The 104,336-nt window shown below is 42.5% G+C and overlaps 1 protein-coding gene across 3 annotated transcripts; it reads right to left on the reverse strand.

Moving 5' to 3' along the window:
• Positions 1 to 1,135: 1,135 nt before the first annotated feature.
• Positions 1,136 to 91,366, reverse strand: zbtb7c (zinc finger and BTB domain containing 7C). 3 transcript variants are annotated; one of them, XM_080197498.1, is made up of 6 exons: positions 91,240 to 91,366; positions 86,867 to 86,998; positions 31,687 to 31,803; positions 31,002 to 31,129; positions 15,422 to 16,765; positions 1,136 to 2,787 (listed from the first exon to the last, which is right to left on the reverse strand). In XM_080197498.1, exons 4-6 carry the CDS (start codon positions 31,040 to 31,042, stop codon positions 2,151 to 2,153), a joined length of 2,022 nt encoding a protein of 673 aa, XP_080053624.1. In that variant the 5' UTR covers positions 31,043 to 31,129; positions 31,687 to 31,803; positions 86,867 to 86,998; positions 91,240 to 91,366; the 3' UTR covers positions 1,136 to 2,150. The 3 variants fall into 3 exon arrangements, with proteins under 3 accessions (XP_080053624.1, XP_080053633.1, XP_080053642.1); XM_080197507.1 differs by lacking the exon at positions 86,867 to 86,998; XM_080197516.1 differs by lacking the exons at positions 31,002 to 31,129; positions 31,687 to 31,803.
• Between the last annotated feature and the right edge of the window lie 12,970 nt (positions 91,367 to 104,336).

Below are 104,336 nucleotides of genomic sequence, written 5' to 3' on the forward strand. Positions count from 1 at the left end.
AGCACAGAGGTAACAGCTCTAAGCTTGCTTCTATAATATACTTTGCAACATAATCTCAGGAAAGATATAAGCAAAATACTGTGAACGCTGGAATCTGAAACAAAAACAGAAAATGCTGAAAATTTTCAGCTGGTCTGACAGCATCTGTGGACATGATGTGGCGATGCTGGCGTTGGACTGGGATAAACACAGTAAGAAGGTGGGGTAACACCAGGTTAAAGTCCAACAGGTTTATTTGGTAGTAAACGCCACGAGATTTTGGAACGCTGTTCCTTCGTCAGGTGAGTCGAGAGTTCTGATCACAAACAGGGCATATAAAGGCACACACAGTTTACAGAATACTGATTAGAACATGAGTCTTTACAGCTATACTGCTATTCAAGTATTACAGGTGCAGACAATGTGAGTGGAGATAGCATTAAGCATGGGTTAAAGAGATGTGTATTGTCTCCAGACAGGACAGTAAGTGAGATGTTGCAAGTTCAGACAAGTTATGGGGGTTACAGATAGTCTGACATGAACCCAAGATCCCAGTTGTGGCTGTCCTCATGTGTGCAGAAATTGGCTATCAGTATCTCAGGAAAGCCACCTTTGAGAATGTTTACCCAAAGATCAGAGGCCGAAAGCCCGTGACCACTGAAGTGTTCGCCAACAGGAAGGGAACAGTCTTGCCTGGTGATTGTCCAGCGGCGTTCATTCATCTGTTGTCGTAGCGTCTGCATGGTCTCCCCAATGTACCATTCCTCGGGACATCCTTTCCTGCACCGTATCAGGTAGACAACGTTGGCTGAGTCTTGAATAGCACATTAGCTGTAAAGACTCGCATTCTAATCAGTATTATGTAAACTGTGTGTGCCTTTATATGCCCTGTTTGTGATCAGAACTCACCACTCACCTGATGAAGGAACAGCGTTCCAAAAGCTAGTGGTGTTTACTACCAAATAAACCTAATGGACTTTAATTTGGTGTTGTGAGACTTTTCACAGCATCTGTGGAGACAGAGTAGAGCCAACATTTCAATTCAGGATGACCCTTCGTCAGAGCTAAAGACATGGAAAAATGGACAAGGTTTAAACTGTGAGGATGGGGGGGCCTTTAATTGACAGAAATGACTTAGGAAAGATATGTTAGTTAATATGGAGAAACTATTTCCTCTGATGGGGAAATGCAAAGTAATGGGGAATAAACTTAGATTAGAGCAAAGGCATTTAAGAGTCAAATCAGGAAGTATTTATCACACATTGGGTGGTGGGAACCTGGAACCAGCTCAATGGACACTTGGTCAATTGAGAGCTGGGATTTTTGCTGGGGAAGGATATCAAGGGACATGGAACAGAAGACAGGTAGGAGGAGTTGAGGTGCAGATCAGCCATGATTTATCTGAGTTATGGAGCAGACTTGAAGGACTGTTTGACCCTGTTCATATTATCCATATTTCTAAATAATACAAGTTCAAGCTACCTTATTTCTACAGTGATTGCAGTGATGAGATTAAATATTAATTTAAATTATCATGTACTACTGCCCTATATTGGAATTGGGAGAGCATCTTTGCACATTATATTTTACACACGTAGAAATACAATAAAACTATCAACTTTTAGGCATTTATAATCAGAAATAATCCAATTCCTTCATTTACAAATTTCTGATAAGTTGGGGGTACTTTTAGTTAAAATAAATAAAACCAAATACAGATCCAGTAACCTAACCAATGGTACACAGCTGAAAACACTTTGATATTTTGCCTCAATAAAGAAGCCAATGTTGGTGGCCCTTTTAACATCAAGGCAAGCTCGTCTGAGTTACTGAAGAGAAAGAAGTCACAAATAGTACATTACATTAGAAAAATAATTACAACACTTCTCCCACAAAACATCAGCGAAGGAAAGACAGTTTCAAGTTTGTGTAGGCTACAGTACGCAACTTCTTTGGATTTTGTTTTGCTTAAATACATTTACTTTATATAATAGATCAACTTCAAGATCATTCAGTGGTCAAGATGTTTTCCATATGCAAATTTTACATGTAAAGTTCAAAATGTAGATCTTGTTTCATTTTCATGTTCAGAAAGTGCACATCAAACTATGGAATGGCATTTCTGTGTAAGTTGATAATTCCATTTTTCTTTTAAACTCACTCCCGTTTCTTTACTTATTTGCCTCCTGAATAGAGGCAGCAGGGTTAAATCGCATGGCCCATGGATTACCTGTTGAATAGTACTGTTGGGGTAGGTGAGAGAAAGTATTGTTGTGAGATAGGGTAAAAGCAAAGATGCCTCTGTCTCTTTCATCTAAGATATGGTTCCCATTCAACATGTTAGCCATGGAGTTTTCTGTTTCCTTTGTTGCTGCTTCATTCATGAAGACCTTGGAATTTCGAACATCTCCATTAAAGTGCTTTTCAGGGCTGCCTGGATCCAACTTGCTTGCATGTGGAAGCCTATCCTCTTGTCTCGGTATGATGTTTGTGCCATTTTCATTGGAATGTGTACCCTGAGATGGGCCACCCTGTGTGTAGAGGAGGCTGGCAGAATGCCAGCTGGCGGGTCTACGGCCCCGACGAGGTCGTGGCAAGCGGCAACTCTGCCTCTTGATGTGCCTGTGCAGGTGATCAGAGCGGGTGAAGCTCTTGTAGCAGTGCACGCATTGGTAAGGACGGATTCCTGTGTGTATCCGCAGGTGGTTCTTTAGATCATAGTTGTGTACAAATCTGGCATTACAATGAATGCATGTGTAAGGTCTTTCCCCAGTGTGCTTGCGCATGTGAATCTTTAGCTTGTCTTGTCTGAAAACAGAGGAAATAACACAATATCACAGAGAGAAACATAATGCACAAAAACAGAGTTCATTGTCTGTGTTGACCAGCTCAATGTATCTCAGCCTGGTTGTCTATTAGCTTCTACAATGCTTTCGATACTTTTCAAGGTGGGGGGGGGGGCTTCTTCCTCCAATCATTGTTCAATATGTCTTGCTAGAAAGCTTTTCTCTTTGGACACTAGATGGGTCATCTCATTACCCTGCTCTGCAGAGTGCAGGCGTCTAAAGTATTTCTCTTAGTACATTTTCAATGATGAATGTTACAAATTTAGGCCTCTTGATTTTAATCGGTACCAGGCGATCCTGTAAATAGTCTGAGCTTCTTTCTTTTACGAGAGAGAATATGATCTAAATACTTGGACCTGTCTCTGGTCCCATAGGTAAGGCTGCTGGACTGTAGTCAACAATCATGTGTTCTGCATGAGCTAAATCTCAAGGACAGGACAAGGCTAGACACTGAAAGGATCTCCTGTTCTTTTCTGAATAGTTCAAAAGAAACCTAAGCTTCCACTTGAACCACTAAGTATCAGAAGAGATTTTAATTTAAGGTTTCATTCCAAGGACAGCATTTCTGACAACGCAGCACCAATTCAGCACTGTAGTGGACTGCCAACTTAAGTTAGGTACTCAACTCTCACAAAGGGCACAAACCTGTCTCTCCGGTAAAAGTCCTGCCAACAAAACTGAGCCAAACTGGCACTTATTACCTAAAAATGTTCATTAAAAAAAGGATAAGATCCGTTTCTCAGTATTTTGCACTTTCCAAACTTTACCAAATGCTGTTTGTGAATTTTACTGAGGATTGGTATACATCATTGACAACAGCTGGCTCCAGAAACTGATACTCAAATAATCAAAGCTGCCCCTTTGGGAAGGAGGAAATAAATATAAATGTATGCCCAGTTTGATTCCTACTTTGGGGAAACGCATTGGACAAAACAGTCAGCATGATAGTTCTAAAATTAGATAAACTGTTATATGAACTACATGGGGTAATGGGGAAGAAAGGTGACTAATTCAGTTTGTGGCACAGGAAGCTAATATTTGGCGGCTTGCAACCCAAACAAACAAAAATAAAGCACCAGCTGGAGCCTGAGCAGTGCCACAGATGGAAATATTTGGCAGTGAAAGCACCCTTACTTGGATCTTACACATATCAAGTAAGGTTCAATGACAAGCTCTTTACAATATCTTTGCAATGAGCACAATTACAGGCAGGTGTCGCCAAAGACTTCTCTCAAAGTAAAACCACAGGAAGGCAAACTGCGTTAGTTTTGTTTTCATATTCTAACTTTCAGAATTACCCAATGTCATACATTAATGATAACAGCCATTCATTTAAAGACTTGAGGGGGCAATTCTTGTGCTGGTGCAAATTGCATTACAACCGGAGACTCTAATGAGAGGGGCTGTAACGGGATTTGCAACAGGGAGATGTCATTTTGAGATTCTCCCTGTCCCTGGCTGGCAACAGAATCTGGTTCATGCCCAGCGAGAGTGTGAACCAGATTTTCATATGCAAATATAAATTTAAATATTTGGCTTTAAGCCAAATACTCCAGCCTCCTTAAATTTTCCCAGTCACCAGCTCGATGTGAAGCCAGTGGGAATCATTACTGGTCTCTAGAAACAGTGATCAGGCATGATGACCATGCTGGAAGGCCATGTGGCCATTGTAGCTCGTGAGTGGTCAGGGAAATGGCTGGACAGTGGCCTGGTAGTACCCCCGGCACCCTTGCAGTGCCAGGTTGGCATAGCCAAAGGGGTGAGGCCTGAAGGGGGCAAGACCTATAACGAGCCCATAGCACACGTGGGGGAGCCTTTGATGCTGACAATGTGGGATAGGGGAGAGCACCTTTAAGCTTAATCTGAGATCACACCCTTTAAAAATGGCACCCCGATCTCACAGGATTAGACTTTACCAACGGCTTTAAGACGCACTCCTCTCATTCAAGGCACAAATGCCCCATCTCCAAAAAAAAATGACTGAGTAAGGGAGGAATGGGATTTGGGTCATGCCAACTGACAGTGGGAATTACAGCAAAAACAGAAAATGCTGGAAAATCTCAGCAGGTCTGACAGCATCTGTGGAGAGAGAATAGAGCCAACATTTCGAGCCAGAATGACTCTTCATGAGAACAGGGTGCAAAGAGAATCAGTGGAGATTTATACTATGAGGGTGGGGTGGTGGGGAGGGGGTGGAATGGGACAAAGGGAATGTAAGTGAAGTTACAGAAGGCTGAGAAGGTGTAAGTGTGACCATTAAGTGATCAGAATGCGAGAACGGTGGAACAAGGGTACAGATTGTTAAAGGACTGCCTAAGGAATGTGGCAGTTGCCCTGAAAGGGGGGTGGAAAGAAGGAAAGCTGGAATGGAGAACTGAAAGAATAGAAGTGAAAAAGAAAGATCATAAAATGGATGAATGAGATGAAATGAAATGGAAAAAAATAAATGGAAATGAGATGAAGGTGGAGGAGAGAGTTCATCCTCTGAAGTTGTTGAACTTAATGTTCAGTCCAGAAGGCTGTAAAGTGCCTTATCGGAAAATGAGGTGTTGTCCCTCCAGTTTTTGTTGGGGTTCTCTGGAGCATTGCAAAAGACCAAGGGCAGACATGTGGAAAGGAGAGCAGGGTGGTGTGCTGAAGTGGCAGGCGACAAGAAGGTCTGGGTCCTGCTTATGACTAAGGATCCAAGCAGGAATTGCACTGTGCTTAAGTCTTTTTTTTGGGAGAACTATGCCTATGATCTATTTTAATGAGTCACGAAAAAGTTGTAAAATCATGTGTTTGATTGCATTCGTGATCTGTGACACTAGCATAAATCTTAAGCTCTGTCACCTCAACTTACATTCAAATTCAGTTTGAATCTTCCCAGCCAATGAGCTACCTGTACCTTTGGGCAATCATGAATTGACAGGATTTGTCTGAGGCTGTAGTATTGGATCAGTTGATCATGGGTATCTTGGAGGTCAAAATGTGTCACTCAAACAGGACTGGACAGACATAATGCGTAATGACATAATGCGTAATGATAAACACTCAGCTCCAGAGCACGGTTGCCATTTCTTCTATATCCGAGATTCAAAATATTCTCATATTTTGAAATGTGAATTACTCTGCAGACTGTTGGAGTTTTTCAGTGTCCAGCTGGAATGATATACACACAGTAGGTCTTTTGTGGGGTCAAGTGAGACCTCGAAAGCAGCAGCTGGATAATTATTTCAATCCTTCCTTGCTGTCTTGTGTTTATATTGAGTAAAGAATAATGGGGGATTAATCACTGGTAAACCTGACATTCTCAAATCAGGACTGGGTTTCAATTAAAAATAAAGACCTTGTAAACTAAACTCTAACCCCTAAACCCTTGTCCATGTAGCTTGTGCATCTACAAATCAGAGATAGCCTGTAGTATCCATTCTCTATGCCAGCTGAGTTTGACTTAACATACGTAATGAGTGTCTCCTGTTCTAACGCTCTGCAGTGAAACTGGAGTGACCCTCCAGGGCAATAGCCTGGGCAAAATGAATACAGACCCTAAGCTGCCCAACCATTGGGTCCCTCTCTCAACCTCCCCTGTTGAATCCAAAGGAATTCAAAGCATCCGACTGACACTGGCTTAAGCCGACTGGGACATCATCTTTTTCCAGCACAGCAATGCTCTCCTTAGTTGATACCACCACCCCTCCACTTTTTCTTCATTTCCTTTCTTTCCCTTATCCACAAATATTTAACACCCTGTCCTACCCTTCCTTAAGCCAGGCCTCTTTATCACCACAACATCAGAATTTCATAGGGCTAACCATGCCTGTAACTCATTTACCATATGCCATGCATTCACATACATGCGGTGTAACCCTGATTTAAATGTTGTTACTTTCTTTCTCCCCATCTGCCTATTAACTTAATACACTCTGGCCACTCTTCAGTTTCCCATTCCCCCCGACAAGCTAGTTTAAACCCTTCCCAACAGCACTAGCAAATCTCCCTGCGAGGATATTATTTCTGGTTGTGTTAAGGTGTACTCTTGTTCTAATATGGTTGATTCTCAACTGCCCTCAGGCAACTAGGGATGGGCAATAAATGCTGGTCAGCCAGTGATGCCCATATCCAATTAATAAAAAACAACTCTGTCCAGCCGGTCCCACCTGCCCCAGAACCACTCCCAATGCTTCAGAAATCTGATGCCCTGTATCCTACACCAATTCTCCTACAACATGTTCAATGCTCAATCCTCTATTCTTATGCTAACTAGCACATGGTACTGTGAGTAATTGTGAGGTCTTGCTTTTTAATTTCCTTCCTAGCTCTCTAAATTCTGCTTTCAAAACATCATCTCTCTTTCCACCGACACCATTGATACCAATATGGGCTACAGCCCTCTGGCTGTTTACCCTCCCCCAAAGTATGTCCTGCACCCACTCTGTGGCATACTCAACCCTGGCACCAGGGAGGCAACACACCATCCTGGAGTTATGTCTGCTGCTGCAGGAACACCTTTCTAATTCCCTGACTATGTAATCTCCAGGCACTATAGATCTTCCCCTCCTGTGCAGCTGAGCCACCCATGGTGTCATAGACATAGCTTTGGCAGCACTCTCCTGAGGAATCATTGTCCTTAGTAGTATACAAAGTAGAAAACTGATTAGCAAGCAAGGTAGAGTCAGGGGACACTACCTGCCTGGATCTATTTGACTGCCTGGTGGTCACCCATTCCCTCTCAGTCTGCTTGCTGCTAAGCTGTGGTGTGGCCACCTCCCCAAACGTGCTACCACATAGTTCTCTGCCTCGCAGATGCACAACAATGGTTCCAGATGCAGCTCAATTTCTGAAACCCAGAGCTCAAGCTTCTGCAACCAGTGACATTTGTTTGTCTAGGACACATGGTGTGTCCATGACTTCCCACTGTGTTGCAACTGTGTCTTGAAGAAATGTACATTTTTCACAGTCCTTCTAAGGGGTATGTTTAAAAGTCAGCCCTATTTTATATGGTGCTGATTTGTCTGGGCTGCAGGCAGATCAAATGTTGAGAATGCAGGATAATGACTGATTTTAGCTAGAAATGTGGTTGTTTAAATAGAATTAATGCATTTTTGTTTATTTAGGTTTTCCTTGAGGTTTTGATAGGATGATTGACTGTCATGTGATTAATGGGATGACCTTTAGATTCATTTTTAAAATCAAAAGCAGTTAGTGATTAGAGCTGTTTAAAAAAATGTCTCTCTCGCTCACTACAAGTATCTCTCTCTCTTAAGAGGTGTGCAGAAAGCATATAAGCCTCTGTTGTTTGATAACTGATTTTGAAGGGAGGTTTTGAGTCTGTAAGAGGAATATTGCTTGAATCGGAACTAATATATGGATAGGTTAGCAGCTAAAAATTATATCTTGTGTTTAAGTATTATTTAAATGTTCAGCTTATTCATTTGTTATAGTTAAACTGTATTGTTAAATAAAGCTTGTGTTTTTACTTTTTTGTTTATTCATTTTATTTTACAGGACATGGGTGCCGCTGGCTGGCTGGCTAGCATTTATTGCCCATTCCTAGTTTCCCTTGTTCAGAGGCATTTGAGAGTCAACCATGTTGCTGTGGGTCTGGAGTCACATATAGGCCAGACCGGGTAAACAGGACAGGTTTCCTTCCCTAAAAGACATTAGTGAACCAGGTGGGGTTTTGTTTAATGACAATTGACAATGGTTTCATGTTCATCAGTAGATTCTTAATTCCAGATATTTTACTGAATTTAAATTTCCCCATCTGCCATGGTGAGATTTGAGCCCGGGCCCCCAGAGCATTACCTTGCAACTCTGAATTGCTAGAAGTGATAATACCACTATGCCACTGCCTCTCCTTAATGGAGGCTCCCTAGTTTGTCAATAGAATCACACCTAGAGTGAAACATCTTATCCTCACACTAATGCCAAAAATAGCAAATAATTGGGGTCTAGTCTAACAATTTTTATGTTCCCTGATTCAAATTTCTGGAAACCAGTTTAAGCCAGTTATCTAATTAACTGGCTGCTTAGAAAGCCTGTATAAAACCTGTTTGAAAGCTTGAATAAAACTCAACTTCTTTTCAACACAAGAGTGGGTATGGCCCTCCTGCTTTGGGCATCATAGCCTGGGAAAGATAAATGAGAATGCACAGAAACTAAATGAGTTTTGTATAACTGAACATAAGAACATAAGAACATAAGAAATAGGAGCAGGAGTAGGCCATCTAGCCCTTCGAGCCTGCCCCGCCATTCAATAAGATCATGGCTGATCTGTCGTGGCTCAGTTCCACTTTCCCGCCCTCTCCCCATAACCCTTAATCCCCTCTCTTATCAAGAACCCATCAACCTGCTTCTTAAAAATATTTAGCGAGGCAGCCTCCACCACTTCAACGGGCAGAGAATTCCAGAGATTCACCACCCTTTGAGTGAAGAAGTTCCTCCTCAACTCCGTTCTAAACCGCCTCCCCTTTATCTTGAGGCTGTGCCCCCTAGTCCTACTGTCTTTTTTGAGCGGGAAGAGTCTCTCCACCTCTATCCTATCCATCCCATTCATCATCTTATACGTCTCAATGAGATCTCCCCTCATTCTTCTAAACTCTAACGAGTACAAGCCTAGTTTATTCAGCCTCTCCTCATAGCTCAATCCCCTCAACTCCGGTATCAGCCTAGTAAACCTCCTCTGCACTCCCTCCAGGGCCAAAATATCCTTGCGCAGGTGCGGCGCCCAAAACTGCACACAGTACTCCAGCTGCGGCCTCACCAATGACACCTTCTTTCAGAACAAACTTTGTCAGAAGGTGTCCTGGGGACATCAAACTTTAGAGTATTGGCATCAGTTTGATCTTCAGGTGTGACTCTCTGAACAGCTTTTCCAACTCATGCTGATACCACAGTGCTGACTGTAAAAGAAATCTCTCCTTAGTGTGCACTCTCCAGCATCCCTGCTCAGGCGCTTCAATGTTCTTTACCTAGCATTTTGTTTGGTATTAATACACAGTGGCTTCTCTTCATATTTACTCAATCTTTATCTCTATGTCACCCAACCACAAACAGTAAATCTTAAATCATATTAATTGAAAATGAAGCACAAGTGTAAATTATTGAAAGCAAACTGCAGCCCCCTTCAACAGTAACAAAGCAGGATGGTAACTTACTTCAAAATAAACATTCATTTTCTAAATTCAGTTCAACTTCAATTGACACAACAAACCCTTTCTTAGTGCACCTGAGTGACTTATCATGGTTGTATTGTAGATTATCATTGCAGCAAAGCGGAATTCACTGCCAGCGAATACAGATTTTAAATAGAAGGAACACATTTCCAAAGTTTTCACATTCGATTTTAATAACATCATGTAACTTGTCATTTGCAATACAACGATAAAAGCAAAATACTGTGGATGCTGGAATCTGAAACAAAAACAGAAAATGCTGGAGAAACTCAGCAGGTCTGACTGCATCCAAGGAGAGACAGAATAGAGTCAGCATTTCAGAGGTCTGATAAAGGGTCATCCAGACTCAAAATGTTGGCTCTATTCTCTCTCCACAGATGCTGTCAGACCTGCAATACTGTGCTGCATGTTTGAGATGCACTATTGATTTCTCAAGCAGATTTCAACTCAAACATTCCTAATTATGTGAAACAATTCATTAAATCTAATGTTACAAATCTGGGTTTAGAAATGCATTATTTGTAAAGATCTATAAAGCTTTACTCCAAGATTTAAAAAAAATTGAAACTCCTCAAATTGCTCCTGCCAGGTTAAATGCTGATGGTGGCAGGATGAGGCCCATAGATTGATAATAACTGCCCACTTGAGAGCATCAATTGGCTCAATAGTAGGTGGACCATTGACAGATTCGTGGTGGGTGCAAGAGCAGGCAAGTTGGCAGCAGGCCAGCCATCCACTGGAAACCTACCAGCAGGGCTGTGTTAAATCCAGCCCTGTGTTACTGAAACCCCCTGGCAGGGCTGTGTTAAATCCAGTCCTGTGTTACTGAAACCCCCTGGCAGGGCTGTGTTAAATCCAGTCCTGTGTTACCGGACATATAATCTACATAAGAACATAAGAAATAGGAGCAGGAGTAGGCCATCTAGCCCTTCGAGCCTGCCCCGCCATTCAATAAGATCATGGCTGATCTGAAGTAGATCAGTTCCACTTTCCCACTCTCTCCCCATAACCCTTAATTCCCTTGTCTGTCAAAAACCTATCTACCCGTGACTTAAATATATTTAGCAAGGTAGCCTCCACCACTTCAACGGGCAGAGAATTCCAAAGATTCACCACCCTTTGAGTGAAGAAGTTCCTCCTCAACTCCGATCTAAACTGCCCCCCCTTATCTTGAGGGTGTTCCCTCTAGTCCTGCTATCCTTTCTAAGCGGGAACAATCTCTCTACCCCTACCCTATCCATCCCCTTCATTATCTTATACGTCTCTATAAGATCCCCCCTCATCCTTCGAAACTCCAACGAGTACAGACCCAATCTATTTAGTCTCTCTTCATAGTCCAACCCCCTCATCTCCGGTATCAGCCTAGTGAACCTCCTCTGCACTCCCTCCAAGGCCAATATATCCTTGCGCAAGTGCGGCGACCAAAACTGCACACAGTACTCCAGCTGCGGCCTCACCAGTGCCCTGTACAGTTGCAGCAAGACCTCCCTGCTTTTATACTCTATCCCCCTCGCTATAAAGGCCAACATATCATTCGCCTTCTTGATCACCTGCTGCACCTGCAGACTGGGTTTTTGCGACTCATGCACAAGGACCCCCAGGTCCCTCTGCACCGTAGCATGCTGCAGCTTTTCGTCCTTTAAATAGTAATCCCTCCTACTATTATTTCTGCCAAAGTGGATAACCTCACACTTGCTAACATTATACTCCATCTGCCAGATCCTCGCCCACTCGCTCAGCCTATCCAAATCCCTCTGCAGACTTTCCACACCCTCCGCGCAATTTGCTTTTCCACTCATCTTCGTGTCATCAGCAAATTTCATCACCCTACACTCAGCCCCCTCCTCCAGATCAGCTATATAAATGGTAAATAGCTGAGGGCCCAGCACCGATCCCTGCAGCACTCCACTAGTCACCAACCGCCAATCAGAATAGCACCCATTGACACCAACTCTCTGCCTCCTATTAGGCAACCAATCCTCTATCCAAGCTAACACCTTACCCCCAACTCCATGCACCCTAACCTTCTGAAGCAACCTTTTGTGAGGCACCTTATCAAACACCTTTTGAAAATCTAGAAACACCACATCCACCCGTTCCCCTCTGTCTACCACACTAGTCACATCCTCATAGAAATCCAATAAATTCGTCAAACACAACTTCCCCTTAACAAACCCATGCTGCGTCTGCTCTATCAAACCATTCCTTTCCAGGTGCCTCGCTATTTCTTCTTTGATGATGGATTCAAGCATTTTTCCAAGTAAAGACGTTAAACTAACTGGCCTATAATTCCCTGCCTTCTGTCTGGTACCTTTTTTAAACAGCGGCGTAACATTAGCCGTTTTCCAATCTTCTGGCTCTTCCCCAGAATCCAGCGAATTTTGGTAAATCTAGAAGCGTGCAATAATAATTCAGGGGTTATTAAGTCAATTTCCACCAAAGAATTTTCAGAATTTGAATTCAGTTTAAAAAATATATGGAAAAAATGGACCATAAAGTTGTCAGGTTGTTGTAAAAACCAAATTGATTATTAATATCCCTTAAAGAAGAAAATCCCATCTTATTCCATCCTGTCTACATGTGACTTCATTCCCACAACAGTGTAGTTGACTCTTTGAAGTGGCCTTTAGTCACTCAGTTGTATCAAACGGTTATAATGCAACTGCAAGTGGGTAATAACTTCCTGCGTCATCAAGTGTTTACATCCTGAGACTGAAAGAGAAAAGCTTCCATTTGATTCTCACAAGTATGATCCAAAAAAAATTCAGCACTTATTAAGTCCCAGGTTTTGTAAATGTACATCATTAAACAGGTCAAAAATCCCCGCTCTGCTGCAAACTGGGCTATGTATACTTATCACTCAGATCTCTGTAGATTTCTGCTACTCATGGGAAACTACAAATTACATTATGATCATTGTCACATTTCAGTAAGTCTAGTCAGAACTAAACATTCCATGAAGGCTTTACCATCAATCAAAATGTTATTTAAAAACTCAACATCAAGTATACAACATAACATCCAATCGTTGAGCCAGCGAACATTGATCTCTAATAAATTTTCCAAAACATGGAACTCTTATTATGTGTTGCACAGGTCTCCTAATCACCTCAGCTTACATTCAAGCATCAGAAGCTGCTAAACATTTCAAGAATTTGGGCAGGTACATTAGTTTTCACTCACCAATTAACTTAAAATTGATTAACTTGTGACATAATCAGGTTCTGTATATGTAAATACTAAGATTTTACAACTGAAGCAAAATATTGTATGTTAAAAACATGCCAAGATGTCACAAACATTACTTGCCCCTCAAACTTATTATGTCCACCATTTGTAAAAGCCTAGGTAAGTCTCAGATCTGGAGGAAACAATATTTATGAAAGTAAAAGGCAATAAAAAGATCTTCAGATTCATTGAGCTGATATTCTCCACAAAGGACATACAATTTCCACTTCATGGATTCCACTCAACCCAACGGCATCAACTACTTAAAAGTATAATTTCAAGATAAAAAAACTATGAAATTTCTCCAGACATACCATAGATAATTAAGAAAGTCTATAGAACATTAAGTGAATCTTAATATGCACATTCAGAACTAAACATTTACCTTTCACAACAGAATAAACCTTTGTGCGTATGGCTCAATTTTCTGGAGAAGGAAGAATTCCCACCACACAGGGGTGAAAAGTGGGAGGTGAACCCCACTTCTGTGAGTGTTGGGATCTAAGACCAACGATATGGTTGGCAGCTCAACAAAACCATTGCTAACTGTGGCAGTTGCAGGCTGTTGTGTATTTAATCACCTTTACCTTAGAATCTTTATCCAACATTTTCTAAACATGCAGATTGGCATAGTATTTTCCTGGGTATCTGCTCACTAGACAAAATTTGTTTTCTGATCTTCATCTTCTCTAAAGAAAGATTTCCTACTTTTTAAAATTTTCCTCAATCTCCATTACCACTCAACATTGGGCAGCTCGGCCCTATTTTAGTATTCTGACAAGCATGGTGAATTGAAATGTTAGCTTAGTTTTTCCTCTACCAGAACTCATCCTGAAAGCTTAAAATGTCACCTTTGATATTTTAGTCATGGTTTAGGAAATCTGCCACAATCCATCTGTTCATGATCTGGAACAATTTGGTCAAAGAACTTGTGTGTGTTAAACTATTTCTCAGGTGTAAAATGGTGCTACATATACCAATTTTTGGGTGTCAGAGAAGGCACCGCCTAGAGCAAAGTGGAAGATTCAAGAAGCAGAAATGTAAATTAGAAGAGAGTTTGGTAAAATTCTTCAGTGTAGGTCTAAACTAGAAAAAGGCTCAACTTTCCAGGGAAGAAAGCAAAACTGTGTGAATGGGGAAACCTGGGCAGGATTGGAAGAAACAAACTGTGCACATATTCCAAGAAAGTGAAGGAAAGTAATAACCCAGTCAGGGTCCCACAGCACCACCTTTTCAATATTGGAATGTATTGATGTTTATATCCAATGTTCACACATTTGAGCTTTGCAGAAGAAGCACTGCTCTGGTATCAGAACCAGAAACTTGCAATAGTTTTCTTTCTCAGCCTAGCACTGGTGATAGTGAGATGAGATCCTACAGTAATGGTGAATGGCAGGAACTAGACACAGAAATTCAAAATGTGTCCTTCCAAATTTATTAGCGGCATCTGGAGGAGGGAAATGGCCCAGACTGCCAACTGCAGTGATTCGTTGTGTAAGCCGGAGCTGCCTAAACATGAGCTTCCTGACCTTCATATATGGGCACATACATCAGAGGCTGGGCTGAATGGAACCCATGGTCACAGCTGGTAATGCGGCTGAGGAGAGGACTCATTCACTGAGGGGAGGAGAGCAGAGGAGAGGGGGGGGGCACTGTGGAGGAGAGGAGCCAGAGATGCAGGGATTGTTATTTCAAACATAATAGGCCCTTTCTAAAGTCAGGCCCATAGTCTCCCCCACAGTCATAGCCTCTTAACCAAGCAATCCCACAGCAGGCCATGGCACTGGTTGAAAGCCACTGTTCTAGACAACACAGGACTTACGAGGAGTATTATCAGATGGCAAGTAAGCTGCTAGGTGAGGTACTCAAAGCAGTGAAATATCTTGTCTGGGGGGAGGAAAAAACCGGCAATAAGCTTGTCTGTATTGATTTAACATTAAAGGAATGCTCCAGATTATCTTCAGAAAAAATTGCATGTGAATCTTGAATGAGTCATTAAGGAAACTGAGTTTCAAGTGACTTGCATTTAGAATCAGACTTTTTAATTCCACTAACACCAAATCCTCACATTTAAATGCTCAAGACACTATAATAATCCCATGCAGGATGACATGTGGTGCTGAATGGTGAGTTGGTGCTGATTTAATAGAATTATTGCATGGCCGCATACCAAGACAAGGGACAAGACAATAAAAATTAACGACTGCTAACCTGGTAAACCGGACTCCACATATATTGCACATGTATGGTTTCTCCCCTGTATGTGTTCGCATGTGTCGTGGTAACTTTCCTGCTCCCTGGATCACTTTGTTGCAGATAGGGCACTGCTGAGATGCCTTGGGTCTCATCTTTTTCTCATATTCCAAAGGCCAAGTTGGATAAACTGCTGCCAAGTAAGAAGGGCCGAGTATATTCAGATAGGAATTAAAGTCTAGCTCCTCCTTTAATGTTCCAAGGTTATTATGGCTATTTTCTAACATAATTCCTTTAAAAAAATCACAAAGACTTGTGGCTGAAGGCAGATCCTCCTTAGCCTCCTCTTTGATCTTTTCTTTTTTCACTACTAGATTAAGGGGTAGTTGGTCCACATCTTGGTGTTCCACAAGCTGAGGAAAACCATTATAGCCTCTATTCCAAAAGGGAGGAAAGAATCCTGGACTGAGTGGAGACATGTTGGTTCTTCCATTCAGTAAATTCCCTCTTGGACTTAGCCTTTCTTTTAACAGAGACTGTAAGGAGAAATCACGTACAGGTCCCAAGCATCCACCAGGATCGTTAACTTTAAATGGGCTTAAGAACTCACAAGGCAGTTCTGTGCATTGCTTTTCTATAAGCTTGCTGGTCAAAGTGTTTTGAAAATCACAGTCCTTATTCCAGTGGTGACTGTTTTGGATGTTTTCCTCTGATTCATCATTACGCTCTTGAGGAGGTTCTCCAAGATCTTGTTGCGGAGGGTCTTCACAACCTTTTTTGTGGAATTCTTCATGATCTTGTCTAGGGTAGTCCTCAAGATCTTGTTCAGAAAATTCTTTATGACCTCGTTCGGGAAAGTCTTCAAAACCTTGTTGGGTGGATTCTTGAAAATCTTCCTGGAGACTGTCTTGAGGATCTTTATTTTCTGGATTTTCTTTATCATTGCTCACCCTATCACTTGACTCCATGATATCAATGCATACTTGGATAAGACATTGGATCTCCAACTGTTGTGCTGCACTTAAAACATCCTTAACATTTGAGCTGCTTATAGTGAGGGTTGATGTATAAGCAAACTCCAAAATTGCAGAAAGTGCCTCTGGTGTCACAAAGTCAATCTGGTAAACATTATGTTGCTCTCCAAGAGTGTCTGTGGTGAACAGTGTCTTGAAATACTTGCTACATGCAGCAAGGATTGACCTGTGGGTCTTGTATTCCTGATCCTTTACTATCAGGATAACATCACAGAGAAGACCATCCTGCCTCTGTTCATTCAAACTACAAAGGAGTTCACTGCTATGGTCAGGAAATGGAATCCCAATGAGATCATCAGCTGCACTGGCCATCTTTATGCAAAATGGTCTGTCAGATAAAAATAGAACATAATCTAATTAGTGACTAACATTTTGAATATCAAATATTGAAAATATGCAAACATACATAAACAGTGCCCGTACACTTTTGGGAACACAGGAATTTCTTGAAGAAAATACACCAACGTCGTCTATTTTTTCTTTAATCTTTCGCAGGCAAGGCCAGCGTTTGTTGCTCATCCCTAATTACCCTTGAATTGAGTGGGTTGCTTGACCATTTCAGAGGGCATTTAAGAGTCAACCACATGCAGACCACACCAGGTAAGGATATTAATGAATCATATGGGCTTGTACAAAAATAGAAGAGAATTGTCACTATTGCTGAGACCAGCTTTCAAGTTCAGATTTATTAGTTGAATTTAAATTGGGACTTAAACTCATGTCCTCAGAGTATCAGTTTGGGCCTTTGCATCATTAGTCCAGTGATATTACCACTGCACCATCTCCTCCCAATTTTCCCTTTACCATCTGGTAGTTACATGATATAATGAGAGCTACTGTGCTTGCCAAGCATTCTACACTTACCACATGTCATGTCTCAAATTATTCAAATCCACATAGCTCAAAATTTGATTTTCTGATAGAAACCCACGAAATTATATTTTAATGAATCAACGTCCACTGCTTTCACCAGCTCCTTCGGAAGCCTGCAAAATAATTGACCGCTAGCTCACTGATACCTGCAAAACACCAGCTTTTCTTTGCCTGTTCGGATCTGACCAACAAATATGAAGCACCTTAACAATGTTTGGCTATATTGAAGATGTTTTATAAATTCTGCATTTGATGTTATGTTTCTTTGTCAAGACTATGAAATAACTGTACAAGAAGCTTTCTTCAAAACTATTGCTGTTAAAAAATTAACAGTTACTGTAATTCAGAGGCTGTGCATTAGTGACAAGCTGAATTTAAATTGATAACTTAGAAAAAAAGCTTATGAAATTATCTACAAAATTGGATCTAAACATATTAAGAATTGAGTCAACAATTTCAGTATCATTTGCAACTCCTCAGATACTAAAGCAATCCGTGTCCTGATGCAGCAAGACTTGGACAAATTCAGGGTTTGGCTGATAAGTAACAAGAAACATTCACACCACACAATTAAGTGATAGGCAATGGCCACTTCAAAAGAAAGAGAAAATCTTACCATCTCCCCCTGATATTAATTGGCATCATCATCACACTTAAGAACATAAGAAATAGGAGCAGGAGTAGGCCATCTAGCCCCTTGAGCCTGCCCCACCATTCAATAAGATCATGGCTGATCTGTCGTGTCTCAGTTCCACATTCCCGCCCTCTCCCCATAACCCTTAATCCCCTTGCCTATCAAAAACCTATCAACCCGCGTCTTAAAAATATTTAGCGAGGCAGCCTCCACCACTTCAACGGGCAGAGAATTCCAGAGATTCACCACCCTTTGAGTGAAGAAGTTCCTCCTCAACTCTGTTCTAAACCGCCCCCCCTTTATCTTGAGGCTGTGCCCTCTAGTCCTACTGTCCTTTCTGAGCGGGAAGAGCCTCTCCACCTCTATCCTATCCATCCCATTCATCATCTTATATGTCTCAATGAGATCTCCCCTCATTCTTCTAAACTCTAACGAGTACAAGCCTAGTTTATTCAGCCTCTCCTCATAGCTCAACCCCCTCAATTCCGGCATCAGCCTAGTAAACCTCCTCTGCACTCCCTCCAAGGCCAAAATATCCTTGCGTAAGTGCGACGACCAGAACTGCACACAGTACTCCAGTTGCGGCCTCACCAGTACCCTGTACAGTTGCAGCAAGACCTCCCTACTTTTATATTCAATCCCCCTCGCTATGAAGAACAGCATCCCATTTGCCTTCCTGACCACCTGCTGCACCTGCAGGCTGGGTTTTTGCGACTCATGCACAAGGACCCCGAGATCCCTCTGCACCGTCGCATGCTGCAGTTTTTCGCCCTGTAAGTAATAGTCCTTCCTACCATTATTCCTACCAAAGTGGACAACCTCACATTTGCCAACATTAAATTCCATTTGCCAGTTCCTGGCCCATTCGCCCAGCCTATCTAGATCCTTCTGCAGACTCTCCACACCCTCCGCACAATTTGCCGTTCCACCAATCTTGGTGTCATCAGCAAATTTCGACACCATACACTCGGTTCCCTCCTCCAGATCGTCTATATAAATGGTAAATAGCTGAGGCCCCAGCACCGACCCTTAGGGCACTCCACTAGTCACCAACCGCCAATCCGAATAGCACCCATTGACTCCTACTCTCTGCCTCCTATTTGACAGCCAATCCTCTATCCACGCTAACACCCTACCCCCAACTCCATGCCCCCTGACCTTCTGTAATAACCTCTTGTGAGGCACCTTGTCAAACGCCTTCTGAAAGTCAAGAAACACCACATTGAAAATCAAGAAACACCACAGAAAATCAAGAAACACCTGCAATTTAGCTACTCTAAACGCATCCGCTTTTAATTTAACACTTTCCTTTACCTCCTTCATTATCCACGGCTGATTATCTCTCCTCCTACGATCCTTTTTAACCATCGGAATAAATTTCTGCTGATTGGCACCACGTTCACCACCTTAAACGTTCACTCCCTCCACCACTGCACATAGTGCATGCATCATCATAGGGGTTTACAGCATGGAAACAGGCCCTTTGGCCCAACTTATTCATGCCATTCGCACCTTTGATTTAAAGGAATTAGCACAAAAACTAGAGGAAGCATGTGGGAAATGAGTTTGCATAGCAATGTGTTATGATCTCCAATGCGCTGCCTGAGAGAGTAGGAGAAGCAGATTCAGCTGCAACTTCCAAAATGGGATTGGACAAATACTTGGAAAAATCTGTAGGGTTAGAGGGAAAATGCAAAGATGTGGAACTAATTGGACAGATCTTCCAAACAGCAAGCACCAGGCACATTGGTTTAAATGACCTCTTGCTCTGTATGATACCATGGATGATGATTAAAACATGATGGAAATGTAAACAGCTATTTTTATGCTATAATAGTTGAATGGAGTGCTTAATAGATTCAGTCAAGTAGCTGTGTATTTTAAAGTTCAGACTATCAACTCTCAAAAGCTTTGGAACCAATCTACTAATTTCAATTGAAAATCCACAAAGGAAAAATATTCTAAGTTTTTGAGGGTTTAGAAAATGCTGTTAGTGTTGAAGCGGTAGCGGCAAAAGTAGGCATAATAACATCCATTTTCTAAACAGTTCAAAACATTCAGTCCTACTAGTAAAGGCACTGTGGAACATTTAATTTCTTTTTAAAGAGCAGACTGCTCTTATGTTACCAAAATATGCAACGAGTCAAACTCTTCACTTCAAATATTCTGAGAGATCTGAGGAGCTCAGGATTCTACACGTTTGTATATTTGCCAGCCCAGCAAGAAGGTACATCTGGAGGAAACTGTGATGTTAGCCCAAAACTGGCACCAGCAGTTGCCAGAAGTCTAAAAAGGCAGCAGATTGGTCCTTCAAGACCAGAATTCAGTCAAATTCATGCTGTTGAAATACTGCAAAATTCTGTGCTGCAATTTCTGTGTAAAAAGGATTTTGGTTCAGATGCTTTGCTATTTAATGCATTTATTTCACTGACGAGGTAAGTTACAACAGCAACTTGCATTTCATACAGCTCCTTTAATACGTGTTCCAAAGTAAAGGAAAAATTGGACAATAAACTAAAGGTAACTTTGGGAGAGGTAACCAAAAACTTGGTTAGAGGTTTGTTTTAAAAGTCTTAAACGAGTGGAGTGAGGTGCTCACTCTGATACTTGTGAGGGTTGGTTTGGTGCGGTGAAAAAGGAGGTTGGGAGTGGTGCTGATAATGAGGAGGGGCTGTGGTGTCAGTGATGAGGAGGCGGGGAAACCTGATGTTGTGAGAGGAAGGTGTCAGATCATTCCAACGCTTGCATGGTGAGCAGGGGGGTTGCCTCAACCATTATGGTGTTGGAGTGGGGGAGTTACCCTGATGCTAGGAGGCTGTCCCACGATGCTGAGGGTATCCTATGTCTGTGCTGTGTGGAATTTCAATTTAACTTTGAGATTGGGGCACCCTTTACAAAAGGCACCCCACTCTCAGAATTCCATCCTTGCCAGCGTGTTTAGGTCCAGCCACCCATTCCCCCGCAAGCGCGCCCCCCCCCCCCCAAGCTGGCTGTGTGATCCTCACCAGCTCTCAGAAATTGCCGAGTGCTGTTAAGTTAGGCAGAAAAAGATGTTTGTGAAGTTGGTGAGGTTCACGCACCTTCTGTGGAAAATCAGAATGCCAATTAGCACAAGATAAATGCTCCTTTGGAGAATCCGTGCGTTTCCCAGGTTTCCTGAAACTCAACATTGAAAACAAGGCAAGAAGGCAACAAGGCAAGGTGATTAAGAGGGCGGACTAGAACTCATGGGCCTGAATTTTTCAGATGATGGTGTTTCCCTTCCTGCCATCTGAAGAATCAGCAGAGAACACATTCCCATGGACTGCGAGTGTCCCTCAGCCAATTCACGCTTAAATGAGTATTCACTGGCTTCAGGTGGGACTTCCAGTCTCACTCGGAAGCCCTGCCTTAGAGCACTGTTAGCCAATCTGATTGACTGGCAGCTCTCCAGCTCCTGCAAAGACAGAAACTGCAGTGGACTGAAGAGGAAGCCTAAGTCCCAGAAAGGGGGGGAACAAGGTAGGTTTAAGGCGTTTGATAAGGTGCCTCACAAAAGGTTGCTGCAGAAGGTTAGGGTGCACGGAGATGGGGGTAAGGTGTTAGTGTGGATAGAGGATTAGTTGTCTAATAGTAAGCAGAGAGTTGGAATCAATGGGTGCTATTCTGGTTGGCAGTTGGTGACCAGTAGAGTGCCGCAGGGATCGGTGCTGGGGCCTCAACTGTTTACCATTTACATAGATGATCTGGAGGAGGGGGCTGAGTGTAGGGTGACGAAATTTGCTGATGACACAAAGATGAGTGGAAAAGCAAATTGTGTGGAGGGTGTGAAAAGTCTGCAGAGGGATCTGGATAGGCTGAGCGAGTGGACGAGGACCTGGCAGATGGAGTATAATGTTAGCAAGTGTGAGGTTATCCACTTTGGCAGAAATAATAGTAGGAGGGATTATTATTTAAAAGGCGAAAAGCTGCAGCATGCTACGGTGCAGAGGGACCTGGGGATCCTTGTACACGAATCACAAAAACCCAGTCTGCAGGTGCAACAGGTGATCAAGAAGGCGAATGGAATGTTGGCCCTTATAGCGAGGGGGATTGAATATAAAAGTAGGGAGGTCTTGCTGCAGCTGTATAGGGCATTGGTGAGGCTGCAACTGGAGTACTGTGTGCATTTTTGGGCGCCGCACCTGCGCAAAGATATTTTGGCCTTGGAGGGAGTGCAGAGGAGGTTTACTAGGCTGATACCGGAGTTGAGGGGGTTGAGCTATGAGGAGAGGCTGAATAAACTGGGCTTGTACTCGTTAGAGTTTAGAAGAATGAGAGGAGATCTCATTGAGACGTATAAGATGATGAATGGGATGGATAGGATAGAGGTGGAAAGACTCTTCCCGCTCAAAAAAGACAGTAGGACTAGGGGGCACAGCCTCAAGATAAAGGGGGGGGCGGTTTAGAACGGAGTTGAGGAGGAACTTCTTCACTCAAAGGGTGGTGAATCTCTGGAATTCTCTGCCCGTTGAAGTGGTGGAGGCTGCCTCGCTAAATATTTTTAAGACGCGGGTTGATGGGTTTTTGATGGGAGAGGGGATTGGGGGTTATGGGGAGAGGGCGGGAGGGTGGAACTGAGCAGCGACAGATCAGCCATGATCTTATTGAATGGCGGGGCAGGCTCGAAGGGCTGGATGGCCTACTCCTGCTCCTATTTCTTATGTTCTTATGTTCACTAGGCTGATACCAGAGATGAGGGGCTAGCCTATGAAGGGAGATTGAATAGACTGAGTCTGTACTCGTTAGAGTTTAGAAGGCTGAGGGGGGATCTTATAGAGACATATAAGATAATGAAGGGGATAGATAGGGTTGAGGTAGAGAGATTCTTCCCTCTTAGAAAGGATAGCAGGACTAGAGGGAATAGCCTCAAGGCGGGGGGGGCAGTTTAGATCGAAGTTGAGGAGGAACTTCTTCACTCAAAGGGTGGTGAATCTCTGGAATTCTCTGCCCATTGAAGTGGTAGAGGCTACCTCGCTGAATATATTTAAGTCTCGGGTAGATAGGTTTCTGATAGACAGGGGAATTAAGGGTTATGGGGAGAAAGTGGGAAAGTGGAGCTGATCCACTTCAGATCAGCCATGATCTTATTGAATGGCGGGGCAGGCTCGAAGGGCTAGATGGCCCACTCCTGCTCCTATTTCTTATGTTCTTAAGGGGTCCCAGATGGGGAGGATAGGGAAAGCCTGGGGGTGAGGGGAGCACAAAGGGGACATGCAAGGTGCTGGGGGAAAGGCTAAGGGAGGGCATGGCCCAGTAATTGGCCACCTAAAGGCTTCAACTGGTGCAAGGGCAGGTTTCCCTTCTAAAGCCTTGACCACCTCATAGTGAAATTGGTTCGTAGTCAAGGTGGGCAGTAATCTAGAGATAGCCTCGTCAATTCAATTTTGCACAATCCTGTCTAAATATCTGCTGGCAGAGGAGTGTGAAATTCTGGCCAAGGAAATATTGTAGTAAATAGTCCATTCTCCCAGCTGCCTTCTTGCTTATTAACAACAAAGGGGTTTTTTTTACAGCTCTTTTGCTGAGTTTACCTTCTACACTTTTATTGAACCAATTCTGAATGGGTGGCACCTCGACTGCCTCAGATTTCACCTCGGAGAGGAGCAATATGACAAAACACAAAAGCAGCCCAGGTAGCAGCCTCAGTTCTTTCTGCACACATGCTGCCAGATCTGTACAGCATTTCCAAAATGTTCTGCTTTTATTCTAACAGCTGACTGTTGACAGGCCCACAGGGGTTGCTGCATTATGTGCAGCAGGAAGAGTAAGAGTAAAGGTTTGAAGTTGTACAAGGTAGACAGATGTGTGTATGGGAAAGGTTATATTGCAAAATTTCAAGTCTTTCATAGTTTGCCCCCACTTTATCATGTTGCCTACATTTAGTTCATGAATTTACTAAGTTGATGATAAAAGGAAAGATGTGAATTTACAGAGGTCAGCAGGGGGATATGCAAAGTGTGACCAGTTGTTTGCAGGAGTGTTTCATGTCAGTGGCTTAGGACAGTGGAGGAATTATGGCCATTCGATGTGGTTCTGACATCACTCCAGTGTTGCAACCAAAGTGGAGTGTACATCATTGCTAGTCCTGGTAAACAAACCATCAGTCACCTGCCTTAAATATTTGTGAGCTGCTGACTGGGAGATTCTGGATATGCCTTTGGCAGAGTCCTGGAAGGATCCAAAAAGATTGAATACAGTGATCATTTTGATAACCATAAAGTAGTTACATGGGCGAACGGGGAATCCTCGCAATGCCCTGTGATGTCAACCCACTGATGCTTAAAAAGGGCTGCTCCATTCTCTCCTCAATCACAGCCACAAAGAATGTAATTTGTGATTTTGGCTAGAATCATTTAATTGCTTTGAGAAGGGCAGAAAACTAATGAGAGGGATTCAAACAGGGGCTTACAGGAGAGATGGATACAGATCTTGCAGCTGACACATTCAGATCCCCATTCAAATCAGTCCAACTCGAATTTTGAATCCACTGTCAAAAAAGAGTAAACAATCCAGTGCTCAGGCCTCTACCAATTGCCTCCTCAAACCATTAGGAGGCAACAGTTATTCCCCAGGTGAGGCAACCCTGAGCTGTTTTACTTCTTCCCCCTTATAAAAGACACAAATTCGACTTAGTACCCTCCCGTTCAAAAACTAAGCAGAATGGAGCATTTGCTTTCTCTGTGGGGCACAAAACATTAGTTTTCTTAAGCTCAACGTCTCTACCAGACAGGGGTTGTTGAAACAATGAAGAGATTGAGTTTGAAAAAAAAAGTGTTCCAGAACCAGAAACACATCTCTGGTCAGGTACATGAAGAGCATCCACATGATGACAAATTATCACCTTTCATTATTTCTGAAGTCAAAAGCTAAGCATTTCATTAATCAGGAAAAATGTTGTTCACTCAGTTCCTTTCAGTCAGTTATATGTTTAAAATTTAGTCTAATCATGAAAGGGTCGGAAGACAACAATAGATCCTTTAGCTGGAACCCTGCAGTTACAGGCCTGCTGAGAGAGACCGATTATCCTGATAATTTAAACCTTAACCCACAATATCAGCTGTCTCACCAACAGTCGAGAAACTGTGAAACAGTACTTGTAACACACTGCTTGATTATAAATTGAAAGCACAAACAAAGCCAAGACCTTGTGTTCTCAGGAATGTTTTCTCTTTCCAGTAAAAAATTCCTGACCCCACACTACCTTCAACAGAATTTATTTTTTTAAGTGCGCTTAACTCAGTTATATTCAACAGTGTATGAAAAACTGAGCAAACTTTCACACTATATAAAAACATATAGTCATTTACTAATCGGAATAAAATTTATGAAACTGCAGGTTCGGGTAACCTCCTGGTAGCAAAGAGAGCCTTTTGCTATTGACAAAGCTGGGAAAGATAAAGGGCTAGATTCTGGCAGAGTTGGGCAGAGTCTGAAGGTCTTTTAAAAACTGGACGGGGGATTTCGGATTCTTGCTCCCATTTCCAGCACTGGCAATTTTTGCTGTCATGGGATAAAGGCATGGGAAATAAGTATGCACATTGCACTCCAGACCTGGCTGGTTCTTTTGCAGGTGTTGGCATCTCATACCCCTCAACCATTTTCATGGAGTCAGGCAAGCATCACTCATGACTCACAGTCCCTTAGAAGAATCATGAAGAATAATTTGGATTTGGGAACCTTTTGAAAAGTATGTTTAAAAGATCACACCAATGCCCCTTCCATGCTACCTCCATATCCAGGGGACCTATCTTGAAGCTCATTCAAGCATTCAGAATGAGGCCATCTGGAGAAATTGATGCTACATGCCCAATGTCCTCATTATGAATGACTGGCTGGGCTCCAAGAATTGCTAATGGATTAGCTCATGAGGAGTATGTTTGGGCAGCCTGTTGGATGTTTTAACTTTGATTTATTGACATCTTTATGAGGTTTTGAGAAGTTTTCTTTAATCTGTCTTTTGACAAGATTAAGAAGAATGAAGTGGGGTAAAGCCTCTGTCTATGAAATTATGAATGGCAGTGTTTGGTTGATGCTTTTATAAGGTTGTAAGAACAGCAATTTTTTCCAAAGCAGATTTCTGATATTTTCATAAGTATTTCATGATTTGTCGTTGTTATTATGTGGCTTATTGGATTTGTCCATAGCGCATAGAAGGCGAGTGGGCATGGGACTGGCAGCTACAGCTAGTAATTAGGAAATTAAATGGAATGTTAGCTTAATTACAAGAGGGATGGAGCACAAAAGTAGGGAAGTCTTGCTACAACTGTACAGGCCATTGATGAGAATACACCTGGAGAACTGACTACAATTTCGGTCTCCTTATTTAAGGAGGGACATAGAAGCCATTCTGAGAATGTTCTTTAGGTTGATTCCTCGCATTAAAGGGCTGTCTTATGAGGAAAATTTCAGCAGTTGGCCTAAACTCATTGGAGTTTAAAAGAACAAGAGGTGGTCTATTGGAATATATAAGATTTTGGAGGAACTTGACAGGGTAGATGCTGAACGTTTCTCTTTGATAGAGAAATAAAACCACAGAATCCCTACTGTGCAGAAGGAAGCCTTTCAGCCCATTGAATCTACACTGACTTTCCAAAAGAGCATCCCACCCAGGCCAACCCCACCTTTCTACCCCTGTAACCACATGCATTTACCATCGCTAATCCACCTAACCTACACATCCTTGGATACTAAGGGGCAGCTCAGCACGGCCAATCCACCTAATCTGCAAATCTTAGTGCAATGAGAGGTGATCTTATTGAAACATATAAGATTTTGAGGGATTTGACAGGGTAAGCGTTGAGTGTTTCCTATTGACGGGGAAATCTAGAAAAGAGTGCATAGGTTCAGAATAAGGGGGCAGACGAATATTTGAATTTTAAAGTAGTCAAAGGTTATGGAAAACAGGCAGGAAAGTGGAATTGAAGCCAAGGTCAGATTAACCACGATCTTATTAAATGGTGGAGCACTGTACACTTTATAGAACTAATGAACCCATCAGTGACAATAGGATATATAAAAAAAGCTTTAAAAAGTAATTCATTCAGAACTTTCCACTATGTATAAAAAAGTTATTTTACTGTAGGGCAGTAAAAATGTCAATCATCTTCAAAGTTCCATCAGCTAAAACTAGAAGCTCTTGAAACCAATTAATCGTGTGTAAATAAACATTGTGCAATTGACAATGGGACTTTGACAGCACGACAACAGAGATCAAAGAGCCAAAGCTGACAAGCAAGTTCCATTTTAGAATATTAATGGATTCTCAGCTCTTGCCATGCATAAATAATGAGGCTTGGCTGAGAGTTCAGAAATCAATTAGTTTGTTTGTCAGAAAGAATGGTCTGCATTTTATTGATATAGTCAACTTTTTAAGGATGACTATTCTAGTCCCATTTTTGGCTTTAGACATATGTACATCTGGGTTGACCTTGTGACCTCGCAGTGCTACCAGATATTTGTGTCATTATATTATGGCGATCTAGGTGCACCCCCAATGTCTGAATCTATATTCACTGAACTTATGAACTCAGCAACTTGTGAAGCTGAGTTCACTACTAAAAACTCCATGCATGTCCAAATAGACAGTATTGCCAAGGGATCCCCGCTAGGCCCAGCTCTTGCAAACATCTTTGTCAGTTTCCAAGAAAAGAGTTTCGATGGAATTATATCTAACCGTCGACCCTTTGGATATTTCCAATCCATTTGCTATATTTGAATCTGCAGCTGCATATAAGAATTTACTTACATACTTTAATGGGCTCCATCCAGCACTCAAATTCACCTCTGAAATGGAGCAGTCAAATGAGTTCCCTTTCCTTGGTTTGCTCAGTGAGAAATCTGGCAATGGATTCTCTCCTACAGTCTACCACAAACATACTTTCATTGGTCCACATTCATGTCGCGATTCCTATAGTTCCATGCACTATAACATTTGCTTTATTGGTGACTTGTAAATAGGGCTCAAAACGTTTGCTGAGTGTACAAGCTTGATGCTGAAATAGGGCAAATCAAAGCCATCCTGCAGCATAATGGCTACCTTGATCAGATCATTGCTCACTGTTGCACAAACTATAAGCCTAATACCACTGCTTTTGGTCCAGAAATATGTCCTGTCTACTTCAGATTCGCCGGAAGGGTAAGCAATCTCAAGAATTTGTGCAACATGTGACATGCTGTCCATTTTGCCTGTCACACAAATGAGTAATGCGCTATTTGAATTTCAGTATCAATGTGATCTCAAATACGTAGCCCGTATGTCCCACAACTGGCATATTGTATCAAAAAGCACACCCTTCGGCTGTTCACAGCAGGCAAAGTACTGTACATATCCAACCAGCCCATACTTGCAAAGCCCAAAATATAGTGTCCAACATTAGATGTAATTCTGTGATCGGACAGCACTTGCTAAATAATCTTGATTATGCTAAGAATTACACGGACAACCAAATTATCAGTTGGGCCCACAGTGTGGTTCACTTACAGAAGCTTTATGTATTCACACACAGAAACAGCATGTCCATGCATTGCAAATTTTTCAGTTACATGAAAGCTTGGGGAGGGGTCAGCTATTTCCTGATTCACTCCCCATGGCAATGCCTTTATCAGAATCAACCTGCCGGTTTGAATTTAACCAAAAACTTGGCAGTTACCTTTTCTCTAGTACATCCTCTATGGTAGAACTTCCACTAATGAGAGTCCACTTGTCAACTAATCAGCACTCTCTTCTTATACAGTATGTACTACTGTTCTTTACAATTGAGATTCTTGCACATCTGTCTTATCTGGAAAAGTTTTAACAGCATGTCTCTTTTATCAGCAATGTGCATGTTCTCTATTACCAAAAGACTTTTTATATACCTAACTATATCCCTTTGTATCATCCTCAAAATTTGCTTTCAGATCAAACATTGTATCAGCAGCAAATTTGCCTATAATAGTCATTCCAGCCAAGTCAATGATTTAGATCATAAATAGCTGAGGCCCCGGCACTGATTCTGTGGCACTCCATTAGTTAGTTTGCCAACCTGAAAATGACCCATTTATTTCGACTCTGATTTCTGTCAATTAGCCAATCCTCATGCTAATACATTATCCTCATTACTCAGCTCTGATAAATTTGTCAAACATGATTTCCCTTTCATAAAACCATGCTGACTTTGCCTGATTAGGTTATGATTTCTAAATGTCCTGCTACCACTTCTGCAATAATGGACTACAGCATTTCCAAAATTTAAAGGTCCCAGTATACTGGGAAACCAAAAAAAGGGGAATTACGGAAGATTACAACCAGTGCATCCAATATCTGTGTGGCCAGTTCTTCTAAGATACTAGAATGCAGGCCATCAAATCCAGGAACTTGTCAGCCTTTAGTCCCATTAGTTTTACTAAAACTTCTTTTTTGCTGATCATAACTGTTTTAAATTCTTCCCATAACAACACTTGCTTTTCTACTATTATTAGGATAGTTTTTGTGTCATTTACCATGAACACACAAAAAATATTTGTTCAAAGCCTCTCTATTTCCTTTCTTCCCATTATTATTTTTCAGTCTCAGCCTCTAAGGGACTCATGCTCATTTTAGCTACTCTCTTCCTTTTTATATACTTCTGAAGCTGTTACTGTTGGTTTTATATTTTTTGCTAGTTTACCCTCATTTCAATTTCTCCCTCTTTACTTACTTTTAGTCATCCTTTGCTGGTTTCTGAAATGTTATCAATCTACCACTATTCTGCAGCATTGTATAATTTTTCTTTTAATTTAATCCCACCCTTAACTTTCTTAATTAGCCTTGGTTGACGTAGTTCATGGGACTTTTCTCAGCAAAAATCTGCTGCATTTCCCTCCTAGAAGAGTAATCAAACTCCAAAGAACTTTATCAGTTGTGAAGGATATGGAAAGGTCTTAAAGAGAAAGGTATTCTGTGAATGCAAATATTTACTTTATTTCATGCCATACATACTTCAAATGTGGGTAAAGAAAATATAGTTTGATCAAATTAAAATTAAATCACCATGGTTTCCACAAAATCAATGTTGGATATTAATTGCTACTTCTTTAAGAATGTAATGAATTATTTTGTTTGAAAACATTTGAAGATGTGGCAATGCGTTTTATATCCTCAACAGGAAGACAAAGACCAAACCCTCCTGACCTTGACCGTAGTCGCTAAGCAAGCTTTCCAGGTAGACCAACTAGTGGCTACAGCCTTTCAGCTTGGAGTGTTACAAGCTTTTCCACTTGTAACCACATGCTGATTAATTCCTTTCATGTCTCCCTACAGTATTTTTCCTCTCACAAAATACTGTCAGGTCGGTTCTACTGTGACTGGAGTCATTTTCTTCCCAGTTGATCACTGTGCAAATGTCTTTTCTTTAATGAAATTCAGTTAGCACACCCCCTCAACTGTACAATTCATTTGTCATTCAGCTAAGTTTGTAAAAAAAAAGAAAAAATCCTCATTATATAGTATATTCCTCCTTCTCACTGAGAGATCAATCAATAAATGACCTTATACTATAGCTAGCATTCTGCCTCATCAACCCCTACGCTCCTTGCTGCTGGTAACAGAGAATGAATGTGTGGGAACAATCACAAGAGGGCCATGAGAACAGATGTAATCTCTCAAAAAACACAACTGAAGCTAAAAGCAGTTGTTACCTTCAGAACTAAAGGAGTTCTGAAAGTCATACTCGTTCGCATTTTGATCTATTTCTGGTATAAAATGTAGAACAATTATTTTGTATTACTAAACTAAATGATCTACTATTAGGATAAATAAAGACATTTGCATGCTAACTGTAATTATTGAATTCTCAAGTTTAGGTTGCATGTGCCATAGATCACAACATACAAATCAACCTTTGGAGCCTTCAAAAATCCTTTGAAAAACGGTATACGCCAAGTATAAAATGTGAACTGCTGATGTGGGTGGTCACCACATTAAAATGTAAAAGAAACAACAGTAATTCATATATTAATGTGGCATGGTTTATTGAATGAATTATGTGCACAACAACTGTTAGGAATGCAGACTTACCTGATTCTGGAGCAGAGGCCAGGAATTACAAATCCCAGCATGCCTTAGGAATTTCAGGACTGATCAGACTACATGCACAGTCTAGCTTTTTGGGAGTTCTTCAAGTCAGGGACAAGTGACCAGTGCGTCTGTGTGAAGAAAAAAAACGATGTGAAAATCAGATCACGAGTGGAATGCCAGAATCAACATAAGTCCCAGGACAGGGGACAGCGAGAGGTCCCAGAGAGAGAGAGAACTAGGGAAGGAGTAACCAGGAGGAGGAGGAGATCAGCTGTTGGAACCATCAAGAACATGAGCAAAGATTGCCTTACAGGCACTTTGGTAGGCAGGCTTCAAGTACTGAAAGCTTGGGAGAAGCTCTAGAAATCTGAGAAGGCCACAGAGGGTTGGTGATTCCATGCAGCAAGTTACTAGGGGAATGGTAATCATTTAGAGCACTAATGTTCTGCTTGGCATGGCTGCAAAACTGAAGTTGTCGTTGTGAATTGGAGTACAGACTCGGGAATCCAGGGGAATGTAACCTTGGGAATCAAGACTGAAGCCCTGCAAGATGAGCAGTCATTAAGGCGATCCAAGTTGGAGCAACGTTTAGATGGAATTCTGAGGTGGAATCTTCGACAGGGAAGAAAGAAGACTTGTATTTCCTCATAAGGGAGACAGAGTTTCAGTGAGATAGTTGACTTACACTGTTTGCTGATGTCTGGGTGGGTTCTGAGAAATCCGTGGATCTGTCCTGGTCACATCTGCCATTTATTGTGCAGTGTGATTTTCAACCACAGTTTGCCTGAACCCCATGTTAATTCTGAAAGTTAGAGTATGAGATAGATATTGTAAATTATCTCATATTTCTGACCTTGTAAAGTTTATTTTATTTGTTAAAAAAAATGATGGAATCTTGTGGCTTTATTCTCTTAGCAAATACCTTGGATCTCAAACGTGATTTACTTTAAATAAGAAGTGACTGGTCCCAAAGTGATTTCTACCAAAAACAGTGGGGCCTGGTCCAGGATGATAACAAGATACTTTTAACCACAATCAAGCCATTTTAAAACTGGTAAATTCATTGTCTTTGGCATCTAATGCAAAATATTCATTCCAAGTCATTTTGGCTATAGCATCATCATAATGATTCCACTATGGCTCAGATTTGATGCTATTGCTTTCAAAGTCATCCCTCTACCACAAATCATCTTCCTCTCCATTCATTGAATTGGATATTCCACACTTTTGAATGATCTGCCGATAGTCGTTTGGTCATATGGAACTTGACTATTGCTGAGAAAACAGATATGCCGAAGCTTTGCAGCTAGCACTTACCAGAACACTTTGCAGGAAAGGGAAAACAACAATAATATTGCCTGAAAAGGGAATGCTGATTGCTTGGAAAGTGAACTCTAATTGGTAGATGTGTTGCCATGGTCTTCTCATACAGTATAAATTGTTTTTTCTCTTTGTGCTGGTATTCTTGTGCTGGTGTCCTGATGACTGCAAGATGAAAAACTTTGACGTGTCTCTTTTTTCTGCAATCTGATGATGATACTTGGTACACTAGTAATACCCAATGATTTGCTGATGAAATCACATAAAACATCGAGAAAGGCACCACTCTTTGTGAAGGCTTTTCTCTGTCAGCCATCCACTCTTTTGCTTCAGCACAAACAAGGCCCTTGAGTGGTTCGTTGAGGCATGCATCAAAATACTGAACTACAGATGTTAGACACCATTAGACCACAATGTGAATGTTATTTCTTCGTAAGCGCCTCTCGATCTCATCTGTTATACAGGATCAGTTAGTTGTCCCACACTAGTAAGCTACATTCTACACATTATCAATCCACAACTTTACTTCACACTCATCCATCCAGCTGCTACCATAGGACAAAATCTCCTGCAGGGAACCTGATGTTCGAAATGATTTTACATTTGAAAAGTTCCTCTGATATTCATTTCATTTCAAAGATACATTCTGGTACATGCTTCTCAAGATAAGGTCAGTCCCTATTCACATGGCACATTTGGTCTTGAGCATCTTCTTCAGGACAGATTCCTTCTTCCATTCCCGCACTAGTTCTTCACAAACACCAAATTCCCTCTCTGTAGCACAGTTATTTGACGAGTTAACAAATATTGCGACTTTTAGCTTAAAACCAACTTCATACCTCATTTGTTTTGTTGGAGGGTTAATTTGTGTTTGGCATTTATCACCCCGTGTGCAGTCTGCTCTGTGGGGGCATGTTTTAAACTCATCTATCTTTTTTACAATTCAGCTCATATTGCTGGATTGATCCCATGTGCTGACTTACAGTATAAGTAAAATATGCATTTCTGGGATGAAAAGTTGATACCAATTACAAAAAGCATAGGCAGGCAGAACCTTTGATTAATAGCCCATCTATGTAAAGCATTTCCAAAGAACAAAGAAAAGTACAGCACAGCAACAGGCCCTTTGGCCCTCCAAGCCTATGCCAATCATGCTGCCCTAACTAAACTAAAAACAAAACTTCTGCCCTTATTTGGTCCGTACCCCTCTATTCCCTACCTATTGATGTACCCATCCAGATGCCTCTTAAATATTGCTCATCTGCCTGCTTCCACCAGCTCCTCTGGCAGCACGTTCCAGGGCACCCACCACTCTCTGTGAGAAAAGCTTATCCTGTACATCTTCCTTAAAAACTTTCCCCCTCTTGAACCTGTATTCCCTTGTAATTGACACTTCCACCCTGGGAAAAGCCTCCAAATATCCATCCTGTCTATGCCTCTCATAATTCATAGGCCTCTTTCAGGTCTCCCCTCAGTCTCTATCTTTCCATAGCTGAAAGAGGGATTGACTTGTACACCAAATATATGCAAAAGCCTGAATCATTGGCACTGAAAAAAATCATGGCCACCTTATATGCAGGTTATTTTATATGCTATGATATAGGGTAATTTACACTCATTTCAGTTAATATTGAAGCTGGAAATTAGGAGTAAAACACTTTTTAAAATGTCATTTTCTTTTCATTTTAAGTCTCTCTCTCTCTCCAAATCATGCAATATTACCCAACTGAGACTATGTCCCACTGACCAATTCTTAGGTCTCAACCTATACTGGACACTACAATTTGCATAACTGGGACCTCAGGTGATTTCTTGTGCGGAGATATCTTGTCTCCTCTGGCTATCTCCACTGTTATCACCTGAGAACTGGCATTTGGCATCATACAGCTACTTGCATCATGTTTATTAAACTGTGTTCTAACTATTTTCTGATACAAAAAAGGCTCAACACTAAGATACTTTACCAAAACAGCTGGTGAGTTTGAAGTTGACCCATCACAAGTCCTAATCGAGGATTTTTTTATATTTCAAGAGCATCATGTCAATGCCCTCAGATTTCATAAGTGTGGGTTTTGAGTAGTTAATTACAGCTCAATGTAACATTGTTAAGACTCACTACGCAGGATAGACTTGTTTTTAAGCTGATATCTGGGCCACTGGCTTTAGGTAGTATTGGCAGTTTTCTGTATGGCCTGCGGCCATTACACAAAATTTACACTTGGAAAACCTGACTGCACTGGTTCGCTTTATAATCATTAGTTTCTTTCACTACATGATCATTGGCAATACTCTATATGACTCACTTCAAACAGGCTGACCTGGCACCCAAAGTAATGACCACTAAATGTAGCTAAGACTTTCTACATTGGAGTGAGGTCAAGCACTCGTTTTGACTGATATAGAACAAAAAATACTGGAAATATTCAGCAGGTCAGGCAGCATCTATGCAGAAACACTGAACATTTCAGGTTGATGACCATCTGTTAGTTTATTTTTTGCACAACGCCATGGGACCTGTGTGTGAAGGCAGACTTAGGGGCCTCAATCCTTCAGGATTTTCTTGACATCTCCAGAAATTGAAAAAGAAAATCAATTCTGAGCAACCCAGAAATCAATCATTGAGCCATTAAAGAAACGAGCATGCTTACTTATATGTTTAATGTTGGAGTAGTTGGAGGCAGAAGATCGTGTGATGAAATTTCCAGGAATATGTCCAACCAGAGATAGCAACCCTAGGCAGACAGAACCTCCGATTAACAGCTCATCTGAAAGATGGCACTCCTAAAGGCTCGACACCCACTGAATACTTACCTGCTCTACTGACCTCTGCAGATTTCTCAGCAGGCTTTTAATTAAAAATTGGTCAGTTATGACTGTAATACAAATTACATCCCATTGTCATTTAATTAAAATATATAGGGATTCCAGCAATCTTTCACAAAGATACAGTAATGGACTGGACGCCTGATTAATAGAAAAAACATTGGAGGCAAGATAAAAGGCCAGCAACTAGATATGAAACATTATTGGTTAAGATTTGAGTAGGAAAATGGAGATGATTTCCACTGGGTAATGTAGAAGGGATGTGCATTTAGGATTAGGACTAGAACATAAGGACATAAGAAATAGGAGCAGGAGTAGGCCATCTAGCCCCTCGAGCCTGCCCCGCCATTCAATAAGATCATGGCTGATCTGTCGTGGCTCAGTTCCACTTTCCCGCCCTCTCCCCATAACCCTTAATCCCCTCTCTTATCAAGAACCCATCAACCCGCTTCTTAAAAATATTTAGCGAGGCAGCCTCCACCACTTCAACGGGCAGAGAATTCCAGAGATTCACCACCCTTTGAGTGAAGAAGTTCCTCCTCAACTCCGTTCTAAACCGCCTCCCCTTTATCTTGAGGCTGTGCCCCCTAGTCCTACTGTCTTTTTTGAGCGGGAAGAGTCTCTCCACCTCTATCCTATCCATCCCATTCATCATCTTATACGTCTCAATGAGATCTCCCCTCATTCTTCTAAACTCTAACGAGTACAAGCCTAGTTTATTCAGCCTCTCCTCATAGCTCAATCCCCTCAACTCCGGTATCAGCCTAGTAAACCTCCTCTGCACTCCCTCCAGGGCCAAAATATCCTTGCGCAGGTGCAGCGCCCAAAATTGCACACAGTACTCCAGCTGCGGCCTCACCAATGCCCTATACAGCTGCAGCAAGTCCTCCCTACTTTTATATTCAATCCCCCTCGCTATGAAGGCCAGCATCCCATTCGCCTTCCTGACCACCTGCTGCACCTGCAAGCTGGGTTTTTGCGACTCATGCACAAGGACCCCGAGGTCCCTCTGCACCGTCGCCTGCTGCAGTTTTTCGCCACGTAAGTAATAGTCCTTCCTACCATTCTTCCTACCAAAGTGGACCACCTCACACTTGCCAAGGGTGCATGATATGATGTGGAATGCATACCTTGTAAATCAAACTTCATTCTTTTTTGCTTACTTTAAAATAAACCTTGCTGAACCACAAGAGGGACAACATAAGTTCCCTTGATTTGAGTTATTATTGTCACATGTATTAGTATACAATGAAAAAATATTGTTTCTTGCACACTATACAGACAAAGCATACTGTTCATAGAGGAGAGGGTACAGAATGTAGTGGTAGTCATAGATAGGGTGTGGAGAAAGATCAACATGACATAAGGTAGGTCCATTCAAAAGTTTGATGGCAGCAGGGAACAAGCTGTTATTGACCTCAGACTTTTGTATCTTTTTCCCAACAGGAAAAGGTTGAAGACAGTATGTCTGGTGTACGTGGGATCCTTGATTATGCTGGCTGTTTTTCTGAGGCAATGGGAAGTGTAGACAGAGTCAGTGGATAGGAAGCTGATTTGTGTGTTGGACTAGGCTTCGTTCACAACCCTTTGTAGTTTCTTGTAGTCTTGGACAGAGCTGTGATACAACCAGAAAGGATACTTTCTATGGTGCATCTGTAAAAGTTGGTAAAAGTCATAGTGAACATGCCAAATTAGTCTCCTAAGAAAGTAGAGGCATTGGTGGGCTTTCTTAACTATAGTGTCGGCGTGGAGGACCTGGAAAGGTTATTGGTGATCTGGACACCTAGAAACTTGAAGCTCTCGACCGTTTCCACTTCATCCCTATTGATGTAGACAGGGCATGTCCTCCACTATTGCTTCCTGAAGTTGATGACAATCTCCTTTGTTTTACTGACATTGAAGGAGATTATTGCCATTGCAACAGTTCACCAGATTCTCTATCGCTTTCCTGTACTCCATCTCATCATTGTTTGAAATCCGGTCCACTACAGTGGTGTCATCAACAAATTTAAAAAACGTATTGGAGGGGAATTTGTATGGAATTGTAAAGTGACCACAGAATATGGATTGTCCTGCATGTTGCTCATGGAATCTCACACCTGGGACTGTCAAGGTCCATTTCAAAAACAAACTTTTGAAAGAAATGGATGACATTTTGCACCATTATAAGCTTTCCCCTGTAGCAGAGTCTGAGGATCAACCAAGATAAATAGCTATCCAGAAAAGATCATCAATATGGATGACTCTTTCAGAGTCTAACGAGTGAGACATTATAAGGCACAAAACAAAAGCCAGATCCAGACACCAGATAAACATCCTTTATAAAAAAATTGTGGAGGTCACATGACTCAAATGACCCTTTTGGAATCTCTTTATACAGTTGAGAAGTAGGTCAGTTTGTTGATTTATTTCCAATCTGCAAACATCCAACACCAGGACTCCAGGCTGACCAAGCAGCCTGCAACAAGCCCTCCTCTTAGCCTGTTTATTTGGAAACAACTACCTGCCAACCAGACCAAGTCTCTGAATATCAACCTCATCTCACTGCTGCATCATACTCCTACTCTGTTTTGGCTAATTTTATCTCAAGCTGGCACTGTCATTCCATCATTTAATGCTCTTTGTTGGCCACATACGAAGTGATCAAACCTCTTGCAGAAACCTTGCAGCTTTCCTATAGGATTAAAGGCTTACTGCAGAGAGAGAACTGACTGAGTAGAAAAGATCAAATTCGACTTTACAGTGCGAGATAAAGTTATGATCCTTAAACAAAGTTGCATTTAATCTCCAAGATCTAGACTAAGGATGAATCCACTTGAATAAAAATTCCAGGAAGACAGGAACGTGAGCAGATATCACAATGCTACCTATGGAGCAGGAGACCACTGCATATAATTTTGTTTTTGGCATGAAAAAATAATCAAGTCTAGTATTACATTGGTGGGGAGCAGAGAAGAAGGTGAACTATCTTTAGGATGCAGCATTCTCCAAATATCCAATTACCTCATATACTGATGCTAATACCTTTGCTTGCTGAACGAGAGAATTCCTAGCTATGGGAAGTTTATCTGTCAAAGGATTAAGATGACAGTTGCAGTCCAGTTGCAGGAATTTGTTGATGCTTTCTTGAGAAGGTGACAGGGCATGGGATCCAAGGGGCTTTGGTCTTGTAGATCCAGAACTGGCTTGCCTGCAGAAGGCAGGGAGTGGTTGTGGATGGGTCTTTTTCTGCATGGAGGTCGGTCACCAGTGGATTGCCCCAGGGATCTGTTCTACGACCCTTGCTGTTTTGTCATTTTCATAAATGACCTGGATGGGGAAGTGGAGGGATGGGTTAGTAAGTTCACCGACAACACGAAGGTTGGTGGTGTGGATAGTCTGGAGGGATGTCAGAAGTTGCAGTGTGACATAGATAGGATGCAAGAGCGGAGAAATGGCAAATGGACTTCAACGTGGATAAATGTGTCGTGGTCCATTTTGGCAGGTCCAATGGGATGAAGGAGTACAATATCAAGGGTAAGAGTCTTAGCAGTGTTGAGGAGCAGAAGGACCTTGGGGTCCGGACCCATAGGACTCTTAAATCGGCCTCGCAGGTGGAGGATGTGGTCAAGAAGGCGTACGGTGTATTGGCCTTCGTTAATCGAGGAAATGAGTTTAAGAGTCGGGAGGTAATGCTGCAACTTTATAGGACCCTTGTCAGACCCCACTTGGAGTACTATGCGCAGTTCTGGTCGCCGCACTACAGGAAGGACATGGAAGCTATTGAGAGGGTGCAGAGGAGATTTACAAGGATGTTGCCTGGATTGGGTGGCATGCCTTATGAAAATACGTTGAGGGAGCTGGGACTCTTCTCCCTGGAGAGACGAAGGTTGAGAGGCGACCTGATAGAGGTTTATAAGATGTTGAGAGGAATAGATAGGGTGGATTCTCGGAGCCTATTTCCCAGGGCTGAAATGGTCGCTATGAGAGGACACAGATTTAAGGTGCTGGAGAGCAAGTACAGAGGAGATGTTAGGGGTAAGTTTTTCCACTCAGAGGGTGGTGAGTGAGTGGAATCGGCTGCCATCGGTGGTGGTAAAGGCGAACTCGCTGGGGTCTTTTAAAAGACTTCTGGATGAGTACATGGGATTTAATGGGATTGGGAGTTACAGATAATTCTATGGCCTGGTAGGTATGTATATGATCGGTGCAACTTGTGGGCTGAAGGGCCTGTTTGTGCTGCAGTGTTCTGTGTTCTAAGTCAACAAAATCCATAAAGACTGAAGTAACAAGAACAGGCACATAACTTGGGGGCCATGGACATCATTATTGAAATACTTTTGACCATGCAGCAGCCCCTTAAAAATCACTTACCTTCTCCCTTGTCCTTCACACAGTTCTCCAATCTAAAAGGCACATTGTAATTAACTAAAACCATAACCCCTTGTCCATTTGTCAAGATTGAGGCAAAAAAAAAATCACCTCTCCCACCCAGTCCCACTTCAATTTCAGGTGCTCCTTGTCATTTACGTCACTTTCCTGCATTAAGGCTATGTCAACGTGCTCATTTTTAAGGAACAACGAAGGCCAGAATTCTCCAGCTGCTCATACTGGTGGAATTCTCTTATTCTGCCAGCATCACACCCCTGGTGCAGTGGAGTGGCTTCAATGGATAATCCTATTGACCACAATGAAACCAGAGAGGCCCGCTGCCAATGAACGGTATGCTACCTCTCGCTGCCAAGAAACATGCGGCTGGAAGGCTAGAGAATCCCACCCAATATCTTTTCCTCTTAATAGGATGATGCACATTCCAGGAAAAAGTTTCAAAGCAGCTATTGTCATTGCTTATTCAGCCAAAGACAGTATAGGATATTGACAAAGAAAATGGCTTACAAAAGATTTTCCTGCCATACTTGGACGTGCACCAAAACACACTTCCCCCATCATTAGCTATACCAGAAACACTGGTGATACACTATAAAGCCTTTTTCTGGGATGTGAGACTTGTCTGCACCCTTGCATGAACCAATTAACAATTCTTTCACAATAGAATTTTAAAAAATGCAAAACCATTAATTCTAAGAGGTTTTCCTCACCAAATGTGAAACATTGTAGGGCTATATCTACACACTTTACATAATTCCACCAAGAGATCTTTCTCATCAAAAAAAGAATAAAGATATGGCATAAAAAGGGTAAGTACAGAACACCCTTTCTGCATCCTAACCTCTCCTATTAAGACTTATGCCACTTGCTCACGTCTCAGCAGTGGTGCTACTCACGTTCATCATGATCAGAGCAAAGAAGACCATAAAATATATACCACCATTAAAAGTGTACAGATGAAAAGAAAGGATATTTGTACACAGCTCTAGTGTTATACAGTCTGCACAGTTTGCTTCTTAACTAGAAAGAGCACACTGAGGAATGTTTTCCATTAAGGACAAATGGAAGTCCCTGCCCATCTTAAGGATTAAAGACTCACTGTAATGCTCAATTACTAGATCATCCCTGTCAGAATTATAAATACGAACACAGAATCAGGAAGGAATTATAATGATAAAGGATAAAGTCCGGATTTTGCAGTCTGCCTCTCCAAATTATTGCCTTCCACAGAGTTCAAAAAGCCATGGCTTTAGCCGGATTGTCAAACATCTTCACCGAGTTATCAAATGTCACCCTCAGTGTAGCAGCATACAGTGGTTAGTTTTGCACTCCAATGGTTTTCAGGCATTATCTAACTTCGTCAAAGTCCTTGATCCAGTGTTGTATTGCCACATTGAAATCTAGAAAGAAAGAAAGCTTCATTCCCTCATATAGCAAAGCCCCATTATGTCTAGTTGCCTTCATACTCTTTGGCAATTTTGAAGTTATGAAAATGAATAATTAGGAGCTGAGTTTGTTGATTGTCTCCAAGCCTCAGAGGCAGGATATGAGGTGCTCTTTCTAACTTCATGCATCCAGCTTTCATTTCTAAATTCAGGGAAATGTTGTAGCCAGCTCTCGAAGAATTTAACTGGGAATTTACCCTCAGCATCTTCTAGCAAGTCGAGAATCCGGACATTTTTCCTTAGGCCTTGGTTCTCCAGATTGTCAAAGAATTCTGACATACCACATAGCTGCTTTTCCCAGGATTGTAAGCAGACCTTAACTGAGAAAGTTGCATTTTCGACACTAACAATCTCTCCTACATTTCATCATGCCTTTTAGAGTATAGATATATTCTATCACAATAGACCAAGTTTTTCATCAGTGACCTTAATGATATTAGCAGTTATCAGTTGTAATGCCTTTGACAGTGCAGGATCAAGTCGCAATGCTGAGAAGTTGATCCATCCCAGTTACTTTTCACTGCTCTCCTTTGCTGACAATTTTTTAAATATTTCTCAGCATTTTGTCACTGACATTTAAACAGAAATCTTCCAAGGACATCATATGGCATTTTCACTCTGGGATTAGGTAAGTTTGAGCTGTTCAAGCACAATAAATTAAAGAATTAGAGGCTGAGTAGCACAGAGCTCATAGAAACATAGTTATTCTGTAAACCCTTGATTAGGCTGCATTTGGATATTGCGTGCAGTTCTGCTCACCACACTACCAAAAGGACATGGAAGCTTTGGAGAGAGTGCAAAGAAGATCCACCAGGATGTTGCCTGGTCTCGAGGGTGTTGGCTATGAGGAGAGGTTGAATAAACCAGGATTGTTTTCACTAGAAAGATGGAGACTGAGGGGAGACCTAATAGAGGTCTACAAAATTATGAGGGGCATAGACAGGGTGGATAGTCAGAGGCATTTTTCCAGGGTGGAAGTGTCAATTACGAGGGGGCACAGGTTCAAGGTGAGAGGGAGAACATTTAAGGGAGATATGCAGGAGAAGTTTTACATGTAAAGAGTGGTGGATGCCTGGAATGCGCTGCCAGAGTTTGTGGTGGAGGCAGGCACAATAGCAAAGTTTGAGAGACATCTAGATGGGTACATGAATAGGGAGACAATAGAGGGATATGGACCAAATAAGAGCAGAAGGTTATTTTTTAGTTTAGTTACAGCACCATGATTGGCACAAGTTTGGAGGGCTGAAGGGCCTGTCCCTATGCTGTACTTTTCTTTGTTCTTTATTCCAGCGCTCGCATCATGTGACCCCCAATAGTAATTATTTTAATCTAAGCAATGTCATATTTAATTAGATATTGAATTTTGAGATCCACATAAGTTTGCGCCAAAATGTTCATATGTTGATTTGGTACCTTGCTTAGTGAGGCCAATCGTACCGAAAGCACAGTACAATTTGGTCCCAAAATTTGTCTAAGTCCTTAAGTACATGAGAGCACTGAACCAAACTACCATCTTAGCTGCATTCTCACCGAGACGCTGAGTAGAAATCAGTCACTTCACAGACAGGTAAAGGCAAAAATAAAGAGAGTTACCAAACTATGAATAACCTGACTCATTCAATCCCAACTGCAGGCATTGGCAGAAACTTATGGGCAGCCTGTCTGTCTTTGCCCAGGCCTTGCAAAGAGCAATAAAAACAAACCTTGAGTGGTCTAAAAATAAAAGTCAGTGCTCTCTGTTCAGCTAAATTGTTGTTCAAAAAAATAGAAGATAAATAGGAACAAGGACTTAGATGACAGAAAGTACCACAGCTTACAATGCAAATACCAGCCAAGAGTCACAAGGTGCTCTCAGTGGAATAGTGAGGCTAAGGTTCACACTGAGATAGATTAATCTAACATACAATAGGTGAGGAAGTAACAGAAAGCTCTGCGCCCCGACAAATATTCTGTTTAAATAAAAACTTGTAAACAAAAGGCCAATGTTATTTGTTTTTTATTCTTTCATGGGATGCAAGTGTTACTGGCAAAGCCAACATTTGTTGTTCATCTCTGATTGCCCTTGGGAAGTAAGCCGCATTCTTGAACTGCTGCAGTCCATTTGCCAGTTTACAGCCCAATTGCCCTCGAGAAAGACACAGTGGTATCTTGATAATGTCACAGGACTCGTTATAGTTCTGACAAAGGGTCATCCAGACTCCAAACATTAGCTCGATTCTCTCTCCACAGAAGCTGTCGGACCTGCTGGGATTTTCCAGCAGTTTGTGTTTTTATTTCAGATTCCAGCATCCGCAGTAATTTGAGTTATCTAGAGTTATCCAGAGGCCCTGACCAATGCTCTGGTGACATGGGTTCAAATTCCACCACAGCAGCTGGTGTAATTTAAATGCAATCAATAAAAATCTTGAATTCAAAGCTAGTCACAGTAATGGTGACTACGAAATGACCATTATTATTGTTTAAAAAGCCACCTGGTTCACTAGTGTCCTTTAGGGAAGGAAATCTGTCATCTTTACCTGCTCTATCCTACATGTGACTCCAGATTCACAATAAAGTGGTTGACTTTTAACTGTCCTCTGAAACAACCTAGCAAACCACTCAGTTAAAGTTCAAGTTCAAGTAGGGATTTGGCAATAAATACTGGCCTTGCCAGCAACACTTGCATCCCATGAAAGAAAAAAAATTAAAAGATGGTGGTGAGCTGCCTTCTTGAATCATTACAATCCATCTGGTACACCCACAGTGCTGTCAGGTTCCAATTGTTCTGAACTTAATCCTAAAGAGGAAACATACTTTAAAAATATATATATTTCATAGCAAGCTAATGTTTACTCAGATTATTTCTGCTTCAAAATCTATTCTCACAGTAAGAGCATTTAAATAGCAGCTGATCAGTTTGAACAAACTGTGTGTATTAACTTGTGTCAAAAACAGTGCAATAGCCAGCATGCACCAAACCAATTGTGTTGATCCTGATTGCGGCTGCCAGCAGCTTTAGTACCGTAATGCATTTCATATGTCCTTTACTGTCGATGGGTCAAACCTGGAACTCATCTCTTAACAACATTGTGGGTGTATCTACATCACATAGACTGAAGCAGTTCAAGGCAGTGGGGCACCAGTATCTTCGCAATGTAAATGGACAATAATGCTGGCCTAGCCAACAATGCCTACATCACATGAAATAATTAATTTTACACAAAGTAATGGAAAACAACGTATAACAATTCAGCCAAACGCCAGTTTCCTGTCACCAAGCACACTTTATTGTGTACCAAGAAGAAAACAGCTTCTGTGGCTCACAGCTAGGTGATGCAACACCTCAAGACTTATAACCCTGGTCCAGTTAAAGTAACAGGTTTAAAAAGCCCCGCTAAATACCTCCTATTGGGTAAGCCTCCACCTGTTCAATAAGGAGCTCATTTCCCAATATCAAAGAGTCTATTTTTATTTTGTTTATTTTTCTCCAATTTTCTCCCCCCTCCTCTTCTTTTTTTTTTCAGTTCATGTACTGGTTTCTTCAAGGTCTGCCCACCCTCACCCACTTCACCGTTCTTCAAAGTCAGGTGTGACTTTGGGCACCAATTTGAATCTGTTATTTCCACATTAGTGGTTGCAATTTTGATGTGCTGTAATTCCAAGCCAACAAACTATGGAGTACCAAACTGGCATCTGCAAGTAGCTTGCCAGATTAAGGGTGACCAATATTGGGCAAACATGGCCAAAGCTAAATACAGGGGATAGCACTGCAATACCTGATAATAGAGGGTCCTGTGGTGTTCAGAGATCCAATTATTTGAAAAATAGGGCCCAATTCTCCTGGTCCAGCTGGGAGAATCGCGCGTCAAACATTTTGTGGCATTTGTGCATGTGCGTCTCCCACAGCCGAAGAACAGTTGCAGTTGAGGCCGCGCTGGAAACCAGCAGGAAGTGAGGTAAGTCATTTGAATCTTTTCTTATCGTATTTTAAATACATTTTGCATGTGATTATTGGACCCAGCACGGAACTTGCCAGGCCCGATAGCATCTCCCACCCTGCCAGAAGTACTTCATTCTGGTGGGGTTTACAGTAGCTCGCCACGTGCGGGGAACTATCGAGAGACCCTGCCGAAATGAAGGGGGGGGGCAATCAAGGCCCCCCCGGGGGGTTGGGTGGCGGTGCAGTGGTGCTCTCTGGGCATGGGCACCCTAGCAGTACCAGCCTGTGCCCCCAACACTGCCCAACGGGCAAAGTACTTATGCTTAGGGGGTACCATGGCACTGTCCAATGGACACTGGGCAGTGCCAAGGGGGTGGGGCCTATTGTGGGCAGGGCCTGGGGCAATTGGTGGGGGTAGGGGCATCCCACTGCCACTCTGCATTGGGAATGGTCTGGGCTGAGGGAGGGCAGCAATTGGGCAGCTGGGGTGAGTGGGTAGTGGGGGGGGGGGGGGGGGCGGGTGAGCAGGGGAGTGGTTGGACATCGGGGCGCTTCAGGGCAGGGGGCAGTAAGGGCTACCCTGGGAACTGTTGAGGGGGGCTGAGATTGGGCTATTGGAAGGGGGAGGGGTTTAAAGGGGCAACATGTGGTGGTTCCAGACTGGCCAGCAATTGAACTAGCCAGTGAATGGGGAGTTTGACAGATCGAGGCCACTGTGCATGCTCAGAGCTCCAGAGCTGTCGGACTCCGGCGCGAATACGCCCCACCCCCACCCGGGCTTTTAATGAGATTCCCGATTGTGACCTCTGCATTGCACAGAGTGGGGAGATTCAGGTCTGTAGCTGCATTGAAGAAACAGTCATGATTTAGAACAGTGTTCCCACCAATTCAGCGCTTTTGGGAGAATTGCCCCCATAATTTCTATCTTTTCAGGACTGCTTCACACTCTAAACAGGTGTTGAACTGATAGAAGCATGAATTTTGTTGACTGACCAGTTCTAACTAAAATAGCAATGACGGTCTTAAGATCACAATTTTCATACTAAAGGGATTGCAGCCTGAAATAGGCAGCACTTTGGGTCTATGTTCCCTTTCAATTTTTTGTTTGCATGGCCAGCTTATTCAATGCATAGTCCCTTTTTTTTGTGTCGCTACACAAGAATGGTATTTAAATGAAACAAGGCCTGCACAGCAGGGCCTGAGAGAGGGAGATGCATAAGGTGTTAAACATTGAGGTCTCTGCTCCCCTGGGGCCTGAGTTCATCAGCCGAGTAGCCAGTCTGAACACAGCAATCACTAGCAGAATGGGATGCATCAGATTCCCCAGTGTCTTCTTTCTTGCTTACTTTGTGTTGGGACGTATGTGAGGACTAAAAGGAAAAGCCGATGCTGGAATCTGAAACAAAAATAGAAAAATGCTAGATGACTCTTTGTCAGAGCTCTGAGGATTGCTGAGATTTTCCAGCATTTTTCTGTTTTTGTTGTGGCCCATATGAGTACTACTCTGTTATTGTTGAAACTTGAGTGTTGATGCTTTCTTCCAATTTGTTAACTTATTCGAACTTGCTGGAGATTTTGAAGAAGTAACAGAAAGAGTCGATGAGGGTAACGCTGTTGATGTGGTGTACATGGACTTTCAAATAGCATTTGATATAGTGCCACAAAACAGATTTGTGAGAAAAGTTATAGCTCATGGAATAAGAGAAACAATAGTAACATGGATAAACATGGTGACATAGTGGTTAGCACTGCTACCCCTGAGAGTACCAGGGATCCAGGTTCAATTCCCAGCTCAGGTCACTGTCTGTGTGGAGTTTGCACATTCTCCCTGTGTCTGCGTGGGTTTCCTCTGGGTGCTCCGGTTTCCTCCCACAGTCAAGTTGTGCGGATTAGGTGGATTGGCCATGCTAAATTGCCCCTTAGTGTCAGGTGGACTAGCTAGGGTACATACATGGGGTTATGGGGATAGGGCCTGGATGGGATTGTGGTCGGTGCAAACTTGATGAGCTGAATAGCCGCCTTCTGTACTGTAGGATTCTATGCTTCTAAAGGAAGCAGAGAATAATGGTCAATGGATATTTTTCAGGCTGGAAGGAGGTTTGTAGTGGAGTCCCCCAGGTTGGTATTGGGACCCTTCCTCCTCCTGATATATATTAATGAATTAGATCTTGGTGTGCAAGAGACAATATAAAACTTTACAAATGATACAAAACTTGGAAGCATTGTAAATAGTGAGGAAGACTGCAGAACTTCAAAAGGACATTGGCAAGTTGGTAGAGTGGACAGATAAGAACATAAGAACATAAGAAATAGGAGCAGGAGTAGGCCATCTGGCCCTTCGAGCCTGCCCCGCCATTCAATAAGATCATGGCTGATCTGTCGTGGCTCAGTTCCACATTCCCGCCCTCTCCCCATAACCCTTAATCCCCTCTCTTATCAAAAACCCATCAAACCGCGTCTTAAAAATATTTAGCGAGGTAGCCTCCACCACTTCAACGGGCAGAGAATTCCAGAGATTCACCACCCTTTGAGTGAAGAAGTTCTTCCTCAACTCAGTTCTAAACCACCCCCCCTTTATCTTGAGGCTGTGCCCTCTAGTCCTACTGTCCTTTCTGAGTGGGAAGAGTCTCTCCACCTCTATCCTATCCATCCCATTCATCATCTTATATGTCTCAATGAGATCTCCCCTCATTCTTCTAAACTCTAACGAGTACAAGCCTAGTTTATTCAGCCTCTCCTTTTGAATCTGTTATTTCCACATTAGTGGTTGCAATTTTGATGTGCTGTAATTCCAAAATCTTCATGCAGTATTCTAGATGTCGTTCTTCCAAAACCTTGCAGAACTGTAGTTACATTTCTTGATACCAGTATTCCAAGACCCTTGCAATAAATGCCGACATGCATTTGCCTTTTTAATTGCTTGCTGCAACTACAAGCTAACTTCTGCTTTGATTTGAAAAAATTATAAGAGTTCAGTGTGGAGTTTTGCTAGGTGATGCATTTTGTTAGGAAGAATATCGAGAGACAAATATAAAATAAGGGATACATTCCTTAAGTAGGTACAGGATCAAAGGGATCTGAGTGTATATATGCAAAGGTGGCAGGATAGGTGGAGAGAGAAGTTAATAAAACATACAGTATTCTGGGCTTTATTAATGGGGGCGTAGAGTATAAGAGCAAAGAGGTTGTGCTGAACTTATACAAGACACTAGTTAGATCTCAGCTGAAGAATTATACATCAGTTCTGGATAGGGCAGAGATGGGCCTGGGTAAGATGCCCGATCAAATCCCCTCAGGACCTTATATGTTTCAATAAGATCACCTTATATTCTTCTCAACTCTAATGGGCATAGGTACAACTTGTCAAACCCTTTTTCATAAGGAAAGCCATTTGTCCCAAGAATGAGTCAACCCAGTTTTCTTGAACTGCTTCTAACGCAATTGTATATTCTCTTCAAATAAAAACCAAAACTGTACACAATACTCCAAATGTGGTCTCACCAATGCCCTGTACATCTGCAGAGAAGTGCAAGGAGCAAAAACTTTAATGAGGACAACAAATGTAAGAGAAGTGGAACTAGCTGTGTTGCTCTTAAAGAGCCAGCAGAGACACAATGGGTCAATGACCTCCATCTGTGCCATAACCATTCTTTATTCACTTGTCAAAGTGTAGCAGTGGCCAGAAGAAATCAACCAGCAACCATCCTGTAAGTAGTTGCTGATCTCCCAGTCCTTACTGTTCAATTTATTTTCAGCCATGTGAGGTTAACAGATGGCATTAGTTGAAGTTTTGAGTTCAAAAAGTAGTGTGCATCAAATTACTGCTGCATGCTGATTGAGGTCATGATCTTTAATATCAATCTTTCACAGGACTGATTTAGAACCTTCAAAAAGAGAATCTAATAATACCCAGAATCAAAACAGTTCAAAGACTACTTACTAGTATTTGTCTCGGAGTCACTGAGTGTAGTTGGCTAAGGCAGCCCTACTGTACCTATAGTTTTTTGACATTGCTATGCATTTGCTCTTCACCCCGCCTACTTTAATTCCTAACATTTATCTTCAGGCAAAAGGGTGGCAACATTTAGTTCCATTTATAGTTGGGTGGATGAAACTTACATATGGTTCTTTGTATTTACTGTCTTCTTTCTTCAGGCAAAAAAAGCTGCAAATCAGCAACACCCTGGTAAAGCACAAAGTGACACAGCTCAACACCCAGCAAACATCAGCCAATGTAAATCAGTTTATAGATCATGGGCATGATTTTCCCACCCCGCCACGCTGGTCAAGTCACGCAGTAGCCTGGGAAATGTCAGTAAGAGGTCGAAAAAGGGAATTGTGACCAGTGTCTGGCCAGTCATATTCTTCTCGGGCCATTTTTTTCAACGTAATCAGTCTCACACCAGGGATAGAGCATATTTACAATATGCAAATCCTGATTTGCATTTCTTTTGCGAGCCCGGGACCGTATCGTCAAGGCTCACTAATGTTTCTGACCCTGCCGATGGAGATCCACATCAGTGAGGACCACGTATGATCCCCAGCAACGGGGACCAGGTGTGATGGCCTTGCTGGTCCCACAGGAGGTCAATGATCCCCTAGGAAAATTGGGAGCTGGGTTGCCCGCTGGGCAGTGCCAGTATGGCATGTCAACTAATCTCCCAGTTCACTTAGGTTTTAATAAGAAAAGGTATATTCCTACATAGTTTATTTTCTTATTCTGTTGTCTCTGAGGTACTGATTCTTGCTGAAGTCTGGTATATGGCTGGTGATAATACAGGATTTGAAACTGGGAAGTTCAGGTCCACAATGGCATTGTAATACATTGAAGAGTGCTTTTTTCCCACTAGAATTATTATATATCTTCAATTTATTTCAAAAATCTATGCAAGTCCTGTCACCATTTTACATTATAAATTTCTATAGTCACATCCAAGGATGTGGAACTTCAGTTAAGTGGAGAAATGAGGACAGCTGGTGTTGTTTCCATGAGAACAGAAAAGGTTTAGGACCTTAAGTTGGGCTTCTTCTCGAAGAACCAAGCCCTCTCCTCTTCAATCAGATCACTGCCAAAAGCAGCATTGAGCGCACACTCCATTAGTCAATCCTTCTGCTCCCAATGGACAGATAGGTCCAAAAATTAATGAGTAACGGGCAACTATACTGACGCTCCCAATCACCACCAGAAAGTCACTTATGTATTTGAGCTGTGTCTGCACAACTCGCCTTCCCCTGATCCAATGTTCCAGCTGAGGTGCTATCTCACAGATCTAGGTGATCCAGCTACTTGACATCTTAATCACAGAGAAGTTGGAAGAGTATTGAACATGACAGGATATGTTCAATCTTACCAAAAGCACTTCTACTATGTCTGGTCTGGTATGCTGATTATGTCTAACTTGCATTTTTGAAATGACTGGATGTCCCTTGGTCCAATAGTCATGCCAATTAGGGAAAGCACCTTAAATGCTTTCATTTATCATCTTGCTCCCTTAATGGATGGCTGCATCTTCCATTCTCACATTCCTCCGTGTTACTGCTGAAATTGATTGACTTGTGAACCCAATGACTCTTGTAGTCTCATGCTAAAGCATTCTAAATGTCACTGGCTCCAATTGCATCTTCTCAACAAACTCTTCCTGACTTCTATCAGCTCAGGCCCAAGATATCCATGACTCAGGAGGTCTCCAGAAACAATCTCAGGTTAACATTTTAAGTTGGGCATCCCCAGCAATTAGCTTATTTAGGCATTTCTGAAAATTGGAGTCGAAAGAGCATATTCTGTTCCTTCCAGAGGTGCAGCTAAATTTTTAATTTTTAAAAGGAGGATGATGAATATAATAAGAACATAAGAACATAAGAAATAGGAGCAGAAGTAGGCCATCTGGCCCTTCGAGCCTGCCCCGCCATTCAATAAGATCATGGCTGATCTGTCGTGGCTCAGTTCCACTTTCCCGCCCTCTCCCCATAACCCTTAATCCCTTCTCTTATCAAAAACCCATCAACCCGCTTCTTAAAAATATTTAGCGAGGCAGCCTCCACCACTTCAACGGGCAGAGAATTCCAGAGATTCACCACCCTTTGAGTGAAGAAGTTCCTCCTCAACTCCGTTCTGAACCGCCCCCCCTTTATCTTGAGGCTGTGCCCCCTAGTCCTACTGTCTTTTTTAAGTGAAGAATATATCGTTTTGGGGGTTTTGTGTTTTGATAAAATTGGAAGTTAAAGCATATTCCTGAACAGATGAGGAACAGATTACAGAGACATTTGGTAGCATCTCTTTTAAGACGTGCAATGAGGTACTAAATCCTAGCTCCAGAAATCAGAGAATAAGATCACTGTACTCCCACAAGATATGGTTACTGCCTCAGAGATGCCTTTTGGCATGATATAGGGAGGCTAAGGGAAGGGGATATTAAGCAGAGATTCATGGAGTTGGGGTGGAAGCTAAAGGCCAAGTCAGACAGAGTGGTTATCTCTGGACTCTTGCCTGTGCCACGGGATAGTTTAGAGAGGAATAGAGAGAGGGAAAGTTTGAACTCGTGGCTGAGGGGATGGTGCAGGAGGGAGGGGTTCAAGTACTTGAGCAATTGGGGCTCGTTCTGGGGAAGATGGGACCTCTATAAGAGGGATGGGCTACACCTGAACCAGAGGGGAACAAATATCCTGGGGGGTAAATTTGTGAAGGTTATGCGGAGTGGTTTAAACTGATTCAGAGGGGGGGTGGGATCCTGAGTAGAGGGGGTGAAAGTGAGGGGGACATAGATGGGGACTGCAATGCACGGCATTGTGGGGGTGGGGCGGAGCAGGGTTTGAAATGTGTATACTTTAATGCGAGGAGTATTCGCAATAAAGTGGATGAACTTGCAGCGTGGATCAGTACCTGGGACTTTGATGTTGTGGCCATTTCAGAGACTTGGATAGAGCAGGGTCAGGAATGGATGTTGCAGGTCCCGGGGTACAAATGCTTTAGTCGGAGTAGAGAAGGAGGTAGAAGGGGGGGTGGGGTAGCATTATTGGTCAAGGACTGTATCACAGTGTCAGAGAGGAACTTTAATGAGGACTTGTCTGTTGAGGTAGTATGGGCGGAGATTAGAAATAGGAGAGGAGAGGTCACCCTGTTGGGAGTCTTTTATAGACCTCCAAGTAGTTCTAGAGAGGTTGAGGAAAGGATTGCGGAGACGATCCTTGTTAGGAGTGAAAGTAATAGGGTAATTGTTATGGGGGACTTTAACTTTACTCATGTTGATTGGAATTGCTATAGCTGTAGCTCGTTAGAGGGGTCAGTTTTTGTTCAAAGTGTGCAGGAAGGTTTTTTGACTCAGTATGTAGATAGGCCGACTAGAGGTGAGGCTATATTGGATTTGGTGCTGGGTAATGAGCCAGACCAGGTGCTAGACTTGGAAGTTGGTGTGCATTTTGGGGATAGTGACCACAATTCGATTACGTTCACCTTAGTGATGGAAAGGGATAGGCATGAACCTCGGGTCAGTGGTTTCAGCTGGGGGAGGGGTAATTATGAGGCTATTAGGAGAGAATTAGGAAGCATTGGTTGGACTAGGAGATTACAGGCACTGGGAACGTCCGAGATGTGGAGATTTTTCAAGGAGCAGCTACTGCGGGTCTGTGATAGGTATATCCCTGTCAGGCAAGGAGGATTTGGTAGGCCCAGGGAACCGTGGTGCACTAAAAAAGTTGATTCGTTGGTTAGGAAGAAAAAGGAGGCTTATGTTCGGATGAGGCTTGAGGGCTCAGGTAGTGCATTAGAAAGTTTTAGATTGGCTAGGAGGGAGTTGAAGAGGGAGTTAAGAAGGGCTAAAAGAGGACATGAGATGACTTTGGCTGATAGGATTAAGGAGAACCCTAAGGCGTTTTACAGGTATGTCAAGAACAGAAGGTTGGTTAGGGCAAGATTAGGGCCAGTTACAGACAGTAGAGGGAAGTTGTGTGTGGAACCGGAGGAGATTGGAGAGGCGTTGAACCAATATTTCTCTTCGGTGTTCACGCAAGGGGACATGAATGTAGCTGAGGAGGACACTGGGGTGCAGGGGTGTAAAATAGATAGTATTGCAGTTGATACGGGGGATGTGCTGGATATTTTAGAGGGTTTGAAAATAGATAAGTCCCCTGGTCCGGATGGGATTTACCCTAGGATTCTCTGGGAGGCAAGAGAGGTGATTGCGGAGCCTCTGGCTCTGATCTTCAGGTCGTCGTTGGTCTCTGGTATAGTACCGGAAGATTGGAGGACAGCAAATGTTGTCCCATTGTTTAAGAAGGGGAGAAGAGACTTCCCTGGGAATTATAGACCGGTGAGTCTTACTTCTGTGGTGGGTAAGGTTTTGGAAAGGATTATTAGAGACAGGATTTATAGTTATTTGGAGAGTAATGAATTGATTAGAGACAGTCAGCATGGTTTTGTAGCGGGTAGGTCGTGCCTTACTAACCTTATCGAGTTCTTTGAGAAAGTGACCAAAGAGATGGATAGGGGTAAGGCAGTTGACGTGGTGTATATGGATTTTAGTAAGGCGTTTGATAAGGTTCACCATGGTAGGCTTCTGCAGAAAATGCAGATGTATGGGATTGGGGGTGATCTAGGTAATTGGATCAGGAATTGGCTAGCAGATAGGAGACAGAGGGTGGTGGCTGATGGTAAATATTCGTCATGGAGTTCAGTTACGAGTGGTGTGCCTCAGGGATCTGTTTTGGGGCCACTGCTGTTTGTAATTTTTATTAATGATCTGGATGAGGGTATAGTTGGGTGGATTAGTAGGTTTGCTGATGACACCAAAGTCGGAGGTGTGGTAGATTGTGAGGAAGGGTGTCATAGTTTGCAGGGTGACTTAGAAAGGTTGCAGAGCTGGGCCGCGAGGTGGCGGATGGAGTTTAATGTGGAGAAGTGTGAGGTAATTCATTTCGGTAGGAATAACAGATGTGTTGAGTATAGGGCTAACGGGAGGACTTTGAATAGTGTGGAGGAGCAGAGGGATCTAGGTGTATGTGTACATAGATCCCTGAAAGTTGGGAATCAAGTAGATAAGGTTGTTAAGAAGGCATATGGTGTCTTGGCGTTTATTGGTAGGGGGATTGAATTTAGGAGTCGCAGCGTCATGATGCAACTGTATACAACTCTGGTGCGGCCGCACTTGGAGTATTGTGTGCAGTTCTGGTCCCCACATTACAGGAAGGATGTAGAGGCTTTGGAGAGGGTGCAGAGGAGGTTTACCAGGATGTTGCCTGGTATGGAGGGGAGATCCTATGAGGAGAGACTGAGAGATTTGGGGTTGTTTTCGCTGGAAAGAAGGCGGCTAAGAGGGGACCTTATTGAAACATATAAGATGATTAGAGGTTTAGACAGGGTGGATAGTGATAGCCTTTTTCCTAGGATGGAGAAAGCTAGCACGAGGGGGCACGGCTTTAAATTAAGGGGGGGTAGTTATAGGACTGATGTCAGGGGTAGGTTCTTTACCCAGAGGGTGGTGAGGGATTGGAATGCCCTGCCAGCTGCAGCTGTAAATGCGCCTAGTTTGGGGGTGTTTAAGAGATCTGTGGATAGGTTTATGGACGAAATGGGATTGGTTTAGATTAGTGGGTTAGTGTTGTTTTTTTTTTAAACAGCTGGTCGGCGCAACATCGTGGGCCGAAGGGCCTGTTCTGTGCTGTAATGTTCTATGTTCTATGTTCCTAATTATTTTTCTCTTTACTGTTTTTCCCTTGGTGATTCTTGCAACACCATATTGTAGATCATATTAAGCAGCGTTTAAATTGTCAAAACAAAAGCAAAATACTATAGATACTAGAAATCTGAAATAAAAACAATTAATGCTGGCAGAAAAGTCAGCAAGTCAGGCAGCACTTGGGGCTGGGATAGAGTCTTGAATGCCACTTTAGGAATAATAAGAAGGGTGATCTGTTTACATTAAGCCAAGGTGGTGTTAAAAAGAGGATAGGTTTGATTTGGTTATTGCACATAATGCACCTTTATGATGGTATATTTGTACCAAAATTTATCTTTGTTTCTTGAGTTGTATGGCTAACCCCCATATAATGTCCACATTCACCCTCTGGTTGAAATGTTTGCCCATCCCTTGGCGAGGGGCTGGATTTTAAAAGCTGGTCAGGATCTCAAAAATACAAGAAACAGGAGCAGAAGTAAGCCATATAGTCCATCAAGCCTGCTCCACCATTCAATACAATGATAGCTGATCTTTGGCTTCAACTCTATTTTCCTGCACTTTCCCCATATCCCTTAATTCCCTGCAAGACCAAAGATCTGTCTATCCAGCCTCAAACATATTGAAAGATGAAGTTTCCAGAACCCTCTTACTGTGTTCCAAAGATTGGCAACTCAGTGAAATAATTTTTCCTCATCTCAATGCTAAATAATTGGTCCCGATCCTAAGACCCAATGTTTTAAACTTCCCAACTGGCAAGAACAAAAACAATCTCTCAGCACCCACACTATCAAGTCCCTTCTGAAATTTTTAGGTTTCAATGAGATTGCTTCTCATTCTTTGCCACTTCAGACAATAAAAACCCAGTTTACACAGCTTCTCATCATGGGACAACACCATCACCCCAGGGATCAATCCTTCACTGTACAGTCTCCAATGCAAGTATATACTTTCTTAAATGTGGAGACAAAATCTTCATGCAGTATTCTAGATGTCGTTCTTCCAAAACCTTGCAGAACTGTAGTTACATTTCTTGATACCAGTATTCCAAGACCCTTGCAATAAATGCCGACATGCATTTGCCTTTTTAATTGCTTGCTGCAACTACAAGCTAACTTCTGCTTTGATTTGATCTATTATTGTCACATGTATTGGTGTACAGTGAAAAGTATTGTTTCTTGTGCGCTACACAAAACATACCGTACATAGAGAAGGAAAGGAGAGAGTTACAGTCATAGCTAGGGTGTAGAGAAAGATCAACTTACTATGTATGGTCCATTCAAAAGTCTGATGGCAGCAGGGAAGAAGCTGTTCTTGAGTCAGTTGATACATGATCTCAAACTTTTGTATCTTTTTCCCAATGGATGAAGGTGGAAGAGGGTATGTCTGGGTGCGTGGGGTCCTTGATTATGCTGGCTGCTTTTCTGAGGCAGCAGGGGATGGAGGGGAGGCTGGTTTGCATGATGCAGTAACTATACCAAGCTGTCATACAACCAGGAAGAATGCTTTCTACGGTACATCTGTAAAGGTTGGTGAGAGTCGTAGCTTGAGGCTCTCGACCATTTCCACTTTATCCCCATTGATGTAGATCATGTTTCCTGCAGTTGATGGCTATCTTCTTCATTTTACTGATGTTGAGGGAGAGATTATTGTTGCGTATTCCTGTACAAGCACACCCAAGTCTCTATGGACCTCAATACTTACACCTGTTAAAAATATATTGCCTATGACTAAGCTAAATAACTTCACATTTCCCCACATTATACTCCAGCTGTCATCGAACCATGGAACCCCTATAGTGCAGAAAGAGGCCATCTAGTCCGTCGACTCTGCATCAACTCTCCGACAGAGCATCCCACCTGGGCCCTCCCCTCTGTCATATCCTTGTAACGCTATACATTTACCATGGTCAATCCATCTAACCTGCACATCTTTGGACTGTGGGATGAAACCGGAGCACCAGGAAGAAACCAACAAAGACACAGGGAGATCGGCTTTGTTAAAGGCAGATCATGTCTTACAAGCCTGGTTGAGTTTTTTGAAAATGTGACTAAACACATTGACGAAGGAAGAGCGGTGGATGTGGTTTATGTGGACTTCAGCACAGCGTTCGATAAAGTCCCCCATGCAAGGCTTATTGAGAAAGTGAGGGGGCATGGGATCCAAGGGGACGTTGCTTAGTGGATACAGAACTGGCTTGCCTGCAGAAGGCAGAGAGTGGTTGTAGATGGGTCTTTCTCTGCATGGAGGTCGGTCACCAGTAGAGTGCCCCAGGAATCTGTTCCGGGACCCTTGCTGTTTGTGATTTTTATAAATGACCTGAATGAGGAAACGGAGGGATGGGTTGGTAAGTTTGCCGATGACACATAGGTCGGAGGTGTTGTGGATAGTTTGGAGGGATGTCAGAAGTTGCAGCGTGACATAGATAGGATGCAAGACTGGGCGGAGAAGTGGCAGATGGACTTCAACGTGGATAAATGTGTAGTGGTTCATTTTGGCAGGTCAAATCGGATGAAGGAATATAATATTAAGGGTAAGACTCCTAGCAGCGTGGAAGATCAGAAGGATCTTGGGGTCCAGGTTCATAGGACTCTCAAATCAGCTTTGCAGGTAGAGGATGTGGTTAAGAAGGCCTATGGTGTACTGGCCTTCATCAATTGAGGAATTGAGTTTAGGAGTCAGGAGATAATGCTGCAGCTGTATAAGACCCTGGCCAGACCCCACTTGGAGTACTGTGCTCAGTTCTGGTCGCCTCATTACAGGAAGGATGTGGAAGCCATTGAAAGGGTGCAGAGGAGATTTACAAGGATGTTGCCTGGATTGGGTGGCATGCCTTATGAGGATAGGTTGAGAGAGCTCAATCTTTTCTCCTTGGAGAGACGAAGGATGAGAGGGGACCTGATAGAGGATTATAAGATGCTGATCAGGTGGATTCTCAGAGGCTTTTCAGAGGGCTGAAATGGCCGCCACAAGAGCACACAGGTTTAAGGTGCTGTGGAGTAGGTACAGAGGAGATGTCAAGGGTAAGTTTTTCACTCAGAGGATGGTGGGTGAGTGGAATCGGCTGTCATCGGTGGTCGTGGAGGCAAATTCGATAGGGTCTTTTAAGAGACTTCTGGATGAGTACATGGGACTTAATAGGATTGTGGGTTATAGGTAAGCCTAGTAGGTAGAGATAAGATTGGAGCAACTTGTGGCCGAAGGGCCTGTTTGTGCTGTAGTTTTTCTATGAATCTAATGTGGAACCTCCCCACAGCCAGTCACCCAAGTCATAGAAACAACAGAAACCTTACTGTGTGAACGAGGCCATTCAGCCCATCAAGCCTGCACTGATAACAATCCCACTTTGGCCCCATCCCTGTAACCCCACGTATTTACCCATTAATCCCACTAATTTATGCATTCTGGGACACTAAGGGGCAATTTAGCCTGGCCAATCAAGCTAACTCGCACATCTTTGGACTGTGGGAGGAAACCAGAGCACCCGGAGGAAACTCATGTGCACACAGAGAAAATGTGCAGACTCCACACAGACAGTGACCCAAGTCCGAAATCTAACCTGGGTCCCTGGTCGATACTAACACTGCTCTACCATGCCATCGTGTTGTCTGCTCACTTGTCCATATATCTATGCAGCTTCCCTACATATCTATGTGTCTGCCCCACAGCTTACTTACACACCTAACTTGATGCCATCAGCAAATTTTGATACATTGCTCTCTTCATCTGAGTCATCAATATAGATTGCAAATAGCTGCATCCCAGCACTGATTCTTACAGTACTCCACTACTTACTGCCTTCCAGCTTAAAAATGTCCCATTTATGCCCATGTTGTTTTCTATCCATTAACCAATTTTCTATCCATGCTAAAATATTACTGTCAAATCCAAGTGCCCTTATCTTGCCTATTAACCTTTTGTGTAATTTTTTATCGAAGCCTTTTGGAAATCCAGGAATATCAAAGCACTGGTTCCCCTTTATCGATCTTACCAGTTATATCCTCAAAAAACGCTAAATAAATTTGTCAAAGAGGATTTCCCCTTAGTGAAACCATATTAACTTGTTCTGATCACCCTATATATTCCGAAGTGCATCGCTAAGTCACTGTTAATAATGAATTCCAGAATTTTATAACAAGTGATGTTCGGCTAATTGGCATGTAAGCTCACTGTTCCTCACTTCTGTTTTGACAACTTGCAATCTAACGGGACTGTTTCTGAGTAAAAGTATAGTGGAGAACTTAAATTCTCCCCTCAAAAGGCTGTGGAAGCTTCACACAACCTGCTTTGTTCAAGTTAAAAAAACAGCGATCGAAAAGCCCTAAGAATTAGAACAAAGAAAATTACAGCACAGGAACAGGCCCTTCGGCCCTCCAAGCCTGCACCAATCATGCTGCCTGCCTTAACTAAAACCCCCTACCATTTTGGGTACTGTATCTCTCTAATCCCATTCTATTCATATATTTGTCAAGGCACCCCTTTAAAGTCACTATTGTATCTGCTTCCACTACCTCCCATGGCAGCTAGTTCCAGGCACCCACCACTCTGTGTGTAAAAAAAGCTGCATATTACATCTCTTTTAAACATTGCTCCTCGCACCTTAAACCTATGCTCCCAATCATTGACTGTTCCACCTTGGAAAAAGCTTCTGACAATCCACTCTGTCCATGTCCCTCATAATCTTGTAGACTTCTATCAGGTCACCCCTCAACCTCCGTCGTTCCAGTGAGAAGAAATCAAGTTTCTTCAACCTCTCCTCATAGCAGGCAGCACCCTGGTAAATCTTTTCTGTTCCCTCTCCAAAGCCTCCACATTCTTCTGGTAGTGTGGCGGCCAGAATTGAACACTATATTCCAAGTGCGGCCGAACTAAGGTTGTATAAATCTGCAGCATGACTTGCCAATTTTTAAACTCAATGCCCCGACAAGCATGCCATATGCCTTCTTGACTACCTTCCCCATCTGCATTGCCACTTTCAGTGGCCTGTATACCTGTACACCCAGATCCCTTTGCCTAGCAATACTCTTAAGGGTTCTGCCATTTATTGTACATTTTCTGTCTGTATTAGCCCTTCAAATTAGTTTAATACTTTGAATAAATTTACTTTGGTCTGTAAAGAGAATTAGGCATAGGGGAGCTGGATTTTCAGATGGGAATTTCGGAAGAATGGCTTTCTCTGATGGTCTGCAAAAATAAATTGCAGATGTCTTTTCATTTTTCCAATAGAGATTTTGAGAGGTTGGAAAGTTGATAGGAAGTGGATGTCAGTTAAGGTAGATATTTCAGCGAGGTAAGAAGTAGCAAGGGGGATTAAATTTGATACCATGGGGAGGCCCATGGGGACAGTATGTCAAGTAAATGGGTATCATGGGCAGATGTCCAACATGGCAAAGAAAAAGTGGATAGCAGTGGGATGATCAGAAGTGTTTGACGCTAGAGAGTTGTTTTGCCTGGTGGGTGAGTGGGGATGGAGGGAGAGAGAGTGCAGGGGGTGGGGGGGGTGGTGGTGGTGGTGGGGAGCAAGCCCTTCTATGGCATCATCTGTGGCTGCTATTACACACAGGCAGGCAGGGAGAGCTTCTAAGTCTGCCTGGAGTCTAGGCTACCTCTTCCTTAATTCCCTACCCCACCAGCTACCTCCAGACAGCGAAATAATCCCTTGCCATCTCTGGGGACCTGGAGCCAAACTGAAAAGTGCCATTTGGCCTCTTTCAATAGTATTTAATGAGCCAATAACTATCTTAATTGGCTACCCGCCACTTGCATCCAGCCTCCAGGAACATGGCCCAAAAGGTGGGATGGATCAAACCATATAACAGGTCTTTTTCTGGAAGTAGCATGGAATTCTGCAGCTGTTCACCTCTGTTTCAAGCTCCGGAGTGTCCTTAAAACCCTCCTCAAAGACTCCACTTGTTATCAGTCAGAAAGATAGAACTCAGTGAACTATCTGTGATCCTCTCCCATGCAACATACTATTTGTTCTACAATTACATCTTGCCTTCAATAACATCAGGCATGATTATTACCCACTTTTTCTAGGTAATAGTTTTCCATGAGGTGTGGCTTCATTTAGATAAAATTTAAAATGACTAAAGTATCGCATACAGTACTGCTAAAGCAATCCACAGCAGATGAGATCAGACATAAAAGTATCAGTCTTTAATTTGGGGTAAGGCGTGGTTAAAAAGAAGGGCTCAGTTTCAGCCCTTGGCTTTAGTATAATGTAAAGCAGGGTTTCGTGGAGGCCTGATATCAGCAACAGGCCTAGACAAAAATGTAAAATAAATGTCATGTGTTATTCACAAGGTAGTAAGAGCTTATGACTTTTGGTGCCTGTTGAAACAACACTTGTTTCAAGTCTCAGCTTATACATCAGTTTGTCCTGTACGGACAGAGAATGAGTAAGAATTCCACCATTTAAATGTGTACATTAAACTTTTAACCTTATGGAAATAGGACTGGGAAGTGGAAGTAATGTATAAGAACATAAGAAATAGGAGCAGGAGTAGGCCATCTGGCCCTTCGAGCCTGCCCCGCCATTCAATAAGATCATGGCTGATCTGTCGTGGCTCAGTTCCACATTCCTGCCCTCTCCCCATAACCCTTAATCCTCTCTCTTATCAAAAACCCATCAACCCGCGTCTTAAAAATATTTAGCGAGGTAGCCTCCACCACCTCAACGGGCAGAGAATTCCAGAGATTCACCACCCTTTGAGTGAAGAAGTTCCTCCTCAACTCCGTTCTAAACCGCCCCCCCTTTATCTTGAGGCTGTGCCCCCTAGTCCTACTGTCCTTTCTGAGCGGGAAGAGCCTCTCCACCTCTATCCTATCCATCCCATTCATCATCTTATACGTCTCAATGAGATCTCCCTTCATTCTTCTAAACTCTAATGAGTACAAGCCTAGTTTATTCAGCCTCTCCTCATAGCTCAACCCCCTCAACTCCGGCATCAGCCTAGTAAACCTCCTCTGCACTCCCTCCAAGGCCAAAATATCCTTGCGTAAGTACGGTGCCCAAAACTGCACACAGTACTCCAGTTGCGGTCTCACCAATGCCCTATACAGCCACAGCAAGACCTCCCTACTTTTATATTCAATCCCCCTAGCTATGAAGGCCAGCATCCCATTTGCCTTCCTGACCACCTGCTGTATCTGCAAGCTGGGTTTTTGCGACTCATGCACAAGGACCCCGAGGTCCCTCTGCACTGTCGCCTGCTGCAGTTTTTCTCCACGTAAGTAATAATCCTTCCTACCATTATTCCTACCAAAGTGGACCACCTCGCACTTGCCAACATTAAATTCCATTTGCCAGTTCCTGGCCCATTCGCCCAGCCTATCTAGATCCTTCTGCAGACTCTCCACACCCTCCGCGCAATTTGCCGTTCCACCAATCTTGGTGTCATCAGCAAATTTCAACACCATACACTTGGTTCCCTCCTCCAGATCATCTATATAAATGGTGAATAGCTGAGGCCCCAGCACCGACCCCTGGGGCACCCCACTAGTCACCAACCGCCAATACGAATAGCACCCATTGACCCCCACTCTCTGCCTCCTATTTGACAACCAGTCCTCTATCCACGCTAACACCCTATCCCCAACTCCATGTCCCCTGACCTTCTGCAATAACCTCTTGTGAGGTACCTTGTCAAACGCCTTCTGAAAATCAAGAAAGACCACATCCACCGGCTCTCCTCTATCCACCGCCCCAGACACATCCTCATAGAAAAGTTCAGCCATGATCTTGAGGAATGATAGAACAGGCCCAAAGTTCTACATGGCCGACCCTTTCTCCCATTTCCTACACTCTAATACTTAAACTTGGGTGAAAATTCTTTTTATAGAGCAGTCTAATCAGAACCAAGGAAAAGGTTTGGAACTGAGGGAGTAAGATCAATGACAGAACATGAGTCCAAAATGCTGAGAGAATAACTTATTTAATGTGCAATGGTAATTTCTTCTCTTAACCTTCCCTAATAACTTCCTTAGCTTCAAATTGAATTAGAAAGTTGTCCAGCACAAAGGGAGGCCATTTGGATGTAACAGAATTGTTAAGGAGGTCATTTGGTCCATCACATCTGCACCAGTTCTCAAAATGAATAATTCACTTAGGGTCATTTTCCTGCCTTCTCTCCATAACGCTGTATATTATTCCTTTCAAATAACAGTTGCAAAGCTTCCATGGAACACCACGCTTTCAGGCCATACATTCCAGACCATAACCACTCATTGCACACAAATACTTTTTTGTCAATTACTTTAAATCTCCGTCATTTCCTTCTTGATCTTTTCATGAGGGGAACAATTTCTTCCCTCTACTCTGTCCAGATCCCTCATGATTTTGAATATCTTTATCAATCTCTCAGCCTTTTCTCCAAGAAAAGCAATCCAAGTTTCTCCAATCTATTTTCATAGCAGAAAAACCTTGCTTAATACAGTTATCTCATTCTTCTGTATGTACAAAAGCATTGTATGTCTCCTATTATAGCATGATTTCATTCCTACTCAGAAGAATGGGTAGCATTCACCTCCTGAACATGTTCAGTGAACCCTTCGTCACTAGGTTGTAGGAGTAGAAATGGTGCAGAGACAGAAACGCAGTAGAAAGTCTTTAGACAATTACAGAAATCAAAAGAAAGAGATAATTTAACATTCCATGGAATTTGATGGTTCTGAATTGTTGAGATCATGGAAATGGGATCTGTGGAAATCAAAGAACCCGGGTCAATAACAAATTGACACCATCACTGTGGTTAACAAATACAAAAGGTTGGAGTTTATTCTTGATTCTGTACCCATATACAGAAAGCATAAGAGCAGATAGGTGATGTTATTGGAGTATGTTGTGCACATGGACAATACGTACCACACAATACACTCATTAGCAAAAAATGAAGCCTATGGATGAAATGGCAGTTGCAGTGTGGACACAAAATTAACTAATGGAGAGAAAAGTGGTGAATGGTTGCTTTTTCAAATGGGAGAGACATGCAATTTTCTATCCTCACCATGCCTGTGCAGATCATACCAATCTTGGAAAATTGTGTGGGGCCCAAAAGCAGGTTTTGCGTCTGCTGCCAAACGGTTTGCAGTCATCCCAGTCTCTTGCTACTGGCGCTAACCAGTTCTCACCCAGAAAAGATATGAGGCCGATCAGCATATTTAAAATAGCATTTGAATATGCTTAGCCCATTCAACGCCGGATCCTCCCAGCTCGCAGAATCCTCCGATCCTTGGGCATGGTGAGAGCCCAACGAGAATCATTACTGATCCCAACTAGTGGAGACCAGGCATGATGGCCATGCCAGGGAGCTCGGAGGCCAATTGAAGCCCCCTGGTGGTCGAGGAAATAGTTGGGCTCTGCCTATCTGGCAGTGCCCACCTGGCACATGGAAGAGGAAAGTAACAGTCTTCAGGAGCACTGATGAAATGTACAGACACATGACAGATGGTATTTAATACAGAGGAGTGAACTGATTTATTTTGGCAAAAAGAATGAGGACAACATATACAAACTAAAATGTATTGTCTGGGGAATCTAAAACCAGGAGATATAGGGCTGGATTTTTGCTACTATGGCAGGTAGATCAAGTCGGGAAATTTCCTGACTCAGCAGACTCGCCTCAGTTTAAAAAGCCCTATTAGGGCCAATTTGGGGAGGTGGCTGATTCAAGTCAGGCCACACCTGGCGGGGAGTGGCCGGGAAGGAGAAATATGACCCTTTAAAATTCAGCCCCTAGAGCTCCATCAGCCATAATATCAATAAATGGTGGAAAAGATCGGAGGGGGCTAAATGGGGGCTAATTGTTTTTTTATGTTCCTACTGGTACAATTTAAAGAGTGTGCAGTCACAGCAAAACTTAGAAGGTGGGAGAAAAAGTTGAAAATGCTGGTAAAATGACATTGGGATCATTTATATAAAAGATAAAGTCACCATAGTCGTCATAGATGAACGTAGGCATGGGGGAAAGCTGACTGGTGGTGATTTAACCTGAGGATCATCCTATCTCAGGTGAGGGGCAAGGTTGAGAAGGTGGGCCTTTATGAATAACTTCAACCTGCACAGGAATTGAACCCGCGCTGTTGGCATCACCAACGAACCAGCCAACTGAGCTAATCGATTTCCCTGAGTCAGAAGCTGTGCGAATGACAGTGGAGGCTCAAGATCTGGAAATCACTGTTCTTGCCAGCGAGATTGTGACTTTGGATCTTCCCCACCTTTTGCCAGCAACATCATCATTTTCACACCCACAGAATGTAATTTAATCTTATTAACGCTCCCACGGTGGTATCTTAATCCACCCACCAGATATTGACACGATGCTGACATGACATCACATCGGCATGGTTTACAACAGATCCACACAGCCGAGGGCTCAAAGGTAAGCATAGCCGACAGGGGTTGAGAGACATGGCCAGGCAGTGCCCTGGCCATGCTCCTTGGCACAGGTTGGCACCATGCCACTCTGGCAGTGCCAAGCAGGCCCCATTGGGAGCATCATAAGGGCGGTTTAATGCTGCAGTGCTTGTGGGCTGGAAGCAGCCCAACAAGAAGGGGATGCTGATGCTGACTGTTTGTTATTGATTTCCATGGACTATGTACTTATTGAGAACATTAGAATATAAGGCATTTTGTAACCTGTGTAATCCTTATACACCTGTATAAAACTATAAAGGTGTAATGGGACGGAGGGAGTAGCGTATGATGATCTTTTCTTGTTTAATAAATGTTTCATTTTGTTAAAAATTAATTAATTGTTCATCACGTCTCTAAACATAAAGTCAAAGTTACAGTCTATTGAGCCAGGATCCATTCTGGGATCATAACACAAACGAAAGTGCATAGATTGTAAAGCAAAAGAAAGTACAATGAGTTTGGATAACATGGTGGGTGTTTCTCATAGCGGGAGACGGGGGTAAAATTCTTTTTTTGCCAATAGTGCAAAGTGGACAACAGCAAATCAGCAGCCTGATTTAATTGCTGAAGGAAATGCAAAAGAAAGTCAGGCACGGTGGAAAATGAGATGCTGATTCACCATTGCTCCTCTTTCACTAATGCTAAAGATCAACTTCACTCCCAATAAGTACACTCTGATTTTAGCTCTGTACTGAATTAACTGTTTGAAGTTGGGAGAGCAGTTCAAAAATGACAAGATAAACATAGATCACAGAGTATTTTAGCCCACTATACCTCATCTACTCATAGGGATTAAAATTAGTCTCTCTTTTACCAAACATATCTAAATATATTTTCAGTTGTGATCACAATGTGAAGGAGCTCTGTTCTGAACAGTTCATCATTAGTTTAACATAGAAACTAGAAGCAGGAGTAGGCCACCCAGCCCTCAAGCCTACTCCACCATTCATCTTGATTATGGATCATCAAATTCAGAATCCTGATCCCCCCCTTCCTCCCATATCCCTTGATCCCTTTACCAAAAGAGCTATATCTAATTTCTTCTTGAAATCAGACAATGTTTTGGCCTCAACTACATTCTGCGGTAGTGAATTCCACACATTCACCACCCTCTGGGTGAAGAAATTTCTCCTCACCGCAGTTCAAAAGGTTTACCCCTTATCCTCAAACTTTGACCCCGAGTTCTAGACTTCCCCACCATTGGGAACATTCTTTCTAAATCTACCCTGTTTAACCCTGGTTAGAATTTTATAAGTTTCTATGAGATCCCTGGGGGTCCTTGTGCACGAATCACAAAAACCCAGTCTGCAGGTGCAGCAGGTGATCAAGAAGGCAAATGGAATGTTGGCCCTTAAAGCGAGGGGGATAGAATATAAAAGCAAGGAGGTCTTGCTGCAACTGTACAGGGTACTGGTGAGACCGCAGCTGGAGTACTGTGTGCAGTTTTGGTCGCCGCACTTGCGGAAGGATATACTGGCCTTGGAGGGAGTGCAGAGGAGGTAGATACCGGAGATGAGGGGGTTAGCCTATGAAGAGAGACTGAATAGACTAGGTCTGTACTCGTTGGAGTTTAGAAGGCTGAGGGAGGATCTTATAGAGACATACAAGATAATGAAGCGGATAGATAGGGTAGAGGTAGAGAGATTCTTCCTGCTTAGAAAGGATAGCAGGACTAGAGGACACAGCCTCAAAATAAGGGGGTGACAGTTTAGAACGGAGTTGAGGAGGAACTTCTTCACTCAAAGGGTGGTGAATCTCTGGAATTCTCTGCCTGTTGAAGTGGTGGAGGCTACCTCGCTGAATATATTTAAGTCACAGGTAGATAGGTTTCTGATAGACAAGGGAATTAAGGGTTATGGGGAGAAAGCAGCAAAGTGGAACTGATCCACTTCAGATCAGCCAGGATCTTATTGAATGGCGGGGCAGGCTCGAAGGGCTAGATGGCCTACTCCTGCTCTTATTTCTTTTGTCCTTGTCCCCTCTCACTCTTCTAAACTCCAGTTAATATAATCCTAACCAACTTAGTCTCTCCTCATATGACAGACCTGCCATCCCAGGTATCAGGTTGGTAAATCTTCACTGTACTCCCTCTGTAGGAAGGACATCTTTCCTCAGATAATGATGCCAAAACTGCACATAATATTCCAGATGTGATCTCACCAACATGTTACACATCTGCCGTAAAACATTCCTATCCCTATACTCAAATCCTCTTGCTATGAAGGCCAACATACTATTTGCCTTCTTTAATGCCTACTGTACCTGCATGCTTACTGATACACAAGGACTCCGAGGTCTTGTTGAGTATCCACCTCTTTCAATTTACACCCATTCAAATAATAATCTATCTTCCTATCATTGCTATATGAACGTAGGCATGGGGGTAGGCATTCAAGCGATAACGTCACATTTATCTTCATTATACTGCATCTGCTATGCAGGTATCCACACACTCAGCCTGTCCAAATACTGCTGTTGCATCTCTGCATCCTCCTCACAGCTCACCTTCCCGCCCAACTTTGTATCATCTGCAAATTTGGAGATAATACATTCAGTTCCCTCTTCCAAATCATTAATATGCAATGTGAACAGTTGGGGTCCTAGTACAGATCTCTGCAGAACCCTACCAGTCACTGACTGCCAATCAGAAAGAGACTCATTTATGCCAATTTTTGCTTCCTAACTGCTAACCAGCTTCCTATCCATCTTAAGACATTACCTGCAATCCCATCTGCTTTAACTTTACATAGTAATCTGTTTCATGAGACCTTATTGAAAGCCTTCTGAAAGTCCAAATAAACCACATTCACTGGTTCTTCCTCATCAACTCTACTAGTTACGTCCTCGAACAATTCTAATAGATTCGTAAAGCATGATTTCCCTTTTGTAAATCTAGGCTGACTTTGTCTGATTATAATAGTGCCTTCCAAATGCCGAGTTATGAAATCCTTGATAATGGACTCTAGCAACTTCCCCAGTATCGACATTAGGCTCATTGGCCTATAGTTCCCTGTTTTCTCTCAACCTCTCTTTTTGAATAGCAGGCTTATATTAGCTACCCTCCAATTTTGGAAAATAACTAACAATGTATCTACTATTTCCAGGGCTACTTCTTTAAGTACTCAGGAATGAAGATTATCAGGACCTGGGGATTTATCCACCTTCAATCCCATCAATTTGCCCAAAACCATTTCCCTACTAACGCTGATTTCCTTCATCTCCTCACAAAAACATGTTTCTCTCAGCATTCCTGGTATATTTTTCATGTCTTCCTTTTTGAAGACTGAAGCAAAGTATAAATTTAATTCCTCAGCCACTTCTTTATTCTGTTATGAATTGCCCTGTTTCTGAATGTAAGGGGCCTACATTTGTTTTTGTCAATCTTTTTCTCTTTATATATTATAGCCTCTATACACATGATATACTGAAATGGAAATTCCTTTAGGCTTATTTTCTGGCCTTTTTTCTCTTTATTCTTTCATGGGATATAGACATAGTTGGCAAAGTCAGCATTTGTTCTCTATCTCTGATTGCCCTTGAACTAAGTGGTTTGCTAAGCAGTTAAGCATCAAACACATTGTTGTGGGTCTGGAGTCACATGTCAGCCAGGCCAGAGCAGGTATATTCCCACTTAGCTGATGATAAATTTCCTTCCCTGAAGGACTTAGTGAATCAGATGAGTTTTACGACAATCGGTGTTTGTTCTATGATCACCATTTATATTCCAGTGGTATTAACTGAATTTAAATTCACCAGCTGCCTAGATGAGGTTTGAACCTGTCTCTCCAGAGCATTTGGCTGAGCTCTGAATTACTAGTCTATTGATATTACCACTTGCCGTCATTGCCCGCAGACACTGGAACCTGATATTGACACCACACATGTAACATCATCCTAACTGAGAGGCCCAATCCTGGCTGTAAATTGGGCCTTGGGCCTCAATGTGCCTTCAGACGCAGTTTGTCCTATACATACTTCTTCCATTTTTCTGCCATTTAGTAAATTTGAACTTTTTTCTCTCGCTATTTTCATGTGCTGGTGCAGGCTTGAAGTTTATTTATTAGTGTCACAAGTAGGCTTACATTAACACTGCAATGAAGTTACCCTAGTCACCACACTCCTGCACTTGTTCGGGTACATTGAGGGAGAATTTAGCCTGGCCAATGCACCTAACCAACAGGTCTTTCCTCTGGGAGGTAACCAGACCATCCGGGGGAAACCCATAGAAACACGGGGAGAACGTGCAGAGTCCGCACAGATAGTGACTCAAGCTAGGAGCCGAACCCAGGTTCCTGGCCCTGTGAAGCAGCAGTGCTAACCAATATGCCCAGATCATTAAAAATTACAAAAGTCTGAATGTATTAATTTCAGCATTGCATTGCCATGCTAAAGCCAATGTATTAAGTGCCTTTTGCCCTAAATTTTAGGGTTTTGAAAACTCTAAAAAATGATAGCTTTTTGGACAGTTTATTACCACTGGGGGAAGCCTGCCGAGGAGTCGGAAAATTCTGATAAGATAGTGTTAAATGTATCAACAATTACTAGATGCTGTTTTGTAAACTTACATATGTTTTAACATTATTTAATATTCTTTCATGGAATGTGGGCATTGCTGGCAAGGCTAGCATTTGTTACCCATCCCCAATTGTCTTTGAGTGACTTGTTGGGCCATTCCAGAGAGCAGTTAGGGGGTCAACCACATTGTCATATGTAGCTCAGACCAGGAAGGATGGCAGATTTCCTTCCCTAATGGACATCAGTGAATGAGATGAGTTTTTAACAACAATCAATGATAGTTTCATGGTCACCATTACTGCGACAAGCGTTCAATTCTAGATGGTTTTTAAATTATGAGTTTATTAATTGAGTTAAGTTTCCATCAGCTGCTGAGGTGCGATTCCAAAGATTCGCAACCCTTTGAATAAAGCAATTTCTCCTCATCTCCATCCTAAATAACTGGCCCCTTATCCTCAGATGTGCCCCTGTGTTTTAGATTCCTCAACCACAGAAACAATCCCTCAGCAGCTATCTTGTTAGGTCCTTTCAGAATTTTATCGGTTTCGATGAAATCACTTCCTTTTCTAAACTCCAAAAACAAAAATCTAAATTACTCAGCACCTCATCACAGGCCAACTCCCTCACTCCAGGGGCGAATTTAGTGAACCTCGACTTTACCAATGCAAGTATGTCCTTCCTTAAATATGGAGACCAAAGCTACGCACTATGGCCAGAATTTTAATGGCGGTATTCGCCAGTGGGACCTTCCAGTCCTGCCGATGGTGAACCCCTGCCACAGGCATCCAGTGGCTGTGTTTCATGGAATAGGAAATACCATTCACAGAGGTAGGATCAGAAGATGCCGCAGTTGACCAATGGCAGGTTGGCTCAGCCACACAAAACACACTGTGGGTGGTGCAGAAAATCCCACTCACTATTCTAGATGTGGTTCACCACAGCCCTGAACAACTGTTGCAAGTTTTAGCACTAAAACTTGACGAGGTGATTTTTCACACCTAAAAAGCACTTGTCACATTGAGTGCCAAACATTCTTTGAGCTCTAAAACCTGAGGTGAAAAAGACTCTGAAACCACATTACTAGGTGACTTTGACGCCTTGACGAAAACACTTGGAAAAATCTTAACACATTGATTGGCAAAAAGCACTTAACACATTGGCTTTAGCACGGCAGTGCAATGCTTAAATGAATACAATCAGACTTTTGCAATAGCGATCTGGAATAAAATCATTTATCCTCAGAGATTTATTTCATTTGTATTCTTTAATCATCTTCAAAACCTCCATCTTGTTAGGTTCTACAACTGCTTTAATATCAATTGCTTGGAGAATAGCAGAAGGAAAAAATCAACTGGGGTTGCTGCGCCTGATCATTATCTGATGACGTCGCTGCTGGAAATTATATTTATGGGTGGTATTTTTCAAACACTCCTAGGCAACGGCAGAAAATTCTAGCCCTGAGAGAACAGGATCAGTTTACAGTCACACAATGGTCAAATTATTTACTAAAACTCACTACCTGGGGTCACGTGTAAAGAATGGGCACTATGTGAAGTAGAGGATGACCACTGGCTCTGGAGGATCCGAATCACAGTCTTTCATCCGTTTTAGTGATCCTGGTTAAGGAACAGAAACTGACCAGGACACAGCGGAGCTCTCCCTGTTCCTCAAATAGTACCATGAGATCTTTTATATCTACAGTTCAAAGTCTCATCCAAAAGATGGCACCTCCAACAGTGCAGCACTCCCTCAGCGCTGCACTGGAATCATGGAACCACAGAAAAAGTTACGGCACAGAAAGAGGCCATTCAGCCCATCATGTCACACCGCATTCCAATCCCATCTTCCAGCACCTGGTCCATAGCCTTGCAGGTTAGAGCACTTTAGGTATAGCTTGAGGTACCCTTTAAATGAATTGAGAGTTTCTGCCTCCACCAACAAACCAGGCAGTTAACTCCAGACACCAACTACCCTCTGGGTGAAAAGGTTGTTCCTAATGTCCCCCTAATCCTTCTAACAATTGACTTTAATCTGTGTCCCCTGCTAACTGACCTCTCTACTGGAGGGGCGAGTGTTCCTTACATAATCTATCTCAGCCCCTCATAAATTTGTACATCTCGTTCAAGTAACCCCTCAGCCTCCTCTGTTGTAAAAAAAAACAGCCCTAGCTTACCTAATCTTTCCTTACGGCTGCAATTTTCAAACCCTGGCAACATTAATGTAAATCTTTTCTGTACTCTCTCCATAGCAATTATGTCCTTCTTGTAATGCAATGACCAGAACTGTATGCAAAACTCCAGCTGTGGCTTAACCAGAATTTTATACAGTTTCAGCATTACATCCCTGATTTTGTATTCTATACCTTGTGCAATAAAGGAAAGCATTCCACATTCCTTCCTTATCATCTTAACTACCTGTTCTGCCACTTTAGAATCACATAATCCTTGCAGTGCAGGAGGCCATTCAGCAAATTAAGTCTGCACCAACTCTCTGACAGAGCATCCTATTTAGGCCCACTCTCCACCTTATCCCCATAACCCTGTGCATTCACCATGGCTAAATCAGCTAAACTTCAGGGACCTATGGACATGCATTCCATCGTCTCTCACTTCACTCTATCCTCTCAATATCCTCCTGTTTATTATGAATTTCATTGCTTAGCGTGCCCTCCCAAAAATGCATAACCACATACTTCTCTGGAGTGAAGTCCACTTGCCAATTTTCCACTTAACAAAGTGATTTATTGGTATCTGTGTCTGGAGTCCACAACCACCCTCTTCACTGTTAACTACATGGCTTATTTTTCTGTTATCTGCAAGTTTCCCAATTATACCTCCCACATTCAAGTCCAGATCACTAATATACAACAAGAAGCAAGTGCCCCAACACTGTGTTGTGGAACACCACTGCAAATCACTTCCCATTCACTAAAACATCCATCATTACCCTTGTTTCCAGGAGCTGAGCCAATTTTGGATCCAACTCACCATATTTTCATGTACCCCATAGATTTTTACTTTCTAACCAGTTTAACCAGTCAGTGCCTTACTAAAATTTAAGTAGACCACATCCACTACATGACCCTCATCAATCATTTTTGTTACTTCCTTAAAAAGTTAGGAAGGCACAACTTTTCCTTCACAAAACATACTGACCATCCCTAATTAATTCTTGCCTATGTGACAGTTTATCCTGGCTCTCAGAATTGACTCTAATAATTTTCCCATCACCAAAGTCAGACTTACCGGTGCCAATGAGGTATGTAGACTTCATTATAATATTTACATTGCCAGATAAGCATTTGACCATATCTTTGTGCCGTCATTAATGCCAATTATTTCCACCTCCATAACACTGCATAACTTCACCCCTGCTCTTTGTTGTTGGAACTCTCATCCAATGCTTTTGTTAGTTTTAGACATGACTCTTTCAACACACTTTTGACCACTCTTCCAAATTCTACCCTCCATAAATTTGAGCTTATCTACAGTTCTGCTGCCCATGACTTTGCTCACACCAAATCTCATTTGCTCATCATCTTTGCTCATCATCGCCTGATCATTATCTGATGACGTCGCTGCTGGAAATTATATTTATGGGTGACCTAAATGGACAGACACTTAAGCAACATTTCAGCACTTTTATATTTGTTTTCAAAATTGTCCATTACCTTAGTACCTTGCTATCCCTGTAATTTCTTCTAGGTCACATGCTTCCAAGATCTCTAAATCTCCTTAGACCTAATATCTCTCTGTTTCTAGCCTCTAGAGCCTCCCCAATCTTAAGTGCTCCACCAATGGCAGCTGCACTTTCAGCTGAATATCAGCAATATTTAATATCTAGATAAAATATACAATATATATATCACAGAATATGTTATCCTGCTGTCAGTGTACTGTTATCCACTTATTATCTTCAGATGTTTGTGAATACACAAGTGGAATTACAGCCAAGGAATGAGAGGTGATAGCTTCTCAAATGGCACAATGAAAAAATACAAAGACTAGTATGATACTAAGGTACTAATAACCAACAACCCAGCTTCAAAAAACAGTTGATTCTACATTTCCTATCCTTAGGTTCCTGCAACAAGCCTACCCCCATGAAGAAAAGCCATTTGTGATGGGCCTGGTGCTGTAAGTTAATGTTTTGCAGTAGAAGACAGAAAGGGAAGTAGATTATCAAGCAGACTTTATTTCATCATACTGAGGCTTGGGTATTGCTCATGAGGTCATTTTCTTTTTAAATCAACTTGGGTTCCTGCTCCTAATTGTTAGTCAGTAAGGCCATGTAAATCGTATTGGCAGTGCGGTATGCAAATAGTCCTGGGTTTGGCTATATTACTTCATGGTTGACCAGCCTTCTACACTCACTGCACTGACTCACTTGAGAAATAATTCGATATGTAAGACACTAGAATCCATGGAACTATTTCAAATGCTAAGTTAGTATCTTCGGGGGAGAAGAGGAGAAATTCAAGGAGAAAAGGAGATTAGAAGATTTAAACCGTGTGGAATCAACGAATCCACTCGAGTTCCAAAGACAAATCTGATCTGTCCTAGAGAGACGGCACAGAAATGCAGCTACTTTGTACAGAGCACAAACAGACTAGCCAGCAGCTTTCAGTTAGCTTTAATTTTAATTCCCTTGTTACAAGACCGGATTCCACTCCCTCCTATCCTCATTTGTGAAGTTCAAGTAACAGCTCCCTGCTCGCAGGCACAATGGCAGGCTAACCTCTCTGAGCTTATTGTTTCCTGTCTCTCTGTGTTAGTTGCATCCACCTGGATATTGGTTGAACAAATGTTGACAGATGATGCCAGTTTAACAAGACACACTTTTCAAAAAAACAAAAGGATTGGAATATAATAGATCTTACACACAAGTATATGAGAAACCATTCATCCTGTCCTTGGTGATAATCCATTTTACTTAAAACTACAACAATCAGCACACAGTGGCAATTATTGTGAAATTACGAGGTCAGATTTTGTGATTTTCGCTGCTATTCATTCTTGCAAAGAAATACTGTTTCCTCAAGATGGGTTAGAAATGTACTCCCACCACACCCTCTCATAAAATAAATTCCTGGCTGAGGGCCCAAATGGTTGCACGAAAGAACATGCAAAGCCCCACAATTTCACAAACTACATAAACTAAAACAGCAGTGTCACATTTTACCATCAGGAATGCAGTCCACTGGTTGATTTAATTTGGAAATTGCACAAATTAATGCATAAATTTGGAGATGCCTTACTTCATAAGATCATAGAAGTCCACTTTTAAATAGTTCAACTGTATGTTGTACCAAATGTAGCAAACTCAATCATCCTTTACATTACCCTAAACCTAGTACAGGATGAAATTGCTGTGTCCATAGGTAATCTGTCTCTTTTGTACCTTCTATGCCTTTGTACCCTCTATTTTTAATGATTTCATTGCTATCATTTTTTCCAGTTATTGCATGAATACTATAGGCATAAGATCAGTGAGTAAATGGAATGACAACATGAAAGTGAGGTGCACTGACGAATAAAGTTTTGAGCTTTTGAAATGGAGTAGGTACAGAGGAGACAAAAAGAGAAAAATCTCAAATTTTGAGATATTTTCTGCAATGAGTCCTTGTTGACAGACACTGTTCCTCATTTTTCTCTATCTCACACCCTGACCCAAATTAGAACCCAATCAAAATAATATTGTGAAGTAATTAGTTACTATGAACAAAAGACAGCAAGTGTAGATCTGTCAACATCTATCAAGAAATAAACAAATTTATTGTTGAGTTGAATATGTTGCAAGGAACTGAGGTAGAAACGCGATGGATTTTATGCTGTTGAAAGAAGACGAGGAGGGATCAGCTGAAACAAATGGGAACGTTAGGGATCGGTTAGAGGGAGGAGGAATTAAATGACTAAGATGTCATGGAACAAGAGGCAAAGAGAGTGATAATGGTAGTAATATAGAAATAAAGCATTGATCTAGAGTAAGTATTAATAGCAGAATAAAGGTTAGCTGTAAAAGCAAAAACATGAAACAAGATACAAACCAGCATGTGGGGAGGGAAAAAATGTATTCAAAGTTCATAATCTGAAGTTGTTGAGCTCAATGTTAAGTCCAAAAGGCTGTAAAGTGTCTAATCAGAAGATGGGGTGCAGTTCCCCCAGTTGAAGCTTTGGGCCTCACTGGAACATTGCAGCAGGCTGAAAACTGAAATTTGAGCGTGAGGAGAAGATGCTGAATTGAAATGGTGGTGGATAACAGGAAGATCAGGGTCATGCTTGAGAATAAGATGATGAATGGGATGGATAGGATAGAGGTGGAGAGACTCTTCCCGCTCAGAAAGGACAGTAGGACTAGGGGGCACAGCCTCAAGATAAAGGGGGCGTGGTTTAGAACGGAGTTGAGGAAGAACGTCTTCACTCAAAGGGTGGTGAATCTCTGGAATTCTCTGCCCGTTGAAGTGGTGGAGGCTACCTCGCTAAATATTTTTAAGATGCGGGTTGATGGGTTTTTGATAAGAGAGGGGATTAAGGGTTATGGGGAGAGGGCGGGAATGTGGAACTGAGCCACGACAGATCAGCCATGATCTTATTGAATGGCGGGACAGGCTCGAAGGGCCAGATGGCCTACTCCTGCTCCTATTTCTTATGTTCTTATGTTCTTATGTTCTAACTGAGTTGAAGAGTTCCACAAAGTGGTCACTCAATCTGTGTTTGGTGGAGAGGAGACCACATTGTGAACAACAAATAGTTTACTAAATTGAAACAAGTATAGAACATAGAACACTACAGCACAAACAGGCCCTTCGGCCCACGAGTTGTGCCGATCACATCAACACCTACCAACCTACAGACCTATCTATAACCCTCAATCTCATTAAACCCCATATACTCATCCAGAAGTCTTTTAAAAGACCCTAGCGAGTTCGCCTCCACCACCACTGACGGCAGCCGATTCCATTCACTCACCACCCTCTGAGTGAAAAACTTACCCCTAACATCACTTCTGAACCTCCCTCCCCGCACCTTAAATCTGTGTCCTCTCGTAGCAACCATTTCAACCTGGGGAAATAGCCTCTGAGAGTCCACCCTATCTATTCCTCTCAACATTTTGTAAACTTCTATCAGGTCGCCTCTCAACCTTCGTCTCTCCAGGGAAAAGAGTCCCAGCTCCCTCAACCTAACTTCATAAGGCATGCCTCCCAGTCCAGGCAACATCCTTGTAAATCTCCTCTGTACCCTCTCAATAGCTTCTACATCTTTCCTATAGTGAGGCGACCAGAACTGCGCACAATACTCTAAATGAGGCCTGACAAGGGTCTTATAAAGTTGCAGCATTACCTCCCGACTCCTAAACTCAATCCCTCGATGAATGAAGGCCAGTACACCATACGCCTTCTTGACCACCTCCTCCACCTGCGAGGCCGATTTAAGAGTCCTGTGGACCCGGACCCCAAGATCCTTCTGCTCTTCAACACTACTCAGACTTCTGCCCTTGATAGTGTACTTGTTCATCCCGTTGGTTCTGCCAAAATGGACGACTACACATTTATCTGCGTTGAAGTCCATCTGCCACTTCTCCGCCCAGTCCTGCATCCTATTTATGTCCTGCTGCAACTTTTGCCATCCTTCCAGACCATCCACAACACAACCAACCTTCGTGTCATCAGCGAACTTACTTACCCATCCCTCCACTTCCTCATCCAGGTCATTTATGAAAATGACAAACAACAAGGGTCCCAGAACAGATCCTTGAGGCACTCCGCTGGTGACTGACCTCCATTCAGAAAAAGCCCCATCCACAACCACTCTCTGAATGAGCAGGAAACTGCTCATTCACCAAGAAAGAGTGGTTGAAGCCTTAGACTTTGAGAAGACAGGAAGTAAAAGGGCAGATATTACACCTCCTGCGGTTGCATGGGAAAGTGCCATGGGTAGGGGTTGAAGGTTGGGGGTGGTAGAAGCGTGGGTCAAGGTGTCGTAGAGGGAACAGTCCCTTCAGAATCTTGACAAGAGGCATGTGGGAAGAAGTATTTTGATGGTGGCACCAGGCTGGAGGTGGCAGGAATGACAAAGGATGATGCTTTGAATAAGGAGACCAAGGGATAAAAAGTGTGAACAAGAGATACCCTATTGTGGTTCTGGAAGGAAAGGAATGGGATGATAGAAGTAGTGCGGGAAATGGGCTGGTCAAGGGCCCTGTCGACCACTGTTGGGGAAGTGGGGAGCAGGTAAGTACGTGGGAATTTCAGTTCAGGAAAAAGGAAAACATGTCGGTGGTGTCTTTGTGTAAGGGAGCAACATCAGAACAGATATAAAGAGACAGGAATCACCTCCCCAACCAAATGACCTGCCCCCAGTCTGTCCCTGCCCCCTCAGGCCTTGCTCCCTTTTCACTGCCCAATGGGCACTGCCAGGGCACCAAGCTGGCAGTGCTAGGGTGCCAGGCTGGCAATGCCTGGCTGGCACTGCCCAAGAAGCACCCTCTGCCTCCAACCTTCCAGGGGAGGGCCTCCAAGGCCTCTGGTTCTGCTGGTGTGGTCATCACGTCTGGTCCCCATTCATGGGGGACCATACATGATCCTTGCCAGAGAGAATCTTCACCGGCGAGGCCACAAAGCCGTCTTGTAATATTTAAATGCTATTTTAAATAGCATCTAAATGTTACAATCAACTTCATGCCCAAGGCTGATCTCACCAGATATCCCGTGCTAGTAAAATTGCGAGACGTGAGAAATGGGGCATAAAACCAATTTCTCAGCTTTCTCACAATCTTACTGGCTCACCTCTCCCATCGGCCAAAAGGGCAAAATAGTAAGATTACTCCTGGGAATCTCCAGCCCTTCCAAGAAGAGAAAGCAGTGTCACAGTGAAAAGCCAATCATCGAAGCAGGTGTTAGTCAGAACACCAAATAAGAAGGGAAAAGCTTAAGGAACACCTCATTCATTGGCACATGGTGCTCTCTGAGAGTTCAATATGAGAGTACTGGAGCAGTTGGGAAGGAGATGATCAGTGAGAATGGGGAGTTCATTGGGGCATATCAGGGGGCTATGATGGTTCAGTGGAAGAAGTAAAACATTCCTGCAAATGGAGATTAGCCACACCAAATCAGAGACAAGCAGTGGCAAATGCAGATTTCTGGCCACAAGAGACATAGATGTGAGGAACAAGAGGCTGGAAGATAATGAAGGCGATACTGTCATAAGTGTTAGAACATCAGTGTCAGAAGAGGCATTATCCAGGCAATTGGTGTAAGACATGTGTGCCCTCACTTCAGACCTCGTTAATCTTGTGGATATGTCCAGCTAGCAGCTGCAAAAGTCACAGTGATTCTGAGTGTCTTCACATCCAGGTCATTCCAAGGATCAGTTACTGACCTGGGTGGTGTTCCTCGAACAACTTCCCCTCATTCGTGAACGAGTTCACAAATGCTCTTAAGTCAAAAAAGCTGCATCTTACATAGAAATCTAAATGGGTAGCGCAGAGGTGTAGAAGGTAGTAGGATTCGCTCTTCTCACTGGATTTCCTCAGGTGCGGGGGGGGTTCATTAGTTGCACCCATGGGGCCATAAAGGCACTGACCAAGCAGCCATAGAGATTCTTCAGCTGGAAGGGATTTCATTCCCTAAATGATCAGGTAAACAGGTATCTGCCTTGATTTCTTCACTTGCAGTCAATCACAAGTGCTGTAGCGTTAGGGGACAACAGATATCCCCTGAAAATATGGTTACCAGTGTTGATGGAAGACGCTGTATTGAATGCAACCAATGTCATTTCATCACCAGGACTCCTTTGAGCAGGCTATTGGATTTCTGAAATGTGATTCTGATGCCTTTGAATGGTTAGTAGGCAAACCCCACTTTCAGTACCTGATCTTAAGAATCTTTCACATTGTGATTGCCTGCTATATTCTCCATAATATGGCCCTTGGAGGTGTGTCAATCTTGAAGGAGGAAAAATGGAGCAATACATTTCCTTACGGGCATTGAAAGGTGGTGGAGGAGCCATCGATGGATGGTGGAGGAGCCATTGAAGGATGGTGCCCCAACTTTGCAAGGACTTCCAAAGGATCAGAGATCAAGGCATTGAGCAGGATGGCAGAGAAACTTGTCTTGTTCTTATCCAGGAGAGATTCTCCTGAGGGCACATCACCCTGAAAGCACTTGGGTCTGACGCTCATTTTCATCTAAATAAGATAGCGCATCTTTCATGTATGTACAGCTAAAGCCTTTCCTTGCACCCACAATGAATGACGTACAAATCAGCACTGGCCATAGCTTTACCTCAAGCGCAAACATTCACATTGTTCCATGTTTTCCTTTTTTAATTTTGATTTCATCAAAAACTGGACAGACAAGTCTCAATTCAAAAAATACTACATGCATTGTATTGAGTTCTCAATTTTACTCAAACATAAAACATGTGAGGATCTTAACATGAAATTATCAAAGTGGTGGCTTTCACTCACAACAAGTGCTGCCCCTGTGGCTGGGGATGAGGTGGAGGCAGCTGTCCCACTTGTATCTGCTTATGGCAGAGATTCTGGTGGCAGGTGTCACACAGGCTGCTCCAGTGGCAAAAATGCAGGGACAGCCTTTGTCACAGGGTCTTTCTATGGAGATGGTTCCACAGAGGGGACCAAGGTGGGGTTTGTATTAGGACCATTGCTCTTTTGATTCCCTGTTAATGACCTGAATATGGGTACATTGAACATACAGTTCAAAGGTTGCAGATGAAAGAAAATACAGAAACGCTTCAAACAATGGAGGAGAATACTAACAGACCAACGGAGAATATAGACAGACGAGTAAAATGACACATGGCACATGAAAATTTAACAGAGAAGTCTATAGTGATACACTTCAGTGGGAAGGGCGAGAAGAGATAATATGAACTAAAGTGAGAACAGGAAAGTAGTACACAAATAAATCATTGAAGATAGTAGGCCAAATTGTGAAGGCTATTACAAAACCATATCTGATCCTTATCTTCATTAATAGAGGGAAAAAAAAGTACAAAAGTGATGGATTGTTAAACCTGTAAACAACACAGAATGTGTTCAGCTAGAATGTTGTGTTCAATTCAAGGCACCAGACTTTAGGAAGAATGTCCAGAACTTGGGGAAGCTGCAGAAGAGATGCAGTGACAAAGGGTTTCAGTTACATAGAGCAATCAGAGCAACCAAGCCATTCAGCCCATCAAGCTGTTCCACCATTTAATAAGATCGTGGCTGATCTGTAGCCCAACTCTATATACCTGACTTTAGCTCATGTCCCTGAATACCTTTACTTAACAAAAAGTATCTATCTCAGATTTAAAGAATGCAACTGATCTAGCATCAACTGCATTTTGTGGAAGAAAGTTCCAAACCTCTGCTACCCAACTGCTGGGACTATTCTCCTTGGGGAAGAGAAAGTTAAGAGAGTTTCATTAGAAGTCTTCAAAATCTTGAAATCAGAGAAAGTAAGGAAAAATTGTTCCCAGTGGCAGAAGAATCAATAGCCAGAGGACATCGCTTTAATTTGACTGCTGGAAAAATCAGAAGCATTTTTTACAGCAAGTTGTGATGTGGAATGCCCTACCTGAAAGGGCAGTGAAAGCAGAGTCAATAGAAATATTCAGAAGGAAGTTGGATAAATCCTTGATGGGAAAACATACAGAGCAATAGAAAAGAACCAGGACAGTAGGACTAATTGATTCGCACTATCAAAGAAACAGCACAGACATGATAAGATAAATGCTTTGTATTGTTCTATGATAATACTGCTTTCAGCTCACCTTCTAAACACTCCACTCAGGACATCCACTGTATGCAACATAAGGAAAGCAAAATTTAGCTTGCATCACAGAAAATACATTTCCACAATAAAAACACATTGTAAAAATCATCTGTCAAAGTGTAAATGTTCGTAAGACATAGGCCCCTGTCTATGTCTTAGGAACAACATAGCCACCAATATGAGATTTGGTGCAGATCATTCTACTTACATTGCACATGGTTTGTCTGGACAATTGAGAAAACTTGACAGACCATATCCACACTAACAAAATAGAGTAACATCCATTTTTGTGCAAAACATGCATGTTCAATGGTGTTTATAAACTAAGAGCATCAGGTTGGAAAGGCACGTGGAGAAATACCAGGAAGAAAATATTCAGGAATGGGGATTCTAAGAGAAACATCAAGAAGACAGCAATGAGCTAGAAAGGCTTGTTAGGCAACTGCACACAAGCTTTTTAAAAATTTACTCATGCTTGTGGGTGTCGCTGACTGGACCAGCATTTGTTGCCTATCCCTAACTGCCCTTGAACTGAGTGGCTTGCTAGACTGTTTGAGAAGGCATTACCGTGAGTCTGGATTCACATGTTGGCCAGACCAGGTAAGGACTGCAGATTTCTTTCCCTAACGGGCATTAGTGATTCAGATGGGTTTTTTTGACAATCAACAATAGTTTCATGATCCTCATTATCTGCCAAGTTGGGACTCGAACCCCGATCTCCAAAGCATTGACTTGTGTCTTTGGATTATTAGTCCAGTGATAATACCTCTAAGTCACTGCCTCCCCTTTCAGCCATATCTTCTTGAAAGACTCACTGTATTTCTGCAGTTGGGAATGATGTCACGTAAACTGTCTGGTCAGAATCACTATGTCATAAGTATATTAAGCTGAGTTAATTATATGCAGTATTTTTTCCTGCTCTGTTTTAGTTACAAGTTTTTTCAGTAAGATGTTCTCTTTTAAAATTATTTCCTCCACTTTGGTAATGCCCACTTAACATAAGAACATAAGAATTAGGAGCAGAAGTTGGCAATTTCAACCCTTTGAGCTGCGCTGGTGGCATTTTCCCCGATTGCCACATTTTTGCGTTGAAATCAATGCAGCTTAGTACCAAAGTTACCCCACTTTGCATTTGGCATGAATTAATCTTACTCTGAGTTTTCCTCTCTTCCTTTGAGAAAGCATTTGCCCTCCATTTGGTACGTTTATATTGCAGCACAGAGAGGGTGGGGATTTGATAATTGGTGGACCAGAGGCGTGAAAATGCGTTGAGATATTTTGCTTTGCAATAATAGTGGTTGTTTGGCTCACTTTTAGTATTTCATGAACAAGAGGGTCCTAAAACAATGTCACACTCCACAGATGTAATAAAATGTGTCATCTGGGCCAATATTTATAATATTTTACTGCAATAACATGAAATTGCTACATTTTCATCCAAATGGAAAGTTAAACCAAGGCCCCTGTTTGCACTTACAAGTGCGGAAGATATTGAAGATACTATTCAATGAAGAGCAGTTAATATCTTCCAGTGTTTTGACCTACATCAGGCAACTCCCCAAAAAACAGATTTCAAGCTGCAATAAAGTTTTGTGACCCTGCTGCGCACAATTGGCCAACATGATTGCCTAGAAAGCAACATTGCCTCTCCTTCAGAAATAATTGCTTGACAAGTCCTTTGAGATAACCTGCAAAAGGCACTCTGTAAATCCAAGTTCTTTCTTTCATAATCCTGCTTTTGTTATTTGGAGAACAATTTTAAAATATTACAGTCAGCAGGGACAAAGGTAAGTTAGTATTTTCAAACCTCCCTCTCCAATACATCAAACTGTCCTGTCAAATAGCATTTAATTTCATCACTCACTGCCATGCATGCACATTTTAATTTGAACTGATTATAAATATATGCATTATGTTTCTTAAATCTTATAATTTCTTATGGAATTCTACTTCCAACATATATTTAGAATGCAGTAGATTGTGAATTGAAAAATTAAATGCAGGCGGTATCAAAAGTTAAGCAAAGAACTAGAGTTGCGAGTAATGCATTTCACAAATTTACAACAGAAGGACAGATTGCTAAATATGTCAATTAACCTGACATGGAGATACAAAGAACAAGTACAGCAAGGAACAAGCCCTTCGGCCCTCCAAGCCTGCACGGTCATGATGCCTGTCTAAACTAAAACTGTATGCATTTACAGAGTCCATATCCTTCCACTCCCACCCTATTCACATATTCTTCCAGATGCCCCTTAAATGCCGCTATCGTACCTGCTCCCACCATCTCCCCAGGCAGAGCATTCCAGACATTTACCACACTCTGTGTAAAAAACTTGCATTGCACATCTCTTCTAAACTTTTCCCCACGCACCTTTAACCTATGTCCCCTCGTACTTGACTTTTCTACTCGAGGAAAGAACATTTGACTATCCATTCTGTCCATGCCACTCATAATTTTGTAAACCTCTATCAAGTCGTCCCTCAAGCTTCGTCATTCCAGTGAGAACAAACCAAGTTTATTCAATCTCTCCTCGTAGCTAATACCCTCCAGACCCAGCAGCATCCTGGTATACCTCTTCTGTACTCTCTCCAAAGCATCCACATCCTTCTGGTAGTGTAGCAACTAGAATTGTACACAGTATTCCAAATGAGTCCTAACTAGTGTTCCATACAGTTGATGCATAATCTGCCAATTTTTATACTCAGTGCCCCAACAGATGAAGGCAAGCATATTGTATGCCTTCTTGGCTACCTTATCTACCTGTGTTGCAGGTGCAGCTGCATTGCAGATATTCTGTCATTTTACACTTAAGCATTACCATGATGACAATTTTGCATTTAAGTATGATCAGATAATTTCTTCAAATACTAAACCAAGGTTAAAATTCACTGCATACTAGGTAAAACATTGAAGGTCATAATAGAGGAAAATTAAATATAAAAATTGCAGCCCAATACTAGGATTCACAACTTCAAGGTTAATATCAACAGTTAAGGAGGATTGAGAATAAGACAAACGAAGAACCAATCAGTATAACTTGAATAGACTTGCAGAACGTCACTACTAAAAGCATGAGTAGGCCATTTGGCCCTTCAAGCCTGCTCTGCCATTCATCTTGATCATGGCATTTGCCAACAAACTCAGCCTATCCAAATCATGCTGAAGCATCTCTGCATCTTCCTCACAGCTCATCCACCCACCCAACTTTGTATCATCTGCCAATTTGGAGATAATACATTCAGTTCCCTCTTCCAAATCATTAATAAAAAATGTGAACAATTGGGGTCCTGGCACAGATCCCTGTAGAACCCCACTAGTCACTGACTGCTAATCAGAAAAAGATTCATTTATGCCAACTCTTTGCTTCCTATTTGCTAACCAATTTTCTCTCCATCTCAAAACATTACCTGCAATCCCATGTACTTTGACTTTACATAGTAGTCTATTATGTGAGACCTTGTTGAAAGCCTTCTGAAAATCTAAATAAACCACATCCACTGGTTCTCCTGGGTCAACTCTACTAGTTACATCCTCACAAAATTCCAATAGATTCGTCAAGCATGATTCCCATTTTGTAAATCCATGCTGACTTGTCTGATTATACCACTGCCTTCCAAATGCCAAGTTATGAAATCCTTGATAACAGACTCTGACAACTTCCCCAGTACCAACATTAGGCTAACTGGTTGGAAATTTCCTGTTTTCTCTCTACCTCTCTTTTTGAATAGTAGGTTTACATTAAGTATCCTTCAATCTGTAGAGAATATTCCAGAGTCCAAAGAATTTTGGAAAATATATAGTTCTATGAGGATGTGTCTAGGGCAGTGGATAGAGGAGAGCCGGTGGATGTGGTCTTTCTGGATTTTCAGAAGGCGTTTGACAAGGTACCTCACAAGAGGTTATTGCAGAAGGTCAGGGGACATGGAGTTGGGGGTAGGGTGTTAGCGTGGATAGAGGATTGGTTGTCAAATAGGAGGCAGAGAGTGGGGGTCAATGGGTGCTATTCGGATTGGCGGTTGGTGACTAGTGGGGTGCCCCAGGGGTCGGTGCTGGGGCCTCAGCTATTTACCATTTATATAGATGATCTGGAGGAGGGAACCGAGTGCAGGGTGTCGAAATTTGCTGATGACACCAAGATTGGGGGAAAGGCAAATTGTGCGGAGGGTGTGGAGAGTCTGCAGAAGGATCTAGATAGGCTGGGCGAATGGGCCAGGAAATGGCAAATGGAATTTAATGTTGGCAAGTGTGAGGTGGTCCACTTTGGTAGGAATAATGGTAGGAAGGACTATTACTTACGTGGCGAAAAACTGCAGCAGGCGACGGTGCAGAGGGACCTCGGGGTCCTTGTGCATGAGTCGCAAAAACCCAGCTTGCAGGTGCAGCAGGTGGTCAGGAAGGCGAATGGGATGCTGGCCTTCATAGCGAGGGGGATTGAATGTAAAAGTGGGGAGGTCTTGCTGCAGCTGTATAGGGCATTGGTGAGGCCGCAGCTGGAGTACTGTGTGCAGTTTTGGGCACCGCACCTGCGCAAGGATATTTTGGCCCTGGAGGGAGTGCAGAGGAGGTTTACTAGGCTGATACCGGAGTTGAGGGGATTGAGCTATGAGGAGAGGCTGAATAAACTAGGCTTGTACTCGTTAGAGTTTAGGAGAATGAGGGGAGATCTCATTGAGACGTATAAGATGATGAATGGGATGGATAGGATAGAGGTGGAGAGACTCTTCCCGCTCAAAAAAGACAGTAGGACTAGGGGGCACAGCCTCAAGATAAAGGGGAGGCGGTTTAGAACGGAGTTGAGGAGGAACTTCTTCACTCAAAGGGTGGTGAATCTCTGGAATTCTCTGCCCGTTGAAGTGGTGGAGGCTGCCTCGCTAAATATTTTTAAGAAGCAGGTTGATGGGTTCTTGATAAGAGAGGGGATTAAGGGTTATGGGGAGAGGGCGGGAAAGTGGAGCTGAGCCACGACAGATCAGCCATGGTCTTGTTGAGTGGCGGGGCAGGCTCGAAGGGCTAGATGGCCTACTCCTGCTCCTATTTCTTATGTTCTTATGTTCTTATGGTCTCACCAATGTCGTCACCTGTGTGACTGAAGCATAGCCTCCCGACCTTTGAGTTCAATTATCCTTGCAATAAACAATAACATTCTATTAGCCTTCTTAATTATTTTTTGTACCTGTAAAGTAACTTTTGTAATTAATGCACTAGGACACCCAGATTCCTCTGCATCTCTCACCATTTCGATAATGTACTTCTTCTTCATTCTTTCTGCCAAAGTGGTCAGTTTCACATTTTCCCACATTATACTCCATTTGCCAGATATATGCCCATTTGCTTAACCTATTTATACCCATTTGTATCTTCCTTATATCCACTTCACATCTTACCTTCCTAGCTATCTTTGGTTCATCAGTAAACTTATCAAGTCATTTATATTAATTGTAAAAACTGTGGATCATTAGTCTAGTTCAGTAACATAATCATAATGCAACCTTCTCAACTTGCTCTCACGTGCTCAATTGTGCCAAGTGGATTCCACTTAATCAATCTCTGAACTCCCACTAACAGGGAAATCTAAGCTGTTTAGGCTAAACTAAATAGGCTTCCTACCTTTGTAGCTGGAGTCTGCTCTACAGTTTTGGATACCAGTTTGTGGAGAAAGATGTTCCAATATTGGCATTGGACAGTTGACATTCCACTGAGATATGACTGTTAAGATTCAAGATGTCCTAATTGGACACGCTGTCAAATGAAAATAAAGGACATTATTATCTAATGTTTGCACAGTAAATCAATGCTGTACATACTGTACTCTAATATAGTCACAAAAAATTCTCAAGGCACAGAGGATCAATGCATCATTTATGTTACTGAAGGTCCACAGTCAAAGAAGGTCTAAGGTTCAGTTTCTAGTGGCGTGCTTTTGTTCGAGATGGCAGGCAAGGATCTCCAATAAGCAACTGTATTCATTTGCTAGAGAACAGCAAAAAGCTCAGCTTGGGTATTTATTCTGTCCACTATTCAATGACAAAAGTTGTAAAGTGCATATATGTAGATGGATTTTGAGGACCAGATTTTCCTTAGTGTCCCTCACATTTAAACACTTTGCTGACACTCATTATTGACATTAAAAACTAAGCAGAGCAACTAATTCATTGACACCATCACTTTTTTGGCCTTGACAGCTCTTCATTTCATTTTTTGAAATTTCAATTCCATTACCTTTCTCCATATCATGCCGTAAGATGTAATTTACATGTGAAGATCACTTAAGCAAAAAGGTGTCTGTGTAGCTGTATTACAGCATTAAGCCTTTTGGACAGCAGGGAACAACATGCGATAACAAAAACAACAGTCACCTTGTAGCATACTATTGGTGCACCAACAATCTTGGAAATTTAGTTTTTTTGAATCCTGTAACTCATCATAGAATCCCTACAGTGCAGAAGGAGGCTATTCGGTCCATCGAGTCTGCACCAACTCTCTGACAGAGCATTTTACCCAGGCCCACACCCTCCTACACCCCCATCCCTATAACCATTTACCATGGCTAATCCCCCTAACCTACGCATCTTGGCACACTAAAGGGGCAATTTAGCATGGCCAATCCACTTCACCTGCACCTGGATGACACTCATGTAGATACGGAGCCAACATGCAAACTTTGCACAGGCAGTCACTGTGTGTGTATGTATGCGTGCGTGCATGATGGTGGTCTTTTTATTCATTCATTTGTGGGACATAGGCATCGCTGACTGACCAACATTTATTGCCCATCCTTAGTTGCCCTTTTCAGGGGGCAGTTGAGAGTCAACCACTTTGACGTGGCTCTGCAGATACATGTAGGCCAGGCCAGGTAATGACGGCAGATTTTCTTCCCTAAAGCACATCAGTGAACCAGATAGGTTTTTCCGACAACCGCTTCATGGTCATCAGTAGATTCTTAATTCTAGATTTTTTTTCAATTGAATTCAAATTCCACCATCTGCCATGTGGGATTCAAATGCGGGTTCCCAGAACATTAGCTGAGTTTCTGGATTAATAGATTAACGATAATACCAATAGGCCATCGCCTTGTAATATTATCACAGGATGCAGGGTATAATCCCAGTGTTAAATGTTGGGGACTGAGGCACACAAAAAACCACTAGAGTGCACAGATTGTCTGCTAGTCTCATCACAGGTAAATGAAAGGAAGAAATGGAGGCTAGGAGGTTGGGGGAAGAGAAGGGAGGGAACCAAGTCCAGTTGGTTCCATCTTCAGATAAGTACATCTCAAAAGCTTACACATTTGGTATAATGTGATCTCAAGTATTAATTTTATTTAGTGGACTGCCAAAGGCCAACTGGTCTTGAAGTGGGGTCCCGAAACAAGTATAAGGCCCCTTGACAGCATAAGCAAAGTGTTTAAAACGTGCTTTAGGTGTGGGTACCATGCAATGATTTTCCCTTCCCAATATGAAATGTAATGCATTACTGGACAGAAATTCAGTTGCATTTCCACCCCACAAAACTGGGGCTTAGTAGGCACGTTAGCAACTGGAACAAACAACCAAATTTACAGACGATTGCATCCTTAACAAAGGAAATGTCCCAATACCTTCACAGGAGTATATCAAGACAAAAATTAAAATCAAATTCAAGAAGAAAATGCTGGGTTGAAGAGATATTTTTAAGGAGGATGCCAAAGGAGGAGTGAGGTGAATGTTGGGCGGGGGGTGCAGAGAAGATAGACCATTTTACTGTCTCTGTGATGTAAACAATATGGAGTTGGAAGCTGAGCTCAGTAAAACAAGATGCAGAGATTGCAAAAGTCTAGTTCATCCCAAAGTGGATCCATTTATGGTAAACAGCTTTACATTTATAGAGCACCTTTCAGAACCTGTAGGACATCCCAGTGCAGTGTATTGTCAATGAAATACTTTTGAACTGTAGTCACTGTTGTAACCGAGGAAACACAGCCATCAGTTATGAACACAGCAAGTTCCCACAGACAGCAATATGATAACTAAGCAGATAATTTGTTTTTTGCGGTAGGTTGATGCCAGACAAGGGATGAAAATCAGAGTTTCATTGGATTAGCTGGTGCAATCCCACCTCTGCCACTTGGGGAACCCTGGGCTGCATTTTAGACCACCTTGCAGCTAATGAGTTGCCGTTCAGGCACCTATCTTTCAAATGAACTGTTGATCTATCACGACGATGCAATGACAGAATGCAATCATAGACACCATCCTTGTAGCATGGTGAGTGAGCCCAAGGCCTCCTCTGTGGGCCACAGAATACCCAATTAGGAAGTCCCCCACCCAAGCCTGTTTGGAGGCCACCAGGGTTCATCCACCAAGTGTTCTCCCTACATCTTCATGATAAAATGCCACGGAAAGAGGCCCCTAATTGGTCACTTAAGTGACATAACTGACCTCTGGGCAGGAGGGCCATCTTCCATCTACCCCACTGCTGGCAGAATATAAGCTGATGGGCAGGTGGTGGACACCCTCTCCACCTTCTCTTATAACTTTACAGGCTCTCCTGTCATCTAGTTCATCCCCAGAGGGTGACCTAACCAAAGCTTTATAAATGGTGAGCATAATTTCCTTGCTTTTGTTATTGTTGGCATCTGCAGCAGAGACCAAAGACAATGGTTCATCAGCATACCTGCGGAGCGTGATGTCACACCTATGGATGATGTTGTCAAGGGGCAGAGGGAGCTATGAGTTAAATTCTTAAGGGACTCCAAAAGTATCAGCAGAGGCAAGAAGAGAAACCACTGCAGGAAATATCCTGGTTAGGACTGGATAAGGAAGAGTAGAAACTGGCATGGGCAGTTTTCACTCAACTGGGCAATGGAGGAGAGGCAAAGGCCAAACTGCAGTCAAAGAGGATAAGGGGGGTTGGGGGGGGGGGGGGGGGTGGTGTGTGGGGATGGTGCATTGCCCTCACAGTAGTACTGAAATGATATTTGTGTCTTTGCTTCAGGTGATTTCTGGAGGAGATGGTAATCTGATTGGAAAGGTTCAGGCATGGAGTTCAGAAAATTGGGCAAGAGCCTTAGAACGAAAAAGATTGAAATAGAGTGGAAGTTTGGAAGGAGAGTGAAGTCAAGGGCTGAATTTTCTGAAGTTTTTTTGATGACAGCAGATTTAAAAGGGAAGGGTATTACCCAAGGAGAGGAAAACATCTACAATACGAGACAGCATGGGGGCTGGGAAAGAAAATTACCTGGTCAATAGTTTTAGTGGAATAAGATAAAGAGAAGAGTAGGTGGGTCTCATTAACAAGATGAGTTTGGAGAGAGCATAAATGAGGTAGGAGAGAAACAGGAGAAAAATGAGCAGTTAGATTCAGGCTCAGGAATCTTGGTTTGCTGGATATGGAGAAGGTGAGGTTGCAGTTGAAGCAACTGAATGGATTGTCTCAATCTTAGGAATAAAGCAGGAACTTCACTCCAGCGTACTATACATTGTAACGAATAACAAGTATTCTTTAAATCAGTCAAGATATAACTGCCAATGCCTTGGAGTGCTAATTTTATATTCCTTTACAAGCCAGCTTAATAAAAACTGTGCATTTTCGTAGTGTTTTATTAAGTTTTCCAAAAACTTCATGAAAGGTTTTATACACACTGTTGCTACTGAACTGAACAAGCAGAAACTCACTGGAGGGAAAAGATACTGACCTGATTTTTAAATACACCCATTCTCATAGTGATTCCTGTCGGACACTTCCCATTTCACACTAAATTTGCTTATTCCATTTCCACCCTCAACATGCTGGCCCCTTCTTTAGAACAATATATACACATAGCTCTTTGTGTTATTCGTGGGACCTACACACGGAACAATTCAGATTCATGACTTTCTATAGTTTTACCCTGATTCAGTTTTCCTTGTTTAATCAAAACAAAAACACTAACTTTGTTTTGCTGAGAAAACTGGCTACAAAGAAAAGGTAGCATACTGAGTTCTTATAGCAGAAAGACTTACAGTACAATAGGTGCCTTCAGACGACCACATGCTTCTTAATGTATGGATCATTGGCCAGCGAAACCAGAGAGAGATGCACGCTCAGAGAGAGTGAGAATAGGAGTGAGAAAGATACATTGCATAAGCATGCCAGAGACCAGCTTGCAGCTCTCTCACCTGTCCTCCCAGCAGCAAGGGCACAATGCCAATGACAAGAGGATAAGGGGAAAGGGTTGGTCCCAGAATTTAAGAAAAGAAACCACAGGGCGGTGGCAATAGAAAGGATAAAAGAAATCCTATTTTGTAGGAAAATAGAAATGTTTCTTTAGCCAAAATAGTTCCAAGATTTCAAACGGCAATGTTTGAATTGCTACATGAAATCTATGCACAGTTCATGGGAAAAAAAATAGTAGATATAATTATTCTTAAATGGCTGGATTTTTAAAATTAGTTTAAAGTGAAAACTACACCCCGCACTCGCTACAGGGAGCACTGTGGGAAGGGCTGAAAAATATCCAAGGGAGGATTGTAGAACTGGCTCAAATCCATGGCAATTAAGGAAGGGTGTGTATGAAGTTTATAATGTGCCGGAACACCCTCCCTCTTCTTCTATCCCCTACGCCTGGTGAACACGTCCTGTGCAAAGTGACCTTAGGAGAGTACCTGAAAAACAGCACTAAAGATTGAACCAAATGCAACCTCTGAGTCCCTGTTCAAAATTTCATTGTTAAATGGTGGTGGTGCTGCTGCTGCTGCTTTTTAAAGACTGTACCAGTGGTGCTCAGCGGTTGCTAAATGCTGCCAAGAAAACGCCCCTTTGCTACCAGGCCGGTTTGAACTGGATTTCCCCACCTCTCATTCTTCTGCCAGCCCATATAGCCCTTTGCAGCCCTTTGCATGAGAAGACAGAATTAGGAATGTAATCTAACCACATGCTAGCAGATATTAACTCACCACCACTCCCACCCCCTGCTCCCCATTAACAGTCTTTCTTATTAAGCTGGAATGTTTTTTCAGTCTCTCCTACACATTTTCACACAGCTAAAGCTGTGCGCTGTATTTGTAACCCACCCAGGTTAGGAGGTGGGCAGTTCAGGGTTGGCATCATCAGTCAGAACATTAACACTTGAAGTGCCAATTCTTCTTTGCACTGCACCGGGTTTCTCTTCTGCTTGTCTGGTAGAGAAAGCTGATCAGGCAAAATTTAAAGATGTTTGTGCACGTACAAAGAACAACAAAAATATTCAGTAACCAAACAATCAGGCTAAGTGCATTAAAGTCTATGGTGCTGAAATTTTGAGAAAATAATTGCACTTTTGAAAATTAATAAAATCCTCTAATCTGTTACAGAGTCAAAGATGTTCACAGCATGGAAACAGACCTTCCAGCCCAACTTGTCCATGCCACCCCCTTTTTTTAACCCCCAAGCTAGTCCCAATTGCCCACGTTTGGCCCACATCCCTCTATAGCCATCTTACCCATGTAACTGTCTAAATACTTTTTAAAAGACAGAATTGTACCCGCCTCTACTACTACCTCTGGCAGCTTGTTCCAGACGCTCACCACCTCTGTATGCAAAAATTGCCCCTCTGGACCTATTTGTATCTCTCCCTCTCAACTTAAACCCATGCCCTCTAGGTTTAGACTCCCCTACCTTTGGGAAAAGATATTGACTATCTAGTTAATCTATGCCCCTTATTATTTTATAAATCTTCTAGTGTCAGACCTTTTATAGATTTTTCTAGTGTTGGGTTCTCTATGTTTCGCTTTTCCTCTTACTTCCTTTTGTTTCTGTCCCCACTTACCTCTGACTTCCCACATCGGTTCCTACCCGCATTAGTTTAAGCCCTCCCCAACAACACCAGCAAACACTCTCCCTAGGACATTGGATGGTCTGCCCCTGGACAGGACTGAAACCAATGTGTACTAGTCGCACCTCCCTTAGAATTTGAATCCCCCCATCTTGCACCAATGGTTGAGGACTCTGGGTCTGTACTCGTTGGAGTTTAGAAGGATGAGGGGGGATCTTATTGAAGTTTACAGGATAATGCGAAGTCTGGATAGATGGACATGGCAAGGATGTTTCCTCTAGTAGAAAAAACTAGAACTAGAGGGCACAACGTCACGCTAACGGGACAATCCTTTAGGGAGGAATTTCTTCAGTCAGACTTTGCTGCAGAAGGCTGTAGAGGCCAGGTCATTGAATGTCTTTAAGTCAGAGATAAATAGGTTCTTGATTAATAAAGGGGTCATGGGTTATGAGAAAAAGGCAGAAGAATGGGGATGAAAAAAATACTGAGTCCCATGTAGTTATCCAGAAGTCTCTTAAAAGACCCTATCCAATCCGCCTCCACCACCATTGGCAGCCGATCCCATGCACACTCCAACCTGTGAGTGAAAAACTTACCCCCAACATCTCCTCTGTACCTACTCCCCAGCACCCTAAACCTGTGTGGCAGCCATTTCAGCCCTGGGAAAAAGCCTCTGAGAATCCACCCGATCAATACCTCTCAACACCTTATACACCCTCTATCAGGTCACCTCTCGACCGAGCTCTCTCAACCTATCCTCATAAGGCATGCCACCCAATCCAGGCAACAACCTTGTAAATCTCCTCTGCACCCTTTCAATGGCTTCCACACCTTTCCTGTAATGAGGTGACCAGAACTGAGCACAGCACTCCAAGTGGGGTCTGGCCAGGGCCTTATACAGCTGCAGCATTATCTCCCAACTCCTAAACTCAATTCCTCGATTGATGAAGGCCAGTACACCATACACCTTCTTAATCACATCCTGAACTGCGAAGCCGATTTAAGAGTCCTATGAACCCCAAGATCCTTCTGATCTTCCACACTGCTAGGAGTCTTATATTCCTTCATCCCATTTGATCTGCCAAAATGAACCACCACACACTTATCTGGGTTGAAGTCCATCTGCCACTTCTCCACCCAGTCTTGCAGCCTATGTCTCACTGCAACTTCTGACATCCCTCCAAACTATCCACAAAACCTCCAACCTTCATATCATCGGCAAACTTACCAACCCATCCCATCACTTCCTCATCCAGGTCATTTATAAAAATCACAAACAGCAAGGGTCCCAGAAGAGATTCCTGGGGCACTCCACTGGTGACTGACCTCCATGCAGAAAAAGACCCATCTACAACCACTCTTTGCCTTCTGTGGGCAAGCCAGTTCTGGATCCAAACACATCTTCCAAACACATGACCTCTACCACCTAGAAGAACATTAGCAGCAGATACATGCTATCAGTAAGTTTCCCTTCAAGTCACACCATCCTGACTTGGCACAATATTGTCGCTTCTTCAATGTGGCTGGATCAAAATTCTAGAATTCCCTCCTTTGCGGCATTGTGAGTGTACCTACACCAAACAGACTGTAGAGATTCAAGAATGTGCCTCAACACCATCTTCAAGAATAATTCACGATGGACAATAAACTCTTGCCATGCCAGTAATGTTCCCATTCTATGAATAAAAAAAATTCACTAAGAAGCATCAAAATTTTCTGAAAGCAAGATGTGACATAACTCAGAATGTAGTGTTTGGGAGTCACGTCACGGGCCTGACACGTTTGAACCTCACACATATTTCTTGATGTAAAAATGCAATACGTACATATTGCTAATGACACATCTTGTGAAATCCTTGATTCAAATAGCTAACCTATGCTGGTCAGTGGGTGTCACAAGCATAGGATCAGATTGAACTGGGATGTAATCACATTGGACCAAGCTACCAGGTTCCATTAAATGAATTCATTTTGGTGGGTAACACTTTCACCCAGAAGTCAGAAGTTTGTGGGTTCAAGCCCATCTCCAGAGACCCGAGCAGAAAATCTAGACTAACACTCCAGTCTAGCATCAAGGGTGCACTGCAGAGGTGTCTACCTTCTTATAAAAGATCCCAGGACACCATTCTGAGAAAATAGGAGAGTTCTTCTTGATGCCCTGGTCAATGTTTATCCCTTAACCAATATCACAAAAACAGATTGTCTGGTCATTAGTACATTGCTGTTTCTTAAACTTGGCTGCTGAATTTCCCACAAAAGAGACAACATTTCAAAAGTACAAGTATTGGCTGTACAGTGATTTGGGATGTCCTGAGGCTGTGCAGGATGCTATAGGAACGCAGATTTTCTTTGTCTTTTATATGACATATGGCTTTTGGGATTAGTGGTGGTGGGAGGAAGGAAAGGCCATGAAAATAAATATAGAATCCAGTTAACACATTACAGAAGACTTATTACAAGTTTAGAAGAAAATTTGCTGCTGCTTTCTTGCATTCCTTTGTACTACCTACAGTTTTCAACTGAAGGGGCGTATTAATCCGTTCCCAGTATCAGTTGATAAACAGCTGCTGACGTGGGCAGCAGCAGGGTCCAGAGTTGAGTCAAGCTCTAATTGTTAATACTCCCTCTCCTTAGGAAACATCTTGGTTCTGCCTGATGACTTCCCACTCATAACCTGGCTAAGGCTGAAAAGTCAGCATAATCTTCGTACCCCCAAATGTCAACTTGATGGTTACAGAACATAGAAAATTAGAACATAGAACATTACAGCACACTACAGGCTCTTTGGCTCTTGATGTTGCGCTGACCTGTGAAACCAATCTAAAGCCCATCTAACCTACACTATTCCAATATCATCCTTATGTTTAATATATCATCCATATGTTTAATAAAATGATACCTGGAGACCTTCTCAATTCTGTGCAGACTGAAAGGAAGGTCCGATTTTATCATTACAAATGCACAGTGTTGTGGGGAATGCCTGCAGGAGACTAAGGCCCATTCCTTAAAGCCATATCATTTATCTTTAACATTACATTTTAAAGATTAAAAGTTGTAAATTTCAGATCAGCCTGCCAGCAAAAAGCAGCACTATTTCAGTAATCCAATTTAGTTTTCATTTGTAGCAGCACTGTTGCTTCCCCCGCACCCAATTTTCCTCTCGCTCTTTCATGAAGGCACTGACTGATAGTGGCACTTATTTTAAATTCAGGCATTGGGAGGGGCCACTTTTCATGTGTGAGTTCATTGTTTTGAGCCATTTTGAATGTGTGAGAAGGAGGACGTGGGGGTAAAATCAAAGCCAAGCTCAATCCTATCTCATCTGTTTTCTGCACACAAACTTTCTTTTTGGGTTGGGATCAAGACTGAGGCCCCAACTGCTTTTTCTTCTCCCTAGCACAGATTCTGAAGGTGCCAAGAAAATAAGCATTTTTAATTGATCAAGACAATTAAAGTAATATACGATCTGAATGATGTACTTTAACTGCTTGATGGGTTACAGAGGTAATGCGATAAAATTACTACCCACATGGATCTTGGAACATCAAGAAAGAAGCACAGGCACATCTGGCAACAGCTCCAGTCAGTAGACATACCATCTGCCAATTTTTTCAGATACCTTTTTCTAAAGCTGATCTTCTTCGGCAACATTTCAAGAATCCAGAGGCAGGATTGAATACTCTGCCCATTCATCAAGGCTTAATTTGGCAGGTAGCAAATGGAAAAACAATCTCAGCAACATCACTGACAGGGAGGGTATTTGCTTCTCAAATGGCTACTGGAAGACTGGAAGTGCAGTCGTGATACTGATATGCTAAAGACACAAAACTGCAATTCATTACTTACTTAAAAACAGGGAATTAATTTATCCAAATTATTATTTAATCCAGAGCTTCAATCCTAAATTTTATTTTTAAAACAGTCGATCATTGACAACCTGAGAATCAATGTTCGTATAAATATTACTTATTATTATTCCCCTAAATACGATGAAGTTAACATCATTCACCATGACACTTCATGAAATCACAGAGGAAGGAAAAAGAAAGCATTCCATGCAAAATGCTTATTATTCCGACTCACCAGAAAGGCCCTGGAATAATCTTTTTAACGAAGGCAGGCAGCTAAAACAATTGTGAGCTGTTGCCACATCCAAGACTCATAATATTCTAAAGTTGAACAATTTTGCTTCCTTTTGTTAAATTACCTCTGAATCCCCCCACAGTCTGAGACGTGTGCTGGTTAGGTGGATTGACCATGCAAAATTCTCCCTCAGTGTACCCAAACAGTCACCAGAGCATGGAGACTATGGGATTTTCACAGTAATTTCATTGCAGTGACATTAATAAACGAACTTTAAAAACTTAAATTTTAAGCATTGAATGGTACCAATTCGTGCTTTTAAATGATGGGAGAGCATATTTTCAATGATAGCAACATCAATGATTGGGGTAAAGTGCTACAAGAAAAACGCTGTATAGGTTTGTGAAGAGGAAAGGGAAATTTGAAAGCCACAATATAAAGTAGCACAACTTAGATATATATTTTGGTTTACGTTTTCTCAAAGTTCAGTGTTCTCTTTACAAATTACAGTTAGGAAACAATGAAGCCCTATTTTAGCATTTTGAGTCTAAGTGCTGGGCGGACTTGAAACCGGCTGTTTCAGATCAGACTTTTTTAGGCTCGATCTCAAGTAGCCCCATAGGCACTCTGCCTGCAAAAATATCAACAATTCTGAATCATGCTGCACAAGCCTGTGGACGGAGCTTAATGCGCCCAAAATTTTGCAGCTCTGATCGGTGCTTCCAACTGCACATGCACAGGTAAAAAAAAGATAGAATGCGGCTCTCCTTCCACATCCCTCCCAGGCCAAATAATGCCTCCCCCAACCCCCACAGACACTGCCTCACCCCCACACATTATTGACCCCCTTATTCCACAACCCCTCCATCACCCAAATCGATTGCGGGCCCCCCCCCCCCACTTCACCTCACCAAGATTATGAGAGGCGTGGACAGAGTAGATAGAAGTTTTTCCCAGGGTGGAAGAGTCAATTGCCAGGGAGCATAGGTTTAAGGTGCAAGGGGCAAGTTTTAAAAGAGATGTGCAAGGCAGATTTTTTACACAAGAGTGGTGGGTATCTGGAACTCGTTGCCGGGGGAGATAGTGGAAGCGGAAACAGTAGTGACTTTTAAGGGGCATCTTGACAAGTACATGAATGAGATGAGAATAGAGGGATATGGTCCCGGAAGCATAGGGAGTTTTAGTTAAGTCAGGCAGCATGTTCGGTGCAGGCTTGGAGGGCCAAAGGGCCTGATCCTGTGCTGTAACTTTCTTTGTTCTTAAGCAATTGATGTACAATTACTCCCAAACTCCAGACTGCAATATGCAGTGCTACATACAATTGTTTGTACTCTTGTGCAAATAAATTTACGCAATAAATAAAGATTTCATAGAGAAAAATAAGTAAAGGGGTGATTCTCTGGGTCCCGTTGAAATGGGCACAAAGGCCAAATTGTGTTTTCGCCTTTAAACACAAGAGTGGGTGAGTACCTGATCACAACTGCTTTAAATAAATTTTAATACATTTAGTGGTCTGGAAGCCTGTATCAATGGCATCCTGGGATGCTCCCCCCTCCCCCCTGCCTGTGTTCTGCTAAACTTTTGATATGGTCCGGTCTCATTAAAATCCAGGACCTAAACAACTTGAAGCCTTCAAAATCATAGCAGCAGTCCATTGTAAAGTAGGGACTGACCTTGGTTGACTTCACAAGTCTCAGCTGGTACTAGAACTCGTTGAAGTGCCTTGTATGACAGGAACTGTCAGCTTCACTAGGGAGATTGCCTTGCATTCTCTCATAAGCTCCAGCTGCTCTGAAGCCTCTTGGAACTGCTTTGATTGGCAGAAGTATTCAACTTCACTAGGGAGATCCCCCTTTTTAGCTTGAATGAGCTCCAGTAGCTCTGAAAGTTCTTAGACCTGCTTTGATTGGCAGCTCCAGAGCAGATCAAAGAGGGAATTTGCTGAAGTTTGTTTACACAAAGAACTGATGATCCATTAGTTGCTAAGAATTTTCTGTCATCTCCAGGGCAGAATGAACAGTTCATTGCTGAAGCAATTAATCCATGCTCCATATAGCCTGAAGTGCTTCTTCTTTTCAACATTTCTGTCTGACCCCATTTCTTACACTGCATTTTTCCCCCAAGTCTCTGACTCTTAGAACAAAGAACAGTACAGCACAGAAACAGGCCCTTTGGCCCACCAATTCTGTGCCAACACAGATGCCTCTCCAATCTAATATTTTCTTGCCTCTACATGGTCCATATCCTTCTATTCCCTGCCTGTTCACGTATCTAACCAGATGTCTCTTGAATGTTGTTAAAGAATCTGCTTCAATCACCTCCTCTGGCAGCATGTTCTAGACATTCACCACCCTCTGTGAAAAACTTGCTCCTTACTTCTCTTTTAAACTTCCCTCCATCACTCTCAACCTATGCCCCCGAGTAATTGAACCTTTGACTCTGGCAAAAAAAGATTTTGACTGTCTATTCTATCCAAGCCTGTCATAATCTTGTAAACCCCTATCAGGTACCCTTCATCTTCTGACGCTCCAATGAAAACAATCCAAGTTAAATGGCGAAAACACAATTTGGCCTTCGTGTCCGTTTCAACGGGACCCAGAGAATCACCCCTTTACCTATTTTTTCTTTATAAAATCTTTATTTATTGTGTAAACGTATTTGCATAAGAGTACAAACAATTGTATGTAGCATTGTACATTACAGTCTGGAGTTTGGGGGTAATGGTACATCAATTGCTTAAGAACAAAGAACAAAGAAAATTACAGCACAGGAACAAACCCTTCGGCCCTCCAAGCCTACACCAAACTTGTTGCCCGACTTAACTAAAACCCCCTATGCTTCCGGGGACCATATCCCTCTATTCCCATCTCATTCATGTACTTGTCAAGACACCCCTTAAAAGTCACTACTGTATCGGCTTCCACAACCTCCCCTGGCAACAAATTCCAGGCACCCACCATTCTCTGCGTAAAACATCTGCCTAGTATATCTTTTTTAAAACTTGCCCCTCGCACCTTAAACCTCTGCTCCCTAGTGATTGACTCTTCCACCCTGGGAAAAACTTCTGACTATCCACTCTGTCCATGCCTCTCATAATCTTGTAGACTTCTATCAGGTCTCCCCTCAACCTTCGTCACTCCAGTGAGAACAAACCAAGTTTCTCCAACCTCTCCTCATAGCAAATGCCCTCCATACCAGGCAACATCCTGGTAAATCTTTCCTGTACCCTCTCCAAAGCCTCCACATCCTTCCAGTAGTGTGGCGACCAGAATTGAACACTATATTCCAAGTGCGGCCTAACTAAGGTCTTCATCATCCAGATGTTCCAAACTAGGCAACATCCTAGTAAATCTCTTCCTCACCCTTTCCAATGCATCAATATCCTTCCGGTAGTGTGGCGACCAGAATACTCCAAATGTGGGCTAACCAAAGTTTTATATAGCTGCAACATGATTTTCCAATTCCTATATTCAGTGCCCCGACAGATGAAGGCCAGCATGCCATATGCCTTATTGACCACCTTAATTGTCACCTTCAGGAAACTAATGATCTGCACACCTTTCCTCAGTTTTCAGTGAGCTGAGTTTCATAAATTTATGACACACAATGGTCTCTGGACCCAGCAGTAGGGGAAATGAGTGGAGCCTATTCACTCTAGGAAGCCAGCTGCAGGGACCCTACTGAGCATGCACACTGATCTTCCAAATGCACACACATCTCACTCAATAAAATCCCACCCCTTTGGCACTGCCTGGTGCCTGTGGGCAGTGTTAAGATACCAGGCTGACATTGTCTATGTGCCATGCTGGCAGTGCCAGGTTGGCAATGTCTGACCTGCCCCCAACCAGCCAGGGGGCTTCAATGGCCTCCAGTGCCACTGGCGCGGCCATCATATCTGGTCCCTGTTGGTGGGGACCATCTGTTATCCTTGCTGGTGAAGATCTTCGGTGGTGAGGTCAGAAAGCTAAGTGAGCTTGAACTATTATGTCATATGTAAATCAGTCTCATGCCCTTCCTGCTCTGCAGTAGTCTGTCAGAGGTAAATCCACAGTTATAACTTCAAAAGATTGGTCTCATAAAAGATCGAACATGAAATGCTTCCTGCATTGTGAAACTGGGTTATTCTTCCCTCAGTTATTCTGAGGAAAGGAATAACCCACTCTCACATGCAGAAAGAAGGAAATGCAGGAAGCGTTCTTGAATGTTAGCTGATTGGCAATTTGGGGGCCTCACACACCTGGCATATTGGGCCCAGTGTGATTAATAGCCGGCATTTTTTTTGAGCTTTAAAGTAGTTGAACCCCACAGCAGTGGCGTGCCAACACCAGCGGGAAATGCACCAATTTTCCTGCTTGCAGCAATTCATTTGGGAGAATCGCGGCAAAAATCTCTCTTTCTCACCTCCATATCCAAACTTGGAAAAATAGAAAAGTTTTTTCATATAAATACTGGAAAAAGGACTTCAAAATAATAACTTGGTTATGAGAAAAGGTTACGAAATCATTGTTAAACTGATCAAAAATAACATCATGGCTCACTGATGAGGATCAATGGAATATAGAATATTAACTAATGCCGGTATTGCATGCTGAGCTTCAAGCTTTAACAGAACTGATAATTCAGCAGTTTTGTCTAATTTTGCATGGTTAAATGATGTGTTTCCATGTTTCTGATGAAATGTGCAATCGTGGTTTGGGTACTGCGTTGGTGAAAGTTTATGTGTGGGCAGTTCAAAGGGACAGCTGTGAGCAAGTTATTTTTCACTTGCGCAGAAGGGTGCAGCAATTAAAGTAAGAACTATTTCCAAAACCCACCACACCAGTCAGATGGAAATTATCTATCCATTAACTGCAGACCTCAGCTGATGATAGTTTGCTTTAGCCTGCCCATCAACCCGCGTCTCACCAATCTACCATGAATGTCAGTCCCTCAGTGCCGGAAACTAAATATTTTCATGTGTTATGTTTAAAAGCATAGAATATAAAAGTAGGGAGGTCTTGCTGCAACTGTACAGGGTACTGGTGAGGCCGCAGCTGGAGTACTGTGTGCAGTTTTGGTCGCCGCACTTGCGCAAGGATATTTTGGCCTTGGAGGGAGTGCAGAGGAGGTTCACTAGGCTGATACCGGAGATGAGGGGGTTGGACTATGAAGAGAGGCTAAATAGACTGGGTCTGTACTCGGAGTTTAGAAGGATGAGGGAGGATCTTATAGAGACGTATAAGATAATGAAGGGAATGGATGGGGTAGAGGTAGAGAGATTCTTCCCGCTTAGAAAGGATAGCAGGACTAGGGGGCACAGCCTCAAGATAGGGGGTGGGGGGCAGTTTAGATCGGAGTTGAGGAGGAACTTCTTCACTCAAAGGGTGATGAATCTCTGGAATTCTCTGCCCGTTGAAGTGGTGGAGGCTACCTCGCTAAATATACTTAAGTCACGGGTAGATAGAACATAGAACATTACAGCGCAGAACAGGCCCTTCGGCCCACGATGTTGCGCCGACCAATTAAAAAAACAATGACCCTCTAACCTAAACCAATCCCTTTCCATCCATAAACCTATCCACGGATCTCTTAAACGCCCCCAAACTAGGCGCATCTAAAACTGCTGCAGGCAGGGCATTCCAATCCCTCAACACCCTCTGGGTAAAGAACCTACCTCTGACATCCGTCCTATATCTACCACCCCTTAATTTAAAGCTATTCCCCCTCGTGCTAGCTTTCTCCATCCGAGGAAAAAGGCTATCACTGTCCACCCTATCTAAACCTCTAATCATCTTATATGTTTCAATAAGGTCCCCTCTTAGCCGCCTTCTTTCTAACGAAAACAACCCCAAATCCCTCAGTCTCTCCTCATAGGACCTTCCCTCCATACCAGGCAACATCCTGGTAAACCTCCTCTGCACTCCTCTGTTTTTGACAGACAACGGAATTAAGGGTTATGGGGGGGAAAGCGGGAAAGTGGAACTGATCCACTTCAGATCAGCCATGATCTTATTGAATGGCGGGGCAGGCTCAAAGGGCTAGATGGCCTACTCCTGCTCCTATTTCTTATGTTCTTATATGGGGTCTTCCCTCACCTCTCCCCATCACTGTAACCACCTGTCCATTCCTTTAACTCTAATGGAAAAGGAAACAAAGTGTACATTGGCCCGCTATCCATTCTTAGGTCAATTGTTCCTATGGTAGAGGTCTGTTGGATCATTTGTGCTGCAAGATGGGAAAAAAAATAGAAAAATAAATAATAAATGAGAATCTGATTCTGCACTGTGTTAAGAACAACATCTTGTGTCTAATTCATTTATCATGTAATTGGAATAACACTGTCTGAAATAACAGTGCATTACTAATCATTAAACATCAAGGGACTATGAACAACTCAGAGTTTTAATCTCAAGATATAGCTCCATTACCCCTTCAAAGACACTCCTTATTCATTTATGGGATGTGGGCATTGCCAGCTAGGCCAACATTTATTGCCCATCCCTAGTTTGCCCTTGAACTGAGGACTTGGTAGGCCATTTCAGAGGACATTGCTGTGGATCTGGAGTCACATGTAGGCCAGTCCAGGTAAGAACAGCAGATTTCCTTCCCTCAAGGACATGAGTGAACCAGATGAGTTTCTATGACAACCAAAGCGGTCATCATTAAACTTTTAACTCCAGATTTTTATTGAATTCAAATTTCACCATGTTGAAATGATTTAAATCTGGGTCTCTGGATTATGAGTCTCGTGACAATATCATTATGCCACTCCTCCTCTATGTGACATTCTCCATGGCCAACCTTACAGAGTGTCTACAACTGCTGATAGCCTTTGCAAGAATAAATGACTTCATCTCCCTGTACTTTGTCATAATGTTTCATGATCTGCCATCTCCTATAGACTTTAAAATATACTGAGTTTGAATTCTGATGCATGAAAATGACTGAACATCAATTTTTTTTCCTATTGAATTGTCAGCCACATTAAACACAGAATTAAATCAACAGAAATGATTCCTGTTCAAATTTTCCTTTTCTGATGCTGCTTCTAATTTTATGTTGTTTTCTAATTTGAATACAAGTCCAAAAACACACTTCAAACAATTATTTTGTCTCTGGAAAACAAAATATAATTCCAAAAGGGATTGTACTAGCTTTGTAGCATCCATAACTTCTACAAAATAAAAGAAATTCATTCAATCGATACATTTATCTTTAAATGGAGCTACATAACTATATGAAGGC

This window comes from Carcharhinus amblyrhynchos, chromosome 1, assembly GCF_965287045.1.
Source record: "Carcharhinus amblyrhynchos chromosome 1, sCarAmb.v2.hapA, whole genome shotgun sequence".
NCBI classification, from domain to species: Eukaryota; Metazoa; Chordata; class Chondrichthyes; order Carcharhiniformes; family Carcharhinidae; genus Carcharhinus; species Carcharhinus amblyrhynchos.

What these genes read in the sequence shown, in the direction of transcription:
- zbtb7c (XM_080197507.1), bottom strand. Translation starts at nt 31,042, where the DNA reads ATGCTGGGATTTGTAATTCCTGGCCTCTGCTCCAGAATCAG. An exon ending in GGCCTCTGCTCCAGAATCAG is followed by an intron (nt 16,766 to 31,001) that starts GTAAGTCTGCAT and finishes TTTATCTGACAG; the next exon opens with ACCATTTTGCATAAAGATGG. An exon ending in TGTGGAGTCCGGTTTACCAG is followed by an intron (nt 2,788 to 15,421) that starts GTTAGCAGTCGT and finishes CTCTGTTTTCAG; the next exon opens with ACAAGACAAGCTAAAGATTC.